Source organism: Corvus hawaiiensis, chromosome 5 (assembly GCF_020740725.1).
Source record: "Corvus hawaiiensis isolate bCorHaw1 chromosome 5, bCorHaw1.pri.cur, whole genome shotgun sequence".
Classification (NCBI taxonomy): Eukaryota; Metazoa; Chordata; class Aves; order Passeriformes; family Corvidae; genus Corvus; species Corvus hawaiiensis.
Window position 1 is genome coordinate 28617699 of NC_063217.1, and position 144179 is coordinate 28761877.

General features: G+C 39.7%; 4 protein-coding genes across 17 annotated transcripts; 2 read left to right on the forward strand and 2 right to left on the reverse strand.

Moving 5' to 3' along the window:
• The first annotated feature begins 8157 nt into the window (after positions 1 to 8157).
• On the forward strand, positions 8158 to 15087 carry SRD5A3 (steroid 5 alpha-reductase 3). Its single transcript, XM_048305085.1, has 5 exons — positions 8158 to 8371; positions 11230 to 11381; positions 11836 to 12030; positions 13114 to 13236; positions 13730 to 15087. Exons 1-5 carry the CDS (start codon positions 8163 to 8165, stop codon positions 13987 to 13989), a joined length of 939 nt encoding a protein of 312 aa, XP_048161042.1. The 5' UTR covers positions 8158 to 8162; the 3' UTR covers positions 13990 to 15087.
• Positions 15088 to 16412: 1325 nt separating this feature from the next.
• Positions 16413 to 26241, forward strand: TMEM165 (transmembrane protein 165). The gene is made up of 6 exons (XM_048305207.1): positions 16413 to 16610; positions 18242 to 18467; positions 20843 to 21018; positions 21624 to 21806; positions 23924 to 24029; positions 25294 to 26241. The coding sequence occupies exons 1-6, from the start codon at positions 16428 to 16430 to the stop codon at positions 25368 to 25370; spliced, it is 951 nt and encodes a 316-aa protein (XP_048161164.1). The 5' UTR covers positions 16413 to 16427; the 3' UTR covers positions 25371 to 26241.
• Positions 26242 to 30252: 4011 nt separating this feature from the next.
• On the reverse strand, positions 30253 to 98681 carry CLOCK (clock circadian regulator). Of its 8 annotated transcripts, none has more exons than XM_048305203.1 (24): positions 98608 to 98681; positions 88383 to 88473; positions 86212 to 86298; positions 67825 to 67935; positions 65451 to 65541; positions 63698 to 63757; positions 63143 to 63291; positions 58909 to 59000; positions 57487 to 57576; positions 56040 to 56160; positions 54787 to 54900; positions 52113 to 52231; positions 48325 to 48407; positions 47994 to 48100; positions 47412 to 47559; positions 47129 to 47204; positions 46074 to 46215; positions 45592 to 45692; positions 44610 to 44699; positions 42402 to 42560; positions 40869 to 41075; positions 38317 to 38525; positions 37771 to 38032; positions 30253 to 35772 (listed from the first exon to the last, which is right to left on the reverse strand). In XM_048305203.1, the coding sequence occupies exons 5-24, from the start codon at positions 65495 to 65497 to the stop codon at positions 35596 to 35598; spliced, it is 2553 nt and encodes an 850-aa protein (XP_048161160.1). In that variant the 5' UTR covers positions 65498 to 65541; positions 67825 to 67935; positions 86212 to 86298; positions 88383 to 88473; positions 98608 to 98681; the 3' UTR covers positions 30253 to 35595. The 8 variants fall into 8 exon arrangements, with proteins under 8 accessions (XP_048161160.1, XP_048161162.1, XP_048161156.1 ...); XM_048305205.1 differs by having other exon boundaries at positions 42402 to 42548; positions 88374 to 88473; XM_048305199.1 differs by having other exon boundaries at positions 88374 to 88473.
• Positions 98682 to 106807: 8126 nt separating this feature from the next.
• NMU (neuromedin U) lies at positions 106808 to 121219 on the reverse strand. Of its 7 annotated transcripts, none has more exons than XM_048305166.1 (10): positions 120650 to 121216; positions 117452 to 117510; positions 114123 to 114185; positions 113980 to 114039; positions 113415 to 113444; positions 113257 to 113307; positions 111169 to 111243; positions 108954 to 109007; positions 107576 to 107615; positions 106808 to 106994 (listed from the first exon to the last, which is right to left on the reverse strand). In XM_048305166.1, exons 1-9 carry the CDS (start codon positions 120789 to 120791, stop codon positions 107580 to 107582), a joined length of 570 nt encoding a protein of 189 aa, XP_048161123.1. In that variant the 5' UTR covers positions 120792 to 121216; the 3' UTR covers positions 106808 to 106994; positions 107576 to 107579. The 7 variants fall into 7 exon arrangements, with proteins under 7 accessions (XP_048161123.1, XP_048161124.1, XP_048161125.1 ...); XM_048305167.1 differs by having other exon boundaries at positions 114138 to 114185; positions 120650 to 121214; XM_048305168.1 differs by lacking the exon at positions 113415 to 113444 and having other exon boundaries at positions 120650 to 121219.
• Positions 121220 to 144179: the final 22960 nt, after the last annotated feature.

Below are 144179 nucleotides of genomic sequence, written 5' to 3' on the forward strand. Positions count from 1 at the left end.
CAAAACTTAAGCACATGCCAGCAAGGGAAGAAGTATACAGCAAAGGGTTTGAGAGAATAAAAGATGATGTGTGAGCTAAAGTGGAACTGATTCCCTTCTCACTCCAGGTTTCGTTCAGAACTAGACTGGGATTTGTAACAAAAGCTACAGATAAAATTGATTTCCTTTGAATAAAATCCCATTCTCTTGCACCTTCACTTGAAAATACTGCAAAGCCGGCATTCGTTTGTCTCATTTACCACATCAGACTGAAAGCTCAGATGTATTTAGGATCAAGTCCTGCTAAAGTAACTTAGCAGTTTGAAGTACAAACCATATACTGTTAGCACAGATCTTGCATCTTTTTTTCCCCTTTCTAGCAATGTGGCATTAATAACAAAGCAAAGATGTTAAATTTTCTTTCCAATATTACACTAAATTAGTTAATCAGGAAGAGTTAATTTGCCCAGATTATATTTATACAATAAGGATAAATGAAAAAATTTTTGAATATTCATAAACAGCTTTCATTTCCCTTGTGACATGTTTACCTTTAGCAACACAAATTATTTTCTACAGCTGTTTTTACAGCTGTTAACTGTACTTAGTAGTTGAAAACCTGAATTTCTTTCTAGTCACAGGTCACAGACAGTAAGGGTTCATTGAGTGTCTGCATCTTTCCCAAGGCAGGATCACCAGTAAGTATAAGCAGATACATGAATTTAGCCTACGACTTCCTGTTACGGCAGAGCACTGATAACATAGGGGAAAATTACACATCTGCATTCTGGAACAGGGGAGTAGCCTGGCATTTTCAAACATAACATTTGCCATTTTGAAGCAGGTGGTATCCCTGGCACACAGGCACATTCTTTAGCTCCCGTACAAAGGGAGAGGTACCCACTCCAGATAATGCCCAGTTGAGAAGGTGATTCTGCTACGCAGTAATGTCATTCTCATAGTCCATGACAAATGTCGGTCATGCTCCTATTTATGAGTTCATGTATAGACTGGAACACTTTCTACCACCCCAGACAATGGGACCTATGTCCTAAAATCCCTTCTGGTTTTGAGATTATTCTTCTTAAACAGGTACCAGCATTAAAGTATTATTCATTCACAGTCCCAGAGGGTGTGGAAAAAGCCCACTAATGTCATCCATTTCCATGGAGTGTATAAAGCAGCATAGAAATGGTCTGTATTTCCTTGAGGGAATTTTGATTCTTCCCAATTGTGAACCGTAAGTATTGTTATTACCTTTCTCACTGCCTGCCAAGTTTATTTAGAGCTTTCCTTCTTCAGCTGATACACCTGAGAAAGCTAACTGCCCTTCATGACTTTTATCAGCCTTGGTCTTTCTCCTCTGGCAGGCAGTTAGTGCCCCTGAACTCTCAAATCTGAAAGTTTCAAAAGGAATCTCAGGGAGAAACTGTTACTTTTGAACCCATGCCTGAATGCAATCCATCTATTCCAGGAAAATCCCAATCATTTTGCAAGCAAATATGTTCTGGCAGATTTCTAAATTAAAAAAATATATACAGAAGACAGAGACAGGTATGTCCTTTGAGGATTTTTGTACAGAGTTAGACAATTATTTGCTACTCTTAAGGGCCTGAATTCTGCCCCTGCCAAACCCTGTGGTTGTAGCATGGACCGGTGCCCTTTGACAAAGAAACTACTAATGATTCATCCCTGAGAATTTTAAGTTATCTTCCCTGCTCTCATTTTAACCATAACTTACTTATAATCTTAAGTAAAGTTGTATTTACTTTTCATTAAGCTATTCTGAAACTCAAAATTATTCAAGTGATAATTATGAGCTTTAGGTAGTTTTCTCCCTTACAAACTTCGTTAGATAATGATAGTTTTCTAAAAATCCAAATGCCAGTTCAAATAGCAAACAACAGCTTGCCCAGACTTAGCCTTCACAGAACATTACCAGTCTGAGATCAACACCATATCATATAAGCTGAAGAAAGCTGCTTTTATTCCCAGGGTGAAACTCCAAACTGTCTCAGATGCCAAGCTAACTATGCTGGCAAGATACTGGCTAGCTGTGTTTGGTGAAAACTCAGCAAATAATACAGCTGAATAGTGAATAAACCATGTATCTTAGTATCATGGCTCTAAGACATGTAGAAGTCACACCTTGAAGTCTATGGATTCCTGTGCATGAATTATGGATTGAGATCTATGCAAATACAACAGCATTTATCCCAGGAGCATGGCACCAATCCTGAACAGGAGCTCTCATCAGAGACTGATTCCTGCTTTCAGTCAGCCAGTGGAAACACTCACTTGAAAGCCAAGGGCACATAGTGATTCCCTGAATGGTTGGAAGTGCATTTCAGTGCAACTGTCTCACATCTCTAAGCATGCTTTTTTGGTACTCTGTGATTTATGTTTTCTTGGCTACAGTATCTCAGTATATTCTGCCAGTGATCAAAACCAGTAGAGCACAGGCTAGCATTTTAAACTTCAAAATCCAGCAGTCTGATGGCTTTCACGGTTTACTTGCCCACAAATCACAGAAGTGTATGACTTTACTCCATTGTGTTAATTAGTTGAATCAAAGAATGTTTTGACAACTAAGGTTTCCAGACCCACTAGTACCAACCAGTTAAACACAGATCATTACATCCTATAACCAAGTATCTAGATTTTAAAATCCTCACCGTACGGACTTTAAGCATGTTGATACAAGTCTGAAAGACTGTGGCCTCTACTTCTACTTTCAGGGTTGTCTTTGTGCTAAATTCACATTGAATCCTATCTTAGAGATTACCAAGAAACCTAACTGTAGCTATTTTGTTCACTAAGTTTTTGGGCTTCATTAGTAAATGAAAATATTAGTTGGAAAAAGAAAGTCTGAACAAAGCAACCAGCAAAAAGTACCTGAGTAACTGAATAATTTCCCTATTCTCCCTTATAAATGAAAAAAAACAACAAAACAAAACAAAACCAACAAAATCACTACACAATATAAGTGGGTAAGTCTATTAAGTCTGGAGTTGCAGTGAAATCTGCTGTGGGCTGGCCAGTAAATGATACTGATTTTTGTCCCTCATGCAGACAAATTCCTTTGAATAATATGATGGCCTGAGCTGAAAATCTCCAAAGCAGAGCTTTCCTCTCCCACAATGCTCCTACAAGCATTTTGTGAAGTTCTATCAGACATTATGGACCTCAGTGGCCCATACTAGTCCAGCTTTGTGACACATAAATTTGAGCTCTTGCCTGATCTCTCCAGCTTTTCCTATACGGTTCAGCCAAGCCTTGATCCTCCTTCTCCACTTTTGCACAGCATCTTTTCAAGCTCTCTCTCCATTCTCCCTATACTAAAACCTAGTAAGTTTTGTTATAAGTGATGTCTCACAGAAGCCTATAAACTGTCTGGGTAGGTCTCCTTTAACAGGCAGGAAACACAAAGCAGTTACATTTACAGATAACTCTCTTGCATGACCCAGGCTTTTGTGAAGAAGTTTTTTTTTTAACTTAGTGAAAACCTCTTTGCATGACTCATCAAACCAACTCTACATCCAGAAGCATAAGTAATTTATACCCATTTTTATTCTGTATCCTTTAAGATTCTCTTTCCCTCATGCAGATCTTCACCAGGGAGGAAAATTCAGCTTAACAGTTGAGACACCCATGCTTAGGAAGAAAAAAATTGGCAATCTGGGGATACCTGTCTCAATCAGTCATATCAGGAACTCACCCAAATAGTTTCATCCATTCGCCTAATTTTCAGATGGATAAAGTTAGGTAAACTGAACTCCATCCATCAAGATGCAGTAAGTGTCACAGAGCTGAGAACAAGTATTTGCCACAGAAAGCCAACAAGCAACCACAGACGTCTGCAATTGTCGAAGTTCAAAGCCTACAAATGCAAAAATCAGCTGTTACAGACAGCCGACGCGAGGAGAGGCCGCGAGGTGGGAGCCCCGCAGCGCTGCTGCTGGGAGGATGCTGGGGGGATGCTCCGGGCCCTCCCAGGCAGCAGGAGCCGGAGCCCAGCGCAGGGCGGGCGGGCTTCGGGGAAACCGAAGAGTGCTGGTGCCACCTAGAGGCAATTGCCTAAAAAGTGCGGAAATCGTTACCGCACATGGTGTCACACGATTTGCCACAGATGTTCAGCTCGGGGGCAAAAAAACCTAGAAAGAAAGGCTCTCTCTCACTGCTGTGCAAACTATATACACAATATGAGCAGTAGCACCGTACAACTTAAATCTTCATTTCAGTATAGCTTGCAATTATAAATGCAGACAGCACATTTAAGACAACCAACTGCTGATTCCTCTTCCCTTCAAAAAATTTCCCAGCCCCACAGCTGCACTCCTTCCCTTCTTCCTCCAATTATCCAAACTCTGAGGAAATAGCCAACAGGCTGACCCCATCTGGAGGCTGGATCCCACTTTCCTGTAGCAACAGCCATGGCTGGAGCCAGCTGGCGTGGAGGGTGCCTTGGGCGTTCAGAAAGTACTATGTGGTCAAGAAAGCCTCGGGGATGCAACTCCACAGCCCTCTGTAGACAACCAGCTTTTCTAAATTACCCACCTGGAGTCTAGCATCTTCCTGTGTAACTCAAATCTGCTCTGCATTATAGGGGGAAAAGGGCCAGCATCCACAAGCAAAGGAAGGATTCAAGCATAAACATAAATCATTGCACTTCTCTCATCATTAAATCTACCACCTACAACCTGTGTTTTGCCATGATTACAGCAGTGACAATAACTTGCAGGGACACTGTGGAGCTTGGGGGAATGTTGCTGATGGGTGGACTCTGAGACCTTTTCATAGGAGATTAAAGCAATTTCTGAGTAAGTGTTGACCAAAACATTGTGGACCACAGCACTTTCCTGAAGCTGCTGCACACAGTCACTGCCATGGGCTGGTCCATGGGCACAGCATTCATGCTGTGGCTCTTATTTGCCCCACAGGAAATCCCATATGGCAGCAGTGCTGAAGCCAATTGTTAAAATTTAAAAGTGACCTGCTCTATCTCTTATGGCTGCAGTTTTCTCAAACACTAATTCTCTCCCTTCCCACCTTCATGTCCTGGTAGAGTGCAGAACAAGTCTTGGGCCATGCCCTCCTTGCCTGGCTTTGCTGGTAGTAACACTTCAGTCAACACATCACAGCTGGCAACACAGCTTGCCATGTAGAATTGGTGCCTTGTAAAAACACCCACATGTAGAGGATTCCTGGTCCTTATTCCTGAGAGCTTAGTTCATGAAAGAGTTATTTGATATTAAATATTTGGTAGTTCACTGACCTCCATGAGAGCTGTATCACCAAGGCTCTGGGTCAGATAAATTTGGAAGATTATTGAAGAGCCAAAAAGTTGAGTACCTGTCACCCTAAATGGGAACACGGCAAGATGCACTGTGTGTCTTCAGTTATGTGGGACAGTCCTGCTGTCATACACCAAATCTATTCCTGAGCAGCACACCTGTAGGCACTCTGGCCTTCACTGTCTCATAGGCACTGTAACAGCCACATTCCTTATCCTTCATTTTACAAACATCCCCAAAGCCCAAACTCCACAGAAAAATGTAGCTTGACAGCAGTGGAAGCCAAAGATCCACTCAGACGGCTGCAGAGCCATGCCATATACCCAGCCAGGAGTGTTAGACCATGATTTCATGAAAATGGCAACTGCACTGGCCACCAAAATTGCTGAGCAAAGCTATTTGAAGTTTTAGAAGGTTGCTGCTTAGACAAAGGAAGGACTTGCTTTATATGCCAGACCATTGCTGCCCCTTGTCTCATCTGTCTTTTGGAAGCCGTAAAAGGAGCAGACTGCAGAGGCAAGGCTGCAATGCATCTCCTTTGTGTTTCAGACAGGAGATGAGGCTGAAAAGAAAGAGGCACATCTGCAGTGTTTCAGAGAGCCACACTGCAAGAGCAGACAATGTCCAGCTGTGGGGAATGTGCAGCACAAAAGGACAGGGTGCTTCGCATCAGGACCTGCAGAAGCACATTGCAGCTGTGACTTGCAGGCTGTCACAAACAGCTCTTTTGCCATCACTGCTTGCAAAGCAGACATGGCTGCTCCCTGCTTACACACACCCTGCTCTGCCAGAGCCAGTAGCCACAGCAGTGCTTCAGAAATGTGGCTGTGTGGAACGCAGAGATAAGCACAGCAAGGCAGCTGCTGACTGAGCTCCCCAGCTGCAGGGCTGGGAAGCAGGGATGGTGACACCCCTAACTCTTGCCCAGCACAGCCTGGATACGCTCTCTTTCCCCCTTCTCTCACCAGCTGGGGGATTACTCACACATGGCTAGCTTCTCACTCCCCAAAAATTTACACCCATCTGCCTGATATACTCATCTCCTGCTAATTACTAAAACCATTCGGCCATGAAATCCCTGAACCAGATTTAGGTTTCAGTTATACAGAATTGACAAAAGAATTAGATTGAGCTCCAAGCATTGACAAAAATGATACTGAATTTAACATATTTGTATAACCTGTCATGCAGATAGAACCAGAGAGCTACCAACACGTTTTAGCAGGAAATGGGAACTTCAGTGATTTTTTCCCAAAGCAATGTTACTGATACCATGCGTGCTTCAGCAGAGCATGTGCTGATTTGAAGGATTCACTGATAGGATTGATTAATGAAGTCATACCTCAAAATAATCTAGGCACGGTTTATACCTCAGCTTAGTAAAGTACATTGGTAAAATATAAAATTTGCACCTCAATGTGCAAATTTGCACCTCACCTTGTAGTGAGTGAGGGGCCCAAAACTGAAGACAGCACTCGAGGTATGATGATCACTGCCCTGGTCCTGCTGGCCACACCATTGCTCATACAGGCCAGGATGCCACTGGCCTTCTTGGCCATCTGGCTACACACTAGCTCATGTTCAGCTGCTATTGACCAGCACCCCCAGGTGCTTTTCTGCTGGGCAGCTTTCCAGCCACTCTGCCCCCAGCCTGTAGCACTGCAGGGGGTTGTTGTGACCCAGGTGCTGGACCCAGCACCTAGCCTTGTTGAACCTCACATTACTGGTCTTGGCCCATCAATCCAGCCTGTCCAGATCTCTCTGCAGAGCCTTCCTGCCCTCCAGCAGATCAACACTCTCACCCACTTGATGTTATCCATGAATTTACTGAGGGTACACTCGACTCCCTCATACAATCAACAATAAAGATCAATAATAAAGACATTAAACAGGACTGTGCTCAATACTGAGCCTTGGAGACCAGCCGCCAGCTGTATGCAGCACCATTCACCACCACTCTCTGGGCCCGGCTACCCAGCCAGTTCTTAACCCAGCGAAGGGTGCACCTGTCCAAGCCGTGGGCTGCCAGCTTTTCCAGGAGACTGCCGCAGGAAACGGCGTCAAAGGCTTTGCTGAAGTCCGGGTAGACAACATCCCCCGGCGCTGCTCTGGGCGTAGCTACAGGGACAGCGCGCAGCGGCCGCAGCTCCCGCATGGCCGCTCGATCTCCAGGAGCCCTGCTTTTCCCGAGAACGGGAAGCGGAAGGGACAGCGCCGCCGCCGGGGCGGAGTGGGGCGGGGCGGGCGGGGCGGGCGGGGCGGGGATGGGGCGGGGATGGGGAGGGGCGGAGCGGGGCGGAGCGGGGCGGAGCGGGCGGGGCGGGGCGGAGCGGGGCGGGGCGGAGCGGGGCGGAGCGGGGCGGGGCGGGCGGGGCGGGCCGGGCGGGGCGGGGCCGGGCGGGGCGGGGCGGGGCGGGGCGGGGCGGGGCGGGGCGGGGCGGGGCGGGGCGGGGCGGGGCGGGGCGGGGCGGGGCGGGGCGGGGCCGGGCGGGGCGGGGCGGGGCGGGGCGGGGCCGGGCGGGGCCGGGCGGGGCGGGGCGGGGCGGGGGCGGGGCGGGGCGGGGCGGGGCGGGGCCGGGCGGGGCCGGGCGGGGCGGGGCGGGGCGGAGCCGGGCGGGGCGGGGCCGGGGCAGGGGCCGGAGCGGGGCGGGGCGGAGCCGGGCGGGGCGGGGCCGGGGCGGGGGCGGGGCGGGGCGGAGCCGGGCGGGGCGGGGCCGGGGCAGGGGCCGGAGCGGGGCGGGGCGGAGCCGGGCGGGGCGGGGCCGGGGCAGGGGCCGGAGCGGGGCGGGGCGGAGCCGGGCGGGGCGGGGCCGGGGCAGGGGCCGGAGCGGGGCGGGGCGGAGCGGGGCGGGGCCGGGGCAGGGGCCGGCGCGCAGCGGGGCCGGGGCGATGCTGGCGGCGCTGGCCGCCGCCTGGTCCCTGCTGGCTGCCGCCTTCCTGGCGGCGCTGCTGCTGCTCCGGTGGGCCCCGGCGCCGCGGCCCGGTGGCGTTGGCCTGGTGATCTCCGGCCTCTTCCAGGACCTCATTCGCTACGGGAAGACGAAGCGCGGGTGCGGGCAGCTCCCGGGCTGGCTGCGGCTCCTCCAGGTGCCCAAGAGGTGAGGGGCGGGTTCTGCCGCCATCGCGGCACGCAGCGGTGGCCGAGCGTGTCTCGGTTACCGCAGGCGGAGGCCGCGGCAGGGAACAGCACACGCAGAGGGCACGGCGGAGTTTTATCGAGCTGGGCTCAGCTTTGTTGCAGAAGTGTTCGTCTGGTTCTGCAGATGGGGATCCGAGGAGCGTAGATACTGCGAGCGGTCATACAGAATCTGTGTGTTCCAAATCGGAACAAAAGCCTAATCTCTTCCAGTCGCATGCGAGGTCTCCAAAACAAACCTTCCTGCAAGACTCAGGTCAGGCACCTGGGAACGTGGAATCCTGAGTAACTGTGACTGTGCAAATATGCTGCAGCTTGACTGTCCTACACAAATTCTCAGTCGTTGCCTTCTCCCTTCAAGGTTTCTTTTTGAAATGTGACCAATAACAGCAAGGGAACACAGCAATCTAGATCCTGCATGAACAGTCTCTGATAAGGCAAACAGCCACTGCGTTATCCAAATCCATCTTAATGGATGTTTGGTGAAATGAAATTAAATATATGTATATGTTTAGATGTTGAATGAAATTAAATAGATGTTTAGTGAAATTATGAAAGGGGGCAATCCCCCCACCGACCTCACCCCTCCATTTACAGCTTTTTATGTGTTTCTGGTTTTTTATATTATGGGATTTCTTACTTTTTGATCAGCTGAGATTCGTGACTAGAACTAGTCTTTGACTTGAACGTGGGCCAGACAGGATCTTGCAAGGCCAGCAGGACAGGACTGGGAGGCTACTCAGCCTGAAGATCTGATTGCCCCTGTTGTAACAATCTCTGACACATTTTGTATACAAAGCTTTCAAACCAAATGTTAAATGTTAAAAAAAAAGTTTTGTGACACAGCATGTTATTCATGGAAAGGTAGTGTAGTATTTTGGTTATCAGGCTTCATGATACAGCAAATACCCAGGGGTGTGTTTAAGATGTGCAGTACTCTGAGCGAAAATAAGGACTCATAAAGGCTTTGTCTTAATCACTGTGTACTGCAGGTTCTTGTCTGAGTTGACCTTTCTCCAACAAGTTTCCCAACATCCCTTCTTAGGGAGATTGGTGTCTGAAGAATGTGCTTTTTCAGGGCATTGGTCTCAAGGTCTCAACATCTACAAAGCAATTCTCTTACTTAATTAGTGAATCCATAACACTTCTGAAAGAATAGAGAAGATCTTAAAGGTAGCCACCGAGGCATTTTCTGTTCTTTTCATCTGTGTCTTTTTTCCAGACAAGAATTGTGTTTTTACTAGCCTGGGCTTGTTTTTAACTTTGCCATTCTGTCTTGTAAAATGTTGTGTTGCATTTCAGATTGGTTTGGCAAATAGTGAAAATTCCTCTCGTTGAGGAGGGATGGCACGTGTGCTTACTGCCGTGCGGGTTTGATCTCTAGGTCAGATATCCTCAGTGTAACTGGGATTACTGAAAGATCGCAGGGTGTGTCTCTTTTAAGGTGCCAGGGCTTGTTTGTGTGCTGGTAGCACAAATCAATGTGGAGAAAGTTCCCTGGCAAGTGGCAAGATACGGGTCGACTGAGTAACAGGACAGCAGGGAAAGAGCTTGAAACTTGGAGGTGGTGGCGAGTTTTTATCAACATACAAATTCTGTTTGTCTTATAAACAGGAAGTGAGGGAGAGGGGTTAAATTTTAGTTCTGCTGTTGCGAATCAGCAGACGGAATGTTGCAGTTTCTGCTTGGTAGGAGAAGGAACTGAGAAGTGATAATCTGGAGGGGCAACCAGCTGCTAATGGGCAAGGTGCTCTGGAGCACGCAGGGATGCTCGCTGCCGCTGTGATTCTGACTTGAGCTCTTTTGTGATCTAGAGATACCTGATGTGCCCTGGGGGGGGGAGTCATTTTCATTGGTTTCACTACGCAAGGGTGTTGTACCCCTTCACTGCCCCGAGAGTAATATAAAGTCTTCCCTTGGCTATACAGTTATATTCTAGTTTTGTACCTATAGTTACATTGTCAAGTCAAGGCCATCAGCGTCTTCCCATGGGATGTATTTTATGTCTTTGCAGTTGTTTCCTGAGGTCCTGATTTGTCTTCACTCCCAGAAGGACTTTTAATTTTAAAAGCAAAAGGAAATACTGGATCATTTAGTTTGAGCTGGATGTTGTAAGCAGCTGTAGGCTGTTTAACACAACCCAGTTACCTGCCTTGACTGTCATGTCTTGCATTTTGTTAATGCACAGTACGCTTTTATAAATGCATTATGGGGTTGGGAGATTGATTGTTTTCTTAAAAAGCCAAAAGTGTGGTCTTGCCTTGTAATCACCCAGCAGTGTTGATGGTCACTGCTTTTTTCCTATATGATTGTTGCAGACCTTGGCTTTGCAGAGGGACAAGATATTTTAATGTAGAGCACGGTAATTACTTCTAGGTGCCTTTGATGAACTTTAACATGTCATGTAATGCACCCACTGGAACTGAGAAAAGTGGGAGTGCTGTGAGGTACAGCAGCTTGGAAGGAGAAAACTAATCTGGATATGCTTTGAGTGGTGTAAATTATAAAGAAAATGTTATGTACATCACAATTAGCTGTAAGCCTTGAGGAATACCTTTGCAATGTCTCCTCTTTAGTGCAGCTACGTTAGTAAGGTAAGCTAAGCTAAGTTAGAGGTTATTTCAGGCAGCATTTCACTGGGGTAAAATGTGTTAAGGTTATTCCTGCTTGGTACCACTGAAGTCCTGAGTTCTCTACTTGGACATTTGATGTGGGCACCAGAAAGGAATGTCCTCACCATCAGGCAAGCATGTCCTGCAGCTGCATTTCCAACTAAGGAATGATGAGAACATTAAGGAAAATCCTTTTTTGCTCCCACAGGTGGTTTACTCACTTTTATGTGGTTTCTGTGCTCTGGAATGGTTTTCTGCTGATCTGGCTTTTCCGAGCTGAGTTCCTTGGAGAGTCATTCCCATCATGGATTCAGGACATGCACCATGCTCTTGGCAGAGATTCTCAGAGCGAGGACATGGGCAAGTATTCCAGCTATTATGATGTAGATATATAAATATTAAAAAACTGTATTACCAACGCTGTGCTGAATTTGTATCCAAGTGCTACTTCATTGGTCGCTTTTCAACTACACTCCAAATTACTTTCCTGGTACACCAGGTACCTTTGTCAAGGTACCTTATTCAAGGTAGAAATATTTCTACCTTATTTCTACCATATTCAAGATAGAAATATTTCTAATTTATGGATATGATGGCTTTCAGCAGTCCTTTTAACAGAAAGGGCCATTAGCTCCTTCTGGAAGAAATCTTGCTCTGGTCAGCAGTGCCTCACCTGTACAAATATTTTCCCCAGTTAATTTAAAATGAGGGTAAAATTTTGCTGTGGGTAGAGGGAACAACAGTCTTTTTGAAGCACTGCCAGGGTAAATTGTCCCTGTCTGTTTCAAAGTTGCTATTTTTTATCTGTAAGCAGATAGTGAGCACTTCTCTGCGCTCCTGGTTCTCTTGCTCCTTTGGCTGCATAGCTGTCGAAGACTTGCAGAATGCCTCTGGACCAGCGTGTTTTCCAGTGGTGTCATTCATATTGTGCAGTATTGCTTTGGACTTGGTTACTACATTGCTGTTGGCTCAACTGTGCTGTGTCAAGTGCCTACTAATGTCAGGAATGGTAAGTGCCTGCTTAGTTATCATCAAAGATGCAATTTTGCTCTCATTTGTTTCTATTGTGGCAAATGGTTTCATAGAGGGCTGCTTGTTTGAGAAGTGTGTTAACTGATGAGACATAAAAGTACTTCCTGGCATAGTTCAAAGTAATTACATTTCAGTGTATCATACAATCAGCCAGCATTATACACAGACAGTGACACACTTTCATGTTAACTGTCATACTTATTTGCTGAAAGAAATTCACAAAGATACTTTCAGGATATCGATCATATGCTTTGTGAAGGACAGTAATAAGTACCAGTTCTCAAATGCCACTACACAACTTCAGTTCTAAAACTGAGGAGGAGTTTTTTTGTTGTAAGCTTTCCTGCAAGGTGAGTCTGCAAAGCTGTCTTGGCCACCTTGTTTTTCTTCCACAGAGAACTTGCCACTGCTCTGCCTTGACTCAGGCAGACTCTTCTTTCCCTTGGTACTGTAATGCTTTCATTAATACATGAGAAATTTGTATTACATGACTTGTTTCTGCCAACACGTTCCATTGGGTCTCACAACTGAGCTGCTAAATCCTCTGCATAGACGAACCACCAGCTGGTTGTAGCACTCCTCCTGTGATTAATTTTTGTGAGGCAGTAATTACCAGGTTTGGTGAAGTTTTTAACCACTTTGAACCACATAGGGTGGGGAGCAGTATGTAGGTGTATGTATGTATATTGCTGTGAAGAAGACAACTGTGTGCTTGCATGTTGACCTGAGCCATGACAACATGTTTAATTAGGATAACAATAGCTACAAACAGGGTTAAATATTGAGGTCTTGGGCTACCAATTATGTATCGCTGCACATCACACTGTATTTCAAACTGCTGGATTAATAACTAGGTATTTTAGTATAGAGCAATCAAGGGAAATGAGCTACTAGCTGGGCACTTAAATGATGCAGGATTTAAAAGCATCTTTTAAGGAATTAGAGGCTCGCTACTAGAATTTGTAAGACAGTTACATTTTAAAAAATGTATATAGTGTTTTGGGATGATGCTTGGGAAGTTACTTCCTGGGTGTATATTAATAAAACATGTTTCATTCAGGAAAAGAGCTTTCTGTGCAGATCTGCTGGTATCACATTATAGGAGTTATCATGTACATTTGGGCTTCTCTTCACCAACACAGATGTCTTGCAATTCTAGCTAATCTTAGGAAAAGCAGATCAGGTAAGATGTTTCTTTTCTGTCTACTGTTTACTTAGGGATTATCTTCTGGTTGGTTCAGTAGGCTTCTGTAGCTTCTAATACCTTAAACACAAGTGTTACTCAGTTCCTGTAGTGTGTAGATTAAATGAGGCTGTTTGGAAAAGAGATTGGATGGCTGAATTGGGGGGAGAGGGTGTGGTATGTCTGTATATATAGTTCTGTAAAACTTAAAATGAAGCTCTCTCTTCCAACATCTTAAGGATGGACACATCCTAATGATTATGGCCTGTGCCACTCCTCGGGGGCCTCACTTCTGTTTCCATGTGGGATAAAAATTGGTTTCCTTACTCTGTATTTGCACAGCCAGAGGTGGCATCTTCTTAAGTGCAAAGCTGCCAGATCAGATGGAGGTGGATGATGATGATAACTTTAATAAGGATATTGTTCTGTAACTGTGAGAAGAAGAGTTTGTTTAATGCATCTTCCCAATTAATTTCTGTCTGTCTGGTTGCAGGAAAGGTCGTAAGTCTGAGCCACAGTGTACCTTTTGGAGACTGGTTTGAGAGTGTTTCCTGCCCTCATTATTTTGCAGAGCTTCTCATATATGTTTCTATGGCCATCACACTTGGAATTCGCAATGTGACGTGGTGGTGTGTAGTGATGTATGTTCTTTTTAACCAGGCACTGGCCGCTGTTTTGTGTCATGAGTTTTATCAGAAAAGCTTTAGCTCCTATCCAAAGCATCGGAAAGCATTTATACCATTTGTGTTTTAGAGAATTTTTTTCTAAAGTATCTCTAGTGCAAACTGGGAATATAAGAGATTAATGGTTTATTACAACCAAGGTAAAGTTGCACACTTTCTCCAGTTCTACCTCAATAGGTCATAATTTTAATGATAATCTCATCCATGTAACCAGTTTGTGAGGAAATGTAAGATCTCTGCATATCATACAATATAAAAAAGGTTTACTGAAGACCTTAATTCAAAGTGGAGAGATGCTAATCATGTCTTTTCTCTTTTATATCTTATGCATAAAACACTTGCTGTTGTGCAGCAAGTCCAAATACATATATGTGAAGACCATTGAAAGGAGGGAATCATTTGAACTACTGTATTTCATGTCTTGACTAATATTTAAGCATATTTCTTTCCAAGTCTTTTCTTTGAATCACTTCAGAGGGAGGCAAATCGTGTATCTTTCTGTGCTTCCCTGCTGACAATGGAAACCAGCCACTGCTTTACAACTGTAAACACAAAAAGCAATGGAAAAAGCTGTGGTGGAGGAATGACTCATGCTCAGCAGTGGAAATAAACATACCCATTCGCTGCATTTTCTCTCCTGCTCCAAAGTGTTTTCATTCATTGATGAAGACTGTTTTATCCCTAAAGTGGGGAAAATAGTGGGAGGTTCTCTGACTAAAAAGACAGTAGAAGAGAATTGGCAGAAAATTAATGTTCTTGGTTGTGGTTCTGTTGTCTTTATAGTGGGTTATTTGAGTCCCTCGTGTGTTAGAGGGGACAGCTGTGCAGGATGACCATGACCACAACTACACTGGTTTTTAAACAGATATAATGAACTGCTAAGGCAGACACCACACAGAAACCAGTACCTGACAAGCATTGCAAAGAAATTCTTTACTGGGGAGGTGATGTCACTCAGCACAGGGACTTTTTTTTGCACTTAACTACTGAATATTTTGGTCATTCTCATGATACTGGTGTGAATGATCAGTCTGTGTGATGAAGTATATGGGTGCTGGTGTTTCAGCATGTTGTCTATTTACATGCACTATTTTGTATATAAAAGAAGTATTTTTATACACTGAAATATATCTTATGAATTGCCTAATTAAAAGCTTATTACACTCTATTTCCATTTTGTATGATTTTTCAAAATTGAACTTACATATTTGAAAAACATGAGCAATCACTTTACACAAATTGTTGTGCCTCTCTTGGCTGTCACATCCCTCTCTCTATCAACACTCCCATAGTTACAGTTCACCATGGAACATCAGCAGCCATGTCTTGGAACTGCATCTATCTGTATAACTTTTTAAAGTGGTTTTCGAGAGGATCCTTGAGCCTGTGTCCAAATGCGTTCTGTTTAAATGGTGTTCTTGTCCTGTTTCCGAAATTGCTCCTCAAGAAGCATATTCCTGTCCTTGCTCTGGGGAGAGCATCAGGGCACGCGGCTCTCCTGGGGGCCCCAGGGAGAGCATCGTCTGGAATGCTGTGTCAGGTTCTGGGCTCCTCAGTACAGGAGTGACATGGAGCTCCTGGAGCAGGTCCAGCAAGGGCAACAGAGGTGATTAAGGGATTGGAGCATCTCTCTTACACAAGGAAAGGTGGAAGAAGCTGGGCCTTTTCGGCCTCAAGAAGAGACTGAGAGGGGAACTCATGTCTGTATCTAAAGGGGGGATGGTGCCAAGAGGATGGATTCAGGCTCTCCTTGGTGGTGCCAACCAATGGGACAAGAGGCAATGGGCAGAAACTGATGCACAGGAAGTTCCACCTGAGTATGAGGAAGAACTTTACTGTGCGGGTGACCGAGCACTGGAACAGATTGTCCACAGAGGCTGTGGAGTCTCCCTCTCTGCAGATATTCAGGAACTGTCTGGACACAACCCAGTGCCGTGTGCTCTAGGATGACCCTGCTTGTGCAGGTTGGACCAGATGACCCGCTGTGGTCGCTCCCAGCCTGGCCCGTTCTGCGATTCCGTGCTCGGGGCGCACGGCCCTGCGGGGGTCACGCATACCCGAAGCGCTGCTGTGCACTTGGCCATCAGTGAAGCCGAGACGTGTTCGGGCCGTTTCTATGCGGATTGTTTTGCCGCCTGACACAGCCGCTCCCTGTCCCTCCCGCTGTGCCCTTTCCCTGCCCGCAAGCAACTCCGAACGGGGAAATGACGCGCTTGGACTCGCCCGCTCCCCGGGAACGCCGCACAGCCACCTTTGCCCGTCCCCTCGCGACGCCGGGAGCCGGAGGAGGGGGTGGCAACCCAGGCCGGGATCTCGCCCCGAGCGCCGCGGGGCCACCCCGCGACCCCCAGGACACAGCGGCGGTTCCCCCGGCGGGGCGGGGCGGGGGGCGGGACGTCCGCGCGCGGCAGGAAGCGGGTGGGGGCGGCGGCGGGGCCGCGGCGCGGGCGGTGACGCGGCTCTCCTAACCGGGGCTCGCGCCGCCCCCCAGCTCCGCGCTCGGCCGCCATGGGGTCCCCGCCGCCGCCGCCGCCGCTGCCGCCGCTCCCGAGGGCCGCCGCACTGCTGCTGGCGGCCGCCCTGCTGCTGGCGGCCCCGGCGCGGCTCCGCGCCGCTCCCGAGGAAGAGCCCGGTAGGAAGAAGGAGCCGCCGCCACCGCCGGCGGCGCAGGGAGCGGAACCGCGGGCTGAGGTGAGGCGGGGACGGGCCGCGCCGGCTGCCCGCGCTGTGCCCGCCGCGGCAGCTCTCGGCCGGCGTCGCGCCGCGCCGTCCGGAGGCCATGGCGTTCCGAAATTCCCCGCTTTTAGCAGAAAAAAGGAGGGCTGCAGGACCACCGCATCCTCCCCTTTTTCTGCTAAAAGAGGGATATCTAGGTCCGGCATGGGAAGGGGGTCAGCGCTCTCTTTCCCCCGCAGAAGCAGCTGAAAGCAAGCTTTGTTGCTACTCCGAGCCTGCCGGTTTTTTTTCCCCTCAACATTTAATATAAATTTCTTTGCGTTAAAACTTGTTAAACAGTGTTCTCGGTGAGGGGATTCTAGTGCCACTGATCACACAGAGGTATGGAAGAATTACTGGCATGTGGCTTGGTGTAGCACATGGAGCACGCCAGATGGTCACATACCCGAACCAGAAAACAGAGTGCTGAAAAAGGTGAAGGAGCTCTGGGAAGTCACAGTGTGTCACACAGAGCGTGGGAGCTTCTAAATATCAACACCAAAAACTTGGAGCACTGCTGAAAGTGGAATGCTGGGAAGCCGTCATGTCAAAACATGCTGCGGGGCTGTCTCTGCTGGTGGATGTGCTGGAACAAGCTTTCTCAGCCATGCCTGGTCAAGGATGTGAACACCGACACAGAGATCTTGTGCCTTGCTTTTGATCATAGATACCTTACTGTGTGTAGAAGTGAACACTTCGGTGAGTGGGTGGGAACCTGGAGTGTGCTGGTCTGGTTTCACTGCTGGAGTGTCTTAAAGTTAGTTTTCAACAACCACAGAGCAAGTGCAGAAAAAGCTGATGAAAACTTGCACAAAATTTGCCTTGGGCTCAAACTGAAAGAGCAGAAATATAGGTTAGATATTAGGGAGAAATTCTTTCATGTGAGAGGGGTTAGGCACTGGTACTGGTTGCCCAGAGAAATTTTGGATGCCCCATTCCTGGGAGTGTTCAAGGCCAGGTTGGATGGAGCTCTGAGCAATCTGGTCTAGTGAAAAACGTTCCTGCCCATTGCAGGGATCTTAAAACTAGATGATTGCTAAAGACCCTTCCAACCCAACCCATTCTGTGAATCTATAACATTTTAAGGCATCTGAGATGCAAAGATTTTGCAAGGGAAGAAAATGATCCTGACCATATTTGAACGGGCTTCTTACTTTCCTAAGGTATCATAGTCATTCAGTTCTATTTTGAAGCACTTACTAATACTTATATCAGAAAACTGTTTAAGGTTAAGTTCATAAAGTAGGTAAGTATTTTAAAGATTGCAGTATTAGACCTGAGCTGAGCATGTTTTGTTGTAATGGTGGTTCTCATGTTCTGGTAAATAGTGTGTAGAGTGAAGTAATGTTTTAATAATCAGCAGGATCTGGTCCTCTTGCTAAGTGCCTAACTGGCAATTTGAGGTGGGTGGCAGCCAGGAACTAGTTAACAATCATTAATGAGCATGAGAGGTACTTAAAATGTCACTCTACACAGTATGGTATGACAGGAGAAATATAAGGCTCTGTACTTCTGTCTCCTAAGTGTTAAAGCCTAATTGATGAGTGTTTAGGATTTGTTTTGGTTTTTTCTCTCCCCCCTCCCTTCCCCCCCCCCCCTTCTTACAGAAAGGCTCCTCACTAGTTGCTCCAGTCCACATTGTCAGTGAAGAGTCAGCTGACAAGACTAATTTGGGCTTTATTCATGCCTTTGTGGCTGCTATATCGGTCATCATCGTGTCAGAACTGGGGGACAAGACCTTCTTCATCGCAGCCATCATGGCCATGCGGTACAACCGTCTGACTGTACTGGCTGGTGCTATGCTTGCCCTGGGACTGATGACATGTTTATCAGGTTAGCAGTCTGTTTTTTCCTTTTTGTTTTATCTCTTAAGAAGTGACGGGTATGTATTTATCAAAAAACCTTATTTGGAATGCACATAGTACATCCATGCAGTTTTCTCTTTTGTGGAGAGTGTGAAGCTTTTCCTGTGGAGCATGGAATCTCAGATGGAATATTTAGGCTTTTGGCTCTAATGAAGTCGTTGTGTTCCCTAGGCTTCAACAGGAGTTTAAGGAAGGGGAATGAGATGGAGAGCCTAAGCACTTTGTTTGATTTTTGGACCCCTGGTTTCCTTTTTTTTTTTTTTTTTTTTTTAGCTCCTGCCAAATTAGTGTGCCTGAAGGGAATGTGGGAGTGGCTTCTGTTTTTCCTCCTAAGGCAAAAGATTCTTTATATGATGACACATTTTCCTCATCTGACTTGTATTCCTGCACACGTAGCTGTTTGGATTTGTGCTGGGAACTGCATAAGTGGAAGATGAAGGGGAGGGAGTAGGAAGTAAGGTATCAGGTGGCACTTGAGGAACCTGTAGCTGTGGGCACTTATGTAGCTGTGATTGTAAAATGGAGCAGCCTTCAGGTACATCAGATGCAGCACAGAGTTTGTCTGTGTGCTCATTTCTTACCATGCCCATGTCAGAAATACTTGAAATAGTGGTGATTGGTGTGTACACACTGGAGACAGCCAGTTCACTGGCTCAGGCTGCTTGGCAAGGGTTTCTGTGAATGGTTTCTGGGTGTGTAGCTGTTGCTGTGTACACTGCTGCGATTATTGCAGTTTTAGTTAGAGCAGTTTCCACTTGCATTGTGTGTAGTTTCTCCTGCCCATTATGGCTCTCTTCTTCTATACAAATTATTTCTTCAAATCTTTCTGGATGCTTTCTCATAAAAGCTTCCTTTTCTGCTTTTATCCCTCAGTTTAGAGGTTCCCAATTATTTCTTCCCTTTTCAGAAAGGAACTTGTTTTGTTGTTGGGTTCTTCCTCCCCCACACCCTTTCCTTCTCCTATCTCTTGCCCTTGTTTTATACAAGCTGAGTTTGGAAATTCCTGGGGGGTTTGCCCACCTTAATTTCATGAAGACATGCTCATTTAAACTCATTAGTTCCAAGTAATCTACTTGAGATATTTTTTCAAGCTGTGCTTGGCTAAATAAGCTGTCTTACAGTTCTGATTATTTCACTGTCTATGCTTATATATGTAATAAATGCTAAGAAAAAGATAGCTTTTTTTGTCTAGCTTTCTTGCATTGTTTTACTGTAGTATTTTCAGTCTTTTTAAAGAAGTTTACTTTAACTCCTGGTTAATTTAGCTGTGCAAATAGTACTGCTATTCATGTAGGTATGTGCTGTGTTTATAAGCCTGATTAATTTTGGTCTCATATTCTTACTTCTGGTAGTGGCAGTGCAGAGTTATTTCTAGATCATGTAGTAACTTCTGAGTGTATTTTTCAACTAAGAAGGTGTGTACAAGAAAGCACACATGGTAATATGCTTTCTTTTAGCTGATTGCATGTGGAGTAAAAAAACAGCAGAAATACTTGTGAGTTCATGGTCCAAGCAACCTTGAATATAAGGTGTGGAGTTTTAATTTCTTCCCATTTATATAGGCCTTTTTCTGTCAAAAAATGCTAAGTGGTCTTACTTTGTGAAAAGTAAGTACTCTGTCCTGGATACATATTTCTTATTTAAGAACTAGTTTTGGCTTAGTTTGATCACCTTCTATACTTCTAAAAGATGCACTGTGGAGGTTGCTTTTCCATCTCTAAGTGGGATCTGCCTTTGAAATAAAGAAAGATCAAAGTTAGTCACATTGTGTGTATGGGGGGATGAGGGAAGTAGTAATGTGCACTTGGCAAAGGAAGACAGACATGGATTCACCCAGCTGGATGGTTTGTAGTTATGCCTGATAGATTTAACTTGTTGATGATCTTATTCTAACTTTATCTGATAAATTAAATTATTGGAAAGAGATGTTATCCAATATGTAAATGGAATTAACTGGGGTACAGTGTGACTAATCTAACACAATTACAGATGGTAGTTTCATGGTGTGCATGGAGAAAGGCAGGACTGGATAGACCTTGATGGGAAAGATAATTTTGTTTGGACTGGCTCTCAGGAACAACAGCACCCCAACTTTGGCTGGAGTGCGTTGTCTGCATCTTAGTGGACTTCAGCCTCTGGCATGACTGGTAATGGTTGGAGCGCCTAGCGTGTTATCTTCCAAAAACTTAGAAAATTATACAAAAATAACAAAAGATGCAATATTTATTTATCAGTGGATATTTGGATTTCAGACTTTGCTAGCAAGCATTTCTTAGAATGTGGGAAAAACAACTATGATCCTCGTGCTTATTTTTTTAAATGACACATTTGTTTTCTTTTCAGTTTTGTTTGGCTATGCCACCACAGTTATTCCTCGTGTGTACACGTACTATGTGTCTACAGCACTGTTTGCAATCTTTGGCATCCGAATGCTACGGGAAGGCTTGAAAATGAGTCCAGATGAGGGTCAGGAAGAGCTGGAGGAAGTTCAAGCAGAAATTAAAAAAAAAGATGAGGAAGTAAGTAATAAAATTGCTGTTGGTTACAGCTGGTGGAAGAATTACAGCCGTGAAGCTGCAGAACAGCACTGTCATGTTTGGGGTGTTGGGCTGTGTCTGTGATTGGTAATCTGACACAGAAAGTGTGTGGTAGATAGGACAGAAGATGCCCCTGGAGGCTCTTTTAGCAGGTGATTCCAGTCCTGTGGCAAGCCTGGCTTCTTAGGACAGAAGGGACCTTCTGCTTAGTGTGGGTGTTCTTGAGGTGTTTTTAATGCATTACTAGTAGAGGACACCGACAGTTCATTCTTGGCTCTACTTCTATTTCTTTTTATGGTCAGACGCTTTATTTGTAAGCAGTACAAGATGGACAATAATCAGAGGTTAGAGCTGATTACAACTATATATGTGTGTGTATTTATACATACATGCACGCATATACTTAGCATTTTTTTTGCAATGGTGACTGTATAAATAATATGTTGATAATGCAGCAGTCAGTGGCTAACAACATTCTAGAAACTAAATGTCTAGCTGTATTGTTAAGTGTTTCATTTGGGTTGTTCAGATGACATTTTTAATTTTATGGTTATTTCTTTTTTTTTTTTTCCCCTTGACCTCCACAGCTTCAGAGAACTAAACTGTTAAATGGGCCAGGAGATGTGGAATCTGGGCCAGGCACCACTATACCTCAGAAGAAGTGGCTGCACTTTATTTCTCCAATCTTTGTTCAAGCTTTTACTTTAACATTTTTAGCAGAGTGGGGCGATCGTTCTCAATTAACAACCATAGTCTTGGCTGCCAGAGAGGTGAGTGTTGCAGAATCCCTGCTGTTCTTTTGCCTTCTTTGGGTTGCCCTTAGAGAGGTATGAGGCAAAATACTCTTGGGAGGTATCAGATTCATACCTGCTGCCTTGATGTGGCTTAGTGTGTATCAAGACCTGACAAGAAGGGCACTGAAGCTCTGTAGAGTATTAAAACTACTGTTACATGATTGGACTGCACTGGCATTTCTAGAAATAGCTGCTTTATATCATGCAGCCGAAATCAACTGGATTTTGTTACAGTGTTGAGAGATGCTACAGAACAGATGTTTCTTTGCTCTGTGCAGTCATTAAGTTTTAACTGGGTAACTTTAAAAGATAGTTCCATTCCATCGAACTTAAAACTGTTAGATACCTCAGATACCTCTTGTTAAAATATGAGTTCATATGGTACAGTGTATAGAAGGACAATAAACTCTAAACTGCTGGGCACTAAGTAATGCTGTGAATTAAATTACATTCATTGTGATGATTAGACTGTACATAACTGTATTATATTTAAGGAAGATGAAGGCTTATAGTCAAGCTTTTAATAAACATAAGTAGCCTGCCTGTGCTCTTTCATGCATTGAGATAATTTACATTTCTTTCCCTAGGACTCATGCTTCTTTTCAGGTGCACTTTCAAACATTCCCTAGGGATAAATCAGGGCTGTGTAATGAAGGAGGCTGTAATCTGCAGGAACCTCTTGTCTCCATTACAGTGTAGGGAAGATGTTTAGAGCTAATAGCAGGAGAGGATGATCTCATTGTTCAGGCAGTTACATGCCATCTTGGAAAAAATGGAAGCCCTACAGCCTCTGCCCAATTTGCTGGGCAGGTTGCTTAAGCCCATCTTTTCATGGGGGATTGTTGGCTTCTGGTTTGCATTTCCTAAGTGTCCCATTAGGAAGTGTCTGTCATACTCTTTGGTCTGGTTTGTGAAGTGCTGAGCATTGCAGTTAAAGCCTGTGGGCTGTCATACCTGTAGAATATGAAATGTTCATAAGAGTGCTACCAAACAAATGCTACAAAAACTTAATTTAAGGTATCTTGATACTGGCTTTCAAAATCAGTGAATAATTATGATGGAATGGGGGGATGAGATCCACCTTCTGCCAGTGAGGGCTGTATAGGTAATTGCTGGCTGCAGGGATATCCAGAGACTCTGGGTCCCAATCCTGGGGCCCTGTTTCTTCTGCTGGCCCAGCCCTGCTTCTCCTGCACTTCTTTGTGCTTTCCAACCTGCCAAGTGCTTGGTGGTCACCACCTTTTCTCACTGGCTTGTGGTTTTGGTTCTTTTGGGCCAGTGAGTGTTGTCTTCAAATGATAGAATTTCTTAGACAGTTTTGCTGTTCGTCTCTTTGAGATTTCATGCATTCCTCAGGTGATGGCAGCAGCTTTTTTTTTTCCTCTTGGAGCTAAAAATGTGACATAGAGATGAGCAGAGGACATACGCTGTCCTTAACCATGTCATTTCTAAGGAGATCTGAGAAACCTCTTTATGTAGTACAGTTGTTCACACACTGAGGAGCTGCTTGTTATTCAGTGATGTGAAAAGCTGTTGTTGACAGTAAATTATAAAATAGTTTCTTATCCTCTGGACTTCCATGCTTCCCTCTTCGGATGACGGAGGGGGGTAGAGTGTAGAGCACAAGTGGGTGAAACAGGGCAAAGAACTTGGAATGTTGTAGCTGCTGAAAGCTTTCATTTGCAGTTCAAGGACTTATTTTTCTCTTTCTTTATAGGTAGGTTGGTGTTCTTCCAGCTGATGCATATTGTGTTTTTCAACAGCTGCCACCTTCCCTCTAGAGGTTGCTTACTGTTTTAACTACAACGGAGCGATTTCTGGATCTATATTTAACAACTTAAAGATGTTGCTTGGCTGAAACATGCTATATGCTCCTATCTTAGGCTGGATTTAAGTCTGTCTCACCAGCTGATGTTCACTATTACTAGTCTTTAAGACAGTGCTGAATGGCAAAGCAGAGGAATCACCAGATGTATCCTTCATGCTTGGCAGTCTGCAACCAGGGAATCAAAGCACTGCTCCGAGGTTGTTGTAGGACTAATGGGTTTTTAACAGTGCTGATTTATCCCTTTGTGCTTTTTTTTCCCCCTCAGGATCCCTATGGTGTGGCAGTAGGAGGAACAGTGGGACATTGCCTATGCACTGGTTTAGCAGTTATTGGAGGGAGAATGATAGCACAAAAAATTTCTGTTAGGACTGGTAAGTGAAAGCTCACTCCAACCAAAAAAATGTAATGCTGGTAATGTTTGTGGTGTAAAGGGCTGCATGCTTGGGAATGGTGTTTCTCAAAACTTTTGGAAAACCCGTAAACTGGTGGTTTGGATTTTTTGGGGACTTTTTTTGAGCCTGTCTTACATCCCACCTTGTTTTGCTTCACTATTAGCTACTCCTTTTAGGAGACCAAAGGAAGGAAATACACTATTTTGAATGGTCAGTATTTATTGTTTGACAGTGGATAATAGAAATTCTGTTGCAATTCTGAGTCTAGGCCATCAGGTGATCAAGAGAACTGCATACTAGTGACTTATACCAGCCATATAAAAGCCTTAAAAGCTACTCTGTGTGGCATAAATGTATTTTTTTTTTATCATACCTGCTATCTGCAACAGGCAGGACCAGTAAGGTTGCATTGGGTTGTTTGTTTTTGCTTAGCTTGGGTTGCAGCTTGCTTCCACTGTCAGTCCTATGATGTGGGAGATTTCTTGCTCCCAAGAATAATCCTGTGAAGCTGTTTCCTATATATGTTAATTCAGAATATTTATTCTGTAGTTGCAGAGGTGGTAAAAAAACCCAACTTTGTTGCTTAAAGTGAAACAGGCATGCTGTTGTGTTTGTTTTCCAAGGAAGGTGGTGACAAAATGCTAATCTAACAATGATTTCATATGTGCCAAGCACAGTGTGGATCTTGAGCCACAGGAATAGCCTTAGATTAAACCAAAGATCTTTCTAGCATGTTAGTTTGTTTAAAGAGTCAGAGAACATATACAGTGGTGCTTTCCCAGAATTCTGTCCCAGTCTCTAGCAGATTGTGGCCATTGCAAGCAGTTAATGTTTTTGATACTTTTTCTTTCAATACAGTTGCCTAAAATGTGCAAAAAATGCTAATTATGTCAGTCCCAATTGATGGCTTGCTATGGCATGAGAGTATTCTATCCTATTTTCTGCCCTACAGCCAAATACTCAGCAGCAGTTGTTAACCTAGTTTTATACTGGCTCAAGTAATGAGTAAAACAAAGCTTCCTTCTGTGGGCCAGAATATATTCTTGGAGATGCAGTTAGACAGTGGGTTGGCATATGGGCATCCCCATACTGAGCTGGAAACAACATCCACTGCTTGTAGCACAGATTTTTAAGTAAGGTTATTTGGGAATCAGACATTTAAAAAAATAAAGTCTGTAATGTGTCATGGAAGATAATTACTTTTTGATATCTAATTTCATCTTGGTTTGTGTTTCCTTTTCAGTGACAATCATAGGAGGCATTGTCTTCTTAGCATTTGCATTTTCTGCACTATTTATAAGTCCAGACTCTGGTTTTTAAAATTTTTCATTGCTGTAAAAGAACAAGGATTGGAAGCATCAAGCAGTTTTCCTTGTGCATTTTTGTATATAATGTACAGAATTCCAGTTAAACAAGTGCTGAAGATGACACACTGAACTTTTTATAGCGGATGATTCATGGGACTGATGCATTTATGGACAGCTTCTGCAGTGGAGATCTGCTGATTGTCTGGTTTGTTTGTGCTGTGGTGCCTGCTCCCACAGTGGGATTTGAGTGGTTTTCTCACTTGCTGGACCCAGCTCAGCTGAGTTCAAGGATCTACTCTCTGAAGTATTGAGAATTCCTCTTTTCTTCTTCCATTACACACAACCACCTTTCCTGTTTCTTCAAGAGCTGATTCTTCAGGTGTCTTAAAGCAGACTGTGTCTTGTTCCATGTTGCTCAACAGCAGGTGTTAAGGAGAAAACTGCTGGCTCCCACCTCCAAAGATGGTGGTTCCATGGTGCACCTGAGGCTGGATAATCTAACCAACAAGAAAGCTGGGAGCAGTTCCTATGCCATCCAGTGGCTGAGCCAACCAACAGAGAATGTTACAAACTTAATTTAGAGGGAAAACTTCTTAATCAGGGATTTTTATCAGGAAATTGATGTGGGGTGATTAACAACCTACTGTGTTCAATATGCAATCTGGCTGGAGCTAGTATTATTTGACTTTTTTTTTCTTTTTTTTGATTTTTAAATATTGAGGTATACAGAAAGTAATGAAGTGGTCCAACTTAACCATATTCCATTCCCAGGATTGCGCAGTAACAGAATTCTTAGGTTTAGATGTGTTCCTGATTTTTCTTTTTAGGAATAGAAATGTAATCTGGAAGAGTATTAATAAAACATAGTGTCTCCATTTGTATTACTTTCAGTATTGTTTCTGATGGCTGCCAGAATTCCTGCCACAAAGATTTACCTAGTGATAATGTACTTAAGGTGAGGAAAGTTTACCAAATTTATTTTGGTTACTGATAAATGCCAGTGTTATAAAGACCTTGAAAATGTTGAGTGCTGAAGGTACATGGGTTGCAGAAATACATGCTTATCTCTGCTCTCCAATGGTGATTTGGATTCTGAGCCTGTATAACCCACTAAGAGCTACCTTGTAGCAGTCTTGGAAGATAGAAGACATGGTTTCTAATATAATGAATCTGCCTTTTTTTGAAGCTGAAGTAATATGGAGCATTACAAATTTGACCATTCCATTTGTATATCACAAACAGAGCAGCCCCTAATCCTTCTTTTAGGTGTCTCTTCCCAGAAAACCCCTTAATGCCACATTTCTGAAACTCTTAAGACCATAGCAGTACAATGCCAGGCATGCACAGTGGTATGAAAACAGGCTGCCATTTCAGGCTCCAGGTCTGCATGTTCACATCTTGGCCCAAAGGAACTGCATTGGTTTGCTGGTGAGATTTTTTTTTTTGATTGTTTTAAGGGGGTTTTTTGTTGTTGTTTTTGTTCTCTTTTGAATCAAACTTTGTAGCCAAAACCTTCTTTCCCACACTCTGAGGACCCACGCTGCCCATGATGAGTTTCAACTCCTGTAGGGAGTGCATTTGTAGCAGAGGTCATGTTAAAACAGGGCAGGAACAGGCATCTGCAGGGAAGAGCCTAAACTTCTAACTGTGGGACACCTGCTTGTTGTGTTAATCAGAAGCAGTGCCGCTGTACGTTCACACAGATCTGTCCCAGGTAGCGTAACTGTGGTGCCACCTGATTTTTCTTTTTAGGAATAGAAATGTAATTGGGAAAAGACATGGAAATTTTTTACTCAAAATCCAAAAAGCCAACCCAGTTGGCCATGCTCTAATTGTAGAAGCTTCCCGAAGTTTGTGTGTGCTGCTTAATGCTATTTTTGGTATGAAAAGATAGGATTGTAGGATCAACAGGAGAATGAAGCTCTTTAAGAGGTTGTTTGTAGAGGCGAGTGTGAAGTTGCAGAACAAATCTCTGCAACTTCCACATCTATATTTTACTATTACAGACTTACACAGATGCCAGGTACTGGTTTGGCCTAGTCAAAGCAATGTATTTGGGTGCTCTCAAAGACCAGCTAGGCAGGTTAGTTTGAGTAGTGCTGTTTGGGTAGCTTTTTGATTTTTTTTTTTTTTTTTTTTTTTAAGCACAAACTGATGTTTTGGAAGTTTTGCATGAAATCAGATAGCTCATGAAATTCTTTGAAAGGTGCTTTAGTAGTTGCTGCTAGTTACAGTGATTGAACATTGTCAGTGCCTGTTGGAATTTTTCATGGTTTAAAGAATTGAGTTGGGATGCAAGGAAGGACTGTTGAAGGTGATGGAGGGCTCCAGTGACATATTCTTAGTAGTGCTGTGTCTTACTGTGCAGTTCCCCGCACAGACTTGGCCTTGTCGCTCCACAGTGTCTCTAAGGACTTGCACCCTGGCCAGCTCTCACCTGTTGGCTGGGTCAGGGTCTGGGATTTTAGCAGTTTTCATCAGCCTTCTTGTCATCCTAGCACATTGCCAGTGGAGAGGGGTGTGCTGCTGTTCTGTCTCAAAAATAGCTGGATATTTAGGATATGAGCAATATATAGTGTGTATGGGCATTTTTATATAAGGTAACGAGCTGAAGTTTTGATTGCCACAATCCTGAGCACTTTCTTGTTCTTTTGTAGCTGGAGAATGTGAAATGCAGTGAGTGGGAGCTCAAGTGCTGAAGGGGGAAGGCTCTGCAAACCGTTGCATCTGCAACATGGGAAACGGGCAGCTGTCCACCACAGGCTTCCCGTCCATCCTGCAGCTCTCCCTGCTGGGGTGAGATGCAGCTGATTTCAGCTGCTACCAAAGGAACCTCGAAAGCAGCATCTAAAGCAGGAATTTACATCTCTGACTGCACATTGCACGCAGCAGAGGTTTCCAAATGCACACTGCCAGCAACTGCTCATTTCCAGGCAATAGAACTAAAATGGAAATGATGGTCAGTTCTACTGGAATGGAAAATTCTCACATCAATGGAAATGTTTACAATGAGAAAAACTTGTGATTGTTATTTTCAAAAGTGCCTATTCCCAATCCTTAGGTAAAGCCTGTCTCATTACTCTGTATATGGCAAAGTGCAATTAGCAAGGACTAAGGTAAACATCTAATCTTCCATCCTGCCAGGACAAAGTTTTTCAAAGGAAACCTGTTGAACTGAAGTACAGTACCAGGTCACGAGCAAGCCTGCTCTTCCTAGGGTAATGCCGGACGGTGTCTGAGCGCTGGGCTGGTGCCTGGGCTTGTTGTTTTGAGATCTATGAGTCAGACACCAAGTCAGAAAACCAGAAGTGAGAGAGGGGCTGTGTTCCCTGAGCACTGTAAGAGGCAGCCTGCTGCCATACAGGCTCTCCCTCACCTCAGCTGCCCCTCCAGCTCAGGCTAGCTCTGGAACGCTGCCACTGGATTCATGTGAGCGGTTTTAAAACATGTTTCCAGAAAGAGATTGGTAGTTCAGTGTACCTCCATGTTTGTCCCAGATACTGTATATTAGAAAAAAAAAAAGATACTGAATCAAGAGGATCAGACTCTTTCATCCTAATATAATCAGTTATCCTTAATTTCCAGAGCCATGGAAATAATGATGTAATGGCACTTGCTGTACTGACATGGCATTTTTCCAGAGATGACTGTGGTACGTTACAGCTCCAGGCTCCTGCTAATGTAGATGTACGTTCCCGTAGCATTTCCCATTGACGTGGGCACGTACTATAGCTGTGGTATCTTTGGGATTACTTCAATTTACTTCCCAAGTGAGAATGTCTGTGCCAAAGGGTCTGACAGTGACAGACTGTGTGCTACAAAGAATTCTAGGAAGGCTCTTGCTATTATATGTTACCCTCAAACAGCTGAAATGATCTGGAATTAATATCACTAATGCCTGAGAGTAAGAAGTGCAACTAACCTTTGGATTGCTAATCTTTACAAGTACTTAACAGCTTCATTCTCATATGAGCATGGCTTTTGTTTTTCAAGATTGCATGACAGCAAAATGCCATTGAATAGCATTGCTTCAGGTGTGGCAGCAGTTGTAATTACCACTCTTTCTCCTGATAAATTTATGGAAAAATACACTCCTATTTCCAAAGTTCAGTTTTAAGAAAACTGACAATTGTGCTTGCTACGTGCTCTCAGTCTTATCACTGATGGGTGGTGACAGTTCTTAATTACAGCTACAGCATTTTTACAGCTGACTTTCACTCTGGGGCATGGGGGCCTCATGCCATATAGAAGTAATATACAGCTTGCACAACTATTATTTAATTCTCAAAGGCAAATGCTCAATATCTTCCTCTGGGCATCCAGTGTGGTATTCCAGAAAAAAAAAGTACTGCAGACTGTAAAAATGGCTAAGTGTATTTATCATTTTCTCCAGGAATTCAGTTTCAATTACAGAATTTTCTTCCCACCCTCCTTTCCTTGAACATTTAATTAATTTGGAATTATTAATGTTTGCACTTTGATCAGTGAAAAAAGGGTCAGACCACCCTGACAGGTTACATATTATCACACAGCTCTCAACAAGTTGTGCTTGCTGCTAAATGCAAGTCTCTGCTTCCTTGCTCAGTGCCATAGCCAACATTTCAGACCACCTCTACTTTAAAAATAGTAATTTTTGACATTTCACCAACAGAAGAAATAGCCAGGGGAGGGGAGTGGCACCAATTTAAAGAGAGGGGAGTTTTGCCTGTGACAGAAAGTGAGGGAAGGGCTATGCCCATCCAAACACGCTGCAGTGCTGCTCCATCCTTTGACAAGAACAGGGACTGTAGACAGGAAGGTGTGAAAGCAGTTTTAAGTTGTGCACACTCAATCCAGTGCTGTGTGTGTAAATTCCAAGGCAGTAATGTAAACACACAAATCAGAGGTCTCTAGCCTTTAGAGTGGGGCATCAGTTTATAAAGAGATACAGAGAGAAGACAAGGAAAAAATACAGTATGCATTTTTACTGAAATCTCACAAGTCATTTGTCTGGGTAGGGGAGAGAAGATAAAAGTGACATCAAGCAACTTCTCACAAGTCAGTTCTGTGGGTGGGGGAGAGAGAGTGCCTTTGGTACAGTCGTGGGAAGGGTAAGAGCGCTTCACTGTGAAACTTGGATAAAACTGACATCAAGCAACTCAGAAAAAAAATTTCTATAACCTTAGAAGCTACAGAAAGCAAAATTTTAAATGAGTTACATTTATTCAGTTAAAAAATTGACAGTTAGTAATGGTCACATGAACACCAGGGAACTGTATCTACATTTCCTGACGTCAATATGAACGGCACTAGGGTTTTTCTGTTTGTTTTCTTTTACGTATATAAATCTAATGCCAGTTAAAAAAATACAAAACAAAACTGAAACCCAAGACACTGTGAAATCAACACTGCTTAAAAACTCAAATTTCAATCTGATATATTTGAAAATAAATATTTTTTACCTTTCTTGTTAGAAAAAGACAACTTGCCAACTGCTTTCAAAGCAGTTACACCTTTAAGACCATTCCCAAAAATGTTTCATAAATAATTACCCATTGATTGATTGTCTATTAATGCAGCATCTCTCAGTCATAGCTGGGGTCTCTGTATTAGGCCATAAAGTATTTTTTTCAGACACAGTGTTTTGTTCCCCCCCCCTTCCTTTTTATTTATATCTTTGAATATAGCATATCATGCTGGCAAAATTCATGCAGGTGGCATAGCATGAAGTATCACAGAGCTTAAAATCACCTGTTTAAAAAAGAAAAAGACAAGGAATGTAGTGTTAAAAATCATGATCGTGAAAAAGCAACTATCCAGTCTCATGGACAACCAAGTCAATTTCAAATGTTCTCTCACAGTTGTCTCATCTACTATGATTTGTTTAAATATGTCTTTTTTAATCCAAATTCATTTCATTCTTTTCAATTTTTTCCACCAGGGATAAGTAAAAAAATAAAAGGTTAATTATTAAAACTAGTCTCTTTTCCCTTTTAATTAAAATAACCATTTTCCAGCCCTCTGACTGTACATCTAATTTTAATAATTATTTCAAATAGAGAAGCTTATGAATCTGACATGTTTGACATCTCCTGATGCCGTGACATTTAAAACACTCATAACAATACCTGGGTTAAATCTCTGAAAATATAAATGATTCTTGAATCGACTTCTAACATTTGAAAAAGGCCACATCTTTAAACCTTCAGACCATTCTCACACAATTTATAATCCTAAGGGACACTTAGAATTACTGAGCAGGCAAATGAGCCTCCAGATGATTCTCTCTCATAGGCAACTGTGCAACTTAAAAAGCCTCCTTCCAAGGAAGCTATCATCACTAATCCCTTCCCCATGCCATATAAAACACAAAGGCAACTGGTTTTAGAAGCCTTTTTAATCCTGCACTTTGAGCCTCAAAGGATCACCATAAAGAAACATTTTCCAGAAATGTCTCTCTTGACAGTTTTATGTGTTATTCCTTGATGCCCCCACTTTTTAACAGTTTCACTGACTAAAGAAATAAACTGTTTTTCAAATAGTCTTTTCAGTAAAGTGCTTGTTATTACTCAAAAAAACAAAACAACAACAAAAAAAAGAGAAAGTGCTATTTAAGTCTTAAGAGAATTTCTTCCTGTGAAAAACTGCCTGATATATCTTTATTTTATTCATTTTTACATAAAGCTGAAATGAAACCTATTTCTTGTAAGGATACTGGGTTACTAATTTTGGTGTTTGGCAGTAGGCAAGATGCCCACAGAAGGTGGTGACACACTGGAACCGTAGTGCAGAAGGTAAACCTTCTAGATGAAGTGGAAGGCATATGGAGAGTTCCTACTAGAATCCTTTCATATTTATATACAAATATAATATATATTAAATATAATATAAAAATAGCTATATTCTTTTTTCTCTCTGAAGTTATCCCAGACACTTTTCTTCAAAGCCTCACCCACTGCAGACAATGTCTGTCTCCTAAACTCTGTGCAAATGCTGCCCTTTTCACTCCATTATGTATCACCAGCCCCTTTCTTTACAAATACAATCCTCCCCTTAACAGACTCCTTCCCTTCTGTCAGAGTCCTTCTGTAACATTTCTGCTCCAGAACCTGCAGCATCACAGCATTCATTGTCGTGCTATTTATCAGGATGTTGCAAATAAGTCTGTAGTAAATGAGCTGGGCAGAAGCAAAAGGCTGCTTAAGAAAGAGGCAATGGCCTGATCCTCTTCTCACTAAAACTCAAGGACAGTTGATTCAGCAACAGGGGAAGCTGCAGACCTGTTAAACATACATTTTTTTAGTCACTGCTTGTGAACAAAGCATCTGCATACTTGCACACAATCTGGACCAAGTTCTACACACTTGCTTTTGTAAAGTTTGCCTGATTCACAGCAGGAATTCTTCAAATGTGTGCTGTATTGTTCCAGTTCCTTAGAATTTCCCCATCTTCTATCCTTTCTCTGCTAGCTGGTAGTTCTGTAATTGAATGACCGCTCTCTGAGGCTACAAAAAGCTTCTTGATCAAAGCATACATTTCTATAGTTCCCTTTCAGCAGCCACGCTATCCCATCATCTAATTTCTCTCTCCTAGTTTAGCCTTTTTACTGACAGACCTATAGCAGCACACCCAGAGTATTTGGGAAGGGGGGAATGGGAAGAGAAGTTGAAATGAAGCTTTATATAAAAAGCTGCATCATTAACTGTCTGGCATCCTAATTTCTGTAATTCTCAGTACAATAGCTTAATACACCTATTTTACCACTATTCAGTAGTTCTAACAGCACTATTAAAGCTCTCCCAGTTTTCGTTTTTAGTGCTATATTTTCATTGTAATTGGTTAAATAAATTTGTATCTAACCTATTTTCCATTAGGAAAAGAAGTGATAGCACAGACCTCTAGTCAACGCAGCTTCATATAGAAACAGGTGGAATGGAGTGGTAGGGATAGCAGAGGGAGGCAGGATTTCTTTATATAGAACTTTACAGAAACAGGTCTCTGACAATTATCCCAGTCTGAAGAATGCCAGAAATCCCTTTAAAGAAGGGAAAGTGTTCCTTGCTATGTTTGGTATTGGCATCTGTTCCTTGCTCCAGGTTGCAATAGGCTTCTTGGAGCAGAGAGCAATCTGATTCTCTTTGGTACTGTGTTTCTCACACTCTCCTTCCTTGTTCACTGCTTGGCTTTTTGGTGCCAAACATTTGCATTATGACTGGGGAATAACAAAGGTCTTATGCTGGGACACGTGCAGAGGCAAAGGCTTGCCCCAAGACGTAACCAACGGCATCAAAGGCTTGGCTAAACTGGTATTACCTCTTGCGGGTTTGGTTCATCCAGTAATACAATCAAACTGTTCCATAGTACAAAATAGACCATCACCATTTGGTTACATTCATTCAACTCCTCCTCACTATTCAAGATTAATCCAGCTTTCTCTCCCTAGCACTAGTTTTAACTGCTTTTACTGTTTTTTGTTCTTAATTAATTATCAGATCTATCAGCATTTATTTATTTTCCTCCGAAGTTCTGGTTTCCACAAACTAGTACCATAAAAGCCTACCAACATTTACTTAAATAGCACATATCTGTTGGAACTTTTTATTTTCTTTATAAAGTGAAGTTGCCTTCTGAAGTCTTAGTTCAGTGATATCTCTTAAATCAATACCTGGTAGTGTTAAACACAATCATGATCTCGCCCAAAACACACTTTAAATGCTTCCGAAAATGATTTAAGAAAAAAAAATCAGCTTATTATTCTTCCTTCCGCAAAAAGAGTCCTGTCTTTTAAGGTTTGCTTTTTTTTTTTTTTTTTTTTAAAGAGTATTACCTTAAAGATCTTAGATTTTTTGAGAATCCTCTATTTCTGGCTACTGTCTGAGGGGGAGTACCAGTCAAAAATATTCATGGTCTCAACTCAGACCACTGTTAAAATTAACACAATACAGAAATATCTATGAAGTAGATACACAAGTTTGGTTGACAATGTGCTAAGACTTCAAAATTGAAAATGGTTACAGATTCAAGACATTGTAATTCAAGATGTTCAACATTATCACCTGAATTAAAATCAAGGCACTATGGGTTTTGTTGTTGTTGTTAAAATGACCCTGAATTAGTTCTGACTAATTTTTGAAGGAGAATAAAAAGATTCCAACATGGTTTAACAAGTTACAATTCTCACCACAGAGAAAGTGGTTAAAAAGTGCCCAAAAGGTTATTAAATGTAAATATATTTTTGTGCAAATTACTCCTATAACTGAAACATTCTTGAAAATTACTGTCATTTTTTTTTAAACCTTTTACATAAATATTTCCAACTATGAACTATATCAAAAGATAGCTTTGGGGAATAAAATTCCAAACCATCCGCAAGAAAGCAGTGCAAATTCCTATTTTTCAAATAAAATGATGAATTCATTATGAAATGATGGATGATATTCATGAATCTGAATGTCCTGAACCCTGATGCATGATCACCAGTTCAAACAGCTTCATCAATAATTTAACTTCAAGCAGTCAACTAACCAACACACTATACCTCACCGAACAAACCCTGACATCACGGACAAAGCACAAACAAGAGACTTGTGCCCACATTAAGGGTGAAAATAATGATGCATCATGTTGTAAACAAAAGGGTAGAACAGAGGAAAACATTAGTCTGAGTATGGCGTGAGAATTTAGGGAAACATATTCAAACCTACAAATAACAGATTACACTTTCATGCATCATATAAAATATTTTGCTCTTTCTCCTTTTATGCAGACATATACACAATATTTTACAGCATCTGTACAACAGAGAACTGGATTTCACACAACATTTTCAAAATATTTACTGTCCTGTAATCATCTGAAAAAAAATTAGATGGTTTTTGGACTATATTTCTGGCATTTTTTCCTGCTAATTCAAAACAATTGCTTCATGTCCATTTTAATGCTTTAAAAATGTACAGGATTGATAAAAATACCAATATTTTCAGCATCACTCTCATTTCAGTCACATTTGGAGATTTCACCTGGACAAATTACAACATGGCAGCAAATCCTTTAGAACACAGAAACTGGGGCAACTCTTGAAGTTGGCCATGTCCCCATCATCATCTTGTGGCTTTTCTTAGCAGATTCCAGAAGTTAGAAGTAGATCTCAACACCATGGTGTTAGAAAGCCTTCATACTGTTACCTCTGTAGCTTCAGTGCAACTGTTTGTGGGGCAGCCCCTCTTGGCAGTCTGCTTCAAGAAGAGGCAGCACCCACACTACTGTGGCTGAACTTTGGAAGGATCAGTCATCTTGTCAGTTCTGTGTCGTGACAGCTGCTGCTGCTGAGACTGATGCTGCTGGTGGTGGGACTGAGTGAAAGTGCTTTGTTGTAGTGGGAAAGCAGCAGAGAGAATAAGCTGAGCCGACTGATTTCCATGAAGTAACCTGGATGTCTAAAACACGAAAACAGAAAAAAATTATTTTTCCTGCTGCGCTGAGAAACACAGGCCTAGCTGCTTTTTAACTTTTCAAAAGGATTCAATCAAAATAAACTTCAGATTTTGCCAGTTAAGCTGAGCAAACAATGCAAAGATTTGTTCATACTAATACATTTAAGCAGTGCATCTGACCAATTAATAAAGCAGCTGTAATTGGTCTTTCTAATTTCTGTGGTGATAGGTAGGAACACACAGAAATTTGTCTTCATTTCAAACCACAAAAGCATAGCACATAGCGGGGCGTAAGGAATCTATTTGAGGAAATGCATGGTTGGCACAGATCACATTTATTCCCCATAGACAAAATGCATAGTCAAAGAAAATGCTGCATTTGCAGACCCAAATATTCCCTTTGAAGGAGATTTATTACTACTGGAAACGGTACATAGTTTTAATATTATTCTTCATAGAACAACAACAACAAAAAAAAGATTACTGAGGAAAAGCAATGAAGGATGGGTACAAATGCACTAGGACGTCTCAATCCTGAAATGTTCTGCAGCAGAAAGTAAAGTACATCAACCTGCTCCACCTACAGAATCAGACTGTAAGATGCCCCAGTGAACAGAAGAAAAGGCACTTTTGTCCTTTTTAAAGAGTATTTGCTTCACTTCGAAGTCTAGCACTTTAACAGTTTGTATTAAAAACACTAGACTTTTGCCTAGAAAGAAATTCTAGAGTACCTACAGACCTCTTGAGATCTTCATATTTCACATATCTGTTTGATCAGGATTAAGTCAAACTTGTATAAACTTTTAAATTTAGAAACAGAGATAGAGACACTACCAACCTGCTAAACAGCACTGTTGTTACAGTATTTATCTGACTTGTCAGAGAACACATTCAAATCTGCACTCTGGTTTGACTCAGTTGAAGTCTCCCACTACATAAATGAGTGCTGAAATGCTAGTGAAAGAAAATTTTACTCAGCCCTAATCAGAACTGCATCTATTCCCTGTGCCTATAAATGTAGGTTAAGCCTCCAAATACTTACTGCATTTTTATACACTCCACCTCTGCAGAGGATCCCAGATTTAGTGGAAATGGCATACACAGTACGGAACACTTGCAAAGCAAGAGTTTTTAATTATGTATACTCTTAAAGAATAAAAAAGACAAAATAAATTGACTTTCCCAGAGTAGTCAAAACAATGTTAAGAATGTGCACAAACTACATTTGCACTTTAAAAGACTTTACCTTTTTTTGAAGAAGGCAACATCAGAGGCCAAATTAAGATTTTTTGAACCCATGTTTTCTTGGAGGCACTGCTTCTCTAGTGTTCCAGCCACTACACCTCCTTCACCAACTCCAGCTGCTGGGTGACCCATGTGCCAGTAATTAATCAACAAATGCCAACAGATTTTCCCATCAATTCCTTCTACCTTCTATTTCTTTTTGAGAGTTCCCATTTCTAAACTTCTTGGGGCTTTTTTTCCTTCTCTTTTGACCCAATCTCTCTTCCTTCTCCACTCCAACAAGGTTCTTCCCTACTCTCTGCTTACAAAGTTACTTGCTGCTCAGCCTCCCCTGTAGCCTAGACAGAATTTCACCCCTCATGTTATTGGGACATGTCTTGCTTTGGGCTGTGTGCTGCTTTCCAGACCGTATCATCTCTCATACCTTATTGCATTAATATGTCAATGCAAAGAAAATGTAAACTGTTTTAAAGGAAGTACCTGTTTTTTCATCCCATAGTCAATTAAGAGCAATTCAAAGGGAAAAAGATGTAAGATAGGACAATGCATGGAGTGAAACTGCAGGAAAGACCACCTCTCCTTTAAGTAATAGGACTTTAGAGAACAGCTACAGAATAAACTTACCTCATGCATCAGGCTTATTCACAGGTTACTATTTTAAGTGCTTTGTTTTCAAGTAAAGCAACCCTGGATAACCTAAACATGCTGAAAGTGCCAGGACTTGGAAAAATTTGTAGACAACTCTACATTCATTACCTGTAGGAACTGCTGGGGCTGCTGGGTCAGCTGCGACTGAGCTGGTTGTTGAACTGTGGTGAGCTGCTGCTGATGGTCCTGCTGACTTTGCTGCTGCTGCTGCTGCGTTATTGACAAAGTCTGTGTCTGCTGCTGTTGGGCAGCAAAAGTGGGGTAGGCTGTCACCACCTGTCCCATAAACATAGTACTTGGTACCATTACTGCTCCACATGCTACCGGGGCCGTGACAAGTTTTGTTACAAGCTGCTGACCTTGAGAAAATCTGTCAATAGAAAAAGACATTTGGAGTCCCTTCAGGAAAAAAAAAATCCATGAAGCATCACATATACTTGAGAAAGGCAGATTTCTCAAAGTCATACTTTGCTACAACAACATGGCTTTTGATAAGCCTGCAAATATGTTACTTTGGGCAAAGTTTAGTTTCGGGAGTTGTATCCATACAGCTGAAACACAATCACACCACCTTTTCAATGCTACTTTAGTTACTTTTGTATATGGTGCTGCTGCATAAGCATACCATTATAGAAAGTCATCTTGAAGATTTACCTGATTTGTCTGTCCTGTGTAAAAGTGGTTACTGCAGCAGCATTCTGGTTGTTGTTCTGTGGTAAGCTAGAGGGAACCTGCACCACATTTCCTGCTGTTGGCTGAGAAATCACCATAGTGTTGTACAAAGGTGCCGAGACTGTGTTCTGTGACTGACTGGCAAGAGAAGACTGTTGATTGTGTCCACTAAGTACATTTTGTTGATTATGCTGAAAAGAAATTTTGAGATAGTAAGTTGAAAATAGTCACATACTACAGCTGTCCTCCTCACTGTCACTGCCCACACTTCAAAACTACCAGTGGTTTTCTTCCATTCAAATGAATTCTTAAAGTACACAGGTATTTCTACGTTAACATCTTCTCCTGTTCAGATTATTTTTTTCCCTGAATTTTTCAGCTACTTGCAAACTGTTTGTTCAAAATTCTTTTTATGCCTTTAGTGTCTCTGTGCCCAACTTAGACTAAAATGTGCAAATAATGTCACAAATTTCTTACTTGAAAGTTTGGAACTAGCCTACTGCTGAGATGGTAATACGCACCACTAGTCTGTGTCTTCATAAATCTCAAAAGGAAAGTATGGAATGTGGAAAAGGGTACAAGAGGAGGGTGACCACAGAGATCAGAAGTGTAAGGAGTCTCCATACACATAATGGTCAAACCCATTAGAAGTGTTTGGCATGAAGAACCAGCTTCTATGGGGATACCTCTGACAGAAGACTTGAAAATCATGAGTCAGAAGATGAAAAGTGGAGAGCTGCTCAATATATTTCCCAGTATATGAGGTGGATGACATACTGAAAAAAGCCAACATAATCACATTTCATAGGAAGTAAAGCTGTAGAATTCACTACAAGATACTGCAACTTTAGAAGTATACACAGAATTGAAAGAAACTAAATAAACTCATGGAAGAAAAAGGCTATTACAGTATAGATGTCCTACACCTATTGCATCTGATGGAAAGTGTATGTTCTGTCAAAAAAAAAAATCACACATTCAAAAAAAGGCAAGCTAAAAGTTTTCTTGAGACTGGTCTTTCAAAAAAGTTACTTGTTAATAATTATTTACATACCTAAGTCTTAATGAAAACAAGATCTGAAATTGCATTATCAAGAATCTAAATGCACTTCAATTGTAAAGCTTCAAACATAAAGAAATTAATGACTCAACAGACATTGTTCAAAAGAAATTTGGGAGGGGATGTCGTGGTGCATTCCCCCCTTCTCCTTTCCAGGCCACACTGTGATCTGAGAAATGCTTGTTAGGCCTCGGCCTTGAAGAACCTGGGCTTAGCTCCTCCCGAGCTTATCAGCAGCACGGTTTGCTTCCAGGAACTTGTGCTGCCCAACAAGCATCCTCTTCCTTATGAACAGTCTTGGACACTGTTCTTCTTGCCTGAATGGCATAACTTTCCTGTTCTCACACTTTCAAAGAGAGTGTCGACCCAAACTGTGGTCAGGATGAAACATTGCTATGACTAAAGTCCACTCTCTTGTGACCCTATAAACAGCAGTCCAGAATGAGACCCCTGGAGCCCTCCTGGGCCGCAGCGCGCCTGCAACCAGCAATGTCCCTCTGAGGGGGACGCCTCTCAGAGCCAGCAAACCCTCAGGTCTGCTATACTTGGAGAATCGCCGAACAAGGACAAGTCCTGGGCTGATGCCCTGACTCCTCAAGGTCCAACCCTTCGCCCGTTGGGAGATGCAAAGGCATCAAAGTGAGTATGTCACTGACCTCTGAATTTTTCACAGGTACCTTGCTTGTACTGACTCTATGTCTGTGTGCATGCACATGCACATATGCTATAGCAAATCTGAGAGAAATGCTGCTTTCTTAGATATCCAAGTAAGTTAGGCCTGTAAATAAGCCTGTGACTTATGACATAAGCTTACTTAAACGCCTCTAAGTGTTGTTCTTTTGCTAAGCTGTTAAGTTCAACATAAGTTATAACCTAAGTCTTGCCAAGTGTTGCTCTTTCAGTAAGTTGCTAATTATAACTCTGAAGTTGTAAGTTAGGTAAAATGCTGTTGAGTGTTGTTCCTCTGTTAAATTACTATGGTTAAGTTATAAATTAAGGTATAAGTTAAGTTAGGTGTGAGTTACATGTTGCTCCTTTGTTAAATTACTAGGTTTAAGTTAAGTGAAGTACTGTTAAGTTTGAGTGCTGTTAAGCTTTTAGGCTGTGTTCCTTTTTTATCTTTGCCCTCACTGTCCTTTTGTCACATGCACCAAAACACACACACACATATACTCCCCTAGATAGTTCTCTGTTCATTTCCATTTTGATTGCCTGGATTCTATTTGGTTTTGTTGCTGCTTGTTTTTTCCTTGTGCCTTAACTGCCCTGTAAGTAGTAGAGTGAATCTTGCCAAGGAGCTTTGTCGTGCTGTCACTTAATATTAAATTCGGCTTTTGCTGATACCCTTGCCGATAATTTTTTTCAACAATCTCAAACATTCATTCATAACAGGGGAATGTCAGGGAAGCTGTTGTGTTTCAGCTGTGGTTTTGAGCATATATTCTATCCAGCAAAATCAGTAATAGAATTTTACCTGTGTTGCAGTACTCTGCAAAGGCTGCTGCTGTATCATGTGTGGAGTACTTATATGGCCTGTGTTCATCCCACTTTGAGTCTGATTAGTCTGAACAACTTGGCCTTGCATGTTTATTGGTGTAAGCTGCTGAACAGTTGAAGAATTTCCAGAAGGAAGCTGCACAGAACCAAAGTTGAGTCCAGAAGCTGACTGCTGCAAGAACATCTTAAAAAATTCCACAAGTTATAGGGTCAGTATTCAGAGACTTGACACTAACTGGTAAGAATCAGAATCCTCATTTTCTACAGTTCTAAACATTAACATTCAGTATTTATTCCTTCAGAAAAAGTACCATTTAGAGACTAACTAGTAATGTAGTCCACAACTATCTAAAGACAAAACATATTTGAGATCACACTTCTATTTGTAGGCCCTTCAGCAGTTAACACTAAATCAGATGAAGGAAATCTCTGAATCAGTAGATCTAGGCATAGCCCCAAAAACATAATCTTCCTTGACAATCAGGAAATCATAATGATTATACTGAACTTTCCAATTGTTGTAATAAACAGAATTCAGCACAAAAATATTTGGTTCTTTACAAAAAGTTAGGCCCGAGCCTATAACAAGGCAGAATGTGCAGCACTGAAGTATTCTCTCTAGTTTTCACATTCCTGAACAAGGTCCCTCCTCACTGCAAGGGAAGAGAGCTGTGAATCTCTCCCTGTGAGACATGGATAACGCAGTCTACTGCTGGCATGTTTACACTAGACATCACACAACACTGAAAATGGCACATGCCAGAAACTCCTACTCTTTCAACAGAATTTAAGCAACATACTCAATACTTCCATGAAGTATTTTTTCTACTCTTTAGTCACAATCCAGACTGAAAATATTAAATTATTTCCTTAAAATGTATCGTAGTTTGAGGTGATCACTTTTTTTTGTTTGGGTCTTTTAACTAGAAAAATCCAATAGGGTAATTATTTTCTTCCAAATACAGCTGATAAGACAATGACAGAAATAGAAAAATATATACTGGTTAAAAAAAAATCAGAAATCAGGTAGTCAGTTGCTAGACTGAGTAATGCATCCTCTAGACTTCTTGTCTTTCTGGCTCAACTCCTTCAAGTTTACAATGCACAGTAGAGCCACTCAGCATGATAGGACAGTTTAAGAAACAAAAGCATGGATTTGACACCCTCAGAGCTAAAAAAGAGATGCTCATCTTGAAGATTTTGGATTAATATTCTAATGGCTGAAAAACTTTGCAAGAATTAACAACCACTCCATCGTTCTACATTTATTTAGGTTAAGTCATAAGCTAAGCTTGACCTGCTTAACACTGGGGCATTTCCAGATACATTCAGAAGCAAAACATCAGGTACCTCTGGAACAGCAGCTTCACATACTATGGATTTTAGACATATTAGGCCCAGATGGCAGCTGACAGAGAATATGGAGGATCATGCTGTGCAATTAGGTGCCCAAGACACATTTCAGATGCCTAAATTCTCTACAGATGAAACCTGTGATACACGAACTCACCTGGAGTCCTTGACCATGAACAATTTGAAGCTGCTCTTGAATCTTACGCAACTCTTCCTGCTGCCGATGAATATTTGCCTCTATCATGCGTGTTCTCTGCTCTAGCTGGTCCTTCAGATGCTGCATAGCTCCTAACTGAGCTGAAAACTGAAACACAGGCTGTAGTGCAATGAATAAATTAAAAGCTGAGCAAAAATGACATTTTATTTCCAAGAGGTAAATACAGTCCTCCACAGCAGCAAAGAAATCAAGCACTGCTCTTTACACTACTAATAAACCATAATCTGAGGACCAATTCATTAGTATGAAAACGTCACAGAGTTAACATTTAATTGATGCATCAGAATTTGTGAACTAAAAATATCCATAGCATGAGAAACTGACTGTGTGTCCAAATCACACACACATATATATGTAGCCCTAGTAATTTACATGGTGCTGTGGATGTTAAAGCTCTCTCATGTTAAAAATTAGAACTGTGCCAGTTCAAAAAAAAAAAAAATTCACCCAGAGCTAAAACATAAAAATAACTTGGGAATACCCTCAATCACAAAATGCTGATGGCTGAGCCCACAGAGAAACTATTTGCCACTTCTATTCCTCCTCAGACATCTGCTACAGGCCCCAAGTCAGTATAACCTTTCGATACCTGTATCCTGTTCTTATTAGAAGCATTTCACAGACCAAGCACCCTTGTGTTATAAGCATATGCCTGAAAGTTACCAGCAGAGTTGATGGATTTTTAAATTCATGCCCTAAAATATTTTAGCTTTAACTATGTTTATGTCTATGTTGCTAATGCGCATGGCTGAAAATTATATCCCCACAAATAACAGGAAGAAAAACATGAAGTAAAAGTGTCAAATTAGGGAATTTGCTCATTTCAAGATAATAATTTTAAAGATGAATTTGGCAACAAAGGACTCAATTTCTGAAAGAGAAATTAACACTATATTCAGAATATAGAAGCAGAGAATTGTTTAAGATGGAAAAGACTTTAACATCACCAAGGATAATCACTAACCCACCACTGCCAAGTCCAACACTAAACCACGTCTGTAAGTGCCACATCTACATGGCTTTTTAATACCATCAGGGATGGTGACTCCACCAATTCCCTGGGCAGCTAGTGCCCATGACTTGCAGCCTGTTCCAATGACTGGCCACTCTTTCAGTAAACAAATTTTTCCTAATATACAATATAAACCTTCCCTGGTGCAACTCAAGACCATTTCCTCTTACCCTGTCCCTTGTTGCCTGAGAGAAGAGACCAACAGTTGCCTTACTACAACCTCCTTCCAGGAAGTTGTAGAGAGGAAGTAATGAGGTCTCCCCTCAGCCTTCTTTTCTCCAGGCTGAACAACCCCAGCTCCCTCAGCCACTCCTTGTCTGATTCATGTTCCAGCCCCTTCACCAACTCCATTGCCCTTCTCTGGACTCACTCCAGCACCTCAATGTCTTTCTTGCAGTGAAGGGCTTAAAAGTCAACACAGCACTTGAGATGTGGCCTCACCAGTGCCAAGCATAGGGCCATGATCACTGCTCTGGTCCTGCTGGCCACACCATTGCTCATACAGGCCAGGATGCCACTGGCCTTCTTGGCCACCTGGGCACAGCTGGCTCATGTTCAGCTGCTATTGACCAGCACCCCCAGGTGCTTTTCTGCTGGGCAGCTTTCCAGCCACTCTGCCCCCAGCCTGTAGCACTGCAGGGGGTTGTTGTGACCCAAGTGCTGGACCCAGCACCTAGCCTTGCTGAACACGGCACTTGGCCTTGCTGAACCTCATACAATCGGCCTCGGCCCATTGATCCAGCCTGTCCAGATGCCTCTGCAGAGCGTTCCTACCCTCCAGCAGATCAACACTCTCACCCAACTTGGTGTCATCTACCAATTCGGTACATCTGATTTACATTTACCTCTGCAGACTCACTGATGGTGACCTCAATCCCTTTGTCCAGATCATCAGTAAAGATGTTAAACAGGACTGGCCCCAGTACTGAGCCCTGTGGAACCCCACTGGTGACCGGCTGCCGGCTGGACGTAACTCCATTCACCACCACTCTCTAGGCCTGGCAACCCAAACTGTTTTTCACTCAGTGAACAGTACCTGCACCCAAGCCACAGGCAGCCCATTACTCCAGGGGAACGCTATTCTCTAGGAGAACAAGACTGTTTAAAAAATAATAATAAATTGAGTTAATCCATACCTGAGTCATTCCAGACTGGAGCTGTAGAGTGGCAGGCTGAGATATTGCTGGCTGTGTTACTGGTTGTCCAAGAGACTGTGAGCTTAAAGACTAGGATTAAAAAAATTGTTCCATAATCATAAGAGAATGAACTTCATACTTGACCTGAAGTATTTCTTTAAAGTGTCAAATACAAAACAGTATCATATGAAAATATGATAGAAACTAGTAAATTGTTTCTTGAAATATCTAGCCTTAATTATTAGAGAATTAAGAAAACAAAAGCAACTGATTATCTACATAATATACGCATTATTTTCCGGCTGCTAAAAATATATATATAAGCAGTAGGTATAAAACAGAAATTACAACTATAAATATTTTAGAAGTCTTAATTGTATTAAGGGAAAGACTTTTTCAACGAGTTTGGAAGTTGACACCTTTGATTTATTCTTAAACTAACAATTTTTAGAAATACATCTTTTAATAAGCATTCTGTTTTTGAAGTGAATGTATTAGTTCAACGGGAAAATGAGCACCAAGTACATGAAGCATGACACTTTCTCATACTATCAGGATTTCAGAAAGGATACAGAGGTATTCACTAATATTCTTAGTCATCAATTTGTATGAATTCTCTATAGGGACACACACACAGCATTACACTGGCAATTTTACATATATATGTGCGTTTGTGTGTGTGTATTAAAAAATCCAGAATCACAGAAAGAAGCTCCATGTGAGTGAAAGCAGAGATTCATTCACATTCTTGCAAATCCTAATGACAAAACCTAAATACATATATGCTTAATTATTATATTCCTTTAAAATCTAGTGTACCAAAGTTGCATATTGATGAGGCAATTCTAAGAGACGTATTCCATGCAAAACTCTTACAGTTTAAACTGTGTTTTTAGAAGAAATAAAACAAAGCTTATATGGATTTAATAATAGCTTTTAAAGGTGAACTACACTGTTTAAGTACATTTTTCTCTGAAGTTACCTGACTGCTCAGAGATGATCTTCTTTGCGCAGTCTTTTCATGACCAGATAAGCTTTGCCTTGGAGGAGTGCTAGTGTCCACTGTCATTTTAGTTGGTGTTGCTGACAATGTTGAGAGTTAGAACAGAAAGAAACATGTTAATAGTTATCTCAATTCTGTAATGCAATAATCAAATCACAGGAAGCTTTTAATGAATAAAAAAACTCTTAAGGCTTGGACTCTTTTTTTTTCCCCCCCCCCCGACTATCCACCAGTAGTGCAACCTGATGGATTGAAATGGGGTGTTCCAGTGTCTGATATTGTACTCTTAGAAGTAAGTCTTTTTCAGAGTAGTCTGCAGATCTCTGAACCATCAAAAAGGATGTTTTCACTTGCACACCTCTCATAAAATGATTATTAACTGCCAGTTACACATTTAATTAAGTAGAGAAAGCTTTCACTTTCAATAGAAGGCAATTCTATTTTCAACAGTTGGTGCTTACACGAATGATCCGATACTGCAGTATGTGAAGATTTTCTCGAACTCCTGGAGGAAGCAGAAGGTGTAGGGCTAGTATCAAACCTTTCCAGTGCTTCTTTGAGACTCACTGTGTTTATGTGATTGTCAGACCCAGAGTCCTGACTCTGAAGAGACACACATAAATAACAATTATTTCTTTAATTCAGCACACAATGTATATTTCTGCTAGAAAATATCTCAGACCTTGCTGTTTCTAATCAACTGCCTTACACAGGTGACTGTGCAGAAGTACTGGCCTGTTTGATGGCTGTAAGCTCTGTTTCCATTTGAGGCTTTTATCCTTGGAAACCAAAGCTATATAAGCCTAGAAACCAAAACGCATGCAGACTCAGGCCACAAACTGACTACTGAGCTGACCTCCTTCTCTAGCCCCTCAATTCACTCTGAATAACAGTGTAATGAGTGAACTGCTTATTCTTTTGGAAAGGATAAGTTTGTTCCACTAGAAGGAGCACCAACAGATGAAACTTGTGAAAGTGCCAAAGGAAAACATTTCTGAACTGTCAGACTAAAACATGACAGATCATATCCACAAGCTTATAACACGCATTGAGCTTCCAAGGGCATTCATTCAAAAATAATTTTGTATACTTCTAAGAAGTGGGACAGAGTCATTGAATTAAACAGTGCCTATTTTCCTATTGTGAATTCCTTCAAGTCAACTTTCTGTGTTGACCTTGGTTTTTCAGATTTTGGGTACTTCCAGTAAGGGGAACGTTTATTTAGGAATCTAATGCTGCAGAAATCAGATCTTAATAAAAACTTATGGGTGCTACCGTGTTATAGTATAACTACATGGACATTTATTCCTGAAAAGAGAAGGACATTATAGGCAGAGTACAGTTCAACACTCTTTCTAGACTTCTTTGATCATTTTAAATAGTCATATTATTTAGAGACCAAATAATTACTTTATTTAGGGACAAATGAGACAAACCACTTTTTGCTGCTGTATATTTGCTTGCGTATAATTTTTAGTATGTGAAGATGTAAAATAAAATTGTATAAAACACTCACTTTATCTGCTGTTATCTCTGGGAGAGATTCCTCAATACCAAGTTCTCGTCGTCTTTCTGCTCTAACTTCTGCATAGCTAGAAGAACAAACCAAGTGTGACTACTATATTGCGGGATGATTTAAAAAATATACCTCAAAGACCAAACTCCTCAAAGCCACCTTGCTTATAAAGTATCCCAGGAAGTTTTCCAGTGATTCTTTACGCTGCTATAATTTCTCTACTTCCAAAAATACCATCAAGGTAGCTCCCATGCCAGTAGGATTACTTTAAAAAGTAACCTACCTTACAACAGTGTGCGTACAGACAATAAACTCTGGCCTGGAATTCCACTGGTGATACGTGATATAGTAATGTGTTTGCAGCCAAATCCATTGTTGTCCCTTTGTAAGGAATCTGTAGTAACATGACTTCCCTTTCCCATATTGCATTACTATAAAGATGAAGAATAAAGTTTACTGTCTTGCCAAGCTGTAAATACTCCGGTTACATAAAAAGAACATTATTTCCCAGGTTCGTATAGCCCAAACCCATGTCTAAATCCAGTATTACAACCACTATCAAGAACAGGTTTGAAAATTTTCCACCAATTTTTGCACTTATTAAACAGTATAAAGCCTTTTAAATGCTATTGGAAGAACTGAAAAAGTATTAGTCATAGAGCTGTGCACTCCAATTTACCACAATGAAACCCTGGAATTATAAGATAAAATTAAATGTGTTTTGTAGTTCTGTTTCAAAAGAAAAACAAAGATAAGGAACAGCAGTATAATAGTGTCAAACTTCACTCAAAATATCACAAAATTTCAGCAGAACAGTTGTACAATTTAACAAACTTGCTCATTTTAGTGACTTAGTTGTACTCACAATGCTCATGACATTTTGCCAGATTATCTAGATCATCCACGTGATAATAATCATAGCCTGACGTTCCCAAAACTTCAAATGGAAGATAACCTATTATGGGAGGTGCCCTAATTTAATAGAAAAATCAATGTCATTTTATTTTCACACACACAAAAGACTCTCAAAGAAACCAGAATTAATCATATAAGCTGTCTTGTTTACAGTATGTCTCTGAAAAAAAAAATTAAACTCAACACAAGCTATGAGTAGTTAATGCAGGTTAGTGAACACCAAATACTACAGCCAGCAGTATGATTCAGCTGCTATTGCTACTACACAGAAGGAACTGCACCTGTGATCCAAGAATAGGAACTTCCATTCCAAGCTGTGTCTAGATGTGAACTCTTCGTTGGGTTCTTCAACAGTGCACATTTCCTACAAAGGAAAAAAAAAAAAATCTCTTAAAACTGCTCTATTCTAGTAGATAAACTGTCAAAATTCAGACTTACCTAAAGTTAGTAGATAACTCCACAATAGTTATAATGTTATTTTTAGACTGCTTCATTGGTTTTGCTTGTTTAAACGCATAATACTGAGGTAGAATCTAATCTCAACTGTGCCAAGCTGACACTCAGTTGATTTAAATGGACTAACCATGTCATGAGATTAACTCAGTATCTACAAACACAGTAGTACTAGCAGAAATCAATAGCAGTTATGCTTTTAAATTGGAACACATAAAAGAAGAGATGAAACGTTCCCACCAGACAGTCTGATTATAGTCCATGTTTATAATGGGTAAAACCCAACACTAGCAAGATGGTCACATTACTCTGAGTTTAGGAATAGGATTCTTCCCTTTAGTGAACACAAAGTGCTCTAAATCTTTTTTGTGCACAGACATGTACTACAAATAACATACTATTCTTATGTTTAGAACTCATGAAAAGGGAGTGATGTATTTCCATTGCAACAAAACCTCAAGGTATTCTGCACATCATTCTAAACATATTCCACTCCAACATATTCAGAGCATGTCAGCCAACTTCTACTGTCCCCTTTGAGAAAGGTAAAGATGCCCCACCAAGTACTGTGCCTCATGCAGAGACAGTCACAACACCACGCACCCCAAGCCAGTCAATTCTTTTGCAAACTCCTCTAGTACTGCCTTACAAGAAGGAAGATGGGTGATGGAATACATGCATACAAATGTATCCCTCAAAGAATTACATTAAAATTAGAGATAAGTAAATCTTTCTTTTTTGGACACATGCACACATTTGTCATTTGTAGGAGCTTGCAATGGTATTTCCAGTGCCAGGAACACCCTGGGATCTATTGACAATCAGTTACAAGAGTTTCCTAAAGACTGCAATGTGGAAGCTGCTGCTACACTGATAGAATACTCGTAGGTGTGGACAGATGAGCACATTGCTGCCCTGCAAACATCTGTAACTAAAGCAGTCCTGCAGAAAAATACAGTATAAGACTAACAGAGGGACCTTTCTTTTCATTCTTTCGGGTTATAATCCAAAGAGTTTAATTGGATACTTTGCAGTTTTTTAAATAGATCTAAGTTTTCTTTCTATGAAAGGAAAAAGTGACCATACCTAGGCAATGTTTTTTTCCTCACCTTCATCACTGTAAAATCTAAAGACAGTGACTGAGAAAATGATGGATGAATTAGATGAAGGCAATGAGCTAAACAACTCTGGGCACAAATTTACGACTCTTGATGTGAATTCCAGTTAGCAAGATTTAAGCTTCAAATCTGAAACTACCCCTAGAACCCAAAGCTCACCTACTTTTCTAAAATTACAGCATTTAATAAAGCACCACTCATACTAAAGTAAGAGAAATGAAAGAGCAAGAGTATAATCCTTGAGATATACTTTTGATTTGTTGTTTCTTTTGATCTAATTATTTTGACGCAAGTCAAAACAAAAGTAAAAATCACTGAAGTGCAAGCAGTAAAACCACAGTAAAAACATCATGGTTAGAGAGCAAATGGCAGCAGGTTAGTATCCAATTACTCAATGCATTTATATTAATGATTTGCAGATATTCCACTGTAAAATACCCCTGGGCAGAAGCCAGCTTGTTCAACAAGGCGTCTTGTTGAAGTTGTCAACAAGGCATCTAGAAAAGAAAGGACTTTCATTTGTAACAAAAAGTATTTTGGCAGAATCTTTTCAGCTGGATTAATCCTGCCTTCTTGATAGAATGCAAACATCAACTAGCCAAAATGCAAGACAAATGTTTTAAACAATGTGTAGAACCAAATGCCTTCACTACGGAGCAAAATTTGTGACATGTTTTATTACGAAAGTGGTAGGGTCATATGCATAAAAGAAAAATATGAACTTTAAAGATGCAAAAAGCATTGCATATCCCGAGAAATTACATTCAAGGAAAAAAAATAAAGAATCCAGAACCATATACCAACTGAAAGAAAGAGAATAAGTGACAGATGAGCAGGAAAGTTCTACCTTAAATAAGGCAATACTAGAACACACATCTCATTACTGGCTGCGCATTTGTTAGTGAAGTTACTGGGATGGTAAAATTCCTGACATACACTCATTCGCTAAAGACTAGTCAATGCTAGCCTCAATAATAACAGAAGGCATCACGAGTATAAAAAGGTATTGCCAGATTAAGTCTTCACTCTTATGTTAGTCTTCTTCAAAAGATTTCCCAAATGAACAGCACCGGTTGAAAGTCTCGAAAGATCTTAAAACTTTTGTAACGTGGAAGCTTCCTTGGACACTGAAGGCTTAGAGGTTCAGATACAGGAATGAAACTCTGGCCAGAGTATAATCTGTAAGGTTTTCGCCTGCAGGAGACTGAGACACTTGAAGATCATAAATGGATGTTCCTCAGCTTCCAAGAGGAGGAAACATAGAAGATTTACTATGAACTGTCAGACTTTTTTAAAAGACAAAAGCATTCTCAAATGTCAGGTTGGTCTTTTTTCCACAATTATTTCATGAGGCAAAAATCCCACATATAACATCTCTACCAACTGTAGGCATAACAGGAAACATATTTTTTAGACCTGCATGAGAAGTAAAGTGGCAGATGAAAGATTTCCATAGTTTTAGAAAAAATAAACAAACTTTCTCTGGCATCAAGTCTGGAGAGACAAAATTCCTATTCAGCCTGATAGAACTGAAGAAGTTTCTATGATTTCTCCACATGCTCCCTACTATGCTTTTGAAGTGCAAAGTAGATAAACCACATCCTTCAGAAGCTACCACCAACAGTCTTCAGCTTAAGACATCATCAGTGCTTTAAACTTGTTTAAATGTTCAGAGTTCTTGTATTACAGACAACAGCTTAACACTGGGCTACACGCACTTCATGGCATTACTTTACAACTGAATTGCAAAAACAAACGTTAGATAGCAGACTATCCTGAACCTTGATTCACATATTTGTATGAAACATATAATGGAATCACAATCACTGACCATACTGTACTGTATCCTGAGTATTTATTTTTATTGGTTTTGGAGAGAAACAGGATTATACTTACTGAACTACAAGTATCATATGCATCCAATTCTAAGCTTGGAAAGGCACCTTCACATTGTACATTAGTAGTTAAGCAAAATGTTAGGTTTAAACCACTGAGTTACTGAATAACTGCATAGAAACAAAAGATTTCTATTACCTCAAACCCAACTCTTCATTACTGACAAGTAATGTAAGCTTTCTTTAAGCCCTCCAAGATTTACTTCTGTGTCAAACTGCAGAAAGACCACCAGCAACAAAAAATTCATGTCCGAGTTCCAACTAAATCAATCATTTCTCCAGTGAAAGTGGAACCTTGATGTAATCTTTCATATTGCTTAAGTTCATCTTGCTAAATTATATTCCTGAGGACTTCCTCGAAATTTATTTCTTGCATATTTCTCTTTTATATTCCTATTTAGAATTAATGTTCACCATAACCTGTTTGATACTTTGCATAAAACTTAGCCTATTTGAAGTAAGAAACAGACACTTTCAGTTTCATATCATAAAATTCCTTATGGTTTTCCATGAATATTTTAAATGTTGTTTGCATTCTCTCTGAAGTTTTCCCATTTAGAGTCCATTTAAGAATGATATAAAAGTGATTTCATTTGTACATACCTTGATAAATTGAGGTGTAGCTAATCTAACTGTTGCTACAAAGCAAACTTTTTCTTCATATGAAGGCCGGTGTGATCTCTGAATAGTTCCTTCAAAACCATTGTGCGCTGAGTTGGGAACTGAGGGCAGACAGAGGAGATGACAATATAAGTATGGAGGAAAATGGCAGTAATATCACAAGACAAGTGGCCCAATATTTATCTGCGGTTTGCTTGTAACTTAACATGCATTAAGAAAAATGCTACATATCTACATTTATATGCGCAGGAATAATAACACAGTAATAGGAGTAGTTACAGAGTAGTAATGGGAACATGACCATCCAGTTACTTACTCAAAGAACTAAAATTACAGTTAATACGATATTATTACCGACAAAGTGTTTTTAAGAAACTAATAACAGTTCTAATCCTTGCTAACTGGTAAAAATGACTGGATTACACTTTCTTCAAAAGTATCTTTAAAATTTATCTTTTGCATCAGGTTTTGCTAATTTTTTCTTTTGAACTCTGAGGTAAGTATTTACTTTGTAGACTTCCATCACATTTAAGCAACACATGCTGAAGACATACCAAGTAACAGAACAATCAAAGGCACAATTACAGATGTGAAAGAATCAGGATACTGAGCTGAGAACAAATTCCACTTACTGAATCACGGAGATGGAATCAAAAGGAGGCAAAGGATGGACTAGACCTCAAAACAGATTAACCTTATCTTTCATTTCCATCCATTATCAATTTACTTTATCTTTACTAAGGCCCAGAGATGGTAACTTCAAAACACTGTGAGGTCTTTCAAAGCCTGACTGGTTTTAATTCAGCTCTAGATTAGAACTCCTACTAAAGTTTCTTCATGCAATTTCAGCTTACAGCTCCTTGCTCTTTCCATCAGAAAGAAAATAAGCAGTTTCCTTCCTCTTTATCTTAGCCCTCGTCCTTTGTTCTTCAGAGTTTATCTTGCCTTGTAAGTTAGATTTATAAACTACTTGTTTTGTTGCTCTACTCTGAACTCTCTCCAACTTCTTTACTTCTGACAAATAAGTATCAAAACTTGGATGAGGACATGCAAGTGCTAAGAAGTGCAGTGGGATTATTTCAGGTGGTTTTGACTATATTTTAGAAAGGCTTTTGCATTTTCAGATTGGTGGCTGGTCAAGGTGATTTGGTCACATTCAGTTTACATTCCACAGTAACCCCTTTTCCTAAAGGACTGCTATGTAGCTTGCTGTAGCCATCCTTGTTCATATAGTTTGATATTCCTAAACATAGTAACTTGCATTTTTTCTTAGTCAATTTTTCTGGGTTTTTAGACCAAAATAATTTCTTTTCTAAATTTGGGGATGAATTCTTCTCTTGTTTTTAGTGGACTATTTCATGACTTCAAACTATGTTCCATTGTTCATAACATTAATGAAAATACCAATCAAATCCAGAAGTTGTCCATTAAAACTGCACTTTGACGGTGAACACTGGTAACCTTTCCAATCAGTTTCTGCAGCTACTCTCAAGCAATTTCAATTAACATGTGCTTCCCTTATACGTTTGTGAGAACAGAATATGATAACAAAACCATATTTGAAAAGTCCATCATTTATTTGTGCTTTATCCTCTTATCCATACAGTGTGTTACTCTTTGGTAGAGGAAGCTGAACTGATTTGATGCTATTTCTACCTGGAAAATCCACAGTGGTTGCCATTCAATTCCCTGCAGCTTCCTGAAACTCATATATATTTTAATTATTTGTTCCAGAGTATTTCCAAATATCAAATTGCAACCAATAGGTCTGCAGTTTCCCAACTCCTCATTCCAAGACTAGCACTATATTCGGCCTTTTCAGGACTGTTTCTTGTATTTCCTATAATATTACATAACTGTATTTGCATTAAGACTCAACCTCTTCCCATTTTGTGAGAAAAATAGTGGTATCAGATAAAAACTCCACAGATTTATTTACAACATACTGGTTTTCATAATATTTTTGGGTGATCTTTCTAAGAATCTAGTACTGATCACACTGCAGATCCCACTTGGACACAAAAACAGGCTTCCCAAGTAAATAGTCAGCACAGCCAGGCCAAACAGATTAGAGGTGCAGCACAGACGAAGAATATTATACATAGCTAATAAAAATAATTTCAATGGTAGGGAGTAGCAACTCAGTGCAGAAAACGGTACTGGCCCACCCACTCATCTGAGTGGTAACTCTTGTCAAGTGAAAGCACAGAACTGAAATGGGGGGAAAAACCTACATTTTCCTTCCCAGTTGCCTGTGTAATGAGAGCTGCAGGTATTCAGTACTACTAATCTTCAGGTTAGACGCCTGCTTAAATATGGCTTATGATGAACTAAATTCAGGCTCCTTATTTTAAAACATTTACTTAAATTCCTCTAACATTCTTTTAAAAAATGTTTTACAAAATACTAGTTTCCTTTAATTGAAAGCATTAAGCATAATTACTACGTTTTGCATTCAAATACACAGACCCATAATACCTGATAGGCAGTTTTTCTTCTTTTCCATTACACCAATACAGAAGTGATAAAATTCTGCTTCAAGATCTTCTTTTGAAAGCTGGATTTTAGTTTACCTACATTTTGCACCATGGTCCCAAGCCAGTTTAGCTGCGGAGCTGCCTAAGTATTCCACTCAAACACTGCTGAAATTACTTACCATGATTCAAACACTTGAAATTTCCTATAAATTTTACATATTCATATGTAGGTTGCTCTTTTGGATCTATTGTTCCTCGCAGCATATGGCAACAGAATTCTAGCTGATTTTTTGCTAGAAAAAAAATAAACAAAGTAATAGGCTATATGCTTGATGAAGCACACAGGCAACATGAAATGGAAAGCAGGTATAATAAAGCTGAATACATATTGAGATACTGTAAGTGTAGTGATTCCAACTGGCTACAGCCTCTGCTTTTAACCAGCATGACAGTAACTAACCTAAAGAACTCCTTTAGATTTTGTGCATGAAGGGCTTTGAATATTAGCAACATGAAAATCTCTGAGAACTAGAGCTGTATTAAAGAAGATGCCCTGAACTTAAGTTCACTAAAGCACATGCTCCCAAACTCCATTAGCCTGCTATGTATTTATTCTTGCCAATTGCTAAAACTGTCTGAATAGAAGCTCTATAAACAATATGAACCCTTCTAATACACGGGGAAGTTATAGATTAAAAGGCAATGCAACTTTGAAAATTCTACTCTAGAGCAGGGGGGACACTAACACTTCTGTTCTTCAGGGCTCTGAAGTACATCTCTGCTCAAATAACACTGGAAAAACTGATCATGTAAAATTCCAAGTATATAATTTTTAACACAACTGCTGTACTGGTTTTATCTGGGATAGAGTTAATTTTCCCCACAGCAGCTCACATGGTGCTGTGTTTTGGATTTTGACTAGAACAGTGCTGCTAACAGGGATGTGCCCATTATTGCTCAGCAGCACTTACACAGTGCACAGGCCCTCTCTTTATCTCCCTCTGCTCCACTGGTGAGGAGGCTGGGGGTGCCCCAGCAGCTGGGAGGGGACACAGCGGGGAGAGCTGAACTAAGGGATATCCCATACTGTATGGGACTGTGCTCAGCAATAAAAGCTGGGGAAAGGAAGAAGGGGGAGACATCTGGGTTTACGGCATTTGTCTTCCCAAGTAACCATCATACATGACATAGCCCTGCTTTCCTAGAGATGGCTGAACAACTGCCTACCAAACAGAAAGAGCAAACTAATTCCTTATTTTGCTTTGCTTGTGCACACAGCTTTTGACTTCACCTGTTAGTCTGCCTTTATCATGACCCACAAGTTTGCTCACTTTTACTCTTCTGACTCTTTTCCTGTTCAACTGGGAGGAGTGATCGAGCAGCTGTATGGGGCAGAGCTGCCTACAGGGGTTAGCCCAAAATTACTACTTACATTTTAAGTATTCTGGTGTCAAGGAATCACTTTCCAGCAGATGAGAAGACAATATTTTATAAATTTCTGAATGTTCCCCCTCTGGGATAAAATTAAATACACTCTGATCCACAAGATCAGACTGAAAGAAAAAGATTTAGTAAGTGTTAATTCAAGACATCAATGTCACAAAGCCTACTATTTTAATGCAAAACAATTCCACAGTTCATTACTGACTCAACAAAGTCACCTGCTGGAATACATATTAGTATTTTGCAAGAAAAAATCTGTTCTGATATGCCTGCCCTATGGGGAGTGGTAAATGAATTCCTTGCTTTGATTTGCTTGCATGCATGGCTTTTGCTTTACCTATTAAACTGTCTTTATCTCAACCCACAAGTTTTCCCGCTTTTACCCTTCCAATTGCCTCCCCCATCCCACTGAGGGGTGAGTGAGCGAGCTGCTGGGTGAGGATGAGTTGCCAGTTACCACATTTTATAATCGGTTCCATAGCTACATACACAAAACCGCAAACAACAGAGATGAATGCAGCAAAACTGAACAACTGATTATATGCATAAATGCATTTGGTTAAGTATTCAAAAAAAGAGGAATCATAAAATGTATGTTTAGAATTCATAAATCACACCTAAAAACCAAGAACAAACGTGCCTCTGAGAACCTGTCAAATTCTACGAAAAGAAAAAGTTAAAATCACAATTACCTGCCCATTTAAAAAATTCTCATACTGTTATCATGCATACTTTAAGAGAATTTATTTTGTCTCTTACCACAGTAAGACAACTAACATTTAACAGAATGTGTCCTTCTCTTCTAGAAAAACACTCAATTTAACTCGTCAATAGTTTGCACTTATTAATTTGCTTCACTTCAGAATAACATTATTCAAAGGTAACTTTAAAAACTTAAATGAATGTTACACATACCAGTGAGCAATCTCACCCAGATTAAAGATGAGCGAATGTGATAAACCCAAAAGTATATACTGAACTTAAAAGCAGAACCAGCAGCAATGTATTTATCAGAGTGTGTTGTCAAGAAAGAAGTAAAAAAGTAGTTAAAAAATTTCAATTATTTAGATCTTTAGTAATACTCTTCTGACTCATGTAGAGGCTGTGAACTCTAAAGGGTCCCCTGCAATCAACTGTGTTACTTCAGCTACGCTGAAACTGATGCTAGGCACTTCATAATCCTTTCTAACAGAGTGACAACTGCATTCTGCATTTCCAAAGGAAATGTTTAATATAGAAGACAGACCAGTAGGAAAGAGTTGTGCTGAAGAAAAAACAGAAACACTAAAACAAAGCATACATCTGTCCCATCTGTCTGTTGGCCAAAAATGCCAACAATTAATCAATACTTGTGGGATATGCCACAAATACTCGTATCAGAACACCAATCAACCACAGACAAACTGGTATGTTACCAAAAGCAATTTGTTACTTACTGGTAAATGTTCAAGTAAGGGAGTTATACTTTCAGACACGTATATTATATTTCCATCTGTCATAATTGCTAAAAAAAAACCATCAAGAGCCTGAAATTAAACATAACGGGCAGTTAAATAAAAAAGAAACAGCATACTAAAAATGTTAAGCTATATTCAATACAGAAAATAATGCAGACCAATTTTAGTTTAGTTTATTGCAGAAATGGGAATGTCTTTCCCTACTGAAAACCCTTAATCTTGTTTTTACACTAAAATGATTACAATTCCCATACTGTTCCATCGTTAAATAATCTGTGGTTTCAGAAGCAAATACATATATAGACAGCCACTGTTTTCCCCAACTCCCACTCTGCCCGCCTGTTATTTTTAATTCCATCACCATTTTAGATCTCAGAAAACTCATAAAAATGAGCTAGAGACAAAACCAAGATGTGGGAAAACTACAAGAAGAACAAGTAAAAGAGTCAGCAAAATCAATGAATTTTAGTGTTTAAAAAGCTCAACATTCCCAATCTCAATGAAAGAAGCTTGTATTGAGATTTTACTGAGACTTGAAATCTCTGAGATACAGTTCTGACTGCCTTATCTTTACTGAACTCAAACTTCTTTCCTTTGAATATAACACAACGTTTCAATTGAAAGCTACCAACAAAAGCACAACAGAACTGTATTTCTAAACAGGAAATTTCAAAGCTCACATCTTTGAAAAAAACTCTTATATCAGAGGACTTTTCTGAAAATTTTTTAAATACTAAAACCCACAACTTGTAACTTTTTGTATCTGTACATCAAAGCAAAGGTTTTACTATGGAACAAAAATAAAGAAGTGTTTGTTAATTTGTAATATTTTTCATTTAACTATAATTAAAAATTGTTTCACTAACAAGATATAAATGACTTATGCTCATTTTCAATGAAATAATAGCTTATAATTAAAGTTTCTTTCTAGTAGTTTTGCAACTATTCATGTAATCTTCAGAAAAGTAATGCTCTCAACCAGTTTTGGAAAGCATAGCAGGTAAAGAAATTAAACACTTACTTATTGCACTCAAGTTACATGGATGTGTTGAGCCTTTTTCATAACTAGAATTTTAATTTATGCATAATAATTCTTTCTCTAGCACCTTCCTTATGCTGCTAATTTAAAATATCCACTTTGACAGTAAACATGTTCATTTACAGACTTGCTGTTATTATGTTTATTTAATTGAAAATGTAGTTCAAAGCAAAGCTGCTTTTCTGAAACAACATTCTGAAACTCTGCTTACATAGGAACTTTGATGGCTTATCTTGATGAAAACATATAGTTACAACTCAAATATGAGAATAAAAACATATGTCATCAAACTGAAAAATTTCATAATGGAATGACTTCCAGCAAGGAATTCTTCTACTCCCAGAAAACCAGAAATAATGTACCTCTAACATTAACTGTGTGAACTCTTCATTACTAAGGAATGTCGGTTTCCAGTCCTGTCGAATTTCACTGGCATCTGATTGTGCAGTAATTTCTACAATCAAACACATACACAGCATAAGGATTCATACTTCCAAAAGCCATTATTTTTCCCCTAAGCTACATATTCATAGTTAAGGAACAGGAGAAAGTTCTCCAGTCTCCTCTGTTGTTCATTCATTACATACAGAAGTTGTTCCGTAAAAAGAAAATAAATGTCTTCTTCCATGTCGTAATAAAATTTGTCTTCTCTTTCCTTCGACCAGTTTGCCAGATTTCAAGGCAATACTGACATTAATGACAGTCAGTAACAGATTTTGATGATGAAAAAATACTCTTTCCCCTGAGACTATAATGAAATGTTTTATACAGAGTCTTGTTTACAAAGATTTAGAAAGCCAAAATTCCTGATCAGTTTATGTCATTAAAACAGCTAATCCTCAAGTATCTTGGCCAGTCCTTGTCATTCTAACCCTTGCATTAAAAATTGTCATTGTCCTTTCTCCTTTTCCTGCTCTTTTCTGGTTATACTTAAAAAGAGTCGTTTTTCAACAAAGATTCTTAAGAGCTCTACAACAGACTCCACTCTAGAATTCCTGTCTGTTACAGACACATAAATGAATTTTGACATAGATGAATTTTGAGTAAAGATTCCAGCAGGAGTTGAGAAATACATAGATTAACTTCCATACAGAGGTGAGAGAATCAACAGCTGCTAAGCAAAGCCTGACGCCAGGTTCTGAAACTGATGCTTCCTTATCAACTGATAACTAAAACAACAAGAAGCAGGACCTCATAGCTCTTCAGTTTTGAGGAATAACAAGAGCATCACAGAAGTACTGGTTGTAAGAACAATCTTGGACAAGTAATCAAGTATTTAGACAAATCAAAAGAACCAAACCAATTCTTTAAGGTTTTTGATTTTTAAAGGACAAGTCTGTACAAAGATCGTAAGCTAAGAGTCTTAGTTCAGGTGCCTCAAAGAGCCAGAAAACCTGGAATTGAATTAAATATGCAAAGAGCTAGAGCAGTTCGTAGTTTTGTTTACCACACTGAAGTGGGAAAACTTTACAAAAAAGCTTTAGACTTAACTAAAAGAACAGTAAACAACAGCAACGTCATGCAAGAAACTGGCCGAAAGTGGAAAGCTGCAAGAAGAAGTGAAAAAAAAATCAACACATAAGACCTTCCAATTATCCGATCTCACAAAACATATAATTCATCAGGCTTTTGCAATCTGTTTTGAAATGGTATCACAAAGCAGAAAGAGTGGGCTGGAGAATTAAGAAAACCTATGTATAATCCCAAATGTAGCTTTTCAGTCAGAAGGAAGATACTGAACACTAAGGGGCAAGTCACAGGACTTGAAAATGAAAAGCTCTGCCACCAAAGTGGAGGCAAAATTCCAGGAACTTAGTGCATTCATTCCACAGAACACAGATAATCTTCACTTTAAACTGGAAAAGTCTGATTCATTGGCTCATTCTAGCCCTTATAACCATCCTACTTCAGAATTAAAAAGACTGTCTTTTGCATTAGAACAGATTTATGCTAAATAAAAGCTGAAGTTCATGCCTTTAACAAACCATTCTGAAATATCTTATCACAAGTACAGGTGTTCTTTTACATTTTCCATAATTAGAGCAAGCATGATACTAGCAAACAGAGCCAAAGCAACAGAATGAACCTGTTTCACTTGGCAACTTCAGAGAAATGCCTAGAAGTTCTGGCAGAAGGTTGCACTCAGAGATAAATGGTGGTAAGGCCACATTCCTGAGCTAGATATCAGAAGGAGGAGCATAACCAAACTTGCACATTAAACTTCAGTCTTCAAGTTCTGTATCTGAAGCAATTCTACACCAGCACCAAGAATTCTCAAAACAAATTGCCAGCCAAGCCAAGATCTATACCATTTATCTGTGGGTTGTAGGAGTATCAGTCTACCACCTGCAATTATAGGCAGCTAAATTCTTCAGTATTTACTAATTTTAAAAAATTTGTTTACAAATTCAGTGAAAGATGAATTTTGGCAGTACTAGTCAAAGAGAACCTCCCAGTGATACAATGTCAGTGTGTTTAGCCTCCTGTATCTTCCCAGTGAGAAACAGAATCCACATTGGCCAATAATAATTAACTCAGATAGTTCATTTGGAGCTGCTGCCAGAGTACCAAGCTTGGATAATGTGGAAATAGCCCTGGAAGAACCAGAAGCAATGCAGTTAAATCCTGGTGGGTCAACATAGTAGGATTTCAACCATAAAGCAGCTACTCAGTGCTGAACAATCCATTTATCCTAGGTCATTCAGCTTTATTGCAACATATCCAAGCACTTAGGGAGATAAAATATTCTTCTGAACTTTACCAACATTTTGTCCAAAACCACTTTAATGTAAATGCTGTACAGCAATGCTAGTAAGCACTGACAGTCAGAGCTTTAGGGACCTTAACATGATATGTGCAGTCACACAGAGCTGCATTCTGTCACACTAAGTGAAGGACAAAAGTGCCCTGCCCTAAAAGGCATCCTTCTCCAAAGCTGCTTTTTGCCCCTTCATTCTAAAAAAAAAAAATCTCAGCACTTTGAAGAGAAAAATATGACTGCTGGCTGGCTGACACACGTTTGTTCTGCATTCTATATTTTATGTCAGGAATTACCAATACAAAATAAAGTAATTTTGAAACAGAACCAACTTTCACAAAGGCCTTATAACCCGAAGAACTGGCTTTTACAGAAGAGGAGCCTTCATACTGCTTTTCTTTTCTTATGAGACAAATGTATCTCAGCAAATTAAAACAGCATAATCAATATTTAATTGGGAAAAAAACCCCCCAAACCTATGAATTCTCATACGAATTATACCACCCTCCTTTTTCATTTAAATTATGTTTACAATTTTAACAGCAATGTTCAGTACACATTTGGTGTTACTGGAAACATAACATTAATGGAAGAGATGTGCTAGGGTATGGAAAAACATTTCTCATACCTTAAATTGACACACATACTGTTGATAAATACATAGCTATTCATGCACTTAATATCTCATTTTATAGCCTTATAGTTACTTTTTTTGACCCTACTGCTTTCTAGTTAGCATACATTCTCAGAAATTACCCAAGGAAATGAGCAAAAGAGTCAATTTTCTTCAGTTTCTAATCTTGTTTTTGCAGTGTGAACCACAAGGTGCCAGATTAAGAACAAGTGTAGGAGCAGGAACAGAGATTTTTTTTATATATATAATATCTAACAGCCATAAATCAGTGTACACTTGGTGGAAGAATTTTTTTCATGACAGAAATAACCTGTAACAAACTTCAGTATAACATATATGGGTATATCCCACCGTCAGTTGATGCAAACAGCAAAGATGTTCAAGGATATCGATTGTTTTGACATTTCACATGACCTTTAAACAACAACACACACACAGAGCCTTATACATCCATGTGTATATCTTAAAACTTTAAAAGTTTAGCTAAAAGTATTTATAGATTTTCTGGCATTTTTTTCCCAGCTGAAAAAAAAAAAAAAAAAAAAGCCAAAATGCCCATAACTCCTGGTCTCTATGCTCTCTATATTGCACTTTCTCTCGTCAAGCAACCAACCCAGTAACACTGCTGGAAACCACAGTGCCCTATCGCCTTATCATCTTTGTTTAAGCAGCCAGTTGTGTAGGCGGCACCTGACACAAAGAGAAGGAGCATTAACTTCTCTTGGAATAGCTTTTCAGTGCTTTATCTTGCTTCATGTAGAACCTGGAGAGACAAATCAGCTGTTCAAACCAGGCTTATCTAAATACCCAAATAAGTATTTCGAGCAAGTACTTCCACTAAAATGGATCAGCAGTTTTCCTGTGAAGCAAAACTTTAGCCATTTGCACCCATGTCTGTCCAGAACAAAAAACTTCGAGGTTATTTCAAAAATAAAACTTCTCTTTGTGAAACAGATTTCATGTTTCACAAAGAGAACCATGGGACAAAAAAACTCAGTACTGGCTTTTGCTAAGTATTAGCAGAAATACAGGTACATCTCTGCTACCTAGATGATCTTAAGAATATCTTTCTCCAGAACCAGTTCACATTTTTTTGACAAATTCCTTCAAGGAGCTGCAGAATTTTTAATATTTTATGTAATAATTGAGTATCACTTTAAAAAGTAAGAATTTATAAATAACGTTTACTGTTACAAATAATTACCTTTGTGCTTCCGTAAAAAGTCAATGCTCTTCTGCAGCACAGTGGACTTATCCATCTTCCGAGCATTCCCTGGAAGCATGGAACCCAACTCTTTGATAAGTACATTGAACTGATCTCGACGTTTCTTTTCGGACTTGTTTCTAGACACTCTGAAAAGGAAACCAGAAAATATTTTATAACAACTATGAGACTTTCTTATACACTGTATACTACTGCCAGGTTCCTGATGCAAACAGCCCCTTAAGAATTTCTGCTGTGATAACTGTCAGAAAAACACCTACTCTGTATCTCAGACACCATTTTTGAAGAATGGCTTCCTCCTCAAGGAACAGTGCAGCAAAGCCTTTGGAATAAAGCACCCTTTTACAAAACACAAACAACTGAGCCACACTTGTAAATACACAATATATCTGAAAAGTAACAGTAGAAGAAATGCTGTTGAGTAATATGTTTATTTATATAAGAGTAACATTTTTATTGTTTAGAAATCACACTGGTAAGTTAAAGCATACAAGTATAGGACATTTCTTAGCTTTAAATAACTTTGAAACTGACCTTTTTGCTTTATCTTTGTCATCTTCTTCCACCAGCCCATCAAAAATGCTTCCATCATTTCTGAAAGAAACAAAAAGAAATAAATGTTGGAGTGAAAATTCATCTCCTTTGAAGTTCAATCACAAAGAAAGGGGAAGGAGAAAGAGCTGACTATTCATCATTGTCATCATCTCCATTACATCAAGAAAGCAAGGAACTGTTTTACTGTGATGTCTCACAAGGGCCATCATCAGTAACCTGAAGCTAAGTCTTCTGTGTTCTGCTTGCATTTACTAAAGAAAAAGCAAAAAACCTTACATTTCTGACACAATTCAAGAGATTCTCAGACTGCTTCTCATAAGAACTTACAGCCCTATGCAAACACTTAATTGAACAATGCTTCATTTTGGTTTGTATCTTCTTGGTTATTTGCATTACCTTACCCTTTTGAAAACATGGGAGAGGATATATGTAATTAATTTTTACTTACTGGCAATTTCTATTCTAATTACTGAAAATCTATTTTTCTTAAATTATGAAGTATTATTAGTGGAAGAGAGCTAAGGAATATGCTATACTTCATCCACATATGTTATTTCATAAATATACAATTAATATCAATGTTAAACAGTAACTATTCATTATATTTGCTTCCTCAGTAATTATCACATAAATTTCTTAGCTTGGCAACTGCCGATCTACTGCTAAAGAGGTGTTAAAATACCAAAATAAGAATGTGTTTTCCTTTGAAGATGCCTCAGTATCCTTCGTACAGTTCCTTTGTTACACTTCCTTTTGCTTTGAAAGTGAAGTCAAAACTGTTCTGTTTTCCAAAACTGCTGTATAATGGACTTTCACATGTTATTTCTGTAACTTCTCCCTGCTTCCAGTCTATTTAGTGCTGTCCACATCAACTTCTGTGTGTCTATCCTTAGGAATTTCTTACCCTAATGTTTCTTTCCCTTAAGCAAAGTAACCTTTCTAAAAAGTTTACCTCATCTCTCTGATTCATAAACCATCAGGCAATTGTACTGTACATTATGATTACAGTGATGTTAGGAAGTTACTATTTTGTATGCTACTACATAAACATCAAGCTTTTAGAAGCAATTAATATATTCAAAAGGCTGAAGTTTCAGTGAGATGCCAAAGAACTTCACTAGAAGAAGTGACAAGTTAGACAAGCATTATAGAAGTTTTATCCATTGCTTTTACTCTTATTTTTTCCACTGACATAAATTAGATGCAAGTTTCATTTCCCAAAGTCTCAAAAATGGTAATACACAGGACAGTAATTTAAGTACAGATGTTCACCTACGCTGCTAAGAGAGTGCAGCACAAGGAATCAAGTAGAAAAACATGCCTCAGTTATTACTTTTCCCTTGAAATAGGTTAGCAGGTCACTTTACTATCATCCACAGCAACACTAATCATTTAAATGTATTTGCTTTTCTTAATCAAAAACTAAGTACTAAAAAAATTGAAAGTTCAAGTAAACATTAAAAATCAGCTCAACTTGCACAGATGTTGTCCCATGGCTGAAAACAAGTAGTGCAATTTAAGATTAACCTCAAGCAATCGAAATCACTATTTTCAGTGACTACAAAATGACACATCTAACAATTACCAAATTTACTTTGTCAAAAATAGCCAAAACCTCACTCTTTAATTTTTGCATAAATTAATATCTAAATGTATTAACCATACAAAAAAGACTATTAAAGAAAGAACTGAACAGTAATTCTCCCAAAACTCTCCACATCTATTAACATACCTGTCTGCAATGGAGCTCATTTTATGGGTGCTTATGGTAAAAAACATAACATATCACACTTTAGTCTTGTGGTAGACATTTGTACGCTTGCCTATAAGAGAAGAAAAAATATCAAACTGTGCTGAGGGAAAAAAATGTGTTTTCCATTAGAGCATACTGATGTTTTCATTTGTTCTACAAGCTGTTCCTAATCTTCCCCTCTCTTCCAACCTTCTGCTCTGCTCTCCTACCTTCTCTAAAGTAGTCTCCATTACCATCATAACCTGGGCCTTAATAGCTCATTTTACATGACAGGGTTCAAGAGAACATTATTAAAGGCTACAGTAAATAAGTCTGCACTAAACAAATAGAAACCTTTTTAGACTCTGAATTCAGATATAGCTTTTCATTTTTAACTTTTTCCTAAAGAACCCTCATAAGTTTGAAGGCTCAACAGATGTGAAATACACTTAGGAGTACACTCTCTTTAGAAACAGTGCAAACAGAAAGCATTTGGGATATAGTTCTTTACAACTATAATTTATTCTTACTGCATTTTTTCTTGAGCACTTTGTTATCATAGACACTTGAAAAGATAACAGTAAGATACCAATTAGAATGTGATCTCCGTACTGTGAGAAAGTTAATCTGACCATTTCTTAAAGCAGTGACATACTCAAGACGTGAAGTTTTTGGTTTTCCAGATGTGCATTTGACTTTGAATTAAGAATGTGAACAAAGTATTATTAGTGAGAGAAGGAATATAACACAGGTTATGAAAATACTAAAGTCAAACATAAAACAGTAGAATTAAACCTTTTCCTTTCATTTGAAGTCAGTTGTCAGAGGCTGCTAAAACAGAGCAGCAAGATTGTAACACTGGCAGTGATTAGGGAACAACTGCATGCAGCAAGTTTTATATGAGCTGAACTTGCAGATCCTTCAGGAATTTTTAGTAGCCTACAAACTTAATAGTAAAAAGGCACTACATTTATTTCCAAGATGATCTTAGTCCATTTAGTGACTCAGTATTTTCTGAGAAGGATTTGCTTGTTTCTGAGAGTACTAAAACCAGTGGAATGAGCAGTGTCAATACCACAACAAATATGGCAGCAAATGCATGATGAGGGAGCTGAGCAAGAAAGCTTGTGATTCAACCAAATTGACTCTGAATCTTCAACAACATATGGTGTGGATTTCCCTCACAGGAACAGCATTTTTCACCACAAAGTTTCATAACTTGAGCGCAGCCGGAAAGTATATGGGAAAGCTGTGCTGCAGCACAATCTCTTTCAAGGCACATCACAAGGCATGCTGGTGTTTTTCCCCAAATGCCCCACTTCTTCAATTAGTATGGACCACTTTTGTCTTGCCTTCACTCACCAAAATCTAGTGCTACAAAGACACACTGGCAGCAAACCACTTCTTCCCTCCAATTCTTCAAAATAACAATTGCATCAGCCATACTGACAAATTAAATTTCCCACATTAGTTGGCCAAGCAACAGAGTTGTAACATTTGAACACCAGCCATAAATGGCATGAGAAAAGTAAATTATGAAGAAGTGTCTGAATTTTTGTCAAAAGTCCGCAACAACAGACAGGCTGCTCAGCAGTAAAAGCTAACTATCATGACTGGCATGGAACTAAGTTTAAAATCAAGACAAAAGCTATAAACCTGTTTTCATTTAGCTTACATGGTAAGCACTAATACAGCTATGCACTAATTACACTTCTAGCCCTGTGTTAATTTTTATACAAAAATGGTACCTAAAATTATAGGGATCAAGAGCAATATGAAATTCTGTAGGACAAATTATACACTTTCCTTAATCTGCAAAAGAAAAATACCTGTACCGCTAAATACAGAAAACCTTCACTTGCGACATAACTGACATCTTCATTATGCAGAATCAGAATTTAAAAGTCAGTATTTTCACTTTAACAGAGCACTTAATTCCCAGAATTCAATAAAATTATTGATTACAATATACAGATCCTGTATATTGCAATATATACAGTCAGAACTGGCAACCTAGATCTGGTATCCAAGACAAATAGTTTAAAGTACTGAAAAGTACAAGAAATGCACCTGTAGCACCCTTGTTTCTCATCTTTTAAGGTCTGACTCTTCTGTCTTTGCACCCAAATTTGCAAGACACTGAACACTCTCAGTACTTATACATGCCAAGGATAAGACTGCAGAGATAATTCCACCAAAACCAGTCAAGCTGAAAGTAAACACCAAATAAATAAAGGACTATGTCTATTTCTAAGATTCAGACTCAGTCATGTTCTAGAGAACAAAAGGTACTACTTAACACTGCTATGCAGCCCATCTGTGTTGATAACTGAAAGCCATGGGAACCTTATTAATTATAAGAACACAATTTTACCTTTTACACTTTGGGACTTGTTAAAGTATGAGGTTTAGGGACAATGCCTGGTTCCTGTGAAGCACAACGTGGAGTTAGATGTATCCTCTTCTGCAGAAAATAAATTCCAAACTGTCAAAAAATAACAAAGGAAAGCTTTAAAATTAATGAGTTTAAAAGCTATATACTTCTTAATTTTTTAATAAAGACAAGCAATTCTTTTAACAAGAGTTAAAGCACAACGTGGAGTTAGATGTATCCTCTTCTGCAGAAAATAAATTCCAAACTGTCAAAAAATAACAAAGGAAAGCTTTAAAATTAATGAGTTTAAAAGCTATATACTTCTTAATTTTTTAATAAAGACAAGCAATTCTTTTAACAAGAGTAATCTCTAAATGCAATATTCTGCTTATCAAAAGTACCTCAAGTATTTCACTATCTGAATTGACCTTGCTTTAAGGTTCTTCTTGATAAGCAGGATATTCTGACACCGTTTCATCTTGGCTTTAAGCTATCACTTTATGCCTGTCTTTAGTCTTGATGTCCTTTTCACTTTTGAATTTGGTTTCACCCGTACCATCTACATCTTCACTTCCACTTGCTACCTTCAAAGTATATTTATACACCATTATTTAAACACCTTTTCACTGAAGTTCTTATTAGGATCTCTTCTGGCTTTCTCTGTTACATCTTCTCCACTCTATGTCTCCAAAATTACTATTCTCAGGACTCCAGAATGTGTAGAATGTTTCTGCTGCTGACAACTAGTAAAGTTGCCCAGCTGCATTATTGCCTCTCCCTCAAACACAGCCATTAACTCTTTCTTTCAAAACTCACTTCAAAATCAATTCTTGGAATGTATCCCAAACTTGCTTCACAACTGTACTTCTTCCATACAAAGACTCCACTGACATAAAGTTATTGCCTACTTCCAGTCTCTCGATACCATTACATTTCATTTATAGTTACTTCTCTTGAACCATGCCACTTTCTATATTTTTAAGCTACATGAAATCAGGTTTTTTCCCTTCATCTTTATCCTGTTTCCATCTGCCTTGCTTACTGGTCCTAAAATAAAACAAATTCACTATAATATGTACTGCTTCCATTTCTGAAAAATTTTATTTTAAAGTATATTAAATTCTAAAAAGGAAGCTGGGATCTATAAACTAAGGTTATGCTACTCTTAAATTCACTGATGATTTTTACGGAAAATACCAGAATTATCACTTATTTGATTTGAAAAGTGCCTTCTCCTGCACCTAACAGAGGTTCTCAAGTGGTTAAAATACAGATGAAAATATTAACATAGGAAGTTAAAGCATAGCAGAGCAATCTGCCAGCAGGATAAAAACAATTACAGCACGATTCAATGAAGCCACTCGTTCTTGTCTGGCCAAATAACCTGCTGGCCCATTGACCTACTTTTTTAGGGGCTTACAGCCTCCTCTCCTATTTTGTTTTGTTCCATTTGACAAGTGCAAGCATTAATAGTGACAGAAAGTCCCATGGAAGTCTGCAACATGAAACCAGTGTTTTTAAACTGCTTGGAGTGGAATAACTCTGCCAACTCTCACCCAGTGCCTAACAGAGTTCTAATGATGAAAATTTTAGACCTCCTCTCTGCAGTATGTAGAGGTGCACTTCTTTTAAATCACAATTACACACTTAAGATAAACATCACAGGTCTTAATCACAGAACCATCTTCTATAATGTTTAAAAAAAGGGAGCTTTTACACATATTTCAAAAAGGTATTTTAAGAAGAGCAGGAAAGGAATATGTTTATATCATAAATGAACACATGCAAGCTTAAATCAGACCAAAGAGAAGCTAATTACAGTGGAAAAGCTTTTATTGCCAAAACCACATAGATCTCTAACTTAGTAGAAATAGCATGCATGTGAAAGCCAGCCTACATGCCAGCACTGGCAGCCACAAGTGTTCAAAGGTCAGTGTTCTGTCTCCACAACTCATTAGTTTTTTTAAAAAAATAAATTACATCTGTCTGTCACTTGATACCATGTGTTTTGAACACATACAGGCATGTTTTCCAGCTTTTCTGTAAACCAAGGCAGCTAGAAACTTACTATCTTAAAGGAAGCTGAGGTCCTCAATCAAAAATCTTATCTGCTGCCACGGATATGCAAACCATTACTACACCAAATTGCTCAATCTGTACAAAAATTACAAAAACTAGCAATACTGCAACTTCTGCACTATGCTGACTTATCACTCATGGAGAGGCAATAAGTTATTGCATCCCAAGTCATTGCTTGGCCAAATAAAAAAGGTTCTGTATAAGTTACAGGGTAAAAAGCCGTAATGCAAACTAAAGTAATAAAGTTCATACCATCTGATAAAAAATTCCATTTTTTACACTGAAAGAATTTCAGTACCTTCAGTCCAATTTTATTATCAATATTGGCATGTACACTGGTAATATTAAATACTGGAAACAAATTCAAAGATTGAAGAAAGTATGAAATTACAGCACAGTCTTGCTCATGACAGATGTTCTGTCAGGACTGGACTGAAAAATCAATGGGACAATGGTGAACACATTGCCTGTACTTCATTTTGTATAGAGCCAGTAACTGAAATCCCTATGACTCCAGCACTTCATTCTATTGGTAACACTGATAAATATTTTTGAGGAAGAATAAGTATTGTCCTTATACTGTAAAATATATTTTTATAGAAAAACCTTGATTTATGTAAAATTTATGTCAAGGCATACAAGTAATACATGATTTTGCAGATTACAATCCTCAGAAATAATGTGACATGGCTTGTATTATTAAGACAAATAATTTCACACAGGGAACATCACAGGAAAAACATATGAAGCAATACAGTTTTCCAACACTACAGTTTCTTCTGTGTACAGTGTACATAAATAGTGTACAGAAATAGATCAACTTCTTTAATACAACCTGATCTCTGTGCTATAACCCAATTTTGCCAGGGGAGCAAACTAGTTATTATAATAATTGAGGATTAGCTGTAGAGAAGATCTTGTTTAAAGAATCAAAGTCACAGCACCCAATGCCTTGCAGAGCTCTAACACTAGTCACCCACCAGGGTAAGAAAGACCAAGAGCAGAAACATCACACTGAGCAAACACTCAGCAGAACCTGACTCCCAATGTAAGCACAGCATCAGAAGCCCTGCTCATTATAGAGATTCTGAGGATAATTATAAACCTTCCTGATACTCCTTTCCATGAGCTTCTGATCATTTGGATTATGAACTTCTGGGGTCTTACTCTACTAGGACATTATACCATAATTGGGGCAAGCAGTGATCCAGCCATTATCTCCTGCCCAGAATAGTACAACACTATCACTCGTATTTTCCATTTTGCTCTTTGCTTCATTGGTTTACCTCCAGCCCAATCATTCTTCTCTTTATTTTTCTCTTTTTTGGAGGTGGGGTAGAGGGGAGGAGAAAAGGAAGAATTTGCTCTGGTTTAGTTTCTCTCCAGGAACCACAGACTTTTGTAGAGAGCAAGAGATTTTTAGACAGATAAACCATAACCACCTGCATAACCACCTCTCATCACATAGTTTGGTAGAACTACAGAACAAGCAAGCAGGTTTCAAGGTAGTTGCTCCTTTGCTTGCAATGATATGTACACCAACAGAAAGCAAATTAGGGTAATGACTGATTAATCTTTTCTTGCTAAGCAAAGGCTGTCTGTGAAAATATGGTGGTTTTAAAACTGACACGTCTCCTTTTTTGCCTCAAAAAAAAAAAAAAAAAGGGCAATTGAAAAAAAACCCCAAAAGATAGGGCTAAAAGGAACTTCAAGGAATGCTGTTCAAACTTTGCAGCCGAACAGGTTATTCCAGCAGCTAGGAATAGTCACATATTGCAACCTCTCCTCTACCACATCGACAAATCAGTTTTTGGTCTGTATTTGTGGAGATGACACATCCTAGAAACGTCATTTTCTGAGATAAAACACGCTATAGCAGCAGGTGTTCATCTTCCAGTGCTTCACAGGACAACCGAGGAGAGGGCTGCTTCTAGCACAGATGGATCCTAGATGGCTTTTAATAGGAAAATTTGTGAGTGGCCATGAGTAGTCTGCTGTGGATGAGCAGCTTCCTTAGGTCCATCACCTTTTCAGAGAGTACTGAGAACATAAAATGGAGAAAGAACAGTAGAACAGAAGACTGGTGGTGTGGGTTGCCATTACCTGAATGGCAGTCTCGTGTCTTCCTCCAAAAGGACTTTTGGGAAGAGAAGAAGTCCAAACAGTCTACAGGAAAGATGAAATGCCTGTTAGGAGGCCTGCTATGGTAGTAGTCAGTGATATCACAGATTAGTTGAGTTATAATGACATTTGAAAGAGTGCATACTATTTGCACACCATCATTCACAGTTCACAGAAGCTAGAAGAGGCTACAGATCACCTTGGGTAGCAGAAAACCTAACAACAGAGGTAAAGAGAGGTTAAGTTCTTAGAAATGGTTTGTCATACAGATGTGTCCTAGTCTACTCCCTGACAAGGTAATGGACCTAAGCAAGCTGTTCAAACAAGTCTGGTCAAAAGTCACTGCAAATATCATCTTCATAGAAGCATGAATTATGAGGATTACAGGAAAAAGCAATTCTCTCCTGCATGCTTCACATATTAAGACTGTCCCGCCATCAGGACAGAGATTTCATCAGGAGAGAGATTTCGCTACAATTTGGGACTGACCACAGTTTGCAATTTCCATCTCTCTAGCTCACAGATAATGAAAACACCCCTGCTCACCACTCCACTGCTCCAGATCATTCAGGCTGTTCTGCTGCCACTCTTCTACCCTTCTCTGTAGTCTGCACCTCCTTGCCCTTACTCAACACAGAGGTCGCCCCATAGCTCCCTTCCTGATACAGTGCAGCTCTCCAATCTTGGTCCAGACTGCAGTGAAGATGCATGCAAGAAAGCTCTAATAAGCCTGAGACCTTTACCGGGGCTACAGTGATTACACGCTGGTGGAGTTCTGAGTCTGGTGAGCAGTGAAGTTAGGCCTCTGGAGCCAGCCAATATGAACCTCAGGGACACTGCCCTCTGGGACAAGCAACAGAGCTGGCGATCTGTACAGATGTCCTCCACAGAGCACAAGAGCTAACAATCCCCAGGCACAAGAAATCAAGCAAGGAAGGCAAGAGTCCAGCAAGGATGAGAAGGGACTGCTGGTCAAACTAAAGGGCAAGATGTAAATGCACAAGCAGAAGCAAGGACAGGCATCCCAGGAAGACTGTAGGGATGCAATCCAGTTGTGAAAGAATGGAATGAGGAAGGCCATGGCGAAGCTGGAGCTGAACTTGGCAAGGGATGCAAAGAATAACAAGAACAACATCTATAGGTATATTAACGACAAAAGGGAGGTCAAATAAGGCGTACACACCCACTACACATGGCTGGTAAACTGGTAACAACAGATGAGGAGAAGGCTAAAGTACTCAACAATTTTTTGCCTCAGTCTTGGCTTGCAACCTCTCTTCCCACACTTCTTGAATGGATGGACTGCAAGACAGAAACTAGAGGAACAAGGTCCCTTCCGCTGTAAGGGAAGATCAGATTCACGATCACCTGAGGAACCTGACTGTATGTAAGCCCATGACACCTGAGATAAGATGCATCTCGGAGTCCTGAGAGAATTGGTTGATGTATTTGCACAGCCATTCTCCGTAATATTTGAGAAGTCAATGCAATCAAGCAAAGTTCCAAGTGACTGGAAAAAGGGAAACATTGTACCTAGATGATCTTTATGGTGCCTTCCAACCTAAATCACATGATACACTCAAACCTGGCCCACACTTGTCCATGTACCCCACTGATCTGGTCTCTGACTCACCAAACTGACTTCTCAGAACATCCTCAGACTTGCCACCTCACCAGGAATTTGCTAGCAATCTGGGCTCTTTGCCTGAGACTGGCTTCCCTCCAGCTCCCTGGGAGTGACCAGGAAAGCACTCAGCAGGTTGCTAGGTATCTAATAATTTATCCTTGGCTGCAGGGTGCTGAAGCACTTACCAGGCTTTTTTCCCCTCCATCCTTTTCCAGGCTGTCTGTATTTTGCCTTCCAGGATCCCAACTAACTACACTTAAGGTGTCTCCATCAAATTACTAACAAAGATACTAAAAGAAAGTGATACAATACAAATTTTCTGAGTCATCAGTGAACAAGCTCCCCAAATCAGAAAAACAAAAAGGACAAACAAAAATAGTACAAACCCAAGTTCGTAAGATAAATTTGAAAGGCAGCATTTAATAACCTATCCATCAGAAACAGCTGCTATTCTTCTGCAGTCTCATTTAAAATATTTTCTTAGCCATTTGCACACAGTTCCCTACAAGAGATCCCCTTCCTTCAATAACAAAGCTGTAAGTGTGGCAGAAATAGTATTTGCAAATCCTATGCAACTAGTCTGTACAAAAAAAGACAGTAGCTACATGTTATGATCCCACTTGCTCCCATTTTTATAAGGCTCCACCCTTCCTTGGCTCTCACTGGAGGTGTGCACCCCTTTAGCTCTGGCCACACACTGAAGCAGATTTGTGAAATTATGTGTTTAGAAGAATGCACATATCACACAGTTTTAATAAGAATGAAATAATAAAGACTATTTAAAAACTGTGGCTCCATGTACCTTTGAAAATTGGCACAGCTAAGAAACAGTACCCCTCAACAAAGAAGAGCAGGAACCTCTTAGCTACATCTGCCACTCCTGGATCTATAACAGGGTACCCTGGATTAGACTTGAGTATGTGCTGTGTTTGCACATCTAAAATACAATATATATTGCATAATCAAGTCTGGCTTAAAAGTACACCTACTGCCTCTTTAAATGATGCTTAACACAAAAACGGGACTTCGCAACAGGAGTTTAGGTCAAGAGAAGCTAATCACTAACCAGTTAGTGTTACAATTCAAAACTGAAAGGTTTCACATCCCTGTGTAAATCCCCATTTCCTTTAATGGAATTCTGGGAAGATACAACCTGCAGTCAGCTAGCCAGCTCAAGAACAGATCCTAAATTAAAGCTCACTGTGCTAAGGAAAAAAGTGCTATAGATGGTATAAAATCTGCAGTCTGGTATTCTCTCACAGGACTCATCTAAACTTGGTACATTTTACAATGAACAAACAAAACCATGCTTCCTTCTTCCTTCTTAGATAGAACGGAGAAGGTAGACAATTGACAGGTTTTTTTCAGGAATTCAAAAGGTGAAAAAATTCCACACACATGTTCTTAGATTTAAATTCCCTCCAAATATTATAACTATCCCATAAAATTATTTACTATACACAAATCAATTTTTTTCTACAGAATAAAGTTACCAGACAGTAGAAAAATTGGTTTCTCAATATTAACAGAAATTTAAAGAAAAAACTTTAAAGTACCAAGATATCTATCCTGAAGTTAAAAACACTTTGAAATAATTAGTCCAATTAAAAATGTGCATATTTATGAAACTGAGCATTATGAATTTTAGATGCTTTGTATCAGACACAAACATTAAACAATCAATTTTTCTAAAATGGTTTGTCACATTTTCATCAAAGCATAAATACTACAAAGAATGCTAACAAATCAAACCAAAGAAGAAAAATTTATTAAACATTTTACTCCTATACTGGAAAATAAACATGATAATTCACCAAGAAATGAGACAGATCAAAGAGTCAAACATTGGTTTTCCTCTACCCCAATAATAAAAGGGAAGAATGACTAAATACAGAAAGTCAACTACTTTTTGAAAATTGTCCTGGACAAAATTACTTATCAATTTCAACAGACACAATTATTACACATTCAAAGCAAGATAACACCAAGGAAATTCTTCTTCCATTCCATGTAAAATTTCTGTTTGGTGTTGATATAAATGCAAGCTTAAGTTTAGAAAATGAGGCTTTATCGTCATTATTACTGCAACAAGACTCAGCTATCCACCTCAATTAATCTTCCTGAAATACATGAACCTACACATTACGTGAGCACTTCAACTGCCAGACTTTTAGCATGCAGATGTGTCTTAAAAGGTGGGAAAGAAAGGTAAAAAGAGATTATGAAATTCACACAAATGAATCTTTCTAAAATTCTATCCTAGACCAGAAAAAAAACACCCAATGAAGATTTATTAGCTTTTACATTCAAATGAACACTTGCACTTTTTACATAAAGAATTCTGACTAATCAAGAGAAAACTTCAGTCAAAATTTCCTGCTCTGTTCTCATTATCCTATTCTAAAACTTTCAGAAATTAAGAAAGTCAACAGTTGGCCAAGAGGGTCTGTAAGAAGTTATATAAATTATGTCTGCACCCAGTGCCTTTATCACAGAATCACAGAACAGGTCAGGCTGGGAGGGACCAAAGTGAGACATCCCATCCAACCTTCCTCGTGAAGCAGGGTCATCCACAGGGCACAGGGTTGTATCCAGGCAGTTCCTGAGTATCTCCAGTGAGGGAGACTCCACAGCCTCTCCAGGAAAACTGGTCCAGTGCTCAGTACCCACACAGTAGAGAAGTTCTTCCTCTTCAGGTGGAATTTCTTGTGCATCAGTTTCTGCCCACTGCCTCTTCTGCTATTGCTTGGCACCACTGAGAAGAGCCTGGATCCATCTTCTGACATCCTCCCTGCAGATACTTACAGACATTGATGAGGTCCCCTTCTCAGCTGTCTCTTCTTGAGGCTGAACAGGCCCAGCTCCCTCAGCCTTTCCTCACAAGAGAGATGCTCCAGTCCCTAATCATCTTTGTTGCCCTCCACTGGACCTGCTCCAGGAGCTCCATGTCTCTCTTGTCCTGAGGAACCCAGAGCTGGACACAGCACTCCTGATGTGCCCCACCAGGGCTGAGTAGAGGGGCAGGATCAGCCCCCTTGACCTGCTGGCAATGCCCTTCCTAACACAGCCTAGGATACCATCAGCCTTCTCATCCCCATGGGCACATTGCTGGCTCATGGACAGCTTGTTGTCCACCAGGACCCCCAGGTCCCTCTCCACAGAGCTGCTTCCCAGCAGGTCAATCCCCAGCCTGTGCTGGTGCACAGGGTTACTCCTCCCTGGGTGCAGGACCCTGCACTTGCCTTCACTGAATTTCCTTTCTGCCCATCTCTCCAGCCTGTCGAGGCCCTTCTGAAGGGCTGCACAGCACTCTGGGGTATGGACTGCTCCTCCCAGCTTTGTGTCATCAGCAAACTTGCTGAGGAGGCATCTGCCCCTTCATCCAAGTCATTAATGAGTAAGTTAAACAATTCCCAGTATTGAATCTTGGGGGACACCACTAGTGTCAGGCCTCCAACTAGACCCCGTGTCACTGATAACGACTCTCTGGGGTCAGCCAGTTCTCAATCCACCTCACGGTCCACTCAACCAGACCATGCTTCCTGAGTTTGCGTACAAGGATGTTGTGAGAGACAGTGTTGAAAGCCCTGCTGATATTGAGGTTAAACAATATTCCACTGCTCTCCCCTCATCTCTCCAGGTAGTTGTTTCATCATAAAAGGCAATCAGGTTGGATGATTTGCCCTTAGCGAATGCACGCTCCTGACCACCTTCTTGTCACCCACATTGATAGAGATGGCCTCCAGAATGAGACACTCCATCACCTTTCCAGGGATTGGGATGAGGTTGACTGGCCAGTAGCTCTCTGGGTTCTCCTTTTTGCCATTTCTGAAGACCAGGGTGACATTTGCTTTCTTCCAGTTCTCAGGTCCTTCTCCTGATTGCCCCAACCTCTCATGACCAGCCTCATTATGGCGCCCCCAGCTCTCTCAGCACTTGTTGATACAAGGCCCCATCAGGGCCTATGGACTTGCTGATGTCTAGTTTACGTGGATGTTCTCTAACCCAATCCTCCTTGACCAAGGTAAAGTCTTCCTTCCAATATTCCTTCACCCTGGTTCTCTGAGTCAGATATTCCCGAGAGCTGGTCTTGTCAGTGAAGACCAATGCAAAGAATGCATTCAGTGTCTCCACCTTCTCTGTGCCCTCGGTCACCAGGGTCTCCTTCCATTTAATAACAGGCCCTCATTATCCTAGGCTTTTCTTTTGTTATGTGCTTGAAGAAGCCCTTCTTGTTGTCCTTGACATCCTTGATCAGATTTAATTCCAGATTGGTCTTGGTCCTTCCTGTCTTATTTCTACTTTGACAAACTCTCTATATTGATTCCAAGCGGTCTGACCTTGCTTCCATCTCCTGTGTATTTCCTGATTACACTTGAAATATGACAGGAGTTTTTTTCATTCATGCAGGTCTCCTGCCCCTTTTGTCCAATTTCTTGCTCATTGTTGTTGAGCCTTGAGGAAGTCATGCTTGAATATCAACCAGCTCTCTTGGACTCCTGCTCCCACGGGATTCCTTCAAGAAGATCCCTGAAGAGGCAAAAGTTAGCTCTCCTGAAGTCCACAGCTGTAATCTTACTTGCTGCCCTGCTTCATCCTCGCCCCTTACAGTCCACAAAGGATATAGCTTATGAGTCTTAAATCAGGTTTAAGGGACATCATATTATTCTATATCATCAACTTACTCCTTTAAGGTACAAGTATCTAGCACATCCAGAAACATCTTACCGCTTCTCAGTTATGCCCACATGAAAAAGTGAGGGAGGGGTTAGAGGGGAAGTGGCACACCATGCCAGACAACTAAACAAAATGAACTCAAGGGATTTTTGTAGGTGGTTGTTTTGTTGGGGCTTTTTGCTTGTTTTGTGGGTGTTTTTTTTGGTTGGTTGGTTTTCTTTAAATAGGAGAAAAAGACTTATTCCTAAGTGGTCAGGGTATTTACCTAGAATGTGGGAGTAGTAAGACTAAGTACTTCCGCTGAATCTGTCCACAGATGAAGAACTACCACATGAAAGATAGCAAGAGCAATACACACACAGACCACACAGGTAACTACATGGCTACAGAGACCAGGCACTTCATGCCCTAGCAGCTACTTATGTTAGCAAGCACTTTTACCAATCTCCTTAATCAAGCCAGAAGTTTTCATAATGTTAGCCTTTGATCATTACTCTGACCACTCATTTCCATGGCCATATTAAATTCCTTTTTTTCAGCTAGCGTTCATATGTGATCAGTTGACAGAGCCTAAAACTGGTCCAACCCAAAACTAACCCAAATGTTGTTTCATTCAGCTAAATCAACTACATTTGTTTCACCATTTGACTGCTCAAAAGCTGTGTTGGCACAGGGGAAGGGGAAGCAGCAAATCATAGGTTATATATCTTTTGGCAACAGTGCCATTTCATGCTGACCTACACCACATGTTAAATTACAACCAGGGAACAAAATTAGGAAAAATGAGATTCAAATTTGTGCTCAAAGAAATGAGCATTGTAGCTACTACTTGAGAAGCCTGCTTCGTATTTAAATGAAACATCTTTACTCTCCCATGCACTGTTTCATCTCATATGGCAATCCATGACAAAAAGCTTCTGGGCAGAATGCGGCTTATTTTTATATAGTGATCCAGACTCATGGATCAGCTTCTGGATATGAAAACAAACCCAGAACTCAGCCTTAGAATCAATGGGAATCTCAAGCAAAATGTAAATATGTACACCTGATGTGTTGCTTAGCTGTCAAACTATCTATCAAATAGCATGTTAATTAGCATCAACTTGGATGGTTTTAGGCTGATCCTCAGTACAGATACTTATACAAGGATATTCCTCTAAATTAATAACCTGAAACTAAGAAAATTTGACGAGTGATTTATACAACCAGTAGCTATTTGTAGCACTTAGAATTGTACAGGTATACCAAATGGACATAACTTTTTAAAAACGATGACAGTTGCTAGCAGCAACACCCAAGAACATGTGACAGGTGTTTCAGAAAGTTAGTATTTTATCTGAAACTTAATTATCATGTAGAAATGCATGTATGTAAGTAAAACACTTCTAAAAATATTTAGTGCTAGTCATCACTTTATTTTTTACAAGTTGATTGCACAATCCATGATTTGTGCAGCTGTGGCACTGTTTCTGACGCCTAAATTTCCCAGCACGGGTGACTCATGCACAGCTAAATTATTCTATAAAGCTTTTGTGAAGAGTGGACTGTTTGCCTGCCTGAAAAATGGAGTAGGCAGTGCACTTCACTGGAAAGCATCTTCAAAAAGAAAGAAGTGAGACTTCACATTTCCATAAAATGAGAGAGTTGGAAAATTTTAAGCTTCAACACTGAAGTGTAGTCCAAGTCAAAAATTACCGAACAAGCAGCTCCTCCTCTTCCCCTCTACCTCCACCCACCACTTTCCCCAGAAGTCCTGCACATCATTTTGGAGACCACAAAGTGGTAACAAAAGGAAAATGAATGAGGTAGCCAAAAAAAAAAACAAAACAGAACATGGGAAGCACTAGGGGATGGTCATTTCAGTGTATTTACACTGTAAGAGAAGCGCAGGTTTGGGACCACTTGATGAAACTGAATAGCCACAAGCCTATGGGACCTGATGAGATGATGTTGCCATGCCACTCTCCATCATATTTTAAAAGCCACGGCAGTCAGACAAAAACCCTGTTGACTGGAAAAACAGAAACATCAGTCCTATTTTTTAAAAAACAGAGAAAGGAAGACCCAGGGAACCACAGAACAAGGAACCTCACTCTGTGTCTGGGAAGATCATGGAAGCAATTTTAAGGCACATACAACACAAGCAGGTGATCAGAGACAGCCAGCACAGCTTTACAAAGGGCAAATCATGCCTGACCAATCTGGAGACCTTCTGTGATGGTGCAACAGCTGACGAGGTTAAGACCAAACAATGTCATCTAACTAGACTTCTGTAAGGCCTTTGATATGGTCCTACACAACATCCCTTTCGCCAAATTGGAGAGACATAGGTTTGAATGGTGGACTATTGGAGGGAAAATGAACTGGATGGATGGACACAGCCAGAGAGTTGTGGTCAATGACTCTATGTCCAGATGAAGGCCAGTGACAAGGGGTGACTGCATCCAGCTCTCAGATCCTCAACACAAGAAAGACATGGACCTGCTAGAGCAGGCCCAGAGGAGGCCATGAAGATGATCGGAAGACTGGAGCACCTCTCCTAAGAAGACAGGCTGAGAGAGCTGGGGTTCTTCACCCTGAAGCAGAGAAGGCCCCACAGAAACCTCACTGCAGCCTTCCAGTACTAGAAGGGAGCTTTTTAAAAAGAGGGAGAGCAACTTTTTACACAAGCAGACAATTACAGAATACGGAGGAACAGTTTGAAACTGAAACAGTAAAGGTTTAAATGAGATATTAGGAAGAAATTCTCTATTCAGAGGGTGCTGAGGCACTGGAACAGGTTTTCCAGAGAAGTTGCGGATGCCCCATCCCTGGAAGTGTTTGAAGCCAAGCTGGATGTGACCCTGAGCAACCCAATCTAGTGAATGGCATTCCCTGCTCATGGGGGAGAGGGATTGGAACTGGATGATCTTTAAGGTCTTTTCCAAACCAAGCCTTTCTATGATTCTATCCAAAAAATATGGCAAAATACATTTTTGTATTAGCATTCTTACTATTATATTCCTACCGTTAACAAGCTTTAACAGAAGAACTTAATTTTCTAGAATTCTACTGTCTGCCAGATCCTACAGTTTATCCCTCAATACAACTACCTGTAATTGAAAAAACAAGCTTCTACTGTAAATAAAACCCCAACATTATACTTACAGAATTCCAAATTTTAATTTCACTAAAGAAAACACTAGAATTACTCTTTTGTCAGAACTTTCAACAGAAGAATGTGGGCTCAACGGGAATTACAGTGATTGCAAGACCTGAGATAAAGAACAAGCACTTCCTATTACAAAGGCAAGAAGTGCCTTAACAGGGAAAGGGGACACCCCTCCCCCCCCAAAAAAAAAACCAACCAACCAACCCAAACAAAACAAAAACACAACCCCCAAAAAATTAAACCAGAAGAATTTTGCAACTGATACAGAGAGGAAATAACTCTTGTTTCAGATAAAGAATGAATAAAACTAAGACAAAACAAGTTTACTTTTCTTGTCCCTAGGAACTTTTGGCAAAACACTTTGTAACCACTTTGGGTACAGATGCTAAGTATCCCTTTGCCACCCTGCTACAAGCAAGATTCCGAAGGAAATGGAATCAGCCAGCATTTAGTCAGTCCATTGGACTTGTTCAGGTGGGAAAGATAATACATTAATGTAACAAAAGAGATAGTGCTGCATGAACTAAACAGAAACAGCCATGCAGCGATAGGAAAAAAGTATATAAAATCAACTCCAATTTAATTTAATTTTATTGTAATCATTCTGTATATATTCTTAAATGGAAATAAAGGAAGAGTATCTTTACTTAATTCAAACATTGGAGCACTGAACACAACGGAATTTCTGAATGTTCAGGAAACAAAGCTCAAAGAAAAATTACAGTCTGAAGTAACACTGTAACATTTAACATTTTCTAACAGTCTGTGTTTCTAAAACATTATCTATTTATGGAGATAACAAATTTTCTCACTTTTTCTTTATTCTTGAGCAGTAGAAGCATACACTCCTCTGAAACTTTCAGAGCTTGTGCTAAGTCCAGAAAACCAACTGAAATCACCTTCTGAGGGTCACCAGAGAAACAGCAAAAGACAAACAACAAATTCCGTCTTCTCATATATGAGCATGATCTTCAAAATGTTGGGTATAGTCAATTTAATTGTAAATTAAGTTGATTAATTATGATGAGAATATTACTCTTCAGGCACTGGGAATTTTTATAATGAAGGCTTTCAATACCTTGCAGACTAATTCAATGCTCATAGCAAAGTTCTGTCATATATCTCCCATTCTTTCAAAAATATTTTAAGATCATGATACTGACTGAAAGACAAAATGTATCAGGAAATTCTACACCAAGCTCTTATAAACTTTGCAGCTACAAGTTTTACGACAAGAATTTTCAAGATTAGATTGGGGGGGGAGCAGGTCACAATTCAGCTCATTTTTGTACTTTTGGAAATTCAGATTCTATCCTGGCACCCTATATAAATCCTACAAAGTTTCAAATGAATACTCAAAGTTATTTCTGTGAGAACTATTTGTCCTTTTTACCTTCTAGAATACTCAACAAAAAATCCTATCAACTACTTAGGACCACACTTGCTACATTTGTGTGACTTTAAACTCTCTTCCTCAGTTTTTTAATCTTTTACAATTCACAAGTTTTTCTTTCACAGAATGATCAGACCACATGATTTCTATGTACCAAGATACATGTTTCTGAGTGCTTATTTCCTGCACCTCAAAGTCTTTGCACTCTTGAGATCCCAATGTTAAGGAAAGTTCCCTGCCTGACCATCCAGGAGCCACTCTGGCAGTCACCCCCACCATCAGAGACCTTCACTGCTGGGACCGAGGCCCCTTCACAGTGGATGGTTCTATCCCTCATAGGCTCTTTTCCCACTTAATTAACAAAACCTGACTTAGATCATCCAGCACTTAAGTCCCTAAAAGCAACATTAAGAAATATTTATAAAAGCATTATAGCTATTTCCATTTACAATTAATGTATCAGCTATCAAAAATGAAAATGACAATCAGGTTTTATTTAACTCCCTTCTGCTCACCATATTGCGAGAATGGTTTCAAAGACCTAGGATCTTGCTAGTGGCCTATTAAACACTGGTACTGAGCAATGGGATACCAAAAATTATCAATATTCACAGGAAATCCTGAAACTAACATGAATTTTACATTAAGGCCACATGCTAACAGGGTAATGAAAACAGCTGTATTGTATTTAAGCACACATTACAGCTTGAAACCATTTACTTACACCAAACACATTAAAAAAATAAACAAACTTAGCACTTCAACATAACAGTGAAATAGTTTTAAGGCAAGATTACTTAAAATAGTGAGGAATCTTCCTAACTTACTGGCTTACAACTCACATTTTGACTCTCAACATTTTTCTTCATTTTAAATTGAGGCTTATATCTCAATTTTGAACAAATTAAATAATATTGCAAATAACTTTATTGTTTTTATTAAAGCCAGTGATTTTTTTCAAACAGTTTCAAAATGTTGCTGCTACTTGTGCTGTTACAACCTTAGTAGTTTTGGGAAGATTTTAATGATTATATTAAAAGGCTTTAGGTTTAAACGTCCTTATCAACAGAAATCTTAACTGAATCTCAGAAATTTTCTGGAAAAAATGCTGAAAGCCAAGATTTAGATTCTGCAAAGATCTAATAAACAAGAAACATAACTGAATTTAGTCCTAATCACTGGCATAGATATGTGGGATATTATGCTACCATTAAGAATGCAAAATTCTTGGGAAACTCTGAACTTAAAATTAAACAGGGCAGATGGAGAGGACTCTTTCAACTGCCATGTAGAAATAAAATTATTTAACACCAGCACCTAAATATTACTTAGATTTTCAAAACCTTAACAACCAAGGAACTCATTCCAGGCAAAAAAAAAAAAAGTCTGTCATGATTCATGACAGCTAAGGCACGAGAAAGGGTAATAACTGCAAACACCTGCGAAGACCATCACTTTTTCGGTTTTTGTCTTGTTCTTACTTAATGGCTGCCATAAAACACTGGCCTTGGGGTTTTCGTCAATGCAGATGAACAGTTCAAGCAAAACATTTGGGGTGGGAAGCATACATATTTTAGAGTTCCATACCAAAATTTTAAAATGAAAGAAACCGGAAGACTCCTCTATTTAACAATTTAAAAATATAAACATGGCAAAAACCCAAACTAATCAATCAGAATTACAAAAGGCAGTTACGATTTAGTCGTTTGAACTTCTGTCATTTATAGTATTTATTGACAGTTTATATTAACAAAATTGAAAAAAACAGTATTCACTGACAGTTTATATTAACAAAATTGAAAAAAAATATTCTTGGCACTTCAAAATTTTTCAAAATCAGCACCCAAACTTATGGCTGGATTTGTAGCAGAGATACACAGATCTTAGAGATTCACTGCCCTCATCTACTGACCTATAACCAATGTGAACAATTATGACTCTGTCCCCATTAGAAAGTAATGTGAAACCGTAGAAATGGATCAGTAGATCAAAGCAGCTGGTGCTGACACTCCCATGCTAGCTGTTCAAGAGGGTTTATTTTGGATTAGATTTCATCTGGTCTCCAGCAGCAAACATCACTATCACATGGACCATTCAAATTTTTCCAGGAATTTCATGATTGATGCAGAACTCTATGTCCCCAGTAGAGACAGAAGAGCACTTTGCACCTTCAGCAGAACTCACAGACGAGTCTTCTGAGAAAGACATGGAGTTCAAACACATTGAGCAAGTACATGATACGGGGAGACAACAGTGAGATTTCCTCCAAAGCAGTTTTAATCATCCAAATCACAACTGTAATGTATATATTGGAGTTACACCCTACCTTTTCAAACCGGACTAATCAACAGAGATGTCATGTCACAAAAGAGAATACTTGATGGCACTGAAAGGCTTTAGAAAAATTCTGTAAGCATTCTTCAAAATGCCTCACAATTAAAAAAAAAATTATAAAATACCATTTACTGGCTTCTACAAAAAATTTATTTCTCCTGTGCCAGAATGCAGCAGAAGACATAAATCAAAATATCCCTATTTCTTAGGCTTCATTTCTTTTTTCTTTGCTTATTTACTTCATCTTTTATGCCCTGTTTTCTCACTTCAAATATTTTCTCTTCTTCTTTCTACTTTATTTCTTTCAGCCTTTCTCTCATTTATTCATTCATTCATTTCCTCCTATTACCTGTGCTATTAAATACAGTAAGGGAAAAATAAATATTCTTGCATCTCTGAACTTTCAGACAGAGGTGTCAGTATTGTTTTTCCCCTGGAAATTCAGATAGTATAGTCTGAGTCACATTTGTAAGCACTACTACTGTGATTTAACTTGCCCTAACTCAAACAAAATTTAAAAGGGATAAAGGTAATCACGGGTATACTGCAATGACTCAAATTGATTTCTAAATCCAGTGGTAACCAACTATGGGAATTGAGAAAAATCAGATTAATGACATGGGAATATTAGTCTACTGTAAGACTGAAATCAGCCAGGTTCTAAACATCATCTCGGAGAACAACCACAGGAACACAGAAATACTACAGGAAGCTAATCAAGCAATTTATGGAATGCAAGAATTTCATTAAAGAAACACTAGATAAAATATATTTGGTGTATACACAGCTTTTTACCTTAGATGTAAAGCCAGGAATACATTGCTTAATCTCTGCCCTTTTTTCTCTTGGCTATGTTATTTATTTAATAATTTAGTCCTCTAGATTTTAGGTTATATGCCAGAGTTTCTCCTAGAACTGTAAGTTACAAACAGGATTTTTTAATCTTTTTTTTCACATATAATCAATTCATTAGTTGCTTAGAATAACCAAAATACTCAGACTCACCTAGTTTCACTGACATTCAGTATACAACATCCAAATAAATTTCCAGAAGATTTTGCAAATGAAAGAATAGGCTTCTCTCTACATTTGCTAAATTTAGATGAAAACAAAAAAAATCAGTTCTCTTTAGAGAATTGTCTTAAAATTGTCTTTTAAGAAAAACACTATACAAATTTTCACATGCACATAATTTGAAAATTTAAAGTATACTGCCTTTCCATTTCAGAAGAAATATGGTCTTCATGTTCTAAAAATGTCACTTGAAAAGCAACACCATAGATGCACAACACACAGAGGTTTTCAGGATGCTCAAAAAGAAGTATTTCATAACTTTTAACCACACACAGCCTGCATTGCTCAAAATCATCAATTTTATTACGATGTGTTGTGAAAATAAGAGTAGAAATAAAGAGAAAAAGCAAAGAATAGAGAAAAATTGAATGAAAAAATGGACAACACTTATGGAAATATACTGCTGAAGCAGAATCTGAAGGACCAAATCAACAGTAGATGGGTGATAGGGTTAAGGAAAAGCACAAAGAGTACAGAAGAAAATCTTCTTACTCAAATGTTTGTACCTGACACTACAATGGAGTGGAGGAGATTAGACCTGTTTACTTCTCACAGTCCAGCTACAACATGCTCAGTAGCTCTGTCTGCTTATGACTAAAAGGATTTGGAATAGATCTACCTCATCTGATTTGGACAGAAGAAATGGATTTAGGAAATTCACTGAACTGGTACAAAACGTATTTTCAGAAATCTATCATGCTGCCTAATGTAAGTGGGATAGCAGAAAAAAAGCAGGCTGATACTGCAGCATAACAATTTGTTTCTCCTAAAAACTTGAGTGCTTGCTCCAGCATATGCAGGTGCTTTATTTTTCCAGTGGCAAGATTGTCACTGCATTTTGCATCAAGAAAACAGTATGTTCTTCCCTCTCAACTCATTCTCTTGACACAAGCTGATGTTTGGTTGAATTTTAGGTGAAGGAGACATATAACACAGAGATTTAAGTCTTACCAAATTATAAGCAACTAAAACCAGGGTTCTGGAATAGAAAGTGTCAAGCATCATTAACTGCAAGCACTGCTACCTGTAATTCCATTCATAACCAAACTTCATGCATGACCAAGCACCTCCAATGCATATAAGCTACTAGGAATACAGGAAGGTTTTCTGCCAGCAAGAAAAAATAATCCTGCTGCAGCAAGATTGGAACAATGTCTGATCTACAAAAATAGATCAATTTCTTGGGGTTTTTTTTGACCCAGTATAAAAGTGTATGTTTTGAGCCAGTCAAAAAACAACACAAAATCTGAAAAATAACACCTCCTTAGAAAGACGAAACATAAAAACACATTTATGGAACCTACAGAGGGCCATGGCCATGATCCTCATGATACATTGAATCAAAACCCCTTTGTTGCTCAAAAGATGAACCATAAGCAAACTACCCTGCTGTTCTGTGCTTCCCTCCATGTGATGCACAAAGCAACCAGTAATCTTACTGCAAGATAAAACATGGACAAATCTTTCAGAGATGAAAATCTGCACCTCCTGGCCTATCCTCAGCTGGACAGTACACAGTGCCCAGTCAAGGAAGTGGGGAGAAGCAACCCTTTCATAAAAAAGGTGACATGTGAACAGAGATATTGGTACTTGAACCCAGTAAGATGCATTCTTCTTCTATATCCTTACATGAATGGGGTATTAAGTAATCTCAACTTTAACAAAAGCATCTGCAAAAAAAAAATCCAAAACAAACACACAAACAAACAAAAACCACTAAGAAAAGCAGTGAGCATGGCAGTACATCTGCTCAGTCACCACAACACAACCCTGGGAGAGATATTAGTTTAGCCTCCAGAAACCACAGGGCCACATTAGCACACTGCATGGCTGGGGACAGTGCCTTCATAAGGTCTGGGTTTTCTTCCTTCTAGTTTCCAAGGCAGCTCAGGTACAGTTCAGTTGTTTCATTCCACGCTCCAGTGTACAGGATAAATGCTTATAAAAAGCTTATTTGAAGTTTATTCTTGCCCACACACACCATTAACTTGAATATCAAATTGAAGTGGAATGTCTGCCTTGCCTGAGGTTGAAAATAGATGTTTCTGTTTAAAGCATTACTGTTCTAGTAGCAATAGAATCTACATACTTACTTAAATTACCTAGAAATACATTGTGCCTTGTAGAGTGGGTGGGTAGAATTAGTAGTCCAAATGTGATGTCATCTGAGTAAGTCTTCTTTGGCACAATCTTCTGAAAAACAACAGAAAACCCCACAGTTTAATAAAAGTTATTCTGTTCAAAACAACTTCCGGGGATGAGCCCTTGATTATTTCTGTTTTCTCTCTTGCCATTTCAGTCATTTTATATGCATCCTTAAATTGTCCACAATTTTACTTTCCAATTCCTCTATTCAACATAGTGAAGTAAATACTCATGAAGGAGAACTTCAACATTGGATACCACCTTTTTTATGTAGCTCTGGCGCTGTCTGAAATCCAAACAAATATGAGACAAATGCAATATCCCAATGGTAACATAAAATTTACAGACGTAACGATGTCCACAAAGCATTAATATTACAATTATTGCATTACAATTGCTTTGGATTGTATTATGACCTTGTAGATCATCAATAATACACTATGCAAACTTCTGGAAAGAAAATGCATCAATAAAATCTTAACTGTGTGTACTACAGTTCAAACAGGACACGTGAACTACCTCAGAACACAACCTGAAACTCTCAGAAAACATGGCATGCAACAGCACAAGACTCCCTCCACTCACTAATCAAACTCCCCTCGCTAATAAAAAACTAATTTCAGTAAGATGTGCTGAGCAAAAGCTAACTATACAACAGAGATTTCTATACACAAATATTCATTCAACGAAGAAATAGCTCCTCATCTGCTACAGATCAGAAATTCTGTATTCCTACACACCGTACTGTGTTTTAAATACACACGCACCAACTTGGTAATATCACCTAACTCATGACAATCCTGCTGGAAAATCTCCTGCTAGTTACCCACTGTTGATATTTTCTATTCAGCACTCCCACGTGGCAAAGCATATCCTTTAAGGCATACATAAATCTATTCCCTTCCACTGTATGCAAGGATAGGTGGATTTCCTTTGACATAATATAACCAACACAAAGTAACTTCTAAACCCGCTCTTTACCACCTTGTCCCCCAGTACATATAACAGAAAGAAGAAGCTGTCAAATTGAGGAAGAATGCCAGTGTTTGAGGAAGATCTACTGCCAAATCTAATGGGATAAGAAATGCAGACCATTATCACCTACATATCTATTTTTCTATGTAGTCAAATGAAATATTATAATGTTAGAAATCAATGTTTTGAATCAAATACCAGTATATAGATAAGAAATGGTAAACTATATTCTACAGGGCAGGAAGTCTAGGTGCATTTAAAAAAAAAATCTATCCCAGTTTATGAAAGATTATTTTTCATTTCTTATGTTGGCAACACAAAGTTTAATGTATATCAATCTGAATCAACCATAAATCTAAATGTCTATATAAAGGCACTACAAATTTACCTAAAATAACTTGGAAAAGCAATTTCAGTTATTTTAGTGAAAAAAGTTTGTGATCTTTTTGACTTAGATAAAATGATAGTATGTCAATCACCACTGATGTTAAAAACTTCATAGTCGCACCCTCAATTGTACTGAAATTCATATGAAATCCTCCAGCTTGTAGAAAAACTGTGTGTAATAGAAGATAGTGACAGAGCAACAGGAATGCCTGAGATGAAATTTTCAGGCACAGCTGTCTGTTGTTTTGCCACTCATTTTAAAAGCAAGTTCGAGTGACAGCTAAATTTCTTAAAGAGTTAAAAAAAAAAATCTTCGTACTAGAATTTATGTCTGAACCTCCCTGCCAAACTGATCAAAACAGCATATACTCAAATCCTTTTCCTGTCTCATTTTTCTCTTCAGAAGAGCTAAACCCATCAACATAATTTGTAAGTTTCTACAGCTCTTTTTCCTGCCCTATTTCTAAAAACCTTCTAGTTATTCTTCCTCTTGATTCAGACTACTTTTCTGATTTCACTATGCTTTCCTGATCCTGTAAAATATTTTGCTTCTTTTCCTCCAAATCCCTGTATTATTTGGACTTGCTTTATGCTGTCTTTTGCTTCTATATTCTCCATATTACTTGTTGCTGATCTATCTTATGTTCTTAGAAATGAAACTTTAATTCACTCACTGTAACTCGCTTATTAATTTGAATCCTTGTCCCCATTTCTGAGGTCATTCTCCTCATTTTCTATGTCAGTGAAATTCAGATCACAAGCTTCTCAAGGCTGAAACTCTATCTTATTTTCCATGAAACATCATTAAAAGCTTCAGGGCAGCACAAAATGTTTAGCTAAAGCTTCTGAGCTGGAAAAAAAGACTATATAAAAAAATGAAGTAGAACATTTTAACAACATGAACATTTGCAGAAAAATATATTACATGTAAAATTGCTGAGATGTTAGAGAACTATCAGTGGAACTACCGTACTAGCTCCAAACCATAGTTCTAAACACACAACTGCTAGTAGTAGCTTGGTTACATACAATGGATGTTGCTGCTGTGGATGGCAAGAAAACTTTATTAAATCACATTACTACATTAAAACTGACAGGAAAGTGTGTGTGTGTGTGTGTGTGTGTGTAAGAGAGCATCTGCATTCCTATTCTGACAGTTCTTGGAAGCTGTGATTCATGCTGCTACTTGCTTTTCTACTCACAGTAGAGGAAAATCCAGTTTCCTTTAGAGTATTTGTTGTTACTATGAAAACTACTTTAAAATAAGCACAAGCCAAAACCACCAATTTTGCAGTCTGCTATGATATTCTAAAAATGAACTATTTTAACACTTGAAATCAATAAATTACAATTTGTTAAGATTATGTTGGTCACTAAAGGCTTGACAGGTATATTTCATATTATACAGCAGAGAATTCTCTAGAAATGAAAGCAGCACAAGCTAATAAAGTTTTCTTCACTTTTACCATTACTAAGTTTTTGAGTTTTTCTAAACCAACCAGCAGGAGATATTTCTCTATTGAGACTTGATAAAAATCTTCAAGTTGAACATAAAAAGGAAGATTTCAGTCTGCTGTTTATCATGATAAATAGGTACTGCAAATACAGGCCAGACAGGAAAGAAGACGAGAAATGCCATTCTAGACATAAGTTCAGCTCCTGCTTTTCAACCAGTAACTCCATGTCACAAGACAGAGGAGTGAGCTTACTGGAAATCTGACTTGGGAAACACTGTCTTTTGTTCTTATACTGAAAGACAGTAGTATTATTATTATTTTGCTATAATATCACACTACGGTATTGTTGGTCCCGATCCCTTTCCAAAACAGCCCAATGTTCCTCCTGTCTCCTCAAGCCCTGATGACACACACAACTCCCGTTCTCCTATCCAACACAGACTTACTGCATGCTAAAAAAAAAAGGTCAGTACCAAAAACCCATTGCATTATCTTGCTCTCAAGAGCAGGCAGTGACACATTTTTCTCTACCCAGCTTGCCTATTTTCCCAAAACCTGTGGTAACATTACAGTCTGCAATTTCCATCCCTCCTACAAACATGGCTACAACTGGTCAACTATTTCAAAAGCTACTGGTGAATATGTAAGGAAAGAATGAGAGAAAACAAGGAAAAAGCATAAATCACATTTTCTTAGGAAATCAGGCTTAAAAAAAGGTAACTCCCTACAGCTTTTAATCGAGGAAAATTTCCTAGTTGTTTACTGAGCCAAGAGAAATAAGCAGATTGTGGCAAAATATTTTTTGATTTATCTTTTTACACTTCATACATAGGTTTCAAACAAAGCTTTGGGAAACTATGGACTGGGAAAGTTACCACATGAAACAAGACAGGTTTTTTCTCCTAATGTATCTTGAGGCTTTTGGATGACTGATGAAAATCCAAACCTTTAACATGTCTCAAGTAAACTGAAAAATTACATACCTTCTACCTTAGCACACCAGCAGGAGTTTACCTTCTCTGTATTCACAACCATCTCTCAACAGCAACCACTAAACTCCTAGAACATTATTCTGCCAGGGTGCACGTCAGTAATAGCCAAACCTCAACAAGCAGTTGCTGAAATTGCATTTAACATGCAATGCAATAGCCACCAAACACTTCAAATGCCCTTAAATGCCAGAAACTATTCTTTACTATTTCATTAAAAATTTTATTCAAATGTAAAAATGGAGACTTATGTTTTATTTATAACACCAGCAGGATTCTCAGAATTTGAAATACTAAATTAGCTGTATTAATGTATTTTGAAGTATCTTTTTTTTTAGGCAGCTTATGATCTTAATGAGAGTATGAGATACTAATTTAAGACGTAAAAATATATATTTCCTCAGTGTTTCTAATGCACATTAGGAAACTAACATATTAACCTCCTACAAGAGCCACTTCTTACAGTCCAGCCTGGCTCCTCTATGTTCACAAATACTTGCCCCAATGAAGAAAGTGCTGAAACTTTCTGGAGATCTACCAATTCGGCAGATGATGACACGCTTACGGGATGTGGGATCATTCTTCTGCAAGCAATGGAGATACGCTCACAAACTTGTGGAGCTACAAGCTCAAAACATCTTGTAGATGAGGTCATTAGCAATACTATTCCCTACTATAAAGCACTTAAAATTCTGACATCATGCTGGATGATCACCCCATTCCCAGGTATTCCTCCTTTTCTAAGTGTCCCACAGCAAGACCACTACCATGCAATGTGGTTAGCAACTTCTGCTGCCTGCTCTGGCTGTTAATAGGCAGCACAACACCAAAGCAGTACAGTCTTCACTAAAACAGGGCACAAAAAGGGGATTCCATACAAAAGGATCTACAATTCTTAAGTACCAAAGCCAGGGAGAGTTGTATCATTCAGCAAGACTTTTACAAAAGTTAATGGAGATGCAAACTGTGTAAGTAACCAGCGAACACAGTATTCTGCCTTCACCTGTTTCTGAAGGCCTAGGGCACAGGTAAGATTGTAGTCACAATCCTGGTCCCTGTCCTTGTCATACACATAGCTAAGCTTTTCCCAACAAAGCAGGAGTAATATATTCTTTTAACATGCCAGCAGGGGAAAAGATGTGCTCTCATTTTGTCCAGCAGCACAGGGTTACAGCATACTAACCTGGAACACAGAAAGTGGAAAGCCAATCTCTACTCTGCCAAATGGTGTTTAAACCATAATCTCTCAGCAGGCTCTGCATCACATTGGGAAGATGCATCAACTCCTAACTTCTCACTTCAGTGGCAATTTTCAGAATATGGAAGCAAAGATAAAAAGCAAAGCTTTGCTGGACAGAGCAGCACCAGCAGTATGCATGCCTCTCTAGGCAGAAGGGCAGCAAACACGAGACACAAATCATGGTTTCCAGTTCGTAATGGCATTCAAAATTTTAAATAGAACACAGGCCAGAATACAGGTGTATATATATATCATCTCCTTTTCCTCCAAGAAAACAACTGGCCTAGTATAGCTCTTTAGCCCAATTAGACTTTAGTCATCTTGTCTGCAAGGAAAAGTGAGGTTCTAGGCTTTGGAGTTTTGTTGGTTTGTTTTTTATTTTGGGAGTTTCTATTTTTTAAAGGAGACATGAACAAAACCTCTTCCTCCTCACTCCTTTGTGCTCCTGAGCAAAAGGGAGAGTCACCACAGGGTTTTGGTCCAAGTCCAATTCCATAGGTGTGCCTGAGGTGTGGTTTGAACATGCCTTTGAACAAGTGAAGGCCTAATTTACAGATTGCCTAATTTATGAATAGTAAATAGATTTAGAAGCCAAGATGCTCAGTTGTGATAAGATTCTGGAAGATGTGAATGAGAACAAAACTTCAATGTTCAGCTTTGGAAAACTTCACTAGTGAAAACCCAGAAACCTCTAACATGGCTACAAATTTTATTTGGGGCTGGACACACAAAATGCATCTAAATCTATTTTTACTCCTCTATATTATTTTATGGATCTGGCCATATACCAAAATAACATACATCAAAAACCATCTCAGAGGTACCTGCAAACATCCTTTTTAATGAAACTCTAGAAGGACCTCTATAGAAAAATGACATCACATACATTTATTTTAAAATTCCACTTTAATTGGATCTGTCTTACTCCAAGAAGTATTCTCTTCTATTCTAAAAAAACATAATAGTCTAAAGCCGTTTATCTTGTAGTACCAAGCTGTCATTATCGGTAAAATGACATTAGCCTCAAAACTGAAGCCTTCTCACATACCCTGAGATTATCAAACACACAGTTTTAGGAACAAAGCATTGAAGTAGCCACATTTATGCCTGATTTGGCTACATTTTTATCATGAATATGAGGAATGCCCATAGTATCTACTAAACTTCAAAAGCATCAGTCTCTAAATATAAGTCATTATCAGTCTTGAATCTCATATATATAACTAATTTTTAAGGATCTATATTTAATAAAATATTAATACTACTAATGATGATTTCATAATATACTCAGCAATGTTTCTCAGAACATCAGTACACAATAAGAAAACTAATTCACTGATTTTAATAACAAAATCTAACTGTTGGAAAGAGTCCAAAGTGTGCAGATCTAAACTGCTGAAAGAATCTGTGAAGCTTTGTTGCTTCCACATAATATTAAATATATGACAACCACAGAGGACCAAAACGTTTTATGTATATGATTATATATTCTAAAAGTGGCTATAAAAAAGAATTTATAATATACACAAAAAGTATGGTAAGAGAACATTAAGACTATAAATTTAAACACTCAGGCGTGAGGTATGCCAAAATTAAAGTGGCTTTTACATGACAAAGGAATTTTGTGGCAGCAATAGGGATAGAGAATTCAATCCTTCAGGGCAGCACACAGCTGCATGAACCCTGAGTCTCCTTTCTCTTCCATGATTTTGCATTTCACATCTTTTAAGTCCTACAACAAATAAACAGTGTAATGTCTGACAGAGTTTCATATTATTACAGATTCCCACTGAGTTAACAAAACAACCAACCATACTAGTAAGTTCCTTTCCCCACATGGACCACCCACAGAAGGTGGTGGAGGTGAATGAGGTACCTTCCTAACAGATATAGCCAAACTTGCTTGAGCCAGAATTACAGAGAGACACTGGAATCTTTCATTTGAGATTCTGCTAAGAAGTTGGTGCTTCCAACACGTCTTTTTATTCTGAAAGACCACTGGCTCCAAAATAATAATGCCAATATTACTAACAATAATTCAGCATTAGCTTAAGATGAGAGAAACAGCTGAATGGTTTGGTCACTATCTGTAGTCTCACACTTTTTTTCTCCTCTAAAGATAAAGCTACTGTAAAACAGCTACTGTTCTCCCAAAAGCCTGGTGACCCTCCTGGTCTTGTGCCACCCCTTCAGGGGTGAAGCAGCTCATGAACAGTGAAAGGTTAAAAATACTTTGCAAAGTAAATAAACAGAAAGTAAGAATGGTAGGAACAACCACTACTGACTCTGCTATGCCACTACCTCCTAATATCACCAATCCTCAGAAACAGTTCCGCATCTGCTTTCTCATTTGGCCTTTACAGTATTCCAGTGTTCATACGGAAGCTAGTACTTTAAAAAGGCTAAAACACTAAAGTGAACTTTTCTTTACTTCAGAGATCTACCAAAGTCTTTGCCTCAAGAAAAACGAACTCATTACAAGGCGATGAAAAGGCATTTTTCAGCTGTAATTCCACTTCTTCTGAATGATATTTTGTATTTAAAACTGTATTAGGATACTAATTTTCTATTCTTAGAGGAGAGCTATCCATAGTCTTCATCTATTAAACTAAGTTGAAACCATGAGGCACTGACAACAAATTATATGTACCTCCTAAAGGAAAGCATAGATAAAAAAGGAGCTGTTTCAAATAAGGAAATTACCTAGTGAAGAAAACTGCATTTTTGATTCACAACTATTTTCAACACAAGTTTATTGGTTTTTAATAAAAAATTCACAACTTTCCAAGTTGATAAAAACATTTCATATAAAGAACATGTCGAGAAGGTGGGGGGCAATAACTCTACTACTAGTTTGTATCTTCACCTTTTTGCAGAAATTTAAAATACAAGGGGGAAAAAAGCAAAAGCTCAAAGCTCTTAAAAGCAGCAATTTCTTTTGCAAGACCAATCCAACCACAAAGATTCATGACTTCTGTGAAATTCTATACTAAGAAGCTAATTAACTAACACTACAAATTAAATTACCACTCAGTTTTTAAATTGCTTAGTACAAAGAGAGTAAAGTTACCTACAGCAGAGGTTTTGGGGTCCTTAGAAGAGCATTAGTAAAGAAAATACTCTGCTTTCCTCACATTCTTTTATTTGCCTGAATGTGTTAAGCTTTTCCATGTAAGAACATGAAGCGGAAGAAATAAAAAACAAGACATGGCTGAATGGCACCTTAAACTATTAAATATCAACCCGGAAGTTTGGGGTTTTTTTCCCTGTTTGAATTGTTTGTTAAGAAGCAGTAACCCTTGCCTTACCAACAAAATTCTCAGACAAGTTGTCATATTCTACAAAAAGAACCTAAACCAAATACATTATGTCTGGTAATCTGAAAGCAGTGTCTGTAACAAGTTTGAGGCAGTATCTTAAGTGGATATGTATGAAAATTAATAATAGTTAAATTAAAAAGCAGAGTTACTTTCAAGTAGAATCCTTCAATTACAACAACCAAATTCTGTCCAATTTCAAGTAACAGGCCCAAATCCCACAGATAACTATAAACAAAGTTAATATTATTTCTGTAAAACTGAACATTGTGAAACAACTGCAACTGCTCATACTGAACTTTGCCAGGACTACCACAGTCAAGATGTATTTCTCAAGTACTTCTTTCGCTAGGGTATTTGCTTAAACAGTCCTCTTGCCTCCTGACACACCTGTTACCCAGAGAAATTATATAGGTTAAATATAACCACATTAAAAAGAAAAAAAAAAAAAAAAAAACAACACAAAAACAGTAGTTAATTTTAACCTGGATCATTTCCTCAAGCTAGTTACGGGACACAACTCCAAGAACCATTGTGCTGGTGCAGCTGAAGCAAGGAAGAGGCAGGCCAGGTCAAGTCAATACTGCCACCAAAAGCACTGCTCGTCAACCAGTCATTTAAGAAGTCATTTAAGAAAAAATACTTTAAGGATTTAGAGGATCAGGTTCTACGATCAGCCACTCCACCTCTACCTGCCATTTCATATTCCAGCCAAAACCATACCTGACTTTCCCTGTGCTTCTTGGTAGGTTAATGCTTACCAGCACATGAAAACAACAGCCTTACAAAATTCTCATTGCAAATACGTTTCATTAGTTCACAAACACTCCTCTTCATGGAAAAAAAAACCATTTCCAATTTATATCGAGGCCTAAAGTAGCTGGAACTTGAAAGTGAAACCAACCAGAAATCCTGATCCACCTTAACCCAAACACAAAACTGAAGTACCACGGATTTCCAGTCCCTCGCTGGTCGTATTTCACACCCGCATGCACGGAGTATTTAACACACTGACTTTAAGGCCGCAGTAACTCGAAAAAGGGCTGGGGGCTAGTAAGAATCCCTCAGGTTTTACGAGCGTGAACACGCTGCAGTTATCGCAATAAAGTTATCGGAACTAAAAAAAAAGGTGAAAAAAAAAAAAAGGCTACGAAGTGCATACGCAGCCCCGCAGCTCCAGCCCACCTGCCGCAGGGAGAGCGCCGGGCACGCTCTCGCCACCGCCCGGAGCCCGAGGCCCCGCAGAGCTGTCCCGCCGCGGGGAGGGCCCGGGGCCGAGCGAGCACCGACCGCCGCCCGTCCGCCGTGTAAACACCCGCGCTCCGCAGGGCCGCCGCGGAAACCTCCCCCGCGCGTGGGGCGGCGGGGGCAGGCGGGTCCCCCCGGCGCCCGCGGGACGAGCCGCCCCATGGAGCGGCGGCGGACGGGCCGCGGGGGGAGGTGCCGCCCGCAGCTCTGCTCGGTCCGGCGCGGCCCGGCCCTGAGGATGCCGGGGAGTCCCGCGCCCGCCCTGCCCGGTTCGCGGGCGCGGGGCCAGGCGGGCAGCGCTCCCGACGCGCCCGGGAGTTGTGACAGGAGCAAAGTGGGTCACCGGGCCTAGCGGGTGCCCCGCGAGCGCCCCCCGCCCCCGGCCGCGGCCGTGCCCGCCCAAGGGCAGCCGCGGCACTCCCGCCCCGCCGATTCGCGGCGGGAGACACGCCGGCACTGTCAAACTTCCACCGCTCGCCTCCGCGCCGTCCCCCCGCCTTGCCCTCGCCACCGCACACCGGGGCCCGGCGGGTCCGCCCGCACCGCCTCGCGCCGCGCTCGCTGCTCACCTGGCCCCGCGCTGCCGCTGCCCGCCCGCGTTGCCCCGGCGAGCGTCGCTCCCCGCGCGCAGCCCCCCGCCCGCCGCCCACCGGCACTGACTGACTGGACCTCCTGCTCCTGCTCCTCCGGCGGCGGCACCACCAGCACCCGGGCCCGGGAGTCCCCCCGACACCACCGCGCCTGCGCCGCCGAGCCCCCACCGCCGCCGGCCGCCGCGGCGCCTCGCGCCACCGCGCGTGCGCCGCGCGCACTGCAACCCGCGGCACCCCGGGGCCGCCGCCGCCGCTGCGCGTGCGCGGGGACGGGACACCGGGGAGGCGACCCCCGCTCTGCGCGCGCGCCTCGCCACGCGTGCGCAGGGGGGTGGGGGCGGAGTGCGCGCGCCGCGCAGGCGCGGGGGGCGCGCGCCTCCCTGACCTCGGCTCACCTCGCCCGAGCTCACCCCGCGCCCCCCGGGGGAAATGGCGGCGGCGCGGAGCCAGCGGGGCCGCCGGGCACCGCCTGCGGGCGGGCACCGGGCTGCGGGCGGGCACCGGGCTGCGGGCGCAGAGACCCTTCCCACCCGTGCCGGCACGGTGAACCCGGCACGGAACGCGGTCACGCGCGCATTCCCAAAGCGGAACAAGCGGCATCCCGGGTGCTCTCCGGGAAGTGCCTCCCGAGGTATTTAGGGGTTCAAGGAACCCGTCCCACCGGTGGTCCGTCGTTTCTTCTTTCCTGTGGATAAACCGGTGACACTTCCCAGAGTGTCTGCCTCAGCCCTTTTGTGTGTACGAGGCTTTTAATACCATTCGATAAATACGCAGCGACTATTTAAACATAAACCTGTTACGCCTGTAGCAGAACATAGCGGTGAGCTGTTTTCTGTAAAATAAAATGCTCGAGGGTAATATTGTGTAAGTAATCCCAATTTTTTTGTCCCAGTTACGAGGATTTTATTTTTCAGTTGATACCGGAATAGCAATATATGTAAAAGTATCTACAGAAGTTTAATTCGTGTTTGTGTCTAGAATGAAATAAAGAACTTGACTGCATATTGTCATGGATTTCCTTTCTGGGTTACTTTTCAGATAGTTCAGTTTCCCAATCTGAGTCACAACTGTGGCCAAAGTCTTACGCAAAGATACTGTAGGGACAGGAGCTTCTTTACCAGTAATGCTCCCAAAGAGCTAACCATGAACTTTTCCACTGGAAGAATTCTAAAAAGCATTAATAAAACCACTTGGTTTTGTTACTGATTCATAATACTCTAATTCTAACTTTCAGTTGAGGAAAATGTGACATGAGAAAAACTAATAATACTCTTACTCGTACAAAGGATAATGCTCTTGTGATGAAATGTAGTGGAGATAATAGGATACAGCAGGAATGGAACATCCAGGAGAAAATGTGGGAATATTTTCAAATGCATAATTATCAGAACTAGAATACAGCAAACAAACCAGAGGCTAAAAATAACATCAGGCTGTATCTATCAAATTTGCCAGAAGGTCTTTAGTAACCAGTGATGATTCTTCAGGAAAAAGTAGAGATGCTGCACTATCTCTTCACACTTTGCATGAATGGGAGCATAACAGCTGCTTACTGTGATGTTGCAGTAACAAATTACTCTTTGACAAGATCAAAACAGGCAACACAGCTGTGGAGATGACACACATTTGCATTTTCTGCCAAAGTCATGGCCTAAGCAAGGTCGTTTTCTAAATGCTACTTCTCTTCTGGAAGTATTTTATAGGATCCTGAAGGAACAGGACAGCTTAGAGGTGTTGTGGTGGTTTTATGAAGCTATTCTCCTAGAAATACTATTAGTCTGCTCTTGTCATCAGTGTGAGTTTGCTGTGTAACGATAGTTCTGTTTCACTCACACAGGCTGTGTGACAGCCAACATAACTTTTAAACAATGCCAAATTAAGAGCAGCAGATCTTTTGTGAATTGGTAAATGATGGGACTGGATTGGGCCGGAAATGCAGAAATTTTCAGTGCACTTCCATTAACTATGGCCATTTTTCCAACAGAAATGCCATCACCATCCTGCATGTGATACACTTCAGAGCCACGGAACAAACACCTGCTCAGTGTGCTCCTTTTTGATCCACAATGGTCTATTCAAAAGAGGATCTGTTTGAGGAAACTGATTTTGAAACTGAATTTCACATCACTCCAGAATACTAAAATGAGTGGATGTTGACTTGAAAGCCTGTCACAATCCACATAATCCTTGTAAAGTAAGGTTGGCTAACATTCCTGAAACCTTTTCTTCCAAACAGTCTAACTGACTCAGCACCAGAAACATCTGGTTTTAAGGTGCAGATTACCTTGGATTTTGCTGCTGCTTTGTCATATCTGATGGCTGTGATTACAACCATGTGGTCACTTTGCTTGGACAAAGACAGGGTTACCAAAAGGGAGGTTTGGCTCTTTTCCTGTTGCATCCGCTTCCACTGTCACACACTGTGCCTGTGTCCCTTGCAGCAGCCACAGTAGTGGGAAGGAGGCTGACTGCTGAGAGGAAGCAATGCTACTTTTATAGTAGCCAGCTTTGATACTTGAAGTGACTGTGCAATCATATCTAAAGTCCCTGATGACCTGTTTAAGTTTAAAACTACTAGCTAGCATTCTAGTTTGAAGTGGCAGATAACAGCAGATAAGCCATTGTCTCTGAAATGCATCTACTAGTTATCTCTTTGAATCTGCAGAACAAAAGCTTCCAGAAGTGGTATCTGCCAGTAGGTATCTACCAATAGGCTTACCAAAGGAGTAAAAAACCATATTTGAACTAACTTATGTCAGAACAGATGATCTTAATTAAAATTTTCTCAAGCAGTACAAGGTTTCATCACATCAGTGTTTTTTGTGTTGTCCAACTTCTGCTGTTAAAACAAGTTACAGTTTATTCTGATAATTGCAATAAATTCTCACAAGAGAAGAAGGAACTGACTTTTAATAAAGGCCAAGATAAGTCTCACAACAACAAAAATTAGAGCCAACCCAACTTTATCTCAGTAAAATATCTAACCATGAAATTGCAAAATACCTGTGCTTAGGCAATATTCTTACATAAATTCTATGCAAAATTTTTGCTTTTTGCAGTACTGTTTTTTTCTTTCAAAAATAATCAAATACCTTTTCTACCTTTAAAGAGTGGCCTTTAAATCTAATGATTACAAAAACCATAAAAAATTTACATAATGTGAATTATTTAAAAGTATTTCTCCTACTTTCTGCTTTCATATATATTCCCCCATGTTCAGCTATTCCAATGAACCTACCTTGTATTTCACCAGTTTATATACAAGTTTGCATAACTGAGACTTTTCCTAATGGGTTTTTGATTTGTTCAAGTCAAAGGGGAAATAAAGGTAGAATAATCCTGTTAGACTACTCCTAAGGAGAAAAGAATCTGCAAATAAACAGTGGATACCACTTTCCTAGTGAAATTCAGAGATCTCAGTAAGGTTACATACATGGTGATAAGCACGCACAGCAAAATAAATCTTTCATGTGTTTGAACAAAAGTGAACGATTAACTCTCACAAAGTGAGTTAACAAATTGAGGAGTTCAGATGCTCTGTGATTCCACTGCCTCCAAACAATTGCTATTTCGTTAGTCTCTGTATTTAATTTTTCTAGGTATTGTTTTTTAATTGCCAGTTCAATTCTTTATATTGAAGTATTCTACATCTGATACAAGAATGTAATTCGCTTGGCCAATAAAGATTAATTATAACCCAAACATTCTCTGGAGCATTTGTAAGCTTCTTTTACATACTGCTTTCCGCAATATGCAGACGCTTACTTCTCTTCGCTTCCCATACTTTTGCCTTCTCTGAAGACATTTCCACTCCTGCAAGTGTTGCTGCCTAATTAGAAAGTAAAAATAATATTAAGTAAATAATAATAATAATAATCTTTGGAACACTTTACATGCATTTTAAAATAATATCTAGTGCATCTCAATTACTTAAATTATTTGAGTAACTCTTGAGCTTGAGGTCTTATAATTTTAGAGCTAGAAAGGCTTCTATGCCAATTTTTATTCAATAATATAATATTAAAATAATTTTTCTTATTTCATCAGTGCCAGATTTGGGAAACTTGAGTAACAAACAAATTGTACAAGCATTTATCATTTGAGATTGTAGGAACCCAGAGTGCTGAGAGTATTTCTCTGCCTGTTTTTAAGGGTTCTTACCCCCTTGTACAGCACTGTTTTAACCTCCAACCTTGGAAAAACTTACCAACGATCAGACAGGAACTAGAAAATACAGTGGTGTGAATTAGGTGATAGACTACTATGTAAGATTGTCACAGGGTGAAAATTTAGAGGTTTTGGGCTTCTCTTTGTAGTAAATAGATAAGAGTAAAAAATATCAAAGTGGAGGATTGTTGTTCTCTAAACCTTCTTCTCCTTCTTCTGCTACTCCATGCTCTGCAGTAAAAGTAGTGCGGAATGATTGGATGAGGAATTCCGCAGTTCCTGGCCATGGTACTGAATAATTGGTAGTAAAGTGAAAATAAAGTATGTTTTTAGTAACTATTGGTTAAATTATCTTTAAAAGGCCATGTAAATCTTGATAATTAGACTTCACTCCTGCTTTCTGTGCGCTATGCTGTACCTGGGTCACGCTAGTGGCTCTGTTCCTCTGATAAGACTTAATAAACAAGTATCCAGCAGCATTGAAACTGCAGGAAAAGTCTTGGTTTATCTGTGAAACTCCTTGCAAGGACTTTTAGAAAATTCTCTCCCATCAGGAGGGATTTGATTTATGGCACGGTTCAGTGTCAGAGATGACACAAGAAAACATTAGAGCAGGTACTAAATATTTGTGTGATTCTGAAAATGAGATTAGTTTAAGGAGGAATTACAGTACTTTTACTAGTATTTACCAGACAGTTTTAAAACAATTAATGGAAACTGAAATGTAAAATCAGTAGATGGCAGTCTTTGTCTATAAAAATACTTGCAAGGTAGAAAAGGAAAAAGCTTTACTGAAATTTGTTGAACTAAAAGCAGCTATTAATTACACTGACTGAAAGCCACTGTAGAATTGCTTTTCACAAAAAAAAAAAAATATATATATATGTACAATGTTATTATACTCTAGCAACAATACATGATAGTTTTGATTCACAACTTCCACGTATTTATATGAATTGTTCTCTGAGAGTACAGCACTAGATACACAGTATTAGTCCTAGAATTATTTTAGTCATTTTAACAATGCAACAGGAGTAAGTAGAGGTAGAATCTAGACAGAGAAAATGTTTTGATCACATTAGCTTCTCTATTTTGTGTAAACTGCACGTCTCATTTTTCTTAGTTACAATAAAATGCTGTGCAGAACTCAGCAGAGTACCTTGTAAAATATGTACAAAAATATACACGTGAATGTCCAGTGTATTGCTAAAGTCTTGGTACAAGGTGCCAAAGTTTTCTGAACTCGAATACATAAACACATTGTACAGTACTGTAAGTAAAACGACTGGTGTACTCCTATTAAATAGTTGAATAAGGTTGATTGTGTCACAGTTATGCCTAAGAACAGTGTGCTGTATATCACAGAGTTCCAAAATTGCAGCATGGCTGGACTTGGAAGGGAGGTCACCTGATTCAACCCTCCTGCTCAAATAGCATCAGCCTTGAAAGCAGGCAGTCCAGAGCCATGTCCAGACAGCTTCTGAACATCACCAAGGAAGAAGACTATGCAACATTTCAGTGCTTGGTCAACCTCAGTAAAAAAGGGTTTCCTGATATTTGGAGGGAGCCTCCAGCATTTCAGTTTGTGCCCACTGCCTCCGGTCCTGTCACAGGGCACCACTAGAAACACCTTCGCTCTGTTTGCTTTATACCCTCCATTGAGGTATTTATAAACATTGATTTGGTCTCCCCTGAGCCTTCCTTCAATATAAACTTCAAATGAACATTTCCATGAAGTAAGAAATAGAAAAGCCATTAAAACCTACCTCGAATAAGAGGCAAACCAAAAACAGTAGCTGTTTATTAGGGATCCACAGCTGGCTTTTGAAACCACACAGGTTTATTGACTGGAGCATCTCTCTTATGAGGGAAGGCTGAGGGAATGGGCCTGTTCAGCCTCAAGGGGAGAAAACTGAGAAGGGACCTCATCAATGTCTATAAGTATCTGCAGGGAGGATGTCAGAGGATGGAGCCAGGCTCTTCTCAGGAGTGCCGAGCAATAGCAGAAGAGGCAGTGGGCAGAAACTGATGCACAGGAAGTTCCAGTTGAATATGAGGAAGAACTTCTTTACTGTGCGGGTGACCAAGCACTGCAACAGGTTGCCCAGAGAGGCTGTGGAATCTCCCTCACTGGAGATAGTCAAGAACTGGATGCAATCCTGTAACCTGTGCTCTAGAATGACCCTGCTCTAGCAGGGGTGTTGGACGAGATGACCCACTGTGGTCCCTCCCAGCCTGATCCATTCTGTGATTCCGTGGTTCTGCAGCTACCACCATTACAGCACAGAAATTGTAATGTATGATATAGCAAAACTATAGTAATTACTATAGTAATTCATAATAAATTTCATTTTTATTTCAGTAATATATTTAGAAACCATATTGTACCAGAAATGAGTGCTATGCTAGAAGCAGAAATGTATTTTGCTCATAATGGTCAAATTAATTATGTAATCAATTAAAAATTCTGAACATTTTGATTCCAGCACTAAAATACAGTTTTCTTCTTTAATGCATGCCATCTCCATATAGGTGGCATGGACCCCATATGCAAATCTTTCAGTTTTTCTTTTGGAGGAAGAATTCCAAAATCTCTTGATGTGTCATTCCATTCAGTACCCCTGACCCAAGTCCCTCATGGCACTCAGCTTCAGCTGCTGCCTGCCCTGGGCAGCTCGGGGCTGGGGTGACCCTCGGTGCCGCGTGCATGGCTGCCCGGGGCACTGCCTCCCCTTACACCAGCTGAAGGAGATGTGAGGGCAGCCCCAGCCCACCCAGCCCATCCTTCATGGGTTACTGCTGAGGAAACTGATCCCACTTAAAACTATTCCAGAAGAAAAGGAAAAAACCAAACCCCGACAAACAGAAGATTAACAAAATCCGAACAAACCAAATGTCAAAGAGTGGCCTGCTCCAGGTGGTGGTTTGGGGTGAACAAAGGCAGCCACCCCGCTCCCAGCCCTGCCCGTCAGCCATGGGTTGCTCACATCCTGCCTGCTGGAGAGGGAGCTGTCAGCCCTGTGATGTAAGGCACTTCTGGAAAAAGCTTAAAACAAATAACCTAGTTTAATACAATACAATATAAAAGGCATTTTGCAGCAGGCCCTGCACTAGTTCTGAGCAGGGGTCATACATAACTAGATCCTCTGTTCACAAATAATTATGCCAGTTCAACTGGAGACACAGTGAACTGCAGAGCAAAAACAAGTGGGCAGGAAGAGGAAAAGGTCTTCTCAATCTGGCTTCCTTTGAGGCCATAACTTTTCCAGCTACCTTCTGAAGTTTCACTGCTCATCCAAAACTGCAGGAGCAGGAGTAGTAATGCTGAGGCCAATTCAAACCATGACCAGCCAATACAATGTTAAAAACTTTAGTCCACTGCTAAACTGAACCATACAAGCACCGGATGGTTTGGGTTGGAAGGAACCTTAAAGAACATCTAGTTCTGAGTGATTAGTTACTTTCAATGTAATTACAACCTCAACAACATCATTTAACACAATTCTGATGTGAAAATAAACTTGGACAGAGAAGCTGGGAAGATTGTGAGGCTAACTTGTGCTTCTGAGTAGAGTTTCTTTCAGTCTCCATCAAAAGCAGTTGAGTTTTCAAGCAAATTTTAATCCCAGTTGCAATTAAGTCTTCCTCTGAATGAGAATCATAGTGCATCTGTGTTCTTAATAGCTAAAAATAGATGCCATTATATTTTAGTTGAGTTCAAGTCAAGATATTTCTTCAAAACATGTAACTTGTTCATGTTCCTTTTATTAAGGGAAAAGGGATTCTCATCTGGTTTTTTTCAGCCAGTGAAACACACAAATCACAATGTATTCTGGAAAAAATGTGGTAGTGTATATTGCAAACATTCTCATTAAAACAACTCTCCGGCTGAGGGCCTTTATTTAGAAGGGAAAATTTGCTTAACAGTGTTATTAGAGGCAATGTCTGTTGCATGCAAACACTGACTCTTTTACATGTGGTTGTAAACATCATAACACTAGGAAACAAAGAATTTTAATATGCTTTTAATATAATCAAGAAAGTAAAGAACTTCTTAACAGAATCTGGTTTAAGAACATTTACATTCGAGTGATTTCTGATTGTACATTAATAACGAATAATTACTGTAAGGAAAACAGTACGTCCATGTACTCAGCTTTCCTGCAGTTTTAGTTCTAAATCGGGAATCTAAAATCCTGAAAAATAAGATAAAGCATTAGCTGTTGATATAACACTAAGTTGGATATAACACTTAAAATATGACGGCAGTATAAAATACGTTAGAAAAGAGAGCATGATAATATTGGTCTACATTTTTATATCTCTCCAAATTGTTGAATGCACTGAAATTAAATCATGAAGTTTGCACTTAGTTTAGTGAGATTTTTATCTCTGTAAGATTAGGGGATTACCTTCAGGATGTCAGTTTACTTTTTAGTATTCGTTTGACAGGTAGTTGACTCCTTTCTTAGAGGTACTTATCATCAGCAGCACCACTTTCCAAATTGTTTACAAATGTGGGATATTTTCCATTTCTTGCTGCCTGAAACACCTCTCTCCTCTCTGTTCTGGGAACTGAGTACCTACAGCTTCTGTTCACTTCATCTATAGATAAGTGTATTTAACACATCTGGGAGAAGTTTGTGGGCAGAAAGCTAAGTCGATTACGCAGTTAAAGGCTTTCTGAGACAACTTCTCAACAAAAATATTGTGGTCTATTTGGATAAAAATGAACTAATTTACATGTAGATCATGATTAAAAGTATTAAATAATTACCTCCTTAGCGAAAATCCACTGATCTCTTTCCATTACGTGGCTGAAAGACAAATATTTAATAAGTGCTCTGTAAAACTGACAGAATTTAGTAACAAAGCCCCAAAACATCTTGGTGTGTATAGAAATTGGTACATTTCTCAATAGTGTCATTGTGATTATCATCAAAGATAGATCTGACATAAGTTATTGTTTAATCTATATCTACCTCTGGAGGAGAATTATACACTAAAATTTACTGCATATCAACTGAAGAATGAATTATCTATCTTGTATGATTTTTTAAGGGGGAGAAAGCCGCAAGCAGTCACTTCAAGAGATCATTAATCCTTATTCTTATTGCATTTTCTTAAAATGTGCTGATTGTTATTATTGCATTGTAAGTGTTTGTTGCTATTAAACAAACACATGTCTTTTTAGAGTGTATTCTTTGATATAGGCAGATTTTCTCCCTTTTCACTGTGGTGTTTTTCAGAACTATTTTGCACTAGCAAGGGACTTGATACAACTTCTACGAAAGTTGAAAAAAAATTTCTTCATGGGCTTAATAAGGATTTGCCTTTTACTGTGGAAGGATGAATGCACCAATGCTAATATTACCCATAACTTTGGCCTGTCATAACAAGCCTAAGGATCCAAGCCTGATACATAAGAAATGTAACTATACAAACTTGTGGTCTTTTCATTAGAATTAGAGAATAATTTAGACTGCAAACAAGGCATTTAAGATCTTTGAGTACAACCCTAGCCACATTCTTATTTAAAGCCATTAGTCACTTTCTTATTTAAGTAGAAATACTAACCAAAATCAAGAGAACTATTCAAAAGTCTGACTTGCCACCTTCTCAATTTTGCTAAAATGAAGTAAAAAGGCTCTATGGCATAAAAGCTGTATTCAGTCTCATGAGAATTTCTCTATCTAGTTTCTTACCTTACTGGTCAAAACACAAGGAAAATTGCAAGGTCAGACCTAGCAGTGTGTAAGCATGGAATCCTATCATGTGCAAACATACTCTGTTGATGATGTTTTTGTAACATAAAGCATTGTAACAATGCTTTATGAAGATTTTCCAAAATGCCATATTTTCTAGAACTTTCTCTGACAATTAGATATGAAATAATCAATGACGTCTTAAGGCGTAGCATGGTATCATGTAGACACAAACCTATGAATATGATTTTTAAAAAAATTCCTACTATGCCTTTATTTTAATTCAAGAAAATGTCAGGAGCAGACCTGGAGAAGTCCTGTAGAGTGGAATGCCCTTACTGAAAACAATTTTCCTCAATCACAGTAATTCTTTCTGTAATTCAGTGGTTTCTCTACTTTTTTTTTAACTTTCACCACAAAGCAAAAATAAAAAATTCAAACAAACCATACCCTGTAGAAAAAGTAGCCTCTACTTTGAATAACTCTGGGTCCTTCAAGTTCTTCCTGGAAAAAAAAAGTATTTTAAATTATATCTACAGCTGTAAATTACTACATGCAAGCGTGGTTGTTTACATACACATAAAAAGTAATTCTTCAGAACTATATACAATCTTACCCCTTAAATGCTTTATGTGCATTTCTCTTCATGTCAGTGACAAGAAGTTTATGTTGTCATGTAGAAAGAGCAAACATGAATGGGGCCAAATTCCACCTGAAGTTTTAGCTCAGGTCAGATTGCTTTAGAATGGTGCTAGAAATGACGAACAGCCTTTGCCTCTGATGTGGGAACCTAGCTTCCCACATCTGATTTTCCAGGTTTCATTACCCAGGCACATCCAGGGTCTTCATGGTGATGGAGTCTCTACAGATAGAGTTGCTTTTTTCATCTTGCAGGAGGACAACAATGCAAAGCTTAAATATCAGAAATACTTGGGCTGCCCCCAGGAATGAGATCCCAGACTGTTCTCAAAGGTGTACCATAACCACCCCTCTCACATTAACTCCCAAAGAGCAGTGCTTATGATAGTCTGTCCTGTCTGTGCTGCACACAGGGTGAAACAACTGTCTAGTGATCCATACAGCAAGGAGGGTAACAAATGATGAAGAAAATAGAAATTCCATTTAAATGTAGCAAGTACAAAACATGAAGTATCCAGTTGCTTTAATGAGACCTTCATGATTAGAGAACACATTAGCTTAATCACAGTATTTTATTTGCTTCTGTTAGTATCAGATGGGAGTGATGTGTCTGTCCTGCAGGTGGGGAGACAGTCAGTTTGAGAAACAAAACAGTCTCAGTGTTATGCTTAACAGAACATAAAATGTAGATGGCTTTTATTTAGCAATGAGGGTATTTCTCAACTAAAAACTGGGGTGCTGTGATCTCTTGGGTGAATATCATAAGGTGAAGTGTCATGGAAAGGAATCACTTCGTGCTCTATTCTAATGCTGTGAGAATTGTGTAAAAGAGAATGACTCCCATCATTTCCAAACTACAGAAGTGGATTCAATCCAGGGAAGCTTTGAAAGGAAGTGGGGTTTAACCTATACATCATTTTTGAGCCTTGATTTTAATTCTGACTTAGGTTCACCACATATAGCATTATATTCAGTTTCTTGCTGTATGTAAAATATCTGTATGATTTTTGTTTCTATTGTTCTTCTCATTTTAGCATTACCTGGGTTTGAAATACCCATCTTGTATTTATAATCTGATTACTACTATAATTTTTTATATTTCAAAAGGATAAAATTTTTTCTGTACATTGCCTTTTAAGTGTCTTACAGTATTCATATGTCATTTTTTTCTACTTTTTCTACTCAATGTGTGAACAATGTGTGAAAACAGGAACAAAATAGGCAGGTGTTGCAAGATTAAGAAATTCATCTAGAACATAAAAGGAATCAAGGGTACAATTACTAGTGAGAAATTGTGATTTATGTTAATATGTCATTTTCTTCTTACAGCCAGACACTTCATGAAGTGTCTGGCTGTAAATAGTGTTCTTGTTTGAGATCATGTCAGAAGTTTGATACTAGAAAACAGGTGAAGCTAAGCATCTGTCGTTTTTGTAACACCCGCCTTCTAAACTTCCAAGAGTTTGGAGATGTTAAAAAGAAATAAATACCTGCCATAATAAATATGCATGTTCACAAGCCTACGTGTATATATGTACACAGAAAAATATGTATTCATGAAGATGTATGATTACTCAGTTTTATTTTAATGCCTGCCCTCTAGAAGGTATTTTGCTCAGTCTCTTAGATTGACTGCCAAGAAAATGCTTGAGTTGTCTTTCATAGATCATATCCTACCAGGCAAGCTGTAGCTCAAGAGAAGTCAAAGCTGTGAAAAAATCTGGTGTTGTTCCAAACTGGGAAGAAAGAATGAATTTAATAGAGCAAGTTTCCTCCTTCACCCATCCACCTTTTCAATTCCTTGTCTAGTCAGGGAGAGAGGTGGATGTGTTTATGCACAGCAGGTTCTGTTTTTTGTCCCAACATGAGGAAGAAAAAAGATCAGCAGCAAGATAACCCTTCCTGAAGCACATTCTGGGACACCAACCAAAATATATAAGCAGAAAGGTCTACAAGGGCATTTTTAGAAAAGCTAATGAGTCACAAAGCGTGAGAACACTAGCATGCAGAGTTTAAGTTTACATACGTCCAGTTTGTATCTCTTCAGTCTTCTCTCATTAAGCTGAGGAACGAGTTGCAGTAAAGGATGCAGGACAGACGACTGAGAGGACACGAACACACATACATGAGCAACAGTGAAATTTAGCCCTTATGATGCAAAAAAAGTCTCTGCAATATTGGCTTATGGACCAAACATGCACCAAAAAAGGACTGAAGATGTTCATCGAGAAACTTATTTTTTTTAACATTTTGACTTGAAAATAAGCAGGTATCAACATTTATATTTACACTATGCAGAGTGGTGGAGGAAAAAGCTATGCATCCTACCTTAACTAATTGAAAGTTCAGAACCATTTACACACTCCTGGAATTATTCAGACTTTGATGAGTCTCTATGAGTTGTACTGAGAATATTTCCATGCAGTATTCCTACTAACACTTCTAAAATTCTCTACTATGGAAATTAGCAGCTTCAACCTCTGTTGTACTGAAAAGTTCATTTTACTTCAAAATAAATGGCAACGACAAAATTGGGTTGTTTGCTAGAGAAAAGTGTGAAGTAGGAATCCATTCTTGAGTGACATTTGTAACCATGGCACTGGTCACTCTATCTAAGCTCCAATCATGGAATTGCTTGTTCAACAAGATTTTAAGCTTGCCGACAGCCTAGTTAAGTACAGTGGCATTGTGTGCAGCCTAAGTGCTCACCCTGGAAAAACACAACCATGTGGGATTTTGGAAAGAGGTCCACAGGGAGAAATAAAGAATAAAAACCTGTGTTCCATTAACCAATTTAAACTTTCAACTCATATAAATGTAATTTAAAAAATAATGCATTTTCGATACAATACTTCTTACAAAAGTAATGCAATTAAGATATATGGAGTAACCAGAGTTACCAAAGTGTTATTGTACTTAATAGGTAAAAAGAACTTGCTTATTTGTAGCCAATTTTGTGCTATCTGCCAAAGGTAGGCAAGCCTTATACATAAAAAAAGTAGGAGTCTGATGTGAGTGAAGGAGTTAATGGACATCCCAGCTGTCCACTTGGGCTCTGTCTTGCAGCCAGTGGAGAGAGGTTATAAAGCTGAGGAATGATGGATCTCACCTAAGTTAGTATCTCTGAGAACGGCTAGAAAATAATCATCTGAACAGCTAAACCAAAAGAAGTGAGAAAGCAGTAATCTCTGGGGGCAGTGGCAAAGATATGCAGGATGGTGGTGAAGTGGGATGCAGTAGGGTGAAGTGGGATGCAGTACCCTTTTAAGCAGGAGCAGCAGCAGAAATAGCTCATTTCACTGTGCCTTAACTACCCTTAAATCCTCCAAAGCAACTCTAGCATGAAAACATTGACCCCAATATGAATGATACCACTTTCTAGGAAATACACCACGTATTTCTGAAGAAATGTAAAGAACGAGGCAAAAATGGACATTAGCATGTAAGAATGATTGTTAAGAAACAAGAAAATATGAATATGTTTAACTTTCTCGAAATCCTATGGTGCATAGATGCACCCAGGTAACAGTATGTTTGCACTTCAAAAGCGAGAATGGATCACATGTACTTGACTTGGTTTATGACAATGCTTTTAGAGCAACAATTCTTTGCCATGGTTTAAACTATATTTTTCATTCAAAATATAATCCAAAGTCCAAGTGAGACTTAAATACTATTTTGCCTGCTACATATTTATGACGTGCAAATGAATTAATACAGTTTAATTAATAATGAATAAAAATGCTTTAAGAGTATCTAATAGTTATGGTCATGTTCTCAGCTTCTGTAAGTCCACATTGTTTCACTGCCTGTGCTATGTTCCAAAACCTGAAAAAAGTATTTGATCTCACTCTTAAAATTTGAAACTACAAGATTAAGATTCAGTTGGGATTCCATGAATGCTTGGTGGGGTTTGTTGGAATTTTTTCCCACACCTGTACAGTACTGATGATCCTCTCCCATATTATTAAAACACCTTCTGTACTTTAAACATGCAACTCCCGGTCCTGAGCTTGCTATACAGTTGGAGAGACGACTGCAGAAAGGAACATTGCCTTGGTTTTACATACAAGCACGCATGTACTCACTCACAAGGAGGTGCTATGCCACTTACCATGATGTCTGAGTTGCCCGAGTCATGAGTCTTAGAATAATGAAATAAGAACTGTTTGAAAAAATTAAAAGTGGGGTTTTACTACAAAACAGGGCAAGAGTGTTGTGATTTTCTTGCCTTTTTTTAGAGTGATTGTAGGACATATGTAGATATCTTACCCTTTTGGTGTTGTCTTTCTCATCTAAACCCTGTGGGAATAATAGTTGGTAGAGAGGCTTTTATTCATTAAAATAAAAAGCACAATGGATAATTTTGATTACATACATAATCTTTTCAGCACTGGGTTGGAATATTCTTCCTTGGCAGATGTATTGTATGTCTTTGTTTATCAATGTAACTAATAATTTCAAACTCTGTAGAGAGCATTGATTACTCTGCCCTAGAAGTTAGATGTGTTTAGCAGATGTTTCCTTGTACATCCCCAGACTCTCGTAAATAAGTTTCTTTGTCTATTGAGAATTCATTGTTTTTCTAATCTAGAGCAATAAAAATGCCTAACACCTTGTACCCAGCCTGGAGATTATTTTCCAAACATCGATGTATCCCTGCTGTCTTTACAAAGTGTTACATTCTGACAATGTAGCATTTCAGAGTAAAAACAGATAGAAATACTTCCTGCACTGAATGACAGTTTTCATACTGAGTCCTCAGAATTCATTGTAGACAATGGCACGGTGAGAGATCAGGCTTCAAAAATGCTAAGCAGTCTTTTGTGTGTGTTACCTGTGGTTTCTGGAGAAATCCCATGACCAAAAAACAAAGTTCTTCCAGTGTACTGGACACCTAATGCAAAGAAAACAGGAACTCAGCTATCACACTTGCAATTCTACTACGTATAACAAACAGTATCAAAATAGTAGAGTTACCTCTGTCTGACTCACCCGAGGTTGAGAATCTGTGGACAGGTAAGCAGAACATGCATCATCTATCTGTAAGAGTTCACACACTTTTTTTAGGAAGTCAGAGTAATAAAAACAAGTGAAATATGTATATTTTCAGAAAAAGGTAAGTGCAGCAAGCTACAAGCTTGTCTATTGTAAGGCATCCTCATAGGTCCATTCATTAAATACTTTGCATTCAAAGGGGGAAGGGCCTTAACCACATAAAAAAGAAAACAACAACCACAACAAACTTATACTTGCTTGATCTGAACAAACATAGCTATCTGTGACCTTTATTCCCTTACTGACCACATACTCCTCTTAACTACAAACTTCTCAGACTAAGTCATATTTTAAGTTATGGTTGTAAGCATCTGGGGCATGAACTATGAACTTGAATCTCTTCTGCAATATCTTTGTATTACACAAAACTGTGAAGAAAATGACAAAACTAAGGAAAGGGATTCAAGGATCAATCCTCAAACACAACTCTTTCCATCGGATTACAGCATCCCTGCAGGTGTATGACACATGCATCCCTTGAGTGATTATGATATGTGCTGGCACATCTCATGCACACCAGTCAATTTGTGCCAGCAATTTCCTAAACAGTGTGAAACAACGCTACTCTTTGTCTTCACCAGTCTTTTCAAAGCTGTCTTCATTCAGTGCTGTGATAATCTTGTCTTGGAAGAAGTACTGAACAAGTGATTCCTACCCATCCTCTCCCTATGGTTCATAACTTTGTATTAACTACATCCTCCTTCTGTTGTCTCTTTTCCAAGATGAAAGAACACTGTAATACTACTAATTTTTAGTGGAGTTATTAATAGAGAAGGCATAAGAAATGGAATAAAAGGTATTTGAGTTCACAGAAATAATATTACTGGTGCTGAAACTCCTGAGTATTCTGTAAGGAAAAGTCTCCAACGCTGCAACTAAAGTCGCACAATTTAATAATGATGACAAAAATCAACTTAAAATTTTATTAAATAACTTTAAAGTTGTATCAAGAGTAACCTCCATCATTATAAGCTATTTTTTTCATGTAATGTTTGATAGTGTAAGATGAAAAAAATCTTTGCCACTCATGTTGTTCACAGGCTGCATAAAAAACATAATGGTTTGGGGTCTTTTAACAGAGCAGTTAATGCAATTGTTCTTGCAATTTTATTGTAGATAAAAAGCCCTAAATGACACTAATTAGCAATGAAAACATAAAAGAAAAAAAGAAATTTTTTTAAGAAAATGCATATCTGAGCACCTCAGGACAGGAGATAATCCATTTCTCCAGAGACGATCTATGAGAAAGCATTAGCAGACATAGTGGGAAAACTAATAGCTCACAGAATTCCCTCTTCAAATAGGTTTTGCTGGTAACACATCCTCTCTCTCCTTCCTTCATCTTGCATGTGTTTGAGTGTATTAGTTCAGCTTCACTACGTTCAGAGTAAGAAAGCATAGAGGAAGAAGACAGCAATGAATGAGATAAAATTAGGCTGAAGTAATTTTGGAAGCTTATGTTAAAAAGAGTGTACTTTCATCTTGGGGGGTTGTTTGTGTTTGGGTTTTATTTGTATATTTACTTGACTCAGAGAACTACCATAGCTGAGTAGCAGAACAAGCCAGAGAGTGCTTTGTGTTCAACACAATGGTATCTTTCAGCTAAAACCTTTGCAGAAAAAGCAAGGGTTGAGGAAAAGCCACAATTTATGTTAATTCCTTTTAAAAAAATTAATAGTTTCTTTTATGGATCTTCTCTCAGGTTTTCTCTTCTGTCTCAGAAATGTAGCCTGAGAGTAGAAGATTGCAAGTTGCTTTGTGTTGGTTAAATAACATAAAGAAACAAAAGGAAGTAAGAGACAAGTAAAGAAAAAAGTACTTATTTACAAAGTTCTCATATTTATAAACTCAGAGCCATTCCTGCAACATACAAGATTTATTTAGAGGCAGGGTTTCTCCTGAATGATCCACTAGTAAAGTAGCAAAGAGGGAAGAATTATTATTTGCACTTTAAGAAATTCCGGTGAACAAGTGTGAGTCAGTCATTAGGTTGATTTAGGGTATATAACTATATATCTAACTCTCTTTCCTTAGACCATTTCCAGTTCAGCATAATTCTGGTTATAATGGTAACTTTTATATTGCTTCTATGATGAAATTTTACAAAATTTAGTATCTTATGCATACCATTTTCTTCACTGAAATCAACAGGACCTTTGTCTTGGTTTCCAATCACCACAGAGACAAATCTTACAGCTAGCAAACCTTATCAAGACATGCAGAAATGTATAAAGCAACTTTTTAATCCAGAATGTAAATAACTAATTTTCAAAAATTCCTTACTATTATCAGGATCTTACTTCCCAAAAGACCATTTTTTCCCCTAGAGATAAATGTCACTAGGGCTCGTTCAAGTGCCAGTCTGGAAATAGGTTAGGTTTTGAGTCACCATCTCCAATAGGAACTATGGGGAGATAACAGTAAGCAGAATGTCTCCTGTAATGGTCTCAATCAGAAGAAATTTACTCTCTGCATCTGCCCCCCTGATGAGTCACTTGCTTTCCAGTGTTATCAAAAGCTACTAAATTAAATGTCAACACAATAGTTGAAGGTTTCAGCAACACCAGGGCATGCAAGTGGCAGGATAAATCCTCCCCACATGTTATGCCCTGCCACTCCATCTGTTCCAAAAGGGCAGGGAAGAGCCTGCGTTAACACATGCGTCACAGTCCAGGATCAAAACAAACGTTCCTTTCAGAGATGAGACTGAAAGTTATGATACCAATCAGTAGCCAAATGTTAGAGGGGCTAATTGACACAGTACATTGTCCTTTACCTAGTAAATTGAGAAGCTGGGGTAGGATTGAACAATGTCCCAGCCTTGTGTGCAGAACAGAGGATGCAAGAGGAAAGACTGGATGAGTTGAAACAATTCCTGAGTATCATGTACAGACTATAAAACTACCAGATGGGTCACTGTGATGCTTCCAGGGACAGTGACTGCCTGGTCATTCACAGTTAAGTGACAACTGTTATCAAACATAGCTCTCCATTGAGACAAGACAATCTCTTCTCAGAATGACATCCCAACAATCAGTCCAGACCCTGAAGGAACTGTTCAGAATATCTGGAAAATTAAATGTTTCACCTCTTTGCTGATGTCAAGATAGGAGACATACAGGAAGACATACTGGAAGAAAACACAGCTGAACTCTGTGCAAGAGAAATACTGGATGGGATGGTAAGGTGGGACTGTAGCAAGGATGGGCACAGAAGAAATGGGAGGATACCACATGGTAGATCATGCTTACCTCTTTCAACAGCTGCAAATCCTCATCTGATTCGAGTGCTTGGGATGGCATCGGTGCACCTGGAAGCACAAACCATGCTCAGCGATGCTGCACAGCAGAGGTCATTTGTGTAAGTGTCCCATGTCAGAGATACCTAGCACAACTAGCAACTGCAAAGGCCGAGAGCTGCTTGCTCCAAGGAAGCCTTCAACCCTGGGAGTTCTGCCGTTTGTCCTGTAGTTTTTGCCTGCTCTGTTTCAGCAACACAGCAGGACGTTTCTTCACAAGTTCACAGCAGATATGGACACTCACACGTCTTAGCAGTAAACAGTGTGGAAGTTACTTAGGTCTCACTGAGACCTGCTCAGAAAATCACATTCCAGTGCCTACAACCTCAGGCTTTCTGAGAACTCTGCTCACCTCCAGCACATGCACTGTGAGTTGAGGATCTAGACCCTACCTCTTGCCTTCATGTATGCTACAACTGCAGAATTGAACAGGCAGTATGTAATGTACGATTGCATATAGTTAGTGCCCTTGAGATGAACATGGTGTTTTGAGAATATATGTGCATATGAATACATGAATTGTATATGAATACCATACATGTGTAACTGGCTTTGTTTCCTCTGTCTTGCATATGTGATGTGGAAAAGTTTGGTCCCTCAGTAGATTAAATGTGTTATTAACTGCATAATGATGCAGTGAAGCTGTGCTTAACTTGGGGCAGCTCCTTTCTCTATCTCTTCCCACCCAGGCTGCAGACCTGGAAGTCACTGTTCCAGGGTCCCTTCCAAGTCAATGTCCAAAATACCCCTCTTACCACATTGTTATTTTACCTGGCAGTGTATTTCTGATAGCAGGGTATTGTTAGAGTCTCTGTAAATAACAGAAATGAGCATCACCAAATTGTGAGTACACTAGACACCACACAATGGTATCAGTGAGGGGATGTGCTGTAACTCCCATGGGAGGGAAACTGCTGCTGGGGAGGGTGATGCTTTATCTGTACATGCCGAGCTCTGCAGGAAACCCTTCAAAGTCATCTAATTTATACCTCTGCCCAAAGTTGCTGCCCATGAGCCACACTTAACCAGTTTATACACTGTTCCTAAAGACCTCAGTTTTAGAGAGATTTTGTAACCTCCCAGGCAGTCTAAAATTACATGTGGTCACATTTTTAAAAGAATTGAACCAAATTAAACAAAAAAGAGGTGAAGCTAGAATGTCCAGTGAGCATGGTATGAATGCCCATCATGTTATTTATTTTGCATTTACCCCTAATAACAATAATCACAGCGGTAGTTAGTTCCAGGCATTAAGGGATGGATTTCAAAACAACATTTTTGTACTGGCACAGACTTAAGCTGACTAATTATTACGGATGCTTGCTTTGCCCCAAAAAAAGAATTAGAGGGACTCTTAATTCCACACTACATAGAAGTGGGATTTTATTTTAAATTTTTGAGTTGTTCACATAAAAAGGAAACCGATTCCCAATTATTTGTTTCATTTCAAGGAAAAATGCCAAATAAATTAAAGGTGCTACAGTTGTCTTACTTTGTCTTCTTCTCTTAAATTAGTGCATTCAAACTGGAGTATTACCTGGGACTAGTATCCTGGTTGCAAAGCGTAGAACAGGACAACACTTCAAATTAGCACACCTTCCCCATCAAAGCATTGCCTGCCTATCTCTGAACACTGTTTCTGCCATTGCCTGGTTCCCAAGGCTTTTCAGGGAGAGCTAAAGAAATTCATTAGCATGAATTAGTAAACGTTAGGGCACCAAGCAAGAAAGCCTGACTACCCCAACTTTCTCTTTTTTTTTTTTTTTTTTTTTGGCCTGTAGCATAAACTTCTGGATAGAGAAGATAAATTATTTCACCCACTCCTCACTTTCCTTTACCCTTCTCCACATATTCAAAAATTTTTATTTCATGTGCAATCCCATCTGTTTTGTGCACCTAGGACTGTGTTCCTCCGAGGACCGAGCAGTGTTCCTCCATCACCCCATCCAGAACAGGGCTGCAGTACCTACAGGACTTCATTAATTTACACAACAGCACACACAATGAAACATTAAGTTGTTTTGCAATATATATAAAATAACCATAGGGGGAAGGGAAAAAAAAAAAAAAAAAGCAAGAGAGAGAAGAGAGAGAGAGGAGGGAGAGGAGGGAGAGGAAGGAGACAGAGAAAGAAAGAAATGTGTGTTATTGAAAAAGAGTCCTATTCAAAGGGAACATGGAGGAGAAAATCCTTCAAACTAAACAAAATCAACATTGTCCACAACCCATTTGCTCTCTTATCCTTCAATTCTGCCATCTTTAAGAAATTCAGCTTCTTTCAAGGCAGTAGAATGCCAGATGCACAGCCTGGGACTGACTTCTTACATCTTGTCTTCCCTCTATTGCTCTCCCTAAACAAGCTCCTGGCAATCGTTTGTGTAAGAACAGTGATGAAATACTGTGTGCCATTGCCCTTCGCTACGCTCCTCTTCCTTCCCTCCCCTCTTCCACATCTTCAGAACTTATTTTTAACATAATATTAAGTATGCTCTAATTCGATTTCTTTGATTATTGATATTAAAAGAAAACACAACAAAGCAGAACAAAACCTCACAACTAAAGCAAATCCCACGCATATAATACAAACAAAATGGAAATAGTCCTTGCACAGCATTTTGTAATGTTACTTTGCAAGGTGTAAGTAGCTAATCTATCTGAGGTGGGAAAATAGAGTAAAGAGAGTATGGTTTGTTAAACAGGCCACTAGATGCTTCACAAGAGCTCCTTGCTACAAAAATAGCAACTTTCAGGATTCCTCACCTGATAAATATTGCTACATGTAGGACTGCCAGAGGGTCCTAGATCCTAATTTTTCCTGCAGTTTTGTACATGCTGTTTCATCTCTTTTCTTGCCTTTTAAAAATCAGAATAAATGATACTTAAAATTAAATCTCTTTTTAAAAAAGCCTATTCCCCAAGCTGCTGGAGGGTTTTGCCAGGACAGAGTAATCCTACCGGGATCCGGGAAGAAGTCCCCCAGACCTATCCCCGAAACCGTCCCCAGCAGCTGCGCCCTCCAGAGCATCCTTGCCCCTCTCCAGCGGCGCCGCTGCCGCCGGCCCGCACGGCTGGCAGGCTGCGCGCACCCTGCTCTCAAATCATGCGCAGAGCTGGCGGAGCAGGAAGGGGTTGCGAGCGGGATGCTCCTCACCTTTGCAAGCAGACATCGAGGAGGCGAGGAGGACGAAGAGGAGAAGTAGCGGGGACCCGGGCAGAGCCGCGGCGTCTCCTGCCTTCCTCAGGCTGCGCTGGGGGGTGGCCGCGGGGGGCTGATGGTGGCAGAGGTGTCCCATGTCCGCCAAGTGCCCGGCGCCGCCGCTCTGCCAGCCGCTCGTCTGGGCATGTCCTCGCTCCCTGCCCCAACTTTTTAAATGTCCCCGACACGTGGACGAGCTCCAGCCGGGCTCGGGGAGGGCTGCCCCGCTCCCCCCGGGGGCCGGCGGCTGGTGACTCACCCCGCTCCGCCCCGGGGCAGGGCCGCTGGACCCCGTGCTGGCACGGCGGGTGCCCCTGCTTGGCACAGAGGCGAGGCGCTGGCCAGGCTCCAGGCCCTTTATTAAACCCCCTCCTTAAAAGCAAGTCCATGTTTTAATCCCCCGGAGCCCTGCAGGAGCCGTGGTGGCTGGTGCGGGAGGTACTGCTCCTCCACTGCCGTGGGTGTTCGGAGCGACGGAACGAGCGGCAAAGGGCGTTCAAACACTGTCCCAGCCCGGTGTACGCGGGAGAAGAGGCGTGATTTAAAGTGGGGAAATCAGACCCATTGGCTGATTTGCCCCCAGCTAGCTGAACGTGGGAGTAAATCTCGTGGAGCTTTCACGTGGGAGAAACCGTCGGTGACTGGGATGCGGGGCTTCGGGGATGCGCACCCCTCTCTCTGCCTTGGCACCCGCCGAATGGTCACTGAGTTTTCTGAAGACTCCCTGGCTGCAGGGGTGTGACTGCCTCCTGACTTTTCCTATGCCTTAAATACACACGCAATGCCACACGACGAAATAGAACTCAGTGATATGGTAATATTTAGAGATTAAAATCCTAATACCGTGCTTAGCAAGGTATTTTACTTAAAATGCAGCTGCAGACCTTGGTCCCTATTTATGACTGTAGATAATAAAAGCAACTACATTATATGACAGTCAGAAGTACAGAGACTCCAAATCTGTTAAGGCACTCAGGCAGTTTAGTCCAGCCATCCCTGAAACACAGGCTCTGTCTTACCAGAGTGGCTACCCAAGTCTGACAGTGCCTCCTCCTCCTATCAGGTCCAAGAAAGGATGATTGCCACTCCCAAGAGTGAGCAAGGTGCTCAGGCTGGTGCTGACCTGCTCCTCACACCAAGCCCAGCAGCAAGGTCTGACTGTGAAGAACAGTGCATGTCTGGCTGTCTCTGCTTTCTCACCATTTGCTCCAGGAAGATCCTGCGCAGCTGAGGTGCTCCTCCAAGTCTAAGTTTCAGTTTCAGGACAGCAGGTCCCAATTTAGAACCTATCTTTATGATTTATTTTCTCTTGTTCTTCGATTCATTCCTATATTTTCACTTGGTTGCTTTTTTTCTGTCAAAGGAAATTAGTACATCAAAGTCCAGCAATAAGATGATGGTGCAATAATAGTGACTGCCATTTTCCAAAATAGCTTGCAACTCTTTTTTACCATTTCAGTGGGTTGTGACTGGGGGCTAAATAGTGTGTGGTGGAGTAAATCTGCCTGACTGTTACTGTGAAACAAAACAAAACTTTGATTTGTAGCCATATAATGTTGATGTCTGCTCTTTGCCTTCACCTTTAGTTGTATGTGAAACAAAGTGGGCTCTGCCACCCTAGACGCTTTGATAGCCCATCAAAACTGTGAAATCTTTGCCAAGCAGCATGCAAAGATGCTATAAAATTCTTTTAGCAATAGGAGCATCTTCTCTATCAGATTCAGTAACAAAGCTTTCCTTTATATGTCTGGGAACAGAGCCAGTGCTCATGTCAACGGAGAGCCAGTTATCAGACCAGTACATAAATTGAAGAAGCCTGTATTTTGTATGTATGATTGTATTTATATCTACCTAATTAAAAGAGTTTTTTAAAAACAGTCTTTATTGAGGGATTGCATTTAGTTCTGGTTTTCGCTAATAAAAGCAGAACATATTTAGTTGAAGAAATTATCATAAATGGGGAGTCATCAGTGCTGAAAGGTATCTTCCTAATCTATCTTTATTCAAATGCATGAATCAGTGTCCAAGCTCTAGCCTAAGGAAAGATTTAATTTGTTATGCATTTTAATTATTACAGTCTCGTTAAATATTTAATAGATTGTGAAATAAAATAAATTACAGTCTATTATAATTTGAGCATAGGATACCTGTAAATATTCTGCACCTGTTGAATAGTGCAGAGTGTTCTAAGAATACTTAAAAAAAGGATACATCTTGAATTAAACTTTAGTTTCAGGTGAAAGGGTTCTGATGAGTCCAGAAGTTGCATTTTTGCACAGTGTGTTTTAATACTGCAAACTGAAAAATTTTGCTGAGCCCACTTGCACAAAAACATATTAGGAGATTTTGAAGATGATGAGAAAAAATTTCCAGGTAGAAGACTTCTGGTCTTCCATTTACCATTAAAAAAAAATCTAATATTTCTCTCTTGCTTTGATTTGTATTGCTTGATAATCTTTCATCTGAAATGGGAATTTTGTTTTCTGCAGATTCTGCTAATGGGCAGAAGCAGTAGCCATTAAACATTCAATCCTATCTGTGCCATGAGTTACATTGTCTGAATCCTAACAGGCTACACTCCTCCAGTACTTCCAATCCAGTATGAACTCCATTTCATTGCAGACTACACCTTTTTACTAAAAGCATCAGTGTAGTTTTGCATTTCCTGATACATGGGTAAGGCAAACTGATCAGGGCGTAGCTGTAATCCTCCCTGTAGTATACTAGAAAAAACAATATAACTTCTAACAAAAATGTACATTTGCACTAAGCTCAGACTATGTATTATACCAAGATAATATTTCTACTGAAATTTGTGCAAATGTTGACAGAGCAAGTTCCCTTGAATCTGTGTTTATAGGAAGCTTGCATGGTTTATGACAGTCACCTTTTTGCAAGGAACTCACTGAAATTCAAGTAAGCATTCTTGTAAACAGGAGAAAAAACACATCTTTCTCTATTGTATCTGGTTTTGTTTTGCTTAATTGCTTGATGAAATTAATGTTACACTATTGCAGGAACAAAACACATCCTCATTAAACGAATAGCTTGGAGGATGTTTTGGATGCTGTAATTAGCTTCTTTGAAATATTTATGTTCTTCCTAATGTTGCTTGAATAAATGTTAATTATGGCTAGTGGAAAGGAAATCAAAGAGCTGAGTATGTGAAAACAGCATCTTCTCTGTCTCTGCAAAGGCAGGGTCAGGAGGTACGTCACTGAATCCACTCACTGCATGCATGCGCGAACAGGCAGCCTGTGAAGAGGTCAATGCATACTGGGTTTTCTACGACTTTAATTTAATAAAAATTATGAGAAATCATTCCTCGTACATCTGAACACAAGCACTAGGAGTGCTTTTATCCATACTGCATTTTCTTCACCAATATATTCCACACTTACTGGAGAGCGCTTGAAACGGCTCACTGCGTGCAAACAAGCAGATGTTTCTCACAACTTCAGATGGGTCCATTAATGAGTAACTTGTTAATCCCTCTGTACAATGGGCAAGTTGCATACATGGATTTAGTTCTTATTTATGTTCTAGGGAATTAAATTTTGTGTAGGGAAGTCTCAATAGTTAATTAATGCCTGCTCAGACACAGTGCTCCTTCAAGGTATTCTCTCCTTTTTTTACTAATAATGAATAGAAAGTTTGTGTCAGAACAGAAAAAGATCCATAAAGAAAAGTCACTGGAGCCCCAGTTCAAGAATAAACATCTCTAAATGGGCTTTTATTACAGTGTTGACCTAGCACAAAGACATAATCACTCAGTAGTAGTCTTTAGGGATATCTCCCTACAAATAGAAAGCAAACAACAAAACCCAAGTCATACAGGGCATGATAGACCCTGTAGTTTCTCCAAAAATTCCTTTTTTATTTTATCTAAGATGATGCCTCAGCTCTTCCTTTATGAATAAGTAAAACATAAATGACCCTCTAATGAATTAGATCTTGCCTGAACTACTGGAAATGAGGACAGAAAACCCAGCCCCTGTGCTAAGAGAGACTCCACCAGGGAACAGTGATGGGACTGATTACAGCAAGTGTTCAGGGCTCTCTTCAGAAGTTACAGAATGTTTTGCATAAAAAATTTCCTTGTGTAAAAGAGAGATGGCTGAACCCCTTAATGACTAAAGAAAATTTGCTCAACAGATGACAGTAACTAAAAACTGACATCTGATAAAAACATGATAATCTTTCCAAAATTGTGGCTACCTGTGAATACCCAGAAGAAATGTGTAATTTTCATGGACTCGCATTTGTTCTAGAAGTGGAACTGGTCACAGATGATAAATCTTTCTCCAACAAATTCACATCATTTTCCATATTTTCCACCAACATTCACCATTTATTCTATACAGACTTGGGACTGGAAACAGAAGAGTTTATTGTTTAATGAAGTCCTGATGATTGTAAAAAAAGAATATAAATTTCTATTCAAAGGAAAGCAAAAATCATCTACTATAATTACTATGTAAGAAGTATGGTCACATAAATTTTTTTGTAAAAGGGTATTCTTCAAGATAATCCCATCTCACTTTTCTCTCCTCAATATTGCTTTCAGAATCTACTGGTATTATTAACTGAAAAGACCTTAAGCAAGAAAATAAAGGAGTGAAGGTAGATGAGTAATGACACTTAGAAAATGTCATTTTCTCTTCTACACCCTGGTGAGATGACTTGGTTTTACAATGGAATCATTTCTTTTATAATGAGAGACAAACTCATATTGTGACCTCACAGTTGTTTAGTGCAATTTTTTCACAATATGCACATAAATCCAGCAGAAAGGAATCCTGAAAATTTGGTTTATAAAGTTCAGATTTAGCCAAAGTTTTGAATTGTCATTCATTTCAGAAAAAAAATATATAATCCAGGGCTGAATTTGGTTCACTGTCTAAACTCTAGTATTTCACCAAAAGTTTCCTCCCAGCTTTCTAGTGAGGTACAACTAATGCCAGCTGCAGGAAATTTCTTTGCATGGGTGCACTATGTAAGCGCTTGCTTGAAAGTCTGAAGGAAAAACCATAGGGAAATATTTTGGAGGAATGGACTAAAATCCTCTTCCACTGTCTTCCAGAGTCTTCCAGTCTGAATCCTTCCAAGGTTCTCTGCCCAAAGTCTTAAGCAATGGGATCCCAGTGGTCTGCTGTTTGGCCTGTTTAACTGCTCACTTTCTTCCTAAGACCAGAGCACTCGGCTCGTGTCAGATTTACTTATAAATCATATTTATTAAGAGAGCAGAAAATTGAAGAATAATTCATAGATTTTGTTATGTCAAAATAATCATAAACAAAAACCCAATTCTACCAATCCCTTCATTCTTACCCCAGCACCACAAAGCTGCTCTTGCTGTGAACTCACAGGGCAGGGCACCTTACTGTTCAGGTTATTATTTCTGTACAGAGCCTGCAACAGTGGTTTTTTTATTCTACTAACCACTGAATGCAGAAGAATGCCAAAACCCATCAGTAGATTCTTTACCCTCAATACTCAAGACATTTCTATTCTCTTAGTTTAAGGTTTTTTGGAGTCTATGATCTCGTTGTTTCAACTCTGAAGTTTAATAGCTAATACAGTTTTCTGTGCAAAGTTGGATTTTGGAAAGCAAATTCTTCTATTCACTTGTCTTGAGATCCACTGCACTGCAGTCATAAGCCCATGTGGCCATGTCTTGAAAATTAAGTATCACAAGGAGGGTTTTGTGAGGTGTCTTACCTGTCCAATCTGAGACACCATGATTGGACACATGAACTTTCCAAAGGCTTTACAATAATAAACTGACACTTAGGAATTACTAAAACCTTTTATATACACCACATTCTTTATTATCCTAAAAATTGAATAGTTTTCTGTGCAGATTGATCAAATACATCACTGATGATCAGCTCAGCATCCTTGCCCACTCCTTCCAGATTTTATTGAAAATCCTCTTGTTATAAACCTGGCTGCTCATAGTACATGATGGGTTGCACAGTTACTTCCAGGAGAAACGGAAGGTGACTTTCCTTGTAAAAATGCTACTTAGCAGGAAGAAACATTTGCAAATGATGAGTGATACAGGTTATTACTACTGCTATGAGTGGCAGCTCTCCCCTTAACAGCAAATAAAACCCAGCTGTCTGCATTCTCCATCTCCAATGACAGCCCTGGAGTGAGAAGGATCATTACTGCTTATTCTTATCACGGAAGTGAGCCCGCAAGGGCTATAAAAAGGGCAGTAACTTAATATTTTAACATATTGTAATGGGTTAAATATAGGTTAATTCCAGGAGAAAGACATGGTTTTGGTTTTGGGTTTTTTTTAAATACACTTGGAAATTTAGGACAAACTAGTTCTAACTGGCAGGAGGAGTATGATACTGTCATATTCTTCAGGGAAAGATCAGTCTGCACTAATGAGATTTTCCTACCTAAATTCTTTTAGTTCTGATTTCATATTGCTGTCTTCCCAGACAAAAGAACTCCTCAAATACACACATCATCTATGAAAAACCTCCAGTTTTACGGATGACATGAGATTTTTTAAAAGCAATTATTTGTTTCTGTTGGTGAATATGAACAACGAAGGCTACAGAAATCAGGGATGACAGAACAACTCCAATAAAACTTTGAAGCTGGGAGCTCCAATAAAAAATAATAAATCAATCCAAGAAGTTTGTGCTTAAAAATGCAGATTTTTTTTTTCAATAGGCTGAAAACTGACAGCAACTTATGAAAAAAATAGTTATCAGCCTAAAGCACACCCCCTAAAATGAAAGAAGGCTGCAATACATAATACTACATAATAGGCAAAAATATAAACCAGGTCAAATTGTGTCTTTTCTTGAGGAGATGTGATGAAATTATCAGAAAGGAATCTTTAACAAATATGAGTAGAAAGGAGGTTGTGTCAGGGTTAAAAGGACTAGAGCACACTTCTCTCTCCAGAAGACAGTTTATCATTTCTGCATGCATTGGCATATAGGGGACACGTAAAGGTTATTTTCAGACTTGCCCTGGGCTGAGCATGTTTTTGTAGAATAAGGTAATGTAGTCCTTCCCAGGTAAAAAAAGAGAATGCAAAGTACTGTTAAATCAAAATGAAAACTGTATACAACTTTTCTGCAATAAGAAAATTGGGGCAGAAAACAACCAACCTTTTCAGTCAGGCCCAAAATCTACTTTCAATTTACATTCTGGAGATGCCAGCATTAAAGGGACTTCCCTTTGAGATTAAAGTCCTCAGTGCTGCTCTCCTAAGTAACAACCCCCATAAAAAGGCCAGAGAATTTCAGCTGGGAAATGTAAAACTAACATGTGCAGTCTGAAATCTATTTATACTCCTTAAGGAACCAAAATTGCTTTACAACAATTTTTGATATTTAAGGTTAGCATCATTTAAGGTTTAAACAAAGCAAAGTTTGTCTGAGCTTGAATCACTATGCAAATTAATGCGATGTTGAAAACAGAGGTTCAAATAATAACAGCATTCAGTGACACATAATCCTGGGGTTTTGTCCTTTCTGGGCAATCTTGTAATAACACAGAGAGCACGGGCAGCCATCAGCTCCATCAGGAGTGACCACGCGTAGATGCTTCTGAGCTCTGCTTTTGCTGGGCTTGTTTTCACTGTGGCAGCTTTTTACTGACAGATCAGCTGAATCTCATTACTTCAAGGAGTCACGCTTCAGGAAGTGAACACCTTGAAATGTCACGACCTTTCCCTGACAAGAAAAAATGTCACCAAAGAAAATGCACTAGAAGTGAAAGACAAAGACTGGGGATCGCAGCTAATGAAAACACGTTTATTGCACTCTAATAACATAATAGACTTTTAAATGGAAATACGATTGCCACTTGAAAGGCAGGTATAGAATACGTACAGTGGTTTATCAGTCGATCAGTCCCTTGCAAAAGAGCATCTACTGCTCTGTTACTCTGGTTTGTCACAGGTGAAGCAGGGAACTAATGGAGATACACCAACTTGAAACTGAGATGGAGCCAATTGTTAACATATTCTGTTCTGGAAATTCTTACTCTGAAGCTACAGCTGCAGTGTATGTCAGGGTTGGAGAACTAACATTTCACTAGACATTTTGCTAGACATACATGGTCTGACAGCTCCTGATGTTAGTTCCTTGTGAGGAATGCTCTGAATCTAGAGACAGCTTCTGATTTTCAAAAGTATTAAAAGGAAAAAAATTTCAGGTGCTCTGTTGGCATGAACTACACAATTATGCTAAGGAGGACAGGTATCAGGGGACTTACATGAATTTCCTCTAGATGAAATTTAGCTCCAGAAAATCTTACTGTCTGGTGGCTTAGGGCTGAGCACTATGTACAATAATCTATGTAGAGTTTTTCTCTATATTTATATACAATATTATATGCTGCATATAGAATTTTTGTACTTTTTTTTTGTAGAATAGATGTTTTGTAGAATTTTGCACACAGAATAATTGATATACAATATTCTATGCTGCATATAGAGTTTTTCTCCGTGTTCCTCCCAAATAGCAGTAGAAATTTTGGACCTGATGCAGCAAGGCAATGAAGCGCCAGCATTGTCTTTCCTTAGTGGCCAGCACCAGCTCTGACATCTTAAACTGGAATTTGCAGCATATGACTCCAAGCTGAACAAAGTCCTGGGCAGATATGTGAGAGCAAGGGCAGCTACAGGGTGAACTGCCCTGCATTATGAAATCAGCTTTTCATTATGCAGTCATCACCATGTGCCGAATGATGACACACAATAATCCAAACTTGTGAAGCTCAAATGAAAAGCATTATTTTTCGCTGATGAAAGTGAAATCCCATGGAAGCTACATGGAAATATTCCCCTGTCTAATTGCCCAGACAACTTCTGTTATCATTGAAAAACACAATGCCATGCCCTGCTTCCTTTCCTGGACTATGTTTTTCTGAAACTTTGTGTGCATTTTCCAGTGCCATGGACAAAAATATTTGGGCAGGATAGTACTTCTACAGGAACAGATACTTAAAGAGATTAACTACTCCTGGTCTCCCCCAAGAAGGAAGGTAAAACAGAGTATGTGTTACCTACTTTACTCAAAACCAGAAAACAGAGCTAGAAATTATTCATCAAAGGCCAACAAGGACAGCCAGTAAGGTTTGAATGCCTTGTCTTGGTTTCAAAACATGGATGCATATACCCTTCCCCACACACACTCTACATTACTTAGCTATAACAAACAGGCAGGCAGAAAAAGAAACAAGGGATGAAAAACTCCTTCCTTCCACTGGGACAAGGCTCTGTACACATTCAGGAGGCTCCAACATGGAAAAGAGGCGCAGACCCCTCTTTTTGCTCTATCCAAGAAGGTTTGAAGGGCAGGAAGCACTGATGAGAAACTCCCTGCAACAGATACCCTGGTTGCCTCTGCAGCACGACTGATCACCAACATTCGCAATTTTCCCCTTTCAGATGGCATGATTTAATGACTTTCTGTCTTAATCTTCTGGCCCGTTTTGGGATGGAAGTGCTAATTTTTCTGTCTTTTCAAAGTTTGATTCAGAAGTGGGAGTTGGGACATCATCTTCCACAAAAATTAGCACACTCCAGACATTTTGAATTGATACAAATCACACTGCACATTTCCAGATTAAAGGTCTGAAAAATTGTAAATGCCTGTCTGTTAGACAGACTTAGAGCCTTTCCTAGCTGAAGGACACTTAGTCTTAATGCTCATATAGGCTTAATTCCATATACTGTGGGTGACTCATTCTTTCTTCCTTTTAAAAAATCTGTGTGTTGGTAACTATCATAAAGCAACTGTAATATGTGTGTTATGCCTGTGCAATGGGTAGAGTACCTGAAACTAAGAATACTGCTTTATGATGCATTTATTGTTTGAAAATAAAGGTTCTTTACTTTGATTTTCATTTGTTCCTGCCTTTCCCCCTATTTTGGCAGTATCCCTTTCTGCAGCCCCAAACATATAAGTCTTCCCTTTGGGATTCTTTGGTATGTCTCCAGCTATGTATGATTCTTTGATATATCTACAACTACAGCCCTCTGTACCTGCAAACCATTTCACTTTCATGGTAGGCAAAAGATTGAAGAGATTTTTGCAGCCTCTGTATCTCTTCCAGTTTACCAGTCCTGATTCATCCTGAATTACAATACACAGAACCATTTAGGAAAAGATCTTTAAGACTGAGTCCAACTGTTAGCTCAGCACTAAACCATGTCCCTAAGTGCTGCATCTACACTGCTTGTAAATACCTCCAGGGATGGTGACTCCACCACTTCCCTGGGCAGCCTGTTCCAGTGCTCAGAAACCCTTCCAGTGAAGAAATTTTCCCTAATATTCAATCTAACCTCCCCAATGGGCATTACATAAAGATTTTCACCATCTGAGGACAAACTTTGTTTAGAAAAAGAACAGTCTTAGAAATAAGTGTACCCAGGAAGCATGAAAAACTATTAAAGTCTCTAACAAATCTATTACTTTGTAACTATCCCTAATTACTTGTAAGTATTTCTTAATCTTGCAGTAACAATGTAAAAGTATGTCTTTCTTCTTTTGCTACTGCAGACATATGGGGTGACCAGGTTACTTGTACATCATCTACAACCCATGGAAAAAAAAGTTAAAAAATAATGCCCCTGAAGTCAGATGATTCTAAAAGTCAAGCAGGAGTTGGCATCTCTTCTCTGGGCAGATCTAAGTCTTTGAAATGCCTTTCATAAGGGCTGCAACCTTTGCCATTGTGGCTCTCCCTTTCTGAATTGCTTGATGTTCCTCGTGTTGTCAAGGAGACAGTTGGGATGATTACAGTCCAGACCCAAGGAACTCGAACCTCATGCTGTGTTCCAGCCATTTAAAAAGCAGTAGGCTTGTGATGTAGGAGTTTAAAATGAGCTTCCAAACCTCAGTTGTATTTTCAGATATGTAATACCTGTGGGGGAAAATGGTTGGAAATTGGGGCTGTAGCAATATGCATTCATATACTGTTAAAGAAGTGTGAGCTCTTAATTTCAATCTAGAGAATCTACACACACACATATTACAGAACAGTTCTTTTCTTTCACATTCTCAAGATACTCCTAAAGAAGCAAGTCGGTGAGCTTTTAAAAATAATGTGTCTGATGAATTTTTTTATTCCTCATATATTAGGAATAAAAATTCTTTTTGCCTTTTTTTTTTTTACTAAAAAGCAAATTAATTTTAAGAAATGTGACTCACTTTTGGGAAGGAGGAACATGAGAAAAAAATATTCTTGTTTTTTTTGCAAAACTTGTGACCTTGAATTAAGGTTTCCTTGCTGCTCCCTCCACTCACCCCATCCAATCAGGTGGATGTAGGAAAACTTCAGCAATTTGTTCATCTTTACTGTTGAAATAACTGATAAATGTTAAGAAAAGAAAGAAAACAGGCATTAGGCAAGGATATTTAGAACAGCAATGTGTGAAAATCTCTGAGGAGGCTGCACTATTAATGAATAGAAAAAGATTATAGTAAGAAAAAACTTGAGCTATTGGTCTAAATTTATGCATGGAGTAAGTGTGGATACCCCAATATTTGTTTTTCCATTCCTATACCAGATCCAAATGTAGTCCAGTGTCAGAGCCAAAGTGGGGTTTTTGCACAAGTAATCTTGCACTCTTACACCAGATCATTTTCAAGGACACCAACTGATGTGATGCCAGCTACATCAGACAATGCTCCAGACTGCAGAAAATAAATTTTAGAAAATGGACCTGAATACCATAGGTACATGGAATACTGGCAGTGGAAATTAAACACGGTGAGAGATGAAGCATTCTAATTAAAGGAGTAGATTTGTTGTTAAATAACCAATGGACTCCAAAACCAGCAACTCTTTCCTGCATAAGAAAACAGAGGCGGATGAAGTTGCACACTAAGTCCCCCTCCTTCTCACTGCTAAGAAATTAACTGCTTTTCCTGGTCACCAGTACAAGACCAACATGTACCAGCTCTGACTGTGCTGCAGGGATTAGGTCACCACACTGTTTTCCTGGTACCTTGGTAGTGCAGGAGATACTTCATGTTCATCAGCATGTAAATGGGGGACACTGAAGGGCATCAACCTCCACTGTCGGCTGAGAGAAGATTCTTTAAAGGTGAATAACTCCGTGTTGCCTGGACAGTTTTCTTGAGCTCGAGCAAACCTTGCTTTTCCTCTCCTTTCTAACCAAATGTCAGAAAATTATATCCTTCAAGCAAGAATTATCCATTAAAAGGCTTCATGCTGGCTTTCAGTTAACTTCCATGGAAAGGAAAGGTACATATGCCTTACCTTGATTAGTTAGGAGAAGATTTATAAAGCAGGTATGGCAGCACAAGCACTGAAGTGATTGTCAATATAGCTGTTTGTAAGATTTAGCAGTACTAATAGTGGATCTAAACAGAAATAATAACAATTTCCAGCCTGCTTTGAGTTCGTTTATTTCATAATACCAACAACACACATTGAAATTTTAGTAATAACCCATTTAGATTTTTAACGATCTAAGTTTTTGGTACTGGAACTGCAGATCACTAAAGAACAGCTCAAAACTATAACTATGAGTCCTCACACTAATATTCTCCCTTTTATGACACCCAACCAAACTGTTAAATATTTAACAGTGTAATGAGTAGGAGTGTAGAATGGGCCAATTTAATGTCTCTTTACTTGGATAAGATGGCTCTTTTGTTATCCTGTGCATGTGGTGTTAGCAATTGTGTATCATTAACCAGAACAGCAGATAGCAAGTTCATCTGCACACTTTTCCAATAGCCTATTTTCCTACAGCTCTAAAGGCCAAGTTTCTTTTAGATATTTTTCTCAAGTGAAGAACAAATGTCAGGTTGACTTAAGAACTGTTATTTTCTTAACTTTCTTAGTTATGGGATTTTTCTCCTAGCTAGACAAATACAATTTGTCTTCGAAGATAACCCAACTATTATAAACCATCTCCCTGCAACTCCCAACAAATTTCTCACACACACGTTTTCAAATTTTGCCTCCCTCACTGGTGCAAATGGTTGCATGTACTAATGTATTACTTCAAGCAGCCTAAATATGTGGAACATACAGCCTAAATAAGATACATGTGAAGTAGTGACACTACAAGCGATGCCCAATGCCTTAAGCATCCCAAGATACTTTTAGAAACAGTAGTCCCTTTGGAGCAGCTCTGCTGTAGCTTATCATCTAGCATGTGTCATTTGACTTCATTCTCCTCTTTCCAAGTAAGAGGGGAAATTAATGCACTCACCCACAAATTATGCAAAGTATAGCACAGCTGGGTACAGCAATAAGACATTTCATCCTAAGGCGATAAGGGGCTCTGACACACCTGGAGACATGATGTTCCTGAACTGATTCTGACAGGCTTCTCTCTCATGCCTCCTCCCCTTTGCCCTGGAGATGGTCAGCAGTTAAAAAAGGAATAGAAACTGAGCACCACCTAATTTATGAGAGCAACATAAGGAATTTTCCATCCTTCAGATACAATCCCACACTGAAAGCTGTAAATAAATCATGCCATATTCACACATGTTTTTAACGATGATAAGAATATTCTAAATTATAGATGATGAAATCAGCTACAGATTTATACAGAGAGAAAACTGTAATAAAGTCTCATTCATTCCCCTTAACTTCCAGGGAGTTTGATATACTATGTAAGAGAGTGTTTCAGGGGAAAACTGTCTGCTGAACATCCTGAAATGTTTTTTAAGGCTTCATCCATTCTATACTTAATACTTCACCAGTGGAAGTCTGCAATAGACATTCATTGCCACTAAAATTTCAGGCTTTTGGTCACTGTCAGACTATAAGAGTAATCCTAAAACTGTAATGGTAAATTCTAAAATTGTCCCTATAACTTACCAGATAGTCTAGAAAGAAAAAAGGTTTTGGGAGAGACCCTGGAGGCAGAGAGCAGAGGGCTCTCCTGGGGCAGAAGAGCTGGACCTGGGCTACACCTTATGTGCTGTTAGGGGCAGGAGAGCCCTGTTAGCTGGGGAGATTGTCTCTCATGGTGCACAGCTAAAGACATCTGCACGGCTGATGTCACTTAGAGAGCTCTTGGCTCAGGGCCCAAAGGCTCCCTGGAAAAGCAACTGGATTTGGAGAATTTAGCAGAGGCTGTAGTACAGCTAGGATGGAAATCAGTGATATAAGGACCAGACCAGGGCTGTGATTTGGAGGATAATCCTGAAGTGTCCTAGGATTATTGGGCTGAGGCTGTCCCCACACCCCCCGTACAGTTAACATGCGACAGTTCAGCTGAAAGAGTGCTTTGCCTGGGAGACAAAGTGTCTTGGATAACAAAATACAAAAAGCCAGTTCCTGCTGAACTACACCTGAACCTTGAGCCTAACCACAGCATGAAGAACCCAGAGAAAATAATCTGTCTTCAGTTTAGCCCACACTTGGTTTGGTAATTTATTTTTTTTTTCTGCTACAGCTCAGAGCAGAACATGGCCCCCAGCTTGATGAATAATAAAAATCAGAAAGATGACAAGGGCAAAACCAGTTTGGTTCATACAAGAGTAGGAAAGTTGTCCTGAATTATTTGCCCTGCAGCTTTTCCTTCACTGTTGTTGTTGCACTCCCATGTTCACACTGTGACACTTCCAATAAATTTACCTCCAGTAAATAAGTAAAACATAAAAGATCTGTACTCTGTGGAACCATCAGTAAAGTGTTCAAGTGTAGAAAGCTTTCTCCCAAAATCTGTATTTCAGCACTACCCAGCCGCCTGCCTGTTGTTCAGAGGTCCCAGAGGACCTGTTTTACTGCTGGCTTTCCATTTGCCCAGCCTGGGAGAGCTGCTTCTGTGCTTTCCCTTATGCTACGCCCACACTGGGAGGACACTCTGGGGACTGGAAGAGTCTCTCCAGGTGGGAGCACCACCACGAGAAGGACAACCCACGGAGCTCTTTGTGGCAGGAGCCCAAGCACAGGAGGAGCTGCCCCAGCAACTGCCCATGAAATCTGCACATGCGAATCACTGACACTCCTGCCACTGCTCACCCCTCATCACACCTCACACTTAAGAGCTCTTCTGGCACAAGCTTTTACTCATTGCATGAATAATAATTACAGCATTACATACAAAATAATTGAAGTTGTTGTAATAATTCCCCACTTTTCCAGCTTTGCCCCGGAGCTCAGAAAGCCTCCTCATGACAACTCCCATATCTGCCTGCTCAGTGTCTTTCTGGCCCAGGGTAAAATTGGTTTCTCATAACGAATGCACTGAAGCACAGCCAAGAAGCTGTTAGCTTTACTTCATCAGGGGTTTTTAATATTTTTAAAAAATGAACTGCTATGTAATCACTATCCTGAAGTCAAATCCTAGAGCTCTTATTAGTACTGTCTGAGTAAAAGGGTGTAGGTAGCTGTTGGGAAGGTTTCCCCAAGTACATCTTGGGATTTTGACATCTAAACTGTTTAAGATGTTTATCCCATGGAGCACTAAAAGTTCCTGTTCTGGCTATGGGAGCCTGACTCTGTGCTATTGTCCCTGGCCAGGTTTCACTTAGGTCCCACCTTTCAGGCAGCAGAAATGAAGAATCAGTGCAGGTTTAATTTTCCTTGTGGATTCAAGGCACATCTGAGGTACACAGCTAATTTCAGGAGCCATGAAGGACTAAAGCAATGAACTTAAAATACTCATGCAAATCCTCGTCCCGTTGTATGGCACAGCTTGGCAGTGCAAGGCCGCAGCTGAAGAGAGGACAAGGGTTGACATGGACTAGGACTACGGGAGGGTGCAGTGCAACAGATGCAGCAAACCTACACAAGAGACAGCTGATACCTTCCCAAAGCACACACCCACACGAGGCAGGCTGGACATGTTGGTGTAGTTTACTCCAGGGTCGTCGTCTCTACGGACATCTGCAGACCTTATACATGCATAGCAAGTGTAGCAATTATAGCACTAGTCACTCAGTCTCTCCTGTCTGTTATTCTAGGCATGATCCTGTAGGATACATTAGTAGGAAGAATAATTTTTTTAGTTACAGAAATCTCTCAAGAGGCACCTTCTATTTCTACAGGCACATTTTAAAAGAAAGGCTCCTTAAGCCTATTCCTTCAAGACACTCTTTAAAGATCTCGTCAGGGAAAAAAACAGTATTTGACCTTATTTAGGTCTCTCTTTTTCAGTGGTATTATTATCTTTGAGGGCACATTAATGGATCTTGAAGGTAACTTTTCTCTTGCCCGGGTTCTGGCAGTGCATTTGCCCAAAACCCCCTGAAATTTCAATTCAGTATTTCAGTGAGAATCATGAGGGAAGGGAGTGCATTTCCAACCTCTGTAAGCCTCATTTCATGGTATAAAATAAGACAATAAAGTAACTATCAATGGCAATACATTGTTAAGAGGTTCACTCACCTTCCTCAAGGGGCAATGACCTTTATAGACTGACTCATTCATAAAAAAGAATCTTTATTTTCCAGGGTCTGTCCTGCCTCTTGTAAAAAACCTTTGGACTCACTTGATTCCTATCTCTGGGAAAGCAATTTATCTCACTGTTTATGAGGATATTGGAAAACAGGAAGTTGTGTGTATCTTCCTAGCACAGGCAGGATCTTTATGTATACACCTTTCAGGGTGAAGCCACAGCACTTGAGGCCGTTCTTTATTAAGACTGTAATTGTGCATACAACCTATAAACATTATGTCAGCACATGCATCCAAATCATATGTTGGCTTAAAATAAATTATTGGGGAAAAGAATAATCTATTGTCTTTAGCTCTGAAAAGAGACTGTTTGGAGTTATGTGTGCCATGCTTTAACTTAAACATGATGGTCTCTGTTCAGAGTAAATTGTATTTCATACACAAGTACCCACAGGAATTCACTAGATCTGCAAAATTAAGATTTTCAGAAAGGCATATGGTATTTGGGCAGTGTATAGAGAGCATACACACAAGTTTTAGAAAATAAAAGATTATGCAGTACTTATTAGAAGAACAACACGCGGCTTCTATTTTGAAGATTCATGAGGCTATATTTTCACATTACTATAAATATAATCAATGTACTACACTGAATATTTGTGTATAGACTACTGCCAAGCATGGGATTTTTATAGTCCAGTTCAAACTGCTGAGGAAATGTAAAACAAGCTGCAGATGGTTTGCTCAAAGGAGGCAGCAAAGCAAGCAAAAAAAAAAAAAGACACCAACATATATAGCCCATGAAAATAGACAATGAAATAGGAGTATGCCCAGATTTCTAGTGGATTTACATTATACACACATTTAATAATTACAGTACTACTTAATTTGTGTGAAAACTAATTTTAATACAAATCTTTGATTTTTTGCTTTGGAAAAAGAAGTGATACCTTTGATTCATTACATTTCCACATTTCCCATGCCCTTCAAATCTAAAAAACCCCCAGTTTGTTCTTTGAAGCGTAATTAAAATAAAAATAACATCCTGGAAATCTCTACCTTAGGCTAAATAGTTCTCTGCCAAGTCCTTCAAATTTAAAGCAAGAGCGTGTATTTAACTTCTGTTCATTTCTCTTATTGCAAGTTTAACCTGTTTCATTATAGCCTTTCCGGATATATTGCACTTAAAATCATGCACCTCTGGCCTTAGAGGAACCTATGGCTAACCACAGGCTCAAAATGATGAGAAAAACAGGCACCTCTGCAGAGAGGTGCATGAACTTCTTGGTTAGCTCTCATCTCTTTTAATGTGAATTTCTAGTGCTTAATACAGCCAAGGTGTAAAAAAAAAAAAAAAATATCAAAACACTTTTCTACCTAGAAAAAGAAAAGTCAGTGTCTGTACCCAAGTAAAACAGATGGCTACAGTATACACCACAAAGGCCAGCTCTCCTCTGAGTCTGGCATTCATTTATTACAAGGCCTTCACAAGTCCCACTTGGTTGCTCCACAACAGTCCAGTCCAGTGTGCAAACACCAGTGGGAATGTTCCTGTTGTGACATTGTTCCCATGCTCAGGTGCAGAAAGATTTTGGATTATATATTGCCAGGTCTCCTGCCTGACCTGCAACATGTGGGATAGTGTGGTAGAGCTTGCCAGCTCTAAACCTGTTTCCTCACAAATGGCAACCTTTCCATTTTCATTGTACTATTATTGGGACTGACAATATTAGTGACATTAAATTCTTCTCCAAGCCTCTTCAGTTTTCTTTGTGTTCTCCCAGAAAAACACACAAGTCTGTGTGGTTCAGAAAGACTCACTTCTTACATTGTAAGAAATTGCTTCTGTTTCATTACTGGTATTTTGCAACTATTTTCACATAACACAGGTATTCTGGTAAAAAATCCACCGTTTTCCCTATAGTTCATATATAAACATCACAATTTACAACTTCTACACTTACACAGGTACATTTACGGTAACTTTGCAAACTACTTCTAGTCAAATGCTGATCCAACTCAAATATTGCTGACCTCCACAAGTCACCCCCAATTCCAGTGACAATTTGCTCTGGCAGGATGGTAGTCCTGTGATTGCCTGAAGCAGATTCCCACAGCACGGCTTTGAAATAAGTCATAATGTGCAGAGACTGAACCTCAGGATACAGTCTGAAGAGAATCAGTGAAGACAGAGGCTACGATACACTATAAAACATATTAAACATCATTTACTTTTTTGTCTCTGACAGCACGTAATAGCAAACAGGATATAATTGCAAAATCATTTTTACTTGCCAATTAGCAAATAAGTCAGAACTCCAGCACATGTCATTACAGAAATCTCAAGCTGCATGCGGAACATCTGAGGTGTTAAGCCAGTGCTGCAAGGTACTTAAAGTAAGTGTTGTGGTTAGGAAAGTGCTATGACTCCCTGCAGAGATAGGTTAAGCTAATGCCAGATGGAATGGAAACAAAGCAAGTGTTGTTTTGAAGCAGGATGGTTCCTAATTTCCCTTTCCACAGTAATTGGACAGGCAACCCTGCCACAGTGCAGAGGAGGAAAATTGAGCCTTGAAGGTGCATAAAGATATGTAGATTGGTACAACAGGAGTCCAGAAGTCATGACTCAGTTTGTGGTTGCTGGGCTGTGCAAAGCTCCAGACATGCTCCCTTGGGTACTTACGGACTAAGATCAAGAGGCCAGGGCAACCATCCAGCCGCATCTTAGCCCACCCTACAAACTCTTCCACCTGAAAGGTAAATACTACTAAAATGGTAGTATTGTGCTGGGAATTGCTGGTTTTAGAAATCTGCTTGTTTTTTTCTGCTTGTTTCAGCTGCGAATCCCTAGCGACCCCTAGCACATGCTGACCCACGGTGTTTTGGAAAATGACATCCAGCAGACAATTAACCCCTTCGCCCTCTACTGCTCACTCTGTGTCTGACACTGTGTCAGTTATTTATGTTCCTCATGCTAGCCATGCAGATGTCAGCACAGCTCAGCATACACGTCACATCTTACAGCTTCCACCGGGGGCACAAGCACCAGGGCTTGGGCCCAGAGGTGAGCTGGACAACCTTCCAACCTGGATGAACTGCTGAGGCAAGCAAGTGGAGTGGTTCTTAATGGAAAAAGACTTTTCAAGACAAAAACCTTGCTGTTCAAGCCCTACTCTCAGCCATGCTGCAAGCTCAGAGAAACACAAGCTCTGTCTGAGATGGTCTGCTTTTGCCTTGTGACACATATGTGCAGCTACCAGCCATCACCCCTAAGAAACACATGTATGGTTAATCATCTTTCTCTTTTGTTTTACTGCCCATAAGGTCTTTATGATATTAAAATGAAGTAATTCAGTATTAATTTAATTAACAAATAATTTGTTGTTAATTTAACAGCTAACTCTCTAGACAACATCTGTATTTAAACCTCTACTAAACTTGTATTTTAAAATTGTAGTATGCTAATTTTCTAATGCCTGCCTTCTTTTGAATTGTGGGAATGTTGAAAATGCTCCAATTGTTTTATTTTCCAGGAAGTTATTCTCATGACATTTGTTAGTTAGAATCAAAATAAATGACATAATATTTTTGTTAGAATATTTGATTATTTGCAAAACTTGTTTTTGCTATTTTAGCACAAGCTGTCTTAAGAATAAATTGAACTGAGACAAGTAACAATGCAAGTTTGATGTTAGTGATCTTTGTAGTCAATAAGAATCAGACTCACAAAAGTCTTAATCTGCAGAGTCACTAAATGTATAGAAAATGCATGGAGCAGATAAATTACCTTTAAACCTACATGAACAATTTGGAATATTTTCCCTGGTGATGTTTCTGAGCACCATACAATCTTCATTTCACTATAGCTGTACGAAGATGAATGAAGTGAAAGTAACTTTGATTTTAGCAATAAGGGATAGTAGGAAAAAAATCAAGATGAAGAATGAAGGCTTCTATAAAGTAATTTGCTGGTTTTCAGAATTAAATCTAGCAGAAGTAGCAATCACTATTTCAGATTTATTTCGTCTTACTTAAATAGCCAGTCCCTGCTGTTTGAAGATCAGCCATCCATAACCTCCCCATGATATTTGATGGAGCAGGACCATAATCTGAAAAATCATTTGCGTTCATGTGCTCATCACACATCTCCATGGTCCTATGCATCTACAAGTAAACGATTTTCCAGAAGCACACCGGAGCATCATCACCCTTCACTTCACTGAAAGTGAAAAGATCTATTCACCAAGTAAGTAATCCCCATTCAGGGCTTCCAAAAAGAAATTAAGTAAAGAAGGCCTTGTGCATCTCTCTAGCTGTTTAATGATGGGTTTGCTCTTCAACATGATCCCAACCTCCAGACCAGCATTCTTTTCACTAATCAGGCTCTCTGTTGGGTGGATGTTTACCATGGCTGGTGCCACACCTCTGGATTTGACAGTGCTTTTCTAGTCATTCTCTTTTCAGGAGTAAAAGTTCATTCAGCTGCCTCAGAAATGTGTGGAGGACTTAAAAGAAAAAACCATCAAGAGTGGTTTCTGAGGAATACAAAAATCTTTTTCTAGATGTTCCCATGTATTATTGATGTCAAATACTGCCTACATCTGCATGTGCATTTACTACCAAGTGATCTGTATTTACCACAAATATCAGATCCAGAATTGTAACTAATCCAATCAGAGAATGGACAATGTGCGAGAATTAACAAATATGCATTACATAGCTATAGATAAGAGGTAGAAAGATGAAGTACATTACCATCAGAACAATATTTTCTTCTGTCTGAAAAATGATGGGTTCATTTTGAACTTAATGAACCCTTGCAAGGAACAAGTATTCGTTTAGAGACTGGTTAAAGTAGAACCAAATGAGATGATCATCTATGTTCTGCAGAGGCATTTTACTGATATGATTGGGACAATCACTTTAGTTTGAAATGACAGAAGAATTATAAAAATTATATGTATTCTCTTGAGCTGTCAGGTTTCAGGCCCCGTAAGTTTTTTTAGCCAAACTTACACAGGGTTTAAGGAGGAGCTGCTGTAGCTTCAATGGCTGTGAACTGCAGAGGATAACTATTAGTCTTCCAAAAGCAGAATCTGATTTAACAGTGCAGTAGAATGGAATTTCTCAAATACCTCCACGAGGCTTTAAGAAACCCTGCACTTGGGACGAGTGAGGGCAGCACAAGTGGAAATGTGCCACTGCTCACTGCACCTCTGGCTACCTTGTGGCATATCTTCACATTTCAGATTTTAGGAGCAGGGTTCTGTGGGGTACAAGTGTAAGGAACTCTAAGTGAGACAAAAAGGCTACTGTCACTGAAATTTGTGTGGCCCCAAGGAAGCTGTCTGCAGTGTTTGCCAGCAGGGCCAGAGTTTGTGAATACTAACTCACATCTTGAACAGTACAACACAAAGCATCATCTACTATAAAACTGGTAGGAAAAGCCATGGTGGATAGTGGAAGGAATCACTCCATAGCCTATGCAGGAGGACCTAGGACAGTGTCTCAATGCACTGTTATTACTTTCAATCCTGCAGTAATTTTTGTCAATGAGGCATCAGTCACCCAAGACTGGTACGTGCATCAAACAAAGGCCAGAGATGAAATATATGCAGTCAGAAAGAATGCAATAGTTTGGGGGGGTTTTTGTCTGGAATATTTATTTTGGTTGGAAAGGGCTGATTTTTTGCAAGTGAAACACTTACACTTTGAAAGTTAAAAGTTGCAAACAAACCCTAAACCAAACCAAGACTCAGGGAGAACAGGGAAACTAAGAGAGGATACTGGTGGGCATGGCAATTATGCAATTAATATAAGCCTGGCACCAAGCTGGTTTTTAGACTTGTAGACATGCACTGTTAATAATCTAATGAATATTATTTTTGTTGCAGCTCTCCACTATTTGGCACTTATTAAAAGAAGAAATATATTATTAACTTTTATGTCAGGTTTTTTTCATTAAGCATATTGTGTGTGTGCTTGTGTGTGTGTATAAACATAGTGAAGAGCCTAGACATTTTCTCTAACAAACAGTAAGATCCCAGTCTCTTTTCCTCCCTTTCCCACAGAAGTATTAGTCTCTGAAGCAGGATGTAGTATCCACAGCATCAACTTTACCAAAGAGCCAGATTTCCATTTAAAGCCACAGGAGACTGTACGTAGACAGTATCTCTAAAAATCCTGTTCATCAAGCCTGTATTTGTTTTTGTGAAAGGAGTCAGAATGACATGAAAACAAAACATTCTCCAGATTTATGAAATGCTGAGCACTTTAAAACAATTTTTCTATTCCAATAACAAGCAAAGATGTTTCCAAACTAATTTTCCTAAATGCATGTTGAAAATCTTCACAAGGGAAAGCATTTTATTATTTTACCCCTCAATAAAACAAAATTGCTTTCAACTTAAAAATCCCCACAAATCTGGCTGACAGCAATCTTGGTAACATTCTAGAGGCTTACAAAATGCTATGCAGTAGAGTAGAGGCCACTGCTTTCAGGGACCAACAGCTCGGTGCAGAAACAGCACCTTGTGATCCACTTTGTCGTTCACATTGCAGCAGAGCTCAAGTGCTGCAGTTGAAGCTCTGATTCTACAAGGGTACTGATGAGATGCCTCTGTCTGTGTGCTGAGTGCTGGAAGGCTCTCAGGAGAGAACAGGAGTAGGGTCACCGTCAGGTCAAAGCCTGGCTGGGAATTACTCTTGGCTTTGTAAGCCATTTTCTTGACTTCTTGATTTAGAGCATTAGAAACCAGCTGCATCTCGGACTGTAAATTCTAGGTTTATTTGGCAAAACACACCAAAAACTGTCAGCTTACTTTAATTTGCCAGATATTTCCATGTCATACAGTCATACAGCACAAAACCTGAATTGGCTTCAGATCCCATTTGCTGTTGTATTTTATGGTTATGAGAATACACCTTCCCTGTTGTACCATTAACCTTCTTCCCCCAAGGCTTTCTTTATAAGGTAATGGCCAGATTTTCTGGTTTTCAATGTGTAATAGCTATACTATTTTAAAAATTATTTTCTTGATAATGAACAGACTATATCCCTCTGTTGGGTACTAAGCATCCTCTTAAACATCCACTTTGCTATACCTTC

Coding starts and splice junctions, on each gene's coding strand:
- SRD5A3 (XM_048305085.1), top strand. CDS start 8,163: ATGCTGGCGGCGCTGGCCGCCGCCTGGTCCCTGCTGGCTGCCGCCTTC. Junction 8,372..11,229: donor CTCCTCCAGGTGCCCAAGAG/GTGAGGGGCGGG, acceptor TTGCTCCCACAG/GTGGTTTACTCACTTTTATG. Junction 12,031..13,113: donor GCCTACTAATGTCAGGAATG/GTAAGTGCCTGC, acceptor TGTTTCATTCAG/GAAAAGAGCTTTCTGTGCAG.
- TMEM165 (XM_048305207.1), top strand. CDS start 16,428: ATGGGGTCCCCGCCGCCGCCGCCGCCGCTGCCGCCGCTCCCGAGGGCC. Junction 21,019..21,623: donor TTAAAAAAAAAGATGAGGAA/GTAAGTAATAAA, acceptor TGACCTCCACAG/CTTCAGAGAACTAAACTGTT. Junction 21,807..23,923: donor TAGTCTTGGCTGCCAGAGAG/GTGAGTGTTGCA, acceptor TTTCCCCCTCAG/GATCCCTATGGTGTGGCAGT.
- NMU (XM_048305166.1), bottom strand. CDS start 120,791: ATGGGACACCTCTGCCACCATCAGCCCCCCGCGGCCACCCCCCAGCGC. Junction 114,186..117,451: donor ATTTGCAGCTGTTGAAAGAG/GTAAGCATGATC, acceptor GAACTCTTACAG/ATAGATGATGCATGTTCTGC. Junction 109,008..111,168: donor TGAAGAGATACAAACTGGAC/GTATGTAAACTT, acceptor TTTTTTTTCCAG/GAAGAACTTGAAGGACCCAG.
- CLOCK (XM_048305204.1), bottom strand. CDS start 65,497: ATGTTTTTTACCATAAGCACCCATAAAATGAGCTCCATTGCAGACAG. Junction 59,001..63,142: donor CTTTTTACGGAAGCACAAAG/GTAATTATTTGT, acceptor GTTTGATTGTAG/AAATTACTGCACAATCAGAT. Junction 48,408..52,112: donor CTACACCTCAATTTATCAAG/GTATGTACAAAT, acceptor TTTCCTTTGTAG/GAAATGTGCACTGTTGAAGA.